We start from the raw sequence: 126,909 nt of genomic DNA on the forward strand, positions 1-126,909 counted from the left end.
TAAAATTACAAAATGCTGTTTTTGTGACACCCCGCACATGGGCCTTGAAATTAAAATCAGAATCAAAAGTCACTCCTAGATTTCTTCTTAGCTTGGGTTGAGTCCTTGTGCATTTAGTTTGGAAGCCAGTTTCTCTCTCCGAGCCTTTGAACCAATGATCAGTACTTTTGTTTTATCCTGGTTGTGCTGTCATTGTGTTGATAAATATTGATATTTTATTATATTTAAACGTTTATGTCTCACTGTGTTGCACCCTCACCTCCGTACACTAATTGTTGCACCCTCTCCAGACCGAGGGGCGTAACACGCTGTAAAACATTATTTGACATCCAGGCCTTTATATCTAAAATAGACTTAAAAAGAGTGAATCAATCGGCCCAGTTCCGTCAGGAAACATGGCCATATATAGAGCTGAGTTTCATCATCATAGCTGTGGAAAGAGATGCCGTGCCTCCTGATGACACCGCTCAGGGATAGCATGTACAGATTTAAAAGTAACGGTCCTAAAATTGATCCTTGTGGTACCCCACAGGTAACCTCATATTGTTTGGAGGAGTGGTGATCTATAGATACAAAAAAACAAAACAAAAAAAAAACAAAAAACGTCCCCCAAGATATGAGGTAAACCTGTTAAAAAAAATTCCAGACAGGCCAATGTGCTCACTAATTAACACTTACGTTTTACTAGAACAGTTTTAAAATCAGTGGGGGAGACATCAAGCGGTAGAAAGTAATTTACATTGGCAATGATGTCTTCAGATACAGAATTAAAACCAGTTTCAAAAAGGAAGGGAGGCATTTGGTCAAGGGGATACGTGGAGGATGTCAGTTCTGCCACTATTTCCCTGAGAGTTTCAGCATCAACCCGGTTAAAATGTTCCAACTTGTCATCACCCTGTACAGAGAATATTGGTAAACGTGCAGTGTTTGTTCTGCTGGCAGATACCAGATGTAATGTTGATAATTTTCTCCCTGAAGTAGCCAGAAACCTGTTCATGTACAACATATTCGCTGCTCCCATAATATGATGATTGCGACTGACTGCTTGTCAAAGTATCAAATTGCGTACTATCGCGTGCATACGTTGCATTTCAATGTATTAATGAATGCGAATGTGGTTGAGGACATCTGTTCAGATCATACTCTATAATAATGCTATTAGAATAACACTATTATATAATAATTAGATATTGTAAGCTACTAATAAGACACGTTAGCCCCAAGCTAACGGGTCTGACCCTTTAGCCGAGCGGTCAGTGATGTCTCCTTGTGGTGCAGCACACCTCGTATCGAATCCTGCACCGGGCAAGAAAATATCCGGTTACAATGTTATATAATAATTAGATAATAGTGTTAGAATAAGTGTAGAGGCCTGCCAAATATGGGAATATGGATATTATATGTGAAATATGTTTTCTAGTCTGCACGGTTATGCATGTTTCAATATGGGTAAAGCAAGTGGAGTAGTGCGTTTGCCATAATTCTTTGATTCTTTTGTGAGCTTCAATGTCCTGGTTAGCTAAGCCAGTGTAATTTCAGTTTAATGGAGTGACGCACTCTAAGCCAATTAGAAACCACTTTGGGGAAGTTAAATAAAAGAAAGGGGGGGTGGAGGAGTGTTCCGGAATATAGCAGAGGAGTTTGCTGAGTCATCGTGTTGTCGGTAGAAATTGAGTTTAGAGTCGAAGCGAGTAATATTTTGTGGACTGAAACGCTTCTAAGGATTTGCACAAGTATTGCATCGTGACAGCTTCCGGTCCTGTGCTTCTCCACGTTTCGCAGCTCGTTCTCCCCCCCCCAGTTTGCCGGACGTTGGCTAGCCTACGGCCAGTTAGCTTAACGTTAGCTAGTTTGCGTACCGTTTTGTTATTTTTCTTACTTAGCTAGCTTTGTGGAAGTGTGTAGTCTAACCGTCAAGCGTGGACGTTTTGCCAGAACTGTGGTGGGGACGGTCCTCTATGACAGTGTTTCTCAACCGGGGGTCCGCGGACCCCAAGGGGTCCGTGGTGTAATTGCAAGGGGTCCGTGAAAATAAAATATCTTTAAAAAAAGATCCTATGACATTTATAGAAATAGGATTATTTTACTCAAATGTGACTGAGACCTTTATCTACCTAAACTATAAAGGGTAACAGGACTTTTTTCTCTAATTACACCTGTTTCACAAGTGTAATTTATTGTATTTTAATAAGAGATCTCGCTCCCGTTTGCATTGTTAAAAGTTACTGCATAAACATTCTGTTTTGTTACATATATCTGAAAGTTACTGAATACATATTCTGTTTTGTTACATATATCTGAAAGTTACTGAATACATATTCTGTTTTGTTACATATATCTGAAAGTTACTGCATAAGAATTCTGTTTTGTTAACTATATCTAAGTTACAACTGAAAGCTCTTATTTTTGCCCCAAAGAGTGAATAAATGCTATAATGCTATTTAAAATGCAGTTTCTACTGTTTCTATCAAATTGCAACCCCCCTCCCCCAAGATCAGGTGGAGGGGTCCTCAGGGTAGATCAAAAATACGCAGGGGGTCCAGGACCCCAAAAAGGTTGAGAACCACTGCTCTACCCGACCCCGCGGACCCCTCGTGGATCGTTTGCGTGGGAGCGTGAGTAAGAGGAGCCTATTTGAACACTTGTCCACGTGTTCCTATTGGCAGTTCGTTCCATTGTTGTTGTTTTGTGCACCAACATATTTCATCGATTAGAAATCCAAGCACTTGGTAAGATAGTTGCTCGGAGTTGAACTGTTTATTTGGAGACTTATTCAGGACTTTGTCTGATATTACAAATTCATTATGGGGTCAAGGTTATTTAGTAAGGTGTTCACTTCATGTACTTGTTAGCGTTTCAGTTCTGTATAGTAGTATTTGGTTTGCAGCTCCAGAGGGTTATTCCTTTTTGATAGCATGTTGATGTGATAACATAAGAGGGGTTTGGTTGTTTGATACGTAAATACTGCTCTGATACATATCGAGAGAAGGAAAGATTTAAGAACAACAATAGCCTACCAGAGAATAAATGTTATTTATTTGTTATTTTTGTCCTGGATGTTCTGTTATTCTAAGGTTTATCATTTACATTCAGCCAGCTCAACACCAACCGCTGAGAACTCTGGGTCCTGTTTAAGGAAAATTGAAATAGTTGTTGTAGCTGTCAGCAAGGGGTTACATAAGGAAGGTTAGGTTTAGGTATAAGGTTACAAATGGTTATATTTAGATAGATAGATAGATAGATAGATAGATAGATAGATAGATAGATAGATAGATAGATAGATAGATAGATAGATAGATAGATAGATAGATACTTTATTATTGCCATGCAACAATGTTGGTGGTAATTGTGTTGGTACAGCGTGGTAGCTCAGTTCCAGTGCAAAAAGAGAAAAACAAGCATCACCATAAAACAACACACACAAAAAGGAAACTCATGAATGTGAGACTATGTACTGTGAATATATATGTACAGTTCAGTTCCCCAGCATATCAAGTGGCCCAACAGGCAGAGAATACAATAATTGATGCACCAGTGCAAACAAATCCAAGGTATTAGGTTAGAGGTGGTTAAGTTTAGGTATGGGTTTGGTGTAGATGAGGTCAAGGTAAAGATTTTGGCGCCAGTCGTCGAACGTAATAATATGCATTGAGCGTAAATCAGGGTTAAAAGGAGGTCTGAGCACATCTACTTTTTACTCAACTATGTCCTCATTCATTAATACACTGAAATTTATCATATACATAAAAATGTTTTGTCAGTGAAAGTGGACTCAATTAAATTGCTCATTCTTTCGCAGGGGCTAAAGAATGAGCAATTTTATCGACTATGTTGTATGGTTTGGAGACAGTGGCACTGACGAAAAGACAGGAGGTGGAGCTGGAGGTGGCAGAGTTGAAGATGCTAAGATTTTCATAGGGAGTGATGAAGAAGGACAGGATTAGGAATGAGTATATTAGAGGGACCGCTCAGGTTGGACAGGTTGGAGACAAAGCAAGAGAGGCAAGATTGAGATGGCTTGGACATGTGTGGAGGGGAGATGCTGGGTATATTGGGAGAAGGATGCTGAATATGGAGCTGCCGGAAAAGAGGAAGGCCAAAGAGGAGGTTTATGGATGTGGTGAGGGAGGACATGCAGGTGGCTGGTGTGACAGAGGAAGATGCAGAGGACAGGAAGAGATGGAAACGGATGATCCGCTGTGGCGACCCCTAACAGGAGCTGCCGAAAGTAGTAGTAGTAGATTTTTTAGTAGGGGCTATTTTGATCAGTGTATGGCGAAGGCTGAGACTGACTAATTCAGCTGCTAGAGAGAATTTTCTTACTGAACTTCCTCCGTTCAACCTAACAAGATCATTATGTGCGTTGACATTGTTATACTGTGTGTTATACCGTATTATATCGTATGTGGTTGCCGCTTCTCCTTCTCTCAGCCCCCCCCCTTCCCATCAACCCCTGTATGTTTGTGCTATGTTTAACTGTTGTCTTGTTTCACCCCGTTTATTGTAAAGTGACTTTGAGTGTTAGAAAAGCGCTATATAAGATTGACTTATTTATTACTGGAGGCCTGTGAGGTGAAAATAATGTAAGACCAACTTGTGAATGTGCATCTAGCTTCTTTCTCCCACCTGGAGAAGGGTTTACTGAGAGGTCTGAACTGGAAATAAGTCTTGGGGCTTCATTTAGGAAATTTTCCTATGTGCAAAGTTGTTCTCTCACACAGACTTTTTTAGTCTTTATATATATATATATAAGGACTAAACTAAAGACTATGTCTCATACGTCAACATTGATGTCTTTGCAAGGGTGATTGCTAATTGCAAGAGGTAGATAATCGATGTGGGGGGGTTACAAATAAACCATCAGGCTTTGCTCTCTGTGAGAAAGAGTTGAGGGCTAAACATTCCACTAGTAAGAACAAATCTGTGCATAAAACCATGAACATCCCTGAATTAGTCCCCCTGATGTGTGCTTAATATTCATTATAATTTGTCTGTTTAGCAACAAGTATTAAAATTTAACCAGGTAAAAAGTCCCTTGGAGTATTTTCAAGGGAAATGCGTTTCACATCTTTTTTTCCACATGCTTTTCCCATTTCTGCTGCACTTTGGATCCATCTTTGTCTCATTGAGCGAGAGCTCAGTTCTCCAGCTGGCAGACCAGGTGGTCAAACACTAACATACATACAGGACAATGTTCTTCCTGCTTTTGTTTCACCCTTGCGAACCACAGTGCCAGATATATGTCCTGTGGTGTTGGCATACAGAAATGTGAGGTGTGAAATGAGGTGAAACTTGTGACAAGAGGTCTGGACATGCGAGGCTTGGACCTGTCCAGACGACTGTTCATCTGTCATAAAATGTGTGTTAAAATGGTGCATTACCATAAGCTGCTCCTGCTGTGACATGACTTTACATACAGTGTCTGACTCTGATAGCACTGAGTTTCCAGACAAATAATTTTTTTTCCCCCCATTTTCTCTCCAATTGTATCCGAGCCGTCCCGGTTGCTGCCCCACCCCCTCTGCCGATCCAGGGAAGGCTGCAGACTACCATGTGCCTCCTCCGATACATGTGGAGTCGCCAGCCGCTTCTTTTCACCTGATAGTGAGGCGTTTTGCCAGGGGGACGTAGCGCATGGGAGGATCACGCTATCCCCTCCAGTTCCCCCTCCCCCCTGAACAGGCGCCCCGACCGACCAGAGGAGGCGCTAGTGCAGCGACCAGGACACATGCCCACATCCGGCTTCCTACCTGCAGACACGGCCAATTGTGTCTGCAGACACATCCGACTAAGCTGGAGGCAACATGGGGATTCGATCCGGCGATCCCCATGTTGGTAGGCAACAGAATAGACCGCCGTGCCACCCAGATGAATAATTTTACAGTGCCTAGTTTAACTAAGGAAACTTTTTGTCAAATTCCATATTGTCTACTTTGGCCACTGAACTTGGCACTAACTACCACTGACTTGTGACGTCGCCTCTGTTGAAGCTCTTTGCTTCAGATCATATATTTCTCTTCATATAAAGAAACATATGAGCTAGCCAGCGGTAGCCTGCACATGCTAACGCTATTGCACATTGTGTGTGTATTAATGTGTTATTTTGCTGTGCAACTTCAGTGTTTTGTTTTAATAATCTCGCTTATGGTGGTTCTTTATTGGCCAGGGCACATACATACAACTTGTATGTGTTTTTCTTGGCAGAATAAAGGTTAATAAACGATGTAATAGAAATAATTTATCTTTGAAAGCCGGCAAATCTTTATTCCTTTGAGGGACCTCCTCCTCCCTAATGCATTTCTTTGGTTTCCAGACTCTTTGCCTGTCTTAAAACATCACTGGTTCGTTTGGTCTCTCTGCTATGTCAAATATAGCGGTTCAATGTATGAAATGCATGCTTGTCACAACATCTTTTGACAAGAAGAAACCGACAAAGGAGACGTAACTTTGTGATTTGTGCTTGTGCTCTGAGCTACTGCATAGGGCCCAATGAGCTTTTCAATTGTCTCCTCTTGCCTTGTTCTACAAATGCCGCGTGATTGTGTTTGACTGAACACATGATAAGGTCAAGATCCCCTTGCAGAATAAATTCAGAGATGCGTTTAATTTGCTTAAGTTACTGGCCCCTTTAACCCCTATCACATTCTGTGTCCATTTTCTCAAAAGGAAAGAAAAACAAAGGGAAAAGTAAGAGAAAGCCAACGTAGACCGAATTAATTGTGCAGATATTTCACTGTTTTTGTGAAGAAAAAAAAAAAACTATGTCGTGTGTTGCAAATGTTTGTGTGAAATCACAGAAAATAATAGAGGACAGCTGCTAAAACAGAAAGAATATTTAATGACTCGCATTACTCCGGGCTAATCAAATGCTCAAATTTGCAGCTCTTTTGATTCAATACAGTCTATGCATAATGCACTTCTGCTGTGCAAGTGAAGGGATCTACAGTATATTTGCATAAGTTCTGTGAGGCAAGTTGAGAAAGTTCCCATTCAACTAAGACCGAATTTCAATGAGAGCATCAGATCTCTGCACTGAGCAAGATGGGTACCCAACTGCAAGTTAATGTCGATATCGAGGTGGCTTCGGCTTGTAAACAAGCCGGTAAATGTGTTCATGGACTCCCATTCCTTCCAGCAAGGTATTACTATATCAGGTCTTTTGGATATTTAGTAGTTACTGCTAATCACACACTTGAAAACCTCCGAGAGGGGGAAAAAAAAGAATGTATGGTGTTGATGGCACGAAGAGAGATTGTGAAGGTCTTAACAGTTTATCATCAGTTCCAGTGAGTGGTCCTTAAGAATAAAGAGATCAGAATTTGATGGATAGCTTTCACATCGCCTGTCGTCGGAAATCCCTGCTGGCACCGGCCACAGAGGTATTCAATCACACTCCGTAACGTGGCTGTAAATGCGGTTGTACATAACCGTGCAATCTGTCATGCTTGGTCATGGCACACCGGGGAGCAATTAACTTTAATCAGGCTTCAACTGGGTCAATAATTCCAAAACCAATCACAATATCCATAGGCATGTTGACATTAAATAAGGAGTGCGCGCTCGGCGCTCATTTCCCCGACAACCGATCCGAACACGATTGGTCCGGACAGGTAGACGTAACGCAGTCCTTTACTTTGAAAAGCATGTTTGGCTTTTACGTGGTAGTTCAAGCAAGAGTTAAGCACAACTCAACCCACAACTGTGGACATCTGCAGCTCCGCTCCTGCTGTTCTTCACCGTAGTCGAGTCAAGCTGTGCTTGTGTGTATGCAGTTGTGCTTGTGCATGTTTGTTTGTGCATGCATGTGTGTGTGTGTGTGTGTTTGAGTGTACAAGTCCTTGTTTACGTCCGTTCCAGTTAGCCCGGCCCATTGTGTGTGAGGGTGTAGTCGATAAAAGCTTAGAGGGATTTGAGATTATTCTTTGTTGTCGATTTCTTGGTTTCTCTCCTTTTCCCCTGTTCCGTTTGACTCCTGTGTGATGAGTCGGTGAGGACATATAACAAAGGGCCAGGATGTGCCGGAACATCTTAAGCCCGTGTTTCTCACTTCTTACGGTTCCGTCCGACCTTCTTGTGAGTCGGTCTGACCTTTCGACTGCTCAGATACAAAGGTGATGTATCTATAATCACTCCAAATGAATTCCTCCTTCAGCAACAAAACCCTATCAAGGCGTGATCCTAAAGCCTTCTAACACGCGCTCTTTGTGCTTATTTATTCCGACACGAGCCTACGCCCACGTGCGCGCACACTTTTGCGACAATGTCACCTTGGAGGAAAACTTCACGTTAAGAAAGCCCTGAATAAATTCAAATTTATTCACTTCTCTAATCTCACACATTCAAAGCTTTGCTCTTTTCAGAGGGCTAGACTTCATTTTGTGAAAAGGCAAAGCTGGAGAGCAGCCAGGTATTTGCACTCCTGCAAAAAAAAAAAAAGGTTTGTGAATGGCTATCTGAAATACGGGTTCACTCCGAGACAGTTCACTTCTCATTGACCAATACCCGAATGTCAATACTATGTCATATATATATATATATGTATATATATGTATATATATATGTATGTATATGCATATATATGTATGTATATATATATGTATATGTATGTATATGCATATATATATGTATGTATATGTATGTATATATATGTATATGTATGTATATGCATATATATATGTATGTATATGTATGTATATGTATATATACATCTACTCATATATTTTCGTAATGTGTGTGTGTGTGGTGTTAGTGTAGATAGCGGGACCGAAAACTAAAGCACTTATGATCCTAATTCATTTTGGAGGTGGTAGGTATTGTCTCAGAGAGTAAGGAAAAAATCCCAGACAATTAAAATTATGCATAATTATGCATACATATGCAAAATATGCATTTTTCTAAAAATGGCTAAAAACCACTTTTCTCGGCATTTCAGATGATTCTGAGCAACTTTGATTTTTTTTCACCTACAAAAAAACAATTTTCTGGGACTTAGAAATGTTTTGGCATTATGCAAAATATATGCATTTTTGCAAAAATGCATTTATGATCCTAATTTTTTTGGAGGTGGTAGGTATTGTTCCAGAGAGGACCAGAAAAATAGCAGAAAATTAAAATATAATTATGCATAATTGTGCATAATTGTGCAAAATATGCATTTTCTAAAAATGGCTAAAAACCACTTTTCTCGGCATTTCAGATGATTTTGAGCATTTGGGGGAGGGAGTTGGAGTGGGGGGGGTTTAGGGAGGCGGTTGGTTAGCTGGCAGGATGAAGAGGAGGGAGGTTTAGACGGGTGGATAACCAAACTGCTACATTGCAGCAGGGTTCTTCTAGTGTATATATTTATATATATATATATATATATATATATATATGAAAAAATCAATAATTTTCTGTATGATGCATTGGAATGAATGTAGCGACTTGAATGATAACCTTCTTTAGGAAAGCAAGACCCGCACATTTAGCAAACCCCGCCAACAATAACGGGATCATCTGCACTTTTATATCGTTTCGCAGCAAACTTCTTATAATTCAGGTTGATTCAGCATGTCGGCGCCACTCCCGAGAAGACGACAAAATGCCGAGGTCTGTGTACTGTACCTGTTTGCGTGTGATTGATAGCTGTGGCATGACTAACGTGATATTCCGTGGCTGTGCCCATCTCCGGGAGCTGCAAGCTGACACCCTCATATTGCTGGGAACAATTACATCCTCATCAATATTCAGCCTGCATTCAAAACTGCAGTGAACAGATGGCTTTTGCTGCACTCTTTACATGAACTCACAAGAAAGTGTTACCGCCCTTGCATGCCAAACACAACGCTGGTTCAAATAACGAGGTGTCATTGTTCATAAGGCCGCGTTTCTGAGGCGATCGTAATGACATCTTCTTATTATTATTATCAGTATTATTGTAATTCAGTGGCTTATGCCTCTTATTAGATAGGATGGCAAAGGATGGCACGACAGTGAAAGAGGAGAAAACATTCTGAGCTTTGTTCCGACTTCCAACTTGGAAAAAAAAATCACAGTACCAAGACCAGAGCCGATATGGTGTTTATCAACCAGTAGAGTTACAGCCTCTAACTACGCCACCTTGCCATTTTTTTCTTCTTCTTCCTTTTTTTAAAATGTTTTTATTTTTTATTTGTGGAGCCGGTGGATGTGAACATGATGATGATGATGATAACTGCTCTATTAAGATTCCTGTGTGTCCGTGGAAGCGCGCTCATCCATCTGCAGCTTTGTGGTATTCTCATACGTGGGCTGAAAGCATCATTTGTCTTAAGTGTCAAAGGCACTTGACATTACAGGCCCTCCGGCTCGCATCTCAAAAAGAGGCTGACAGGACTCTGCCAGGCTGTTTGGAGCCATGTGAGACGCTGCTGATCTGTCAGAAGTCTCCCCTCCGTCCACTTTAAAAGTTAACCACTCGGATGACTTTGGGAAACTTGAGCTGGGGCCTGAGAGCAACCGAAGGCGGTTAGGCGGAAAAGGGTCATCGGTTCGCTGCATGTTTGAGAGATAGAAGATGAACAGATTGTGCAGTCACAGAGGTGGGTGTGGGCAAAATGATAAATTCTCAGCTGTTTTAACCAACACAAAATCAGAGGTGGGAGGGAAGCTAGTGAAAGGGAGAGTAGTATCAATGAAATAGGTTGGAATATTTTAATAGCTTTTAGTCTAAAATCATCAATCCATCCAGACCTTCTGTAATACAGAATGTTATTGGTTTCATGTCATATCAGGACTCGGGGATCAGGAACATTTATTAGTCATTTCATTCCATGCACATGAAATGCAACAAAATATGGTTTCCCCCAGCCCACAGCAGTGCAACACAAAGACAAAAACACATCCAAACTACAAGAACACATTGTTCCAAACTACAAAAATACTACAAAAACACGTATATCCAACATAAAAAAAATCCCTGTCTAAGAGAGCGAACGCCAGGATGACTGTCGGAACTGCCGGTCTGCATGGGCTAGCAGTTAGCTTAGCCTGCCCCGCTTCCGCATCCTGGCAGACCGCCCTCGGTGTTTCCTCCTCGGGCACAGCTCCAAGCAGAGCCGTGGCGGCCCCCGGGCCCCACCGGACTCAGCAGACCAGGCTCCCCCAGCCGATAATATACCTCTGGCTCTGTAGCATCTCATTTAAAGAAACAAGGAAACTGATTGCAGCCATGTAAAGCATACTTTAAACACCCTTATCTGGGTATAACAAATCAGGAGACTCAAATTTGCGGTGTTGCTATTTCTGTCGATGTCTCAGCAGCGATTTTACCCCCCGACACCAACAACATCGCTATTACGTCGAATTTAGCAACTTTGATCGAGGCGAAAATTTAACAAATAAAGTAAAAAACTTTTTGGATTTATTTGTTGACACTCTCCTTCCAGTATGTCTGAAATGCAGCATGTTAAAATGGAGCCTTTCTAATAAGCAGCTTTTTTGGTTACGATTGATTGAAACCTTTCCCCTGATTTGGCAGTCAGTACATCTCATTTGAATCATGAAAATTGGCCTATTACGTCTTGATCAGGCCATGCCTGTTGAGATGTCATTATTCACTGCTCTCTGAGCCATCACTCTTAACCATTCAATCTGAATTTTACATATCACTTGCATTTCTCTCGAAGGAGATTGTTACTTCCTTTCAGTGGCAGCATGCATGTATGCCCGATGTGCACGCAAGCACACACACACACACACACACACACACACACACACACACACAGACACACACACATCCTTAAAACCGCCTAAACTCACACACATATGAGAGCGCCTCATCATGCAATCCAAAATAAGACTTGGATGATAGACCGTTGCTGAATGTATTCAAGGCCAAATAGGAACACTGAGTTCTTCCACCCAGCTCTTCCAATTTCCTGCCCTCTGCTCTGCCAGGTGCCTCACTATGCAGGCAGGAGGGAAGCCATATGGGCCATCAATACAAAGCTCCGCATGAGGTGGTGGTATTTTGTTCATCTGAAGGGAAAACAAAGCGCAAGTCAGCCGGACACACAATCCCTATCGGAGGAGTGATGCTCTGAGGTACCAAGGGTAAAAATGTGCCTTTGAACCCTGAGAAATAACAGTTTTGTAACTCGGAGGGTTTCGATTCGTCCCGACATGGTCACTTCACTCCCTCTGTAGGAGTGTTCTTCTGTGCGAGGTTGAAAAATGAGTAGTGCGAAAGCCGACCAGAGTAACGGTTACAGAGCAGCTGCACTGTGAAATTGATATTAATTGAAATTGATTGTTCAATCTGGGACACATGGGTCATTAATTTCTAATCTTTCCCCTTGATCAATAATATATCCCTCTCTCTCTGTCTAAAGGAGCTTCTACAGCCTTTGTTAACTCCTGTTTATGAATAAAAATTGTTCTGACAATAACATTCCCTAATTAAAGTCAAGGCTCCCCCATCTCTGTTATTTTAGCACATTTCATGCTTCACGTTTAATGCTGCAAAACCATTCGTTGAGCCGAAAGGAAAGAATAAGCTCCAGTGGGAGGGAATTGTTCAGGTTGTGCTTGCACGTTGGCACCAAACAATGCTGACGTACAAGTCTACACTTTAACTATGATGGAACATCACACGTCACTGATTCCAGTTGTTTCCCAACAACTTTTACAACATGTTGGCCTACATTGTTTTCTCACCGGTATACGCTTTTCTCATCAGTCTTGTGAATGAGTGGGCAGGGGCGCAGCCCATGAGATGATATGTAACACCTGATGGAACATTTTTCAGCTGTCTAATGCCGGGATCAGACTACATGATATTTTTGTCTTTCGCAATGGTTACCATGTCAGATTTGGTAATCATCTATGACTGTCACTACTACTTCTACTTTTGGCTGCTCCTGTTAGGGGTCGCCACAGCAGATCATCTGTTTCCATCTCTTCCTGTCCTCTGCATCTTCCTCTGTCAGGCAAACCACCTGCATGTCCTCCCTCACCACATCCATAAACCTCCTCTTTGGCCTTCCTCTTCTCCTCTTCCCTGGCAGCTCCATATTCAGCATCCTTCTCCCAATATACCCAGCATCTCTCCTCCACACATGTCCAAACCATCTAAACCATGCCTCGCTTGCTTTGTCTCCAAACCGTCCAACCTGAGCGGTCCCTCTAATATACTCGTTCCTAATCCTGTCCTCCTTCGTCACTCCCAATGAAAATCGTAGCATCCTCAACTCATAGTTCCATAAATTCTTGCCGTGTCTTGGACAGGAGACTGGCAACACTACAAGTATGACTCAGACCAATCATCTTATGCTGCCTTTCACGATCTTGCGTGACTTCATGGGTTGTCGAGGAGGAGGGTCGAGAAATTTGATGCTGGCGTTCTTGTGTTGCGAAAAAAAAAAAAAACTATTGTGGACGCTGTTGCGGCTAGTGCTACTGGGTAACGATAACCTAGTATAGCTTAACCAGCTACCCACCAGGTTGCTGAAGTGCCTCCGCTATTTCTCGCCAACATTTAGCCTATCTGTGTTGACTCTGTCGTGGTACTCCCTTGAGGAAATGTCAAAAAGGCAGGGGTGTTGTTGCCACTACTCAACAGACCTCTCCTTGGTTTTGTCCTTCCACCTGACGGTAGCAACAGCAGCATTGCTCTTTCTTTGTCATGTTAACATATGTGCACCAGAGAGCACATATGTCAACGTCAAGGAACACATCGTAGATGTCTAGGCAGGAAAATACAAAAAAATCTGACATGCTAGACTTTTTGTTGGGGTGTCATGGGGTGTCCTAGATGCACAAGGCTCGGCGTTTTTGGTTTTTATCGATTTTCACCGAAAAGTACCCAGATATTTTAAAAGGAGCAGATCGATTTAAACTGATTTACACCCGGACTTTATGTTTCCACAGATCCAAAAGTTGTTTCTGTTCGTGTGAGGTTATGTAACGGTGTCCTCTTGTGGCGAAATTCGGCTTTGAAAAATAAAAACCTAAAACGCTGAGCCTTGTAGATGCCACATCACTGTTCTTTGATTATGTCGTACTACACGGGGTCAAGACCCCCTTTCGTCGTTCCCGACGTTCATAATTGGGCTAAACGCTGGAAATTTGTCGGCGACGACAAAAGCGTGACGAAATCGTGTCGTCCGATCCCGCCATTAAAGGCTTATCCAGATGCAGGCAACCTTCAACCAGTACACAGGAAAAATAAACATTAACACGAGCCTCTTCAGTCTCAGCAGTCAGCCAAATTACAGTTTGATTAGGGGTCAATCATGTCTTCATGGTCCAACTTTAATTACCCTGACTGCTTAGAAGGCCTATTCTCTCTCTGATTGCTGGAAAGATGGCAGCATGAGCTGACAAAGCTCCAGCTTCCTGTGAGCATCAACAAGATGGTCTCAAGTGTCGTTGAGGTTGCTAATAATTACTCCCCACTACTTGAGGATGCTCTGAATTTGAGTTGAATCGTGAAGGTCATTGAAATGGCAGTTTGTGCTTTATTTTATTTATTTTTTTTGGTGTTTTTTTGACGGACAAAGAAAATCAAGACAACACAAAAACACATAGCAGTGTACAAGTTGTTAGTACATTCAATCAGTCAGTCAATCAATCAAGTTGCATTTTATATGGCACTTTTCTAGCTTCAACTACATTCTACCCATTTAAAGTATTTAGTGTACATTTTATACTAAGTAATAATACCAAGTAATAATAATAATAATAATAATAATAATAATAATAAGGCAGCTTTTGTCAAGAGCAAAAAAGAAAACAGCTGCCTACTCATCGACATGTCCATCCCGACTGAAAGGAGCACCTCAGTAAAAGTAACTGGAAAGCTGTCAAAATATAAAAGACCTTGAAATCGAGATTGATTGAACGTGGGGAATGAAAACCACAACAATACCAGTAGTGATAGCAGCCCTGGGACTTGTAAAAAAAAAAGGGATGGAGAAATACACCCAATGGATCCTGGGTACCATCAGAATACAAGAACTACAGAAGATCACACTACTTATATCCTAAGAAAGGCACTGTCCATCAAGTAGACTTCTGCCTCATTCTAACCCTAGGCCCAAGGAATGGGCCCGGTTATTATGGTGTATTATGGCATGAAGTCAAAGGAAATTTGTATTATAAAAATAATAATAATGAGTTACCCCCTTCAATGTGAAGGGGGTAACTCACTTCAACCACCACCACAACTTGTCAAAAAGTGGGTTCTGTTACTTATTCTGAATTGTAGTTTCCTTTGTTTGAGTGGGCAATGCTCCTTATTAAATTCCTGCTGTTCACAGGATATTCATGGGCTCTGTCCTGTTATGTTGTGCGCGTTTCATCCAACCAAGTCCAGTTCTGTATATATCTAAACAAATTTGGCCAATAAAACAGATTCTGGGTTAGATTGTAAATTTAGGGAACAGTTTTGGAACAACAGCGCGTCACCCTCTCGACTACTACACACTAGCGTAGTAGGTCTATGTGTGCATGTAAGTGTATGCATGTGTAATACTCTACTCCTGAGCTGTGGGAGCACCGCCTTAAACGAAACTTCAGCGATCGTTAAAGCGAGACCCGCAAGTAGAAGTGACATTGGAAACGCAATGTGAAGAACTTTGTCACTTTCAAATTAGGAGAACTTCCCTCAGACCTGAGCAATTTATTTATGCTGGAAACACATCTTATCATGAAATTGTGAAAAAAAAAAACACTTGAATTTGCCTACTCCAGCTGCTGCTTTGTCGTCCGGGATATTGCTTTGGAACATTTTCCCTGGTCTGGTAGTTTCCATGGAAACGACAAGACAAATAGGTCGGTTTTGGTAGTTTAGTGACCAAAATCTCCTGAACTTAATATTTTCATCTACGTAGTATGCATACACATACCTGTCACGTACTAAATTTGCATACTAACGTCACACATACTAATTTGCGGCCTATTGGCATGTAGGAAGACCGATGAGGACACAAACTGCTGTCTTCTCAACAACCAAAAAAATGTAAAAAAAATACAGTTTTCTTATTAACAAAAGGTATCCTGCCGGGGGTTTTTTTCCTGATAGATAAAATAAAATATCAGTTAAGTGCCAGAATTGCTTTCAGTGATATTGTAGACCCCCCTGCTAACACCCTAAAACCCTTTCATTGAAAGCTTCATTAGATGATACAGAATTTTTTATGACATTAATCACATTTTATTATTGTGTTATAGTATTGATAATAGAATAGTAAATCCAGTGAGTTATGAAGGTATTACTTATGGATGGATGGATGGATGGATGGCTAGAGAGGCATGGATGTAAGGGAGGTATCTACATTGCTGTCCACACCACCGAACATATTCAGGCACCCAACCCCAAGCCATGGTGCCCTCTGTATCCTTTACAATTTATATGATACTTTGTATCATTAAAAAGAAACAAAATCGATCATACGGTCATAATGGGAGGAACATATTCAATAAAGGTAATGGCTAATAGCAGGTTTGACAGCCTACAGGATGCTTCTGATGCCGTCGTATGATCGTCTCCTTTGGACCTGGAATATGTTATTGATTTTGATGCTTTTCCAATTAGACCCAAGTCAGACGAGTGGCAGGCAGGAAGACAGATAAAGACTCTTATCTGGTAATACCGAAGGGACAAAATCAGCATTAACCTGACTAATAGGAACAGCATTATCTCCAGTCAATCATTTTAAAGATTTATTTTTTCTTTCTAAACACGACTTACTCGAGGTTCCAGGTGCAGCGGTAACTTTATCCAACCCAGGAGTCTTTTTAGCAGAAGGGCTTTCAGCTCACGGAAAAACATAAACGGCTTTCCCCTGCATACAAATGATGCAAATCATACACTTGCATTGTGTTAACCTTGATACAGGCGTTAAAGGGGACACACCACGGCAAGGCTATTTGATATTTTGAAATGCTGGGTAAAAAAAAAAGAGGAGGCATTGGCTTGCCATTTTATTTCTGCAGCCGGTTTCTCCTCTTTGGACAGCTGCCATAAATTAACTTAATTTGCTATCTCTGTGTGTTTTTCTCTTCTTCTCCCCCCCACCCCCCCGCCTGGCAGCGGAAATGTTACCGCTACATTGCAGCAATGAAATATTAGATGATGGGGCCAGACTCAGAATACCATTTGGACAGAATCACCGGTGTTTGGTGAGTTTCCGAGTCATATTTCATTCAGGAATTGCACCACTGTGTGGCCACACATGTCTGATGATGAAGGAGAGCCGACTTTAAACTCCACTGCCACGCAGCAGAGACGGACTCGGGCACTGGCTCTGGAGAAGTGTATTTGTAAAAATGCTCCATGAATCCAAATACTTCATAAACGACCTTGTCTAGTGTGGGTACCTCAATTCTCCGATGAGTACATGTCACAGCAAAGGATTGTCTAATAAGTGATGCATTGGAAAGCCTGGCCATAGCATCCCTAAAGCAATTCTTTTGTAATTGATGTTGCAGCATAAAATGGCTCCCTGTGGGCCCGGGCTGATTAGGTTGGTTTTGTTGCTGTGGAGCCACGCCGGTCTCACAAACAGTCACTCACCAGGTGGAATGACAGTTTCACATCCAATTATCGAAATCGTCCCATTAAGTCCAGCGCCGGTCTCGTCTTGTCACATTATCATGTGTCTGAGCCGGTCCCTACAGCTCAAAATTTGACGCTTTTAAAAAAAAAAAAATCTTTTCACGGTGGGGAAAAATTGTTGTTGCGAAAAGAAAACCTTTTGTTATTGAATTATCACTCGCACTGATGAGGAGTTGTGATGAAGAGCAGAGCAAAAAGCGGACCACCTGGAGTTAATTCCTGAGGATATAATCGATAATGTATGAAGATTTTTTTGGGGGGGGGGCAATTGGTTTTTCACCATTTCTCTCTCTCTCTCTCTCTCTCTCTCTCTCTCTCTCTCTCTCTCTCTCTCTCTCTCTCTGTGTTTCTCCTTTGTTCATTGCATGTCCACTCCTGGGATGGGATGCAAATGCCCAAAGCTTTATTCACTCCTTCCTGCGAGGTGTAATTTGCTGTGTGCTCTGTTGAATCCGATGGAAATATACATATTTGTGGAGATATAAGTGCTTTGCTTGTTCCTTTTGAACACCTTTTGGTGTGCTGCAAGGCTTTGGGAAGTGTATGACCCAGCATGCATTAATGCAGCGGCCTTATACTGTGTCACATTAGCAAGCTGCTTGCATTGATCAACCCTGCAAATCTGATACGGCTGTATTTGAAAGTATTATACCATTTCCCAAAAAGGCATTACACTCAGCAATGTCTTGCACGATGTATCGTCTCCAGCGTATCTTATGATGTCCTGGATATGATGATTTATAAAGCCTTATCAAGTTGTATAATGCTTTATAATATGCTTAAGATGCCTTGGAATATCTTTATGCCGAAAAAAAAGCGGTTTGGTCACAGAACATTAACGTGTGGAGGTTTCCCTGTGAGTTTTGAAAGAACATAATTTTGTGATTTAACTACAAAAACAGCGAAAGTATTTTATCCTCTGCAAATACTACTACTACTACTACTACTACTTTTGGCTGCTCCCGTTAGGGGTCGCCACAGCGGATCATCCATTTCCATCTCTTCCTGTCTTCTGCATCTTCCTCTGTCACACCAGCCACCTGCATGTCCTCCCTTACTACATCCATAAACCTCCTCTTTGGCCTTCCTCTTCTCCTCTTACCTGGCAGCTCCATATTCAGCATCCTTCTCCCAGTATACCCAGCATCTCTCCTCCACACATGTCCAAACCATCTCAATCTTGCCTCTCTTGCTTTGTCTCCAAACCGTCCAACCTGAGCTGTCCCTCTAATATAATCGTTCCTAATCCTGTCCTTCATCATCACTCCCAGTGAAAATCTTATCATCTTCAACTCTGCCACCTTTTCTCCTCTGCAACTATGCAGTATTTTTTTTTTGAAGTGTGTGGTTAGATTTAGTAGCGTCCTCGAGACACATCTTCACAGGTACAACTTACTTTGAAGGAGGAAATGAGAAACCACCAAAAAAAGGAAAAGAAAAAAAAAGAGGACAGTCCCAGAAACAATTACAAGATATCTCTGCCAGAGTTCAGCTGGAGACCTAAAACCCCTGGAAATTTAAACCGGTTCGTCTCATGTCACACATCATTTTTGTTGGTGTACATAAAAACGATGATTGGCTAGAAAAGCCGAGCTGTGGTGGCCTGACCCGACCACGATAACAGCATAATGAAGTTTGTTTGATTAAGGGCCAGGCTGCACCGTAGGAAGGCCTACGGTGCAGCTTGGCAACACACCCAAGGTACTTATTAATAAAAAATCACTGCTTATTAAAATTAAAGGATGATTCAGTCTTCTTCTTTTTTTTTTACAACCTCGGTCTTATTTGCATAGCTGTTGCATGTTGCAGCACCGTCGTGCGTATCGGTTACGATATCATTTCACTCACCGGCTTCATTTTGGAGATCTTGGACAAGGGCACCACTGTTGGACGAAGCTTTACAACAGTGTCTTATGAGACGGCTGAACACGAGGGTCAGACATACTTCAACAAGTCCAATTCAACCCAATTATCCAACCCGTGTATTCGGAGGTGTAAACTAAGGTGGGAACGTTATTCCTTGACGTGTCCGTCGTTATCGTCAACGGTCCATCTCATCGCTGATCGAGCTCTACTCCCTGGCTCAACTTGCAGTACTGAGCAGCCTACTACTATACTTACCAAGTGACCGTTGACTTAACACCCGACCGGTGCAAGTCCAAGCATGACGCTTTGTCCAGCAGTGGCCCCGTGTCCACAATGGAGCCTGTAGATAAAATTATACCACAACTGATATGCCTGGTAGCAAAAAGTAGGAGAAGAAGAGCCAGGTTGTAAAAGAAAAAAAAATGCAGAATGATCCTTTAATTCCAACCATAACCATAGAAACGGCTCCATTCAGTGTGCGCCCCCCCCCCTAAGATTTACAGCACATCCGATGATAAACATCCACAGTCAATAAAGTGATGCCTCTTAATGAATAGCATTCACCTGGCAACCTGAGTAATAACATTTTACAATGCATGCTGGTGGCTAATAAAGTCAGGATTGATTTGTGCTTATACGAAAACACATCAGGCGGAAACCATCACATCAGTAATAAATTGATGCTGATCTGTTCGTGGGGGGACAGAGAATCCAAAATGCCAGCGAGACTTTTTTTTCCCTTTTCTCTTTTCATATCAGAGGCTCCTCAGAGGCGCAATCGATCTCACTGCAGAACCCTTTGTTCTCCAAAGTAATAAAGCAGCGTATTGATTTATTGGCGGGCAACGGTTACCTTTTCGCCTCCTCTTGTGTCCTTTGTTTCAGTCCACTGTCAGGTCCCCGGGGGAGGAAAAGTTCTGTCTGCTAAGAAGCTCAGGTCCTTCCCTTATGCCACGCGGCACAACACGGCACATCCATACCTGACACCGAGGCCTAAGCTCTCCGGCTTGGGCGGCTGGGTTTCTCTGGAATGTGCGTTCGTTTGGACTAGGTGGGGCTCATCCTGACGCAAAAAAAAAAATATCTGACACTCAAAGAGGCAAAAATGCCTGATTATTAGTTTGATTGTTTGACCGCGAATCATGAACAGCAGAGCACCTCTGGGCTTTTTGTGCCGGGACGACGCCTCAGACGGGAGCCTCGCTCCTCCAGTCTCGAGCATTCGAAGCCAATTTTTTCGTTTTCGCCGACGTCGATTGAAGCGTTAGGAAGCCGTCGGAGTAAGCGTGTGTGAATTTTCCTGCAAGGTGGATTTTCACCCAGTCGATACATAAATGGGATAAAAACAAAATACCGCCTTCGGAACATCAGAGGAAATTATCCAAGCAAATGTGCTGCACGGTGCACTGTGTGCATGTGTGCATAAACGGAGCGGTTGCACATCCTTGAATGACGGTTGACAGAAGGTCAGAGACTCTATAATCCAGACTTGCCTTTTGCCACCTCCTCACGCCGTCGTACGGGAGATTGTGGAGCTGTCAGCGGGATAAAACAAGCTATTTACGATCTGGCAGTAATGAGTTATGGCTGGCTGCTTCTGCAAGACAGTTTTTTATAGCCAAGTCTGCTAATTGCAAACGTGCCGGGTGCCGTTACACATCATAATTGTGGGTATATACGTATGTACACGGGGATCTTTTTTATTCCAGCCAAGGCTGCATCCGGCCTTGGCCTGCAGGGTTGCATCCGGCAACCTGCAGGGTTGCATCCGGCCTTACTCTTAGAAAAATACCTGCCGGGTCTCTTTTCGGGCCAACAGGGGGTGAAGTGCGTCGTCTTTGTCGCTCCTTCAAGAGAATAGAGAATAACACAAAAGACCGACCTCGCAGTTCACATCGAGAGGACTGTCAAAAGGCACCCCGGTGAAAGGTTCAGGCTGTTAGTTCCCTAAAAGGTCCAGACTGTTAGTCCCCTAAAAGTGGACTGACATGCTGCGCCATACCCGCCGGCCGGCGCTGCATGAAGCACTTGAAACGCCCACACGGTTGATGCCGCCGTGTACAAGACTCACACCGATATTTGTGAATGCGTTCCCCCGACTCACCTCCAGTCACACGCAGCTCATCTTTCTGTTCAGCCCTCGTCAGAACCTGGCTTTTGACATCGGCTGGATTTGATGAGAGGAACGGACAAATTGAGGCGATGACTGCTGACCTTCACAGGTTGTGTGAATTCCCCGCAGGTCCGCTCTGCTGGGACGCGGTGTTGCCAACACAAGGGCATGTTAATAAATTAGAGGTGGCATCTTTTACCTTACATTAATAATACAGTGCAGAAGCTCTGACTTTGGGTCCTGAGACATGACGGCATTTGATGGGGGGGGGGTGCAGAAGCCCATATGTTTGATCCCACCTGTGTTTAGAATAGCTGACCTGTGGACGATGCCGGGGTAAATGAGATCTTGCTGGAACCAGAGGTGCAAGTGCAGAGATGCAAGTATAGCATCCCCCCCCCCACTTTTTTTCCCTCCCTGATTATACTTGGCCAATTACCCTATTTTCCGAGCTGTCCCGGTCGCTGCTCCACCCCCTCTGCCGACCCGGGGAGGGTTGCAGCCTACCACATGCCTCCTCCAATGCATGTGGAGTCTCCAGCCGCTTCTTTTCAACTGCCTGGAGGACATAGCGCGTGGGATGGATCACACTATTCCCCCCAGTTCCCTCCCCCCCAAACAGGCGCCCCGACCGACCAGAGGAGGCGCTAGTGCGGCGACCAGGACGCATACCCACACCCGCCTTCCCACCTGCAGACACGGCCACTTGTGTCTGTAGGGACGCCTGACCGAGCCAGAGGTAACACGGGGATTCGAACCGGCGATCCCCGTTTTGGTAAGCAACGGAATAGACCTCTACGATGTATAGCGTTTGATGACATGTGAGAGTTTGGGTCTGTTTGTGATTGCAATTAATTACTCCCCGGTGAAGATCTTCCCCCTCATTACTCGGATGAAGGGAAACATGTGAGACACACTGCAGTATTTGCCAAAAAAGAAGATGAATCATAATATAGGTTTATGATTATTTGGACGTCTTTGATCACATTCGTCCTCTTCAAACAGCCCAGCAGCATGTGGAAGTGCAGCGCTAGATTTCAAACTGAGGCGAAATCCCAGAAGAGGCCCGGTTAATTTATAGAATGGAAAATATTTGACTGATCAAGTCTGTTATAGTATGACATTTTAATATCAATTTATCTACAAAATCTTGACTGACACCACTGTATTCTGGTCATGGAAAGTGCACTGTCACCAAAGCAAAAGAACATATAAAAAATTACAAACAAACATACTGTACCATGTTTACCTTAAAACGTCCACTCATTTTAGCCTTTTTACTTACAGTATAAATGAGGGGGGGTCATATTGAAACAGGATGGTTCAACTTGATGTAGCGTTATCTGAATTTCTATTCTGGATTTCTTCCGTGAAAGGTTTTTATTCTTGTGTAACATTCGTGCCTTTGTGTGTTTCTGATCCGCCGGATTCTTCCCAATGTACGTAGTGCTTAAAGTTATCTCCGCACACAAAAAAAGACACCGAGACGACCGGATCGAGTAAACTCTTCTGCTCTCCACAGCCGGTCCATAAGGTAATCCACATCATAGACAACAGCACAAATGTAAGCCTTCGCGTCACAACGGGCGCAGCTCATGTGTCCAGTTGCCCTTTTCCCGGCCAGCCATTGACATTCCTCGGCCACCGTCGAGCAGCTGCTAACTGCACAACTTGGTGGTTTCGTAATCCAGGGAGTTTGGCAGGCGTGAGCTGAAGGCCTGTAGGGATGTGTGAATGCGCATCACCTCGCTGGCCGTGAGTTTAAGACGGTGCCGGAGAAGACAGGCGAACAGATCCAGTCTTTGTTGACCCGGGGGAGAGAGCCGATTCACCCGATCCCGTATTTCCAAAAGCTGGAGCATGGCCGTGTCTTGGGAGCCCTGGGTGTAGGGGTAGTCCAACTGCAGAATCAGGTCACGGATCGCTTCTGGGTCAAAGTGCATACTGTAGCCAAACACCTGGATGCTGTTGATCTTCATGTAGCCCAGGTTCCGGGATGGGTCCGCCATCTCTAATGGTTCGTAGTAAATACTGTCATTCACTGCGCTTTGAGTCTTTATCCTGCTTCGGAGATAGATGTGGATGGTCTCAAAAAATGTCTTCCACTTGTTACCCAGCATCAAAGTCCAGTTGTAGCACTCCAGGGGGAGGTCCAGCTTGGTAGCCTGCCAGTCTGGGAAGTTGTTCTCATTGACAGGGATGTACCAGCTCTCTGAATGGCTCCCTCCAAACGGGTTGATATAGAGGGTAAGTACAGGTTCCAGGGTGCTGTTCTTGGTAAGGCAAATCTGTAGGGACACACCCAGCAGCATGTGGACCAGATTGGACTTGTACTTGTTGCTCTTCAGTGTCAGCAGCATCCTCTTCCTCCATGACGGGTCGAACCAGCTGTTTAGGCGCATGTCGTTGCTGATGAAGATGGCGTGGACCTAACAACCATGCACACAGACATATGGCTGCATATCAGCATACATGTATCCACTCTCAGGCAAAGCTTAACAACAGAATAAACATCCTTTTTAATTCTATTTTAACTCCTCTAACATAGATTAATATTAAACCCTCATGTTCATTCATTAATTAGCAACGGCTGCCTTGTTCGCCAGTCACATTGTCCCACTGCCAGATATAGATTTTACAGTAAAACAATAGTATTTATCTAAAATTATCCAATATATCATGTTAATTCATTCATTATTAAGAATATTAACAATAATTATGGTTAATCGTTATTTCAAAAACAGGCCATTTTGACCCAACCAGAACACAAGGCTGGGCGGCACGGTGGCGCAGTGGTTGGCGCTGTCGCCTCCCAACAAGAAGGTTCTGGGTTCGATTCCCAGCCGGCTGGCCAGAGTCCCCCTATGTGGAGTCAGGTGAATTGGAGATACTAAATTGCCCCTAGGTGTGAATGTGTCTGCCCTGCGATGGACTGGCGATCTGTCCCGGGTGTTCCCCCGCTTTCTCAGCCGAATGAGCGCCGGGATAGGCTCATGCGCCCCACGACCCTAACGAGGATAAGCGGCTCGGAAAATGAATGAACGAAAAATGATTCAACCCTTGTGTGAAGAGCGCAAGGGTTAAATCAAATGATTTCAACATTTTAAATAGGCCCTGCTTTATATTCCTCATCGCTATTCATTGTTTCATTTAGCAAATCGAGCAATGCTGAGTTGCTCCAATCGGTGAATATTTGTTCCTCTCATCCCCGGGCTATTGCTTCAAAGGATAGCTCAGTTCTGGATCAACCTAACAGGATTACACAAAGACAAAGAGCAGAACAAAAAGGAAAAATAAGATAATGATAAGAATAATTATACCTCTAGCCTGCGGTCAGCTCTCTGCAGTAGGTAGCGTAGCTCCAGATCCTGGAGGTCTGTCTCAAACCCCAGGTAGTTCTCCGTTGAGTCCGCGACCATGGGCCTACAGGCCCCCTGCATCAAGGCGAAGCCCGGGTTGCAGCTCCCACAGCGAGTTTGGTTGTCCAGGGCACACGTGGCACAGGCCGGGCCCTCCCCGATGGAGCAGGGCGGGGGCAGCTGACAGGGGCTGTTCTCATACCGGCAGGTGCAACTGTGGAGCTCCTCAGAGAAGGTGCCCAGTTGGTTGTTCTCAGAGCAATACAACAGAGACTGGAAATGGTTCAACCAGTAGGTCTGCGGCCTGCAGAAAAATGGAAAATAAAAAAGAAGAGGGAGTAGAGGAGGAGGTACAGAGAGAGAGAGAGAGAGAGAGAGAGAGAGAGAGAGAGAGAGAGAGAGAGTTATTGATCAGGGTTAGCAGTTTATTGCTAGGATCATAATGGGATGGGCAAATGGCTGGTACAGCATATACATAATAGCTTTCAAAGGACCAAAACATAGCATGTATAGTCTATAAAAAGTAATGAGTGTGTGTGTGTGTAAAAGAGAGAGCGTGAGAGAAAGAAAGAAAGAAAGAAAGAAAGAAAGAAAGAAAGAAAGAAAGAAAGAAAGAAAGAAAGAAAGAGCAGTGCCTTTGATCAGTTTGTGATAAATATTAGGGAGTGTGTTGCAGCCGTCGGGGTAACCGGCTTTCAGACGTGCGTATAAATCCCCTCATGGGGTTTGAGTTTGATTTCCAACTCTAACACTTTCTTTACTGAGATTCTTCTACGTCTTTTATCCTTTTTTTTTCCTGCTTGCTGAAGAGAGGAAATGCTCAAAAAAAAGTACACAATGCCTGCTTTCCTTTTCAGAAAAAAAAGAGTCTTTGATGAGAGCGTTTTTCAGTAAATGTTATGCTAATCTGTAAGTGTCTAAGATTACATTTGGGGCATCGTCACCCTGAATCCCAGATTCAATAGTTCTGCTGGCAGTCGCTTAAAGGTAGAGGTGAGATCAAGCAATGAAAGTCGCAGTCTGATATTCTGAATAATAGTGATTTGTTTTGTTTTGTTTTTTTGTTGCTTAGTTTGGAATATGTGTTCTTGTTGTGGATATATGTGTTCTTGTTTTGGATATATGTGTTCTTAGTGTGGATATGTGCGTTCTTAGTTTGGATATGTGTGTTCTTAGTTTGGATATATGTGTTCTTAGTGTGGATATATGCGTTCTTAGTTTGGATATATGTGTGTTTAGTTTGGATATATGTGTTCTTAGTTTGGATATATGTGTTCTTAGTTTGAATATATGTGTTCTTAGTGTGGATATATGCGTTCTTAGTTTGGATATATGTGTTTTTAGTTTGGATATATGTGTTGTTAGTTTGGATATATGTGTTCTTAGTGTGGATATATGCGTTCTTAGTTTGGATATGTGTGTTCTTAGTTTGGATATGTGTGTTCTTAGTTTGGATATATGTGTTCTTAGTGTGGATATATGCGTTCTTAGTTTGGATATATGTGTGTTTAGTTTGGATATATGTGTTGTTAGTTTGGATATATGTGTTCTTAGTTTGGATATATGTGTTCTTAGTTTGGATATGTGTTTAGTTTGGATATGTGTGTTTTTAATTTGGATATATGTGTTCTTAGTTTGGATATATGTGTTCTTAGTTTGGATATATGTGTTTTTAGTTTGGATATATATGTTCTTAGTTTGGATATATGTGTTCTTAGTGTGGATATGTGCGTTCTTAGTTTGGATATGTGTGTTCTTAGTTTGGATATATGTGTTCTTAGTGTGGATATATGCGTTCTTAGTTTGGATATATGTGTGTTTAGTTTGGATATATGTGTTCTTAGTTTGGATATATGTGTTCTTAGTTTGAATATATGTGTTCTTAGTGTGGATATATGCGTTCTTAGTTTGGATATATGTGTTTTTAGTTTGGATATATGTGTTGTTAGTTTGGATATATGTGTTCTTAGTGTGGATATATGCGTTCTTAGTTTGGATATGTGTGTTCTTAGTTTGGATATGTGTGTTCTTAGTTTGGATATATGTGTTCTTAGTGTGGATATATGCGTTCTTAGTTTGGATATATGTGTGTTTAGTTTGGATATATGTGTTGTTAGTTTGGATATATGTGTTCTTAGTTTGGATATATGTGTTCTTAGTTTGGATATGTGTTTAGTTTGGATATATGTGTTTTTAATTTGGATATATGTGTTCTTAGTTTGGATATATGTGTTCTTAGTTTGGATATATGTGTTTTTAGTTTGGATATATATGTTCTTAGTTTGGATATATGTGTTCTTAGTGTGGATATGTGCGTTCTTAGTTTGGATATGTGTGTTCTTAGTTTGGATATATGTGTTCTTAGTGTGGATATATGCGTTCTTAGTTTGGATATATGTGTGTTTAGTTTGGATATATGTGTTCTTAGTTTGGATATATGTGTTCTTAGTTTGGATATATGTGTTCTTAGTTTGAATATATGTGTTCTTAGTGTGGATATATGCGTTATTAGTTTGGATATATGTGTTTTTAGTTTGGATATATGTGTTGTTAGTTTGGATATATGTGTTCTTAGTGTGGATATATGCGTTCTTAGTTTGGATATGTGTGTTCTTAGTTTGGATATGTGTGTTCTTAGTTTGGATATATGTGTTCTTAGTGTGGATATATGCGTTCTTAGTTTGGATATATGTGTGTTTAGTTTGGATATATGTGTTGTTAGTTTGGATATATGTGTTCTTAGTTTGGATATATGTGTTCTTAGTTTGGATATGTGTTTAGTTTGGATATATGTGTTTTTAATTTGGATATATGTGTTCTTAGTTTGGATATATGTGTTCTTAGTTTGGATATATGTGTTTTTAGTTTGGATATATATGTTCTTAGTTTGGATATGTATTTAGTTTGGATATGTGTTGTCAGTTTGGATATATGTGTTCTTAGTTTGATATATGCGTTCTTAGTTTGGATATATGTGTTTTTAGTTTGGATATGTGTTTAGTTTGGATATATGTGTTCTTAGTTTGGATATATGTGTTCTTAGTTTGGATATATGTGTTCTTAGTTTGGATATATGTGTTTTTAGTTTGGATATGTGTTTAGTTTGGATATATGTGTTCTTAGTTTTGATATATGTGTTCTTAGTTTGGATATGTGTTTAGTTTGGATATATGTGTTCTTAGTTTGGATATATGTGTTCTAGTTTGGATATATGTGTTCTTAGTTTGGATATATGTGTTCTAGCCTTTGTGTTGCACTACTGTGGGCTGGGGGAAACAATATTTTGTTTCATTTCATATACGAAAGTACATTAAGTGGAATGACAAATAAAGTGTTCCTGATTCCTGTTTCATGAAATTCCCAAAGTCAGCCTGAACAGGTGAACAAACACAATAGCAGCACCCTGGAGGGGCTCCAGGAACAGGACCGTTTCAGAGACATCCTTAATACAAGACTGTGGATGTGCAGTTTGGTTTTTCCCAGTTTGTGTGTGTGTGTGTGTGTGTGTGTGTGTGTGTGTGTGTGTGTGTGTGTGTGTGTGTGTGTGTGTGTGTGTGTGTGTGTGTGTGTGTGTGTGTGTGTGTGTGTGTGTGTGTGTGTGTGTTCGTTCATTCCTCCCCTGGTACTTGGCCCTTGCCTGTATTGAATGCATTGGGAAAGTCTTGTGGCTGCTGAAGTTGTAAAGGCAATGATTGTGTTAAAAAGTTTGTTGGACAGCAGAAATGTAGGTTAGAAAGTGGACACGTACATTGGAAAGGGGACACAGGTAAAGTGCAAGGCAACAGTCTCAACTAGTGGCGAACGGAATGGAAAATAATCACAATAATCCTGATGTGACTATCTGAACTTCATCCCAATACACTACCATTGATAGAGAAATAAAGGAGAATATTGGACCATACTGAATTATTACCCAGTCCTGAACCTTGCAATCATCTTAAATAAAGTAATTTTGAAATTAAAGAACAAAAACTAGAACAACGCACTCAGTAGAGTGCAGGTCTCCGCTAGGCGTGTCCCTCCTTCTCTGGTACTCGGACTTAGCACTCAACAAGTTTGTCAAATGTTTTGAATCACCGCAACCACAAGAGGTCCTTGGTCAAACAGTCATAATAGTGCACAACAACTATGAGGCTGACAGTCCAGTAGCATGTGAGATTAGCTGTGGACAGATACACACACGCGGACAGAAAAAACCCAGTGTTTTTCCTGCCATTCGAAGACTTTTGCACAGCACCCAAGTCGATTGAACAGGAAATATATATAAAAAAAGTTTTAATATACAGCGCTCAAGCTTAAAAAAAACAAATCTATCCAATAAAAAACATTGTGCCTGTCAGTCTGTGGATGTGCAGCCTCTTAGGCAGACCCTCACACGAATGAGACCAAGTCCAACACGAATTTATACGTTCAAGATGTTAATTATTTGGCCCTGGAAAGTTATAAAAGAAGTGTTGAAAAATAAGAAGAACACAATTTCCAGGTTCTGCCTGAGCATTCATTTAAAGAAAGAGAAAAAAATTACCTATGCTACCACAACTATACAGATGGCCAATAAACTCATTTTCGTAGCTTTTTGTAGTTTCGTCATTTTGTAGCGGTGTTCCAGGTGATGCAATGCTTTATACTTGTTGTAATGGCTTTTATTCGACCATTGTGTTCGCTCCCCCTGGCCTGTGAGACTACCGACAGTAGCATGTTTTGTACATGTGTGTACTCTGTCTCACACAGACACACACATAAGAGGACCAATTTGAGTTTGAGACCTGTGTGTGTGTGTGTGTGTGTGTGAGTTCTATCTTTGTGAGGACCACATCCAGTCCTATTGAGCTATGCACCAACTTATCTGGTTATACTATCTGGTGTGAACAACTGACAGCCCCCCCCCCCAAGTTATATTAACTGACAGGCCCCCCCCCAAGTTATATTAACTGACAGCCCCCCCCAAGTTATATTAACTGACAGCCCCCCCCAAGTTATATTAACTGACAGGCCCCCCCCCCAAGTTATATTAACTGACAGCCCCCCCCCCAAGTTATATTAACTGACAGGCCCCCCCCCAAGTTATATTAACTGACAGCCCCCCCCAAGTTATATTAACTGACAGGCCCCCCCCCAAGTTATATTAACTGACAGCCCCCCCCAAGTTATATTAACTGACAGCCCCCCCCAAGTTATATTAACTGACAGGCCCCCCCCCAAGTTATATTAACTGACAGCCCCCCCCCAAGTTATATTAACTGACAGCCCCCCCCCAAGTATGTAACAAGGGTGCAAGTAGTGCAAAGGTGTGTAAAAGTGCAAAGAGTGCTGAAATACATACTGAATGGATACACAAGTAAGGGCTGTAATGATACGGGGGTAGGCACATCCCCCCCCAATATTCAAATATGCTCAAAATGCCCCCCCCAATATATTGATAAAATACACACACAAACACATAAACACACACACACACACACATGCATAGGATAGACTGTATATCGATCTTGATGTTGTGCTAATGTTCATACTACTGTTATTGTTGTGTACTGTCCAAATATTTGGACAAATTGCGCTCTGATGCTTTGTCCATATATTGGAGTATATTTCTGTAGTAATTTGTAAACGAACAACTGGTGAAAGAAGTACCCAGTCTAAAATGCCACACTGTGTACTGTCAGTGAAACTTGCACTTTTCCTAGCGAGAAAGTAATAAGGTCCACTTGGAGACGGACGAGTCGGTACTGATTGAATAATACGAAAATGTAATTGATTGATTGATTGATTGATTGAATTTACATTTTCAGTGTTGGCTAATAATGAAAATGTAACCGACCTTTCTTATGTGTCCCTTATTCTGCAGTACGCTCACCTGACTTAAACGCTGCCCTTTACACTTACTGGCATAACCTGTCACTCGGTTTGGTGTTGAGGAACACGTTCAGGAGCCGTTGGTCTTGAAGAAGCACGGCTTCTGTTTTCAACACTGACTTGTGAACAGCCCGGGGAGACACCAGGAATGCTTTAGTTTTTTATGTCATGTGTTTTCTCTTTGGGGCGGCACGGTGGCGCAGTGGTTAGCGCGGTCGCCTCACAGTAAGAAGGTCCCGGGTTCGAGCCCCGGGGTGGTCCAACCTTGGGGGTCGTCCCGGGTCGTCCTCTGTGTGGAGTTTGCATGTTCTCCCCGTGTCTGTGTGGGTTTCCTCCGGGGGCTCCGGTTTCCTCCCACGGTCCAAAGACATGTAGGTCAGGTGAATCAGCTGTACTACATTGTCCCTACGAATGGATGTGTGTGTGTGGGTATATGTCGGCCCTGTGTGTGTCTGTGTACATACACACAGGGTGTTGTGATGCGTCTAGTGCAGCAGTGTGTAGTTGGAGGGAAGGTGCATGTGTTCTTCCAACCCGCTTGTGTCCTTCCTGTCCTTAGCTTGCTGCCGCTGGCTAGCCTCTGTGGCGAATAGGGAAGCATCCTAGCGTGTAAGCCTTCCCTTGCCAGTACATAGCCTCTCCTTCACCAAGACTCCTGCCAGGCCTCCCCGTGGCCACACGTGGTAACTGGGGTCTTGCAGCCCCAGGCTAACTTGGCAGGGGATCTCGGGGCAGCAGTGGGCCCCAGAGATATGGTGTGCAGGCCCACCCTGGTGGACACGCCCTGGCACCTATCAACCACTGCCCCGCTGCCTTGTGGGTGAGTCTGGGAAGACATAAGGCTAAGGGAGCTCACCCCAACAGAAAAGCAAGCTGTGGCGGCACGCTTCAAGGCGGTTTCCGAAAAAACTGGATTTCCGGCAGCCCCCTGCAGTTGTGTGGAGGTGCCGGTCGTCTAGGGATCCCCCTTGCCATCGGAACCATCTCCTCTACAATCAAGTCATGTGGCGTTGGGAGAAGCGCCCCACCCCCCATGCCACTTTAAAAACCATCTCTGCTGCGCAGGTATCTTCTGCTATCTGAGTCCTCAAAGGACCCACAAGTAGAAGAAGATGGTCATCATCGGGCACCATGGACAACCAGCAAGCAAAATGTCGGCCCTGTGTGATGGCCTGGCGGCCTGTCCAGGGTGTCCCCCCACCTGCCACCCCATGACTGCTGGGATAGGCTGCAGCGTCCTCGAGACCCTGAGCGCAGGATAAGCGGTTTGGATAATGGATGTATGGATGTTTTCTTTGACAGCATTAAATGTGATGTAAGGTAAAGGTCTTCGCTTGTATGTTGAGCAAAAAAATGTTACCCTGGAATTCGTTCACATAAACCGTGTGTTTTTTTTCCAATAGCGCGTAATGCTACAGTAAACCAGAGTTAAATAAAATTTGTTTTTTATTTATTTATAAACAAAAATTGGGCGAACTTTGGCTGGGCCTACAAATCCCTGGCTACATTCACCATAGGGGGGAAAAAACTGACGAAGTCTATCAAGTAGAAAGGCTAGGGTAAAGCAAAGGGTTCGGAGAAGATGAAGAAGAAGAGAGAGGAAGAGCTGTGACAGAACTGACAAGTGTGATGGCTACCCTTGTATGTAAAAAAAATAAATAAATAAAATAAATAAAAAAGGGTGCACATCAAACATCACATAAAATATAAAAACCCTGGCCTCTTTTTTACTGCCAAAAGTTTGATGGGAAATCCAAATCTAGCATCACTGTACTGGATTTGGTCTTTCAGTCAAAGGGATTTTTTTTTTAATATATATATAATTTCCCAGAGGGGTGAAATGAACTCCGCTATGCAGTAAGTGTCCAGGACCGATATGCTTTATCTGAGGATGACGCACAATGCTTCCACCAGTAGACCAAACAAAAGTAGCCATCACACTGTTCATAAAGCGCCGGGCTTTGTCCATCTTCTTGGGGTAGGCAGACCTCCACCGGCATCGCCGGGTGATGGCAGGGAAGATGATTTAATCTGAGGGACTTGCCGGTGGAGATCTTGCAAGTCCTGCTTGATCCCTGCGACGAGTTTCACACTCTTGATGTTCCCGAGATCATTTCTGCTACGGCGGATCAACAGGATGTCGGGCACAGCTCTTCCTCCTAGGCACCGACTAAAGAAGGGGAGGAGGTTTCTCCCAGACTGGACCCGGGCATCCAAAACAAGGCTGGTCCTAATAGTCTCCCTAGCTGTTACCAATGATGCAGATTTGGGGTCCTGTTGGTTGAAAAATAAATCTTGAGCTGGTGTGTTATTAAATTCAACATATTTACCCTGCGTCCATGTGGGTTTCCTCCGGGGGCTCCGGTTTCCTCCCACAGTCCAAAGACATGCCGGTCAGGTGAATCGGCCATACTAAATTGTCCCTAGGTGTGAATGTGTGTGCATTGGCCCTGTGATGGCCTGGCGGCCTGTCCAGGGTGTCTCCCGCCTGTTGTCCAATGACTGCTGGGATAGGCTCCTGCGCCCCTGAGCGCAGGATACGCGGTGTGGAAAATGGATGGATGGATGGATATTTTATTTATTGTTGGTATTTTTCATATTCTACCAGGCTGCAGTGTGCTCCGTGAGTGTATAATTATACATACATATAATAGATGTTACTTAATGGTAAAAACTTCAGTTAGTTTATAGCATTCTCAAATGAAAAAAAAACCAAAAACAAACCAGTCTTATGTTAAAGTCATAGTAGGCAAGATTTGATTTCCATGTCTGATTTCCAGATATTTCAGTGATAATTATACTTAATCTTGACCTTTGTGGAGGGTGTCAAACTGGTTGGTGGCATATTTGTTTGTCTACGTCCCCCTGGCCAAACTCCTCACTTTAGATGAAAGTTAAGTGTCAGGTTGTGGGGACTCATGCATACACAAGTTCACATAAACAACTAAAACCAGTCTGGGATTTAAACTATTTAGTCTCTCTCTCCCCCCCACACACACACTGTATTCTCATCTCTGGTGTGATGTCTGAGTCATAGTTACCAACAAGTACTATAAGTTACTGCACTCCCTGGAGAAGGATGGACTGTTGCACATCTCATCAACTGAGGACCTGCTCTGTGTACACTGCATAATTTCCCCCCTGACTTCAGACAGACTTGGTGATATTTACAGAAGGCTGGAGCCAACATCCACTCATCAATGAAGGAAACAAATCCGGAGTAGATATGGCAAATTGGACTGATGCACACAAATGTTGACCAGCCTGAGAGTCCAGAGGTATTGATCATATGTTTCAGTTACTGCTATTGTTATCAAAAAGACATGCATGCTAGGGTTGATACTCCTGTCTGTGCCCCTGAGCAAGGCAATGGAAAGAAGAACTGGAGTTGGTCCCCAGGCGCTGCAGCTGCCCACTGCTCCTATGCAATAGGATGGGTTAAATACAGAGAACACATTCATTGTAAGAATACAATGAAAAAAAATAAAGTGTCTTTCTCGTTATGAAACTGCTATTGTTAGCAACCCGAGTTTGCTTTATTAGACTGTCCCTGAAGGTAGTAATTTTTCAAAGATTTTTTTTTACTTTGTTGCAATACGCATTGTCAAAAGAGTACATCCTATCCTGTGAGTCTTATGCGTTAAGCGAAACCTGCAACATCCATTTTATAGGCAATTATATCCAAGTTGTGCTATTTTTACTGTGTAGGGGCTTTGCACAGAATCTTTGGAACATGGTTACCAATGGTTGCGGGCTGCCATATTGGAAGAAAGTCAAAAGTAAACAAAGAATATAGCCACAGGTCATTCATGGGTTCAAACCTTTTCGCGCTCAACGGAAGAAAGCAGCACAGTCGGGCAAAATTAAAGCCACAGGCAGAGGCGAGCAAAGATGCTTCAGCTAGTTTGATTCTGAGCGAGACCATTCGCACACTTGTTTCATCATTACAATGTGTGCAGGAAAAAAATTCAAAATTCAACAAAGATGTCCATATCATAATAATAATAATAATAATAATAATAAATCAATCTTATGTAGAGCTTTTCTAATACTCAAAGTCGCTTTACAATAAACGGGGTGAAACAAGACAGCAGATAAACATAACACAGACATACAGGGGTGGATGGAAAGGGGGGGCTACAGGGGTGGATGGAAAGGGGGGGCTACAGGGGTGGATGGGAAGGGGGGCTACGAGAGGGAGAAGCGGCAGCCACACATGACGTCAGCAGTACTCTCCGACTTGGACACATACAAAAGGCAAAGAAAAACAAACATCATAAATCACAGGTGAAGTCTGAAGAGGTGCGTCCAGACCAATGACCTGAATGTGGGCAGCCCGCAGCAGTGTCCGATGCGCTTGGGGAGGGAGTTGAAGGAGGGGGCAGGTCAAGCACTCAGTCCCCAGCCTGCCCCAGACCAGGGGTGGATGAGCGGACGGGGGGGGGGGGGCATGAGAAGGCAATGGAGAAAAGGTGTGTCTTGAGACAGGATTGGAAGAGTGGGAGGGATTCTGAGTCTCTATTGATTTGGGGAAGTGAGTTCCAGAGCCTGGGAGCTGCTCTGGAGGAGGCGTAGGTCACCAAAGCTGCGGAGGGTGGACCTGGGGGTAGAGAGAAGGGAGGCTGAGGTGGATCAGAGGGACCGAGAGGGCTGGTAGGGGGAGAGGAGATCGGTGAGGTATGGGGGAGCCAGTTTGTGAAGGGCTTTATAAGTAAGAACCAGGAGTTTGTAATTGATCCGGTAGTAGATGGGTAGCCAGTGGAGGTCATTTAGGACTGGGGTGATGTTGCTGCCAGGATATGGTGAAAGTTAAAAGTCGGGCGGATGCGTTCTGGACCAATTGGAGTCTCTTGATAGAGCCAGCACTGATGCCATAGAGTAGTGAGTTGTAAATAGTATCTTGTAAACCATATTGTAAATGCATCGGGGAGCTCATTGATGGAAAAAAATCTACTTCAGTACTGTTGATTAATATTTTCCTCTAAAAGGAATTATCAAAATTGAATACTTTGAATGGAGTTAATGACGGGCTTATGAAAAGAGAAAAAGGGTCATGCAATGGAAGGTGCTATTATGATGCTAAGCCGGTTTTTTTATTTGCCCTGTTTCATCTACAAATGATCCAGGTTGTGCAGTGTGTGATTTGTTGCTATGCTGAAGGTGAATAGGTGGTTTATCCTCACAATTTGTTGTTGATTTTTAAAAAGCATGCACCCGAAGACTAAGTACAGCTGACTGACTCACTCAATGGTCTTCAGAGTAGCACTTTCAGTAGACATGGGCGTTGACTGAAATAAGAGCTAGAGGCAACATCGTGAAGAATGAGCGTACAATAGAACGTAAAGCTACAGTTTGGCCCAGATGTGCTAAATTGTGTATTACGTTGCACCCCTTTGGGTTAAAGATGTACGTGAGCACTTGATAAAACAGTTAGCAACTTACGTAGTGATTTTGCATTTATTATGTGCATCATGATATACAGCAAAGTGTCCGATTACGCCTACAAGTAATGTGTTAGGCAATATGTGATAGGCTACACATGCATTAATAATTGCACACTTTAAAGGCCGCTATTTCCCCCCACCCCTTCATGGGATGCAAAGGAAACTTAACATGTAGGCTCAAGACATAGTAAAGTGTGTCTCCAATGGGTTTAATCAGGATTGCTCTAAGACGACTCGATTTATGGCCAACGTCCAACTAAGCCCCCCCCCCTTGGCGAAGTTTTTGAATCGATGGTGGCCATAGATTTTGCCCGATTTTGCTCATTTGAAGAAGAATTGTCTAGCTCAGTCCCCAAAGGGGCTATACCAAATTTGATGTTGATACAGTAAAAATCCAAAAAGTAGATGTCACATTATTCTTTTTCAGTTTCTGCAAATAACAAAAAAGTCCCTTAGAGAGTACCAGACTTTTATGGTCCAATTGGCTCTGTTGTAAAGCATATAAAGCTGGATGTGTGTCACATTTCAAGTCAACTGGTCTCACCGTGTGGGTGACCTGGCCTTGCAATTACTTTTTTTTTTTTTTTGGAATGTGAATTATAGCGCAACCATTTGGCCGATTGCAGTCATGTTTCTTGTGAAGCATTTGCACGCGGTTTCTAGTTATTAGGTCAAGTTTCATGTCTGTAGCTCATTCCAGCTCATGGCAATTTGAGCCGCGGCGGCAGACAACAAATAATAAACCGACATGAACTCAATAGAATTCTAACCCAGCCACCGGGGATGCACAAGCCAGTGCACTTGGAAAAACACTTGCTTAATTTTTCAGCGATTGGGTACATCCTCAAGCATTCAGTGAAGGTGATGAAGACCTGGGCCTTGGTTATTGTGTTTTTTTCTGGATAGTAACATTCTTTTCTCATCTTGAATATAGACATGAATTTGACCCAGTCACTTAGGATGCACAAGCCAGTGCATTCTTAGTGCTGGTGCCAAGCCAGGAAAAATGTGGAGGGTTGCGTCAGGGAGGGCATCCGGCATACAACCTTTGCCAAATCAAATATGCAGATCATAAATCGGATTTCCATACCGGATTGGTCGAGGGTTACCAATGACCGCCACCAGTACTGCTGGCCAGCAGGGTGCTGGTGGAAACTATGCTACTGTTCGGCAAAGGAGAAGGAGAGGGGGAAGGCATGTCCAGAAGCAGCGGGAGAGGAGGAAGGGAAGGGTAAGAGTGTGGAGGTGAGAGTCGTAACTTTGAATGTTGGCACTATGACTGGTAAAGAGAGGGAGCTGGCTGATGTGATGGCGAGAAGGGAGGTAAATATACTGTGTGTGCAAGAGACCAGGTGGAAGGGGAGTAAGGCCAGGAGCATCGGAGGTGGGTTCAAACTCTTCTACCAAGGTATGGATGGGAGGAGAAATGGGGTAGGGGTAATTCTGAAGAAAGAGTATGTCAAGAGTGTGTTGGAGGGGAAGAGAGTGTCGGGCAGAGTGATGAGTATGAAGCTGGAAATCGAAGGTGTGATGATGAATGTTTATCAGCGCATATGCCCCGCAAGTTGGGTGTGAGATGGAGGAGAGAGAAGAATTCTGGAGTGAGTTGGATGACGTGGTGCAGAGTGTAGCCAAGGAGGAGAGAGTGGTGACTGGAGTGGACTTCAATGGGTATGTTGAAGGGAACAGAGGTGATGAGGAGGTGGTGGGCAGGTATGGTGTCAAGGAGAGGAATGTAGAAGGACATGTGGTGGATTTTGCGAAAAGGATGGGAATGGCTGTGGTGAATACATATTTCAGAAAGAGGGAGGAACACTAAGTGATGTATAAAAGTGGAAGCAAGTGCACACAGGTGGACTATATCTTATGTAGGGGGTGCGATCTGAAAGGGATTGGAGACTGCAAGATGGTGACAGGGGAGAACATAGTTAGGCAGCATGGGATGGTGGTCTGTAGGATGACTTTGGAGACCAAGAAGAGGAAGAGAGTGAAGGCAGAGCCAAGGATCGAATGGTGGAAGCTGAAGAAGGAAGACTGTTGTGCGGAGTTCAGGGAGGAGTCAAGACAGACACTGGGTGGTAGCGAAGAGTTGCCAGATGGCTGATCAACCACTGAAGAAATGGTGAGGGAGACAGGTAGGAAGGTACTTGGTGTGTCATCTGGACAAAGGAAGACAAGGAGACTTGGTGGTGGAATGAGGAAGTACAGCAAAGCATACAAAGGAAAAGGTTGGCAAAGAAGAAGTGGGATAGTCAGAGATGGAAAAAGTAGACAGAGGTACAAGAAGGGCGGCGCGGTGGCACAGTGGTTAGCATGGTTGCCTCACAGCAAGAAGGTCCTGGGTTAGAGCCCCAGGGTAGTCCAACCTTGAGGGTCATCCTGGTTCGTCCTCTGTGTGGAGTTTGCATGTTCTCCCCGTGTCTGTGTCCTCCAGGGGCTCCGGTTTCCTCACACAGTCCAAAGACATGTAGGTCAGGTGAACTGGCCATACTAAATTGTCCCTTGGTATGAATGTGTGTGTGTGTGTGTGTGTGTGTGTGTGGTGGCCCTGTTTGATGGCCTGGCGGCCTGTCCAGGGTGTCTCCCTGCCTGCCACCCAATGACTGCTAGGATAGGCTCCAGCACCCCCGCGACCCTGAGAGCAGGATAAGCGGTTCGGATAATGGATGGATGGAGTACAAGGAGATGTGGCATGTAGCAAATAGAGGCGGCGAAGGCAAAGGAAAAGGCATATGGTGAGTTGTAGCTAACCTTCGGATGCGTCCACTCAAAAACGCAAGCAGTTTCTCCACCACTTTATTAAGAAAATAGATGACATTAAGCCGCATCTTACATCGGTGACGAGCAATCTCCCCACTTGCATTGAACCCTCCGCCAGTCTGACTCGCAAATTTCTCCATTAGACTTGGAAGAGCTAATCTCCCACTTGAACTCTTCCACCTGTCAACTGGACCCTATCCCCTCTAGATTTCTGAAAGAGGTATTTCACACTGTTGGCCCACAAATGATCTCCATTATCAACTGCTCTCTGTCTACTGGTTTGTTCCCATGTAGTTTTAAACACCCAATAGTCTGACCTCTCCTGAAGAAGCCTACTCTCGACCCTCTTGTTTTAAGCAATTTCAAATCTACTTTTTTTTAATCTAAAATCTTAGAAAAGTCTGTTGCTCTATAACTAATCACACGCATGAATAGTTGTAGTATTTTTGAGCAATTTCAATCAGGATTCCGTACCCACCACAGCACAGAAACAGCGCTCATTAAAGTTACCAGCCACTTATTGCTCACTGCTGACTCTGGTGCTTGCTCAATTTTAATTCTGCTTGACCTGAGTTCTGCTTTTGATATGGTCGACCATGACATCCCTTTAAATCGCTTGGAAAACTATGTTGGCATTAAGGATACTGCTCTGGCCTGGTTCCAATCTCACCTATCTGACAAATCTTTTGTTCTGTTATAATAGGAGAATTCTCCTCATTCCCAGTCCCCCTCACATGTGTTGTCCCCCAGGGGCTAATTCTTGGCCCATTATTATTTTTCATTTACATGCTCCCCCTGGGTCAGATCATCTGTCATCACAACATTAATTTTCACCATTATACGGATGTTTTATGTCCTGCTTACTGCTATGACACATGATCTTTCTCGTGGTATGGCTTGTCTCGCCGATGTTAAGTGCTGGATGTCACAAAACTTCCTCCAGCTCAATGGGTCCAAATCTGAGGTCCTTTTATTCGGCCCCCCTAACCTAACTGGCAAGCTGGAAGAGTCTGGGGAACCTGTCCTCCAATGTCACGCACTCTGCCCACAATTTGGACGTCTTTATGGACTCCAAGCTCAGTTTTGACACACAAATCACTAGAGTAGTACAGTCTTGCTTTCTCCAAATTAGGAACATCGCAAAATTCAAAAAAATTCTATCTCAAACGGACCTTGAAAATGTCATCCATGCATTCATCTCATCATGTCTGGATTATTGTTACTCCCTGTATTCAGGGCTCAGTCAAAAGTCCATTTCCTGCCTCCAGCTTGTCCAAAGCTCAGCTGCCAGGCTGTTAACAAATTCCAAGAGACATGAACACATCACACTCTCATTCTTTGAATGCTTCACTGGCTACCTGTTCAGTATAGGATTGATTTTAAACTAAACTAATTATTTTTAAAGCCCTACATGGCCTCGCTCCTCCATATATTACTGATTTACTCACACCCCATGGGCCTGGTCGCTGCCTGCACTCCTCAGGCAGGTCCTTTTTAACCGCCGCCTCAGCCGGCCTCGTTACTAAAGGCAACTGGGCATTTTCTGTAAGAGCCCCAAAGCTCTGGAACTCCCTACCTGAGGAAATTAGACTAGCAAACTCACTGCCTTCTTTTAAATCCCTTCTTAAAACTTTTACAGGAAGGCTTTTTTTAAAGTAAATCCTTTGTTGCCCAATTTTTATTTATTTTTTATATTGCATATATTTTATACTTTTGTAATTTTACATTTTTAAACTTTTCTTTCATCACCTTAATTGTTTTCATCATAATCATAGTTTTATCGGCTCTAATTCCCTTCGTTTTAATTATGCTCTTGTGACTTTATCCTGATCGTGTTTTACCTTGTTCTGTGGAGCAGATCTGGTGTTATGTCCTATAGTTTTATTGTATTTTGTCGTTTTATCTTGACTATGTGCATTATTTTATACTGTTGTGTGAGGCACCTTGTAATGTTGTTTAGAAAGGTGCGATATAAGTGTATTATTATTATTATCATTGTATGAGAGGTTGGACGTTAATGAAGGAGAAAAGGACTAGTACCGATTGGCGAGACAGAGGGACCGAGCTGGGAATGTGCAGCAGGTTAGGGTGATGAAGGATAGAGATGAAAATGTGCTGACAAGCGAGGAGAGTGTGTTGAGAGGATGGAAGGAGTACTTTGAGGGGCTGATGAATGAAGAAAATGAGAGAGACATATGGGTGGATGATGTGGGGATAGAGAATCAGGAAGTTTGGTGGATTAGAAAGGAGGAAGTGAGGTCAGCTATGAGGAGTGGAAAGGCGGTTGGTCAAGATGACCTACCTGTGGAGGCATGGAGGTGTTTAGGAGAGATGGCAGTGGGGTTTTTAACTAGATAGTTTCACACAATCTTGGAAAGTGAGAGGATGCCTGAGGACTGGAGAAGAAGCATACTGGTACCGATTTTCAAGATCAAGGGTGATGTGTAGTGCTGTAGCAACTACAGAGGTATAAAGCCATAGCGTGAAGATATAGGAAAGAGTAGTGGACGCTAAGTTAAGAGGAGAGGTGATGATCAGCGAGCAGCAGTATGGTTTCATGCCACCAAAGAGCACTACAGATGCAGTTTGCTTTGAGAATGTTGATGGAGAAGTATAGAGAAGGCCAGAAGGAGGTACACTGTGTCATTGTGGTTTAGAGAAAGCATATGACACGGTGCCAAGAGAGGTGTAGCTTTGTACGAGGAAGTCAGGAGTGGCAGAGAAGTTTGTAAGAGTGGTGCAAGATATATATTGGTGCAGTGTGACAATGGTGAGGTGTGCAGTAGGAATGACGGATGGGTTCAAGGTGGGATTACATCAGGGATCGGCTCTGAGCCCTTTCTTGTTTGCAATGGTGATGGACAGGTTGATGGACGAGATCAGGCAGGAGTCTCCATGGACGATGATGTTCGCGGATGACATTGTGATCTGTAGTTAGAGTAGGGAGCAGGTTGAGGAGAGCCTGGAGAGGTGGAGGTATGCACCGGAGAGAAGAGGAATGAACGTGAGTAGGAGCAAGATGGAATACCTATGCTTGAATGAGAGAGAGGACAGTGGAATGATCAGGATGCAAGGAGTAGAGGTGACGAAGGTGGATGAGTTTAAATACTTGGGGTCAACTGTCCAAAGTAACGGGGAGTGCAGAAGAGAGGTGAAGAAGAGAGTGCAGGCAGGGTGGAGTGGGTGGAGAAGAGTGTCAGGAGTGATTTGCGACAGAAGGGTACCAGCAAGAGTTAAAGGGAAGGTTTACAAGATGGTTGTGAGACCAGCTATGTTGTATGGTTTGGAGACAGTGGCACTGACGAAAAGACAGGAGGCGGAGCTGGAGGTGGCAGAGTTGAAGAGGCTAAGATTTTCACTGGGAGTAACGAGGAAGGACAGGATTAGGAATGATTATATTAGAAGGACAGTTCAGGTTGGACGGTTTGGAGACAAAGCAAGAGAGGCAAGATTGAGATGGTTTGGACATGTGTGGAGGAGAGATGCTGGGTATATTGGGAGAAGGATGCTGAATATGGAGCTGCCAGGCAAGAGGAAAAAATGCCAAAGAGGAGGTTTATGGATGTGGTGAGGGAGGACATGCTGGCGTGACAGAGGAAGATGCAGAGGACAGGAAGAGGTGGAAATGGATGATCCGCTGTGGCCACCCCTAACGGGAGCAGCCGAAAGTAGTAGTAGACTGAATGAGCACAATTTTATATTTTGCCAAAGAATTTGAAAATGAACCAAACAATTTTTTTGTAATAACTCATATGCTGTGAAAATGTCATAAAATACAATCAGAATACCGAAAACAGACAAAAAGTTCCGTGAGGTAAGTTTTGCTTTTTGAAATGATATTTCTGTTCTTTCTCATTGTATTCAATATCTTTGCCTACACTGACGTTTTAACAAAAAACAAAAACAAAAATCTCTACAGGATCTTAGTTAAAGAAACAAATAACCAGTGTTCTATCCATCCATCCAGCCATTATCCAAACCGCTTATCCTGCTCTCAGGGTTGCGGGGATGCTGGAGCCTATCCCAGCGGTCATTGGGATCAGTGTTTTATCAAATTAACGTCAACTGGGGGAAAAAGACAGAGGTCAGGCAAACATATTCAATCACATTGCTCTCTAGGAAATTTTGCATACATTCAAGTCAATTTTATTTATATACCGCCACATCACAACATCGGTTATCTCAGAGCAGTTTTCATATAGAACTGGTCTGTGTGGTTTGTCCAAGTGGTGCTGCCGTACCTAGCTGTCCAAAGACACGGCCAATTATAAAACACGAGGACTGTAACCAATTATACATAGGGATAAAATGGTGACTAGGTCCACCCAAAAAGGAAAAAAAACTACTCGCGAGCGAGTAGGTTAAAGTTTTGTGAGCAGGAGAGCGATGATAGTGGTTTTGTGCTCGGGGATAAGAGTTATGCGCTCCTTCGGATTCTGCACATGCTCAATATTGCTTGCAAGAGCAGACATTGGAAAAAGTGTGTGTGCATTATTTGTACACTCCTCTACGAAGTGAGGCGCTGGATGAGTGCTTTGAGCCAGCAGTATGTTGTTGCTTTTACGGCCATAATATACACGGAATCGTGTCATCCAATCCAAATCTTTTTTTGGGATCTTCACACATTTGATCTTATTTGATCATACCTGGATAAATGACTGACCCAGTTCTTGCGATATTGGGCTGTACAAATAAATTTAACTTGACTTGACCTTCTTCTCTCTATGTTTACAAGACGTCATACAGTATCTTTTTTTCTTAATGACCTGTGCATTCTCTCATTTTTCCCTGGCTTGGAGGGTAATGTGGTGAGCTTTGGGTAACTTTTACTGTCATTCTTTCCATAAGCCTTTTCCCAGCAGCTCTGAACTCATCCATAGTCATGCCGTAAAACTTTAGGTGGTCCATTTTCCGTGTAAATATCTGCTGAGCAACTTTGTGACTGCTTTTCCCCTTTAATGCCTTCAGCCACATATAGATCTACTGAACACCCCCTGTACAGTGAGGACATATCTGTAGATCGCTCCCCCATGTGTCATTTTCGATCCCGTCATGTCAAGCAGGCTTATGTGATGGCTTCCCTGAACCTGTTTAGCTCTGACTGGCTTCAAAGGTGGCCTGTTTGGAAATGTTGCTCTCAGCAACTGGCACCGTCTCCGGTGCTTTTTGAAGAGCTTTCTCACTCATCCCCGAGTACTTCTCTCTCTGTCTGATGTTTACTTTTCGTGCATTAGAACCTTTAGTGGCTTCAGATCCTCTCTTAAGTTCCAGGACAGCAGACTTCTTTACCGCAAATTTCAAGTTACACAAAATGGACATCACTTAAGGGATGTCATCGCTTAAGCAATACTGGTGCTTATTTCTCCATACTCTGCAATAGGGACATCAAATTACCCCTTCAGTACCCTCAGTGCAACACTGCAGGTCTCATTATCCATTGGCCGTAGGCCTAGGCCTTGTCCAGCACATATCACACCAAGTGTGGACAGTAGATGTATGCGCAGAATCATATTTTTCAATCGTGAGACACACCGATATGATACGGTGCAAATATCTAACAGCACTGATAGTGTACAATAGTTTCGAGTCCAAGAGATGCTCTCTAAGTCTAAGATGTTAACGTTCTCATTGGCTGACAATTTTTCATACTGTTGTACTGAAATGTTTGTTATAGCCCACAATAATGCCTTAATTTCATGATTAGCATGTGCCGCATATCCAGAATATTAACATTATTACACAGTTCAGTGGAATTCTCAATTCTAATTGGTCAGTCAAGTCAACGGTCTTATTTCTCAGTTATGACCACTGACTTTAGGCTATAAATCACTGTTGACATTCACTGTTTGCCTGTCAAATTTGCTAATTGGTCACATTGCTAATAACATCATTTTCAATTCACCATCAATATTTCATCTAAATGTATTAATTTTGTAAGAATATTCTCCAGCATCCCCGTGACCCTGAGAGCGGGATAAGCGGTTAAGATAATGGATGGATGGATGGATGGATGGTGTAACTAATACTGTATTCACACATGCACTGCAACCCTGAACTTATCTACACATTAGCCGTAGGAGCTGTATGTGAGAGCGCAAATGTCAGAATTAGACGGACTGAACATAAGAAGAAGAAACCCTCTTTATTTTCTCACTGTACAGTTTTTCAGTTGCAGCAAATTTATCTTCTACATTTAACCCATCCTATTGTACAGGAGCTGTGGGCAGCTGCAGCGCCCAACTCCAGTTCTTCTTTCCATTGCCTTGCTCAGGGGCACAGACAGGAGTATTAGCCCTAACATGCATGTCTTTTTGATGGTGGGAGGAAACCCACGCAGACACGGGGAGAAAATGCAAAGTCCGCACAGACAGGACCTGGGGTTCGAACCCAGGACCTTCTTGCTGTGAGGCAACAGTGCTAACCACTGGGCCACCATTCCGCCCCAAAGGTGTTATATACGATATTTATATATATACACGATAATTCTGTTCTCCTCTTTCAATGTTGTATTATGTAAATTGCGTGAACACAACATCCATTGCACGCTGTCCGTCTCGGGAGAGAGGTCCCTCCTCTGTTGCTCTCCCTGAGGTTTCCTCCTATGTTTTCTCCCTGCTAAAGGGTTTTTTTTAGGGAGTTGTTCCTCATCCGACGAGAGGGTCTAAGGACAGGATGCTGTGTTGCTGTTAAGCCCACTGAGGCAAATTTGTAATTTGTGATATTGGGCTATACAAATAAAATTGATTTGATTTGATTTCCCCCCGTTACATGTGGCGTTAGATCTCCAGCATCTCAGACCAAAACAAATGGGTGCATTCTTCCAAACCTCCCCCCTCCCTTTGCATTCCTTCCCCCTCCCTCCCTTCCTGTTCTCAGCAAGCTTTTGAGAAACAGAGAAAAAATGAAAGAAATTTGCGCTTTTGTGAACAACGTGAAGTGATGAGGCAAGTACACTAGGCAAGCGAGAGAATGTACTATTACGGCTTTTATTTCGTTGGTTGGGATATTGATTTTTACAGTCTGTAGTTTTTTTTAACATTAGTCACATATTCAGTTTGGTAAGGAGCTATTTCTTCCATCTGCCGAGGGACCTAAATCCATGTAATGTAATTATTAGCTTGCTAGATATCCTGCTAACGCTAATACCTGAAACAAGTGAAATATGCTTTAGGTAGCTAACGTTTGATGGTTTGCATTGAATGACTGGGACACTGCTAGCAAACGGCTCTGACTACAGTATATTTCGTCTGAATGGTTTCTTTTCTAACGCTAGTATGAAAACATGGTCAAGATGTAATCATTCAAATAGTGTATTTTTTTCCGCTGCGGTTACAAATTTGAAACCCCCTTGAATCCCCTTTGTTTCTTTACAGTCAGGTTTTTTATCGTGCCGCCGAGGCAAGTGGCAGCCACCTCGGGGGAGAAGGTGCAGGGGACGAGGCGTGAGAAGCAGAGGAGTGTGGAGCAGAGCAGCTAGAGGTGCAAGGCGCACAGATGGGGCAGCTCGAGTGGAGGCACGAGGCAGACTGTCTGACTCATCCCTAATGATAGGGGAGGGGAGACAGAGCTTTGTGCCATCTGTACCTTTTATTACATGTAGTTAGGTGTAATGATAAATCATCTACATAAACCCTCAAAACCCACAAGCTATTGAAGTAAATGGCCACACTATTACTCTTGTTGGTGATTCCACCTGCCATTACTAGCTGTCTTACTGTCATTATTGATGGTGCACTGAATTTAATTTATTGTTATTCACTTGCATTTTTTTTAATATTGTTATTTACCGTTTTATTTTATCCCAGGAGGAGGTGGAGGGCGTTGCTGGCCACCGAGACCCGACCCCGGAGAGGCGGCTGATGATGATGAGACTTTTATTTTGTTACTCTTAATATAATGTATGTTACCATGGAGGTTTATGTGTGGTGTGTACTTGAACGGACCTCTGCAGACTCGACCCCGTGTTCAGCCACCAGTCCATGTCCTGTCCCCGTGGTAGGTTGATTTGAACTAAGCTCCGTTATAACTTTGTTTTTATGTGTGAGAGTGTTGTGTTTACTTTATATGTGAAGAAAGGCTCCCTACAACCACAGCAAAGGTTTTGCAGTGATATTAGGTGGTTGTAATCTGTGCGGAGTGGTTTGTTGAGCGCACCACGTTGTCTGTGACTTTGCTAGCTCAATTGTAGCTCATAGCTAATCCTTGTGGTGTAGCTGGCTAACCAGCAGCGAGTCTAATTAATTCTGTTTCTGTATTTGCTGGAGCTGTACTATCGTTGGCGACACAATACCGCTGTGTTTATCACCAGAATAAATGCGGGTTGGAGTCAAAAGTGACCGTGTGCACCTCATCTCTAACACAACGCACAAGTTAGAGTACGCCACTGCTACACTTGCATAATGTGAAATGCCAGTTTATCCATTCACTGCATAATGATGCATAACTCAAGTCAATTTTATTTGCATGGCCCAGTATCAAAAATTACAAATTTGCCTCAAGGGGCTTTACAGCAACACAACATCCCTCCACATTACACCACAGAGGAGCCACATCACTAGAAAGGTCACTGTAGACCTCGTCCACCCTGAGCGTGGAAAGTTCAGGCAGAGGTGAACTGACTCCCTTACAAGTTGCTCCTGATGCCGTCTACACGTCACTCTTTATGTTGTTCATCTTTTACAGAGGCTGCTCTAAGAGATGACCTTGGAGGAGTGGAGGGGCCTCAGAAGGGCTATTTTTGACTGGCAGCCAGGGCTGGTTTTTGATGCCCTGATGATGCAACAGTGCCAGCATGGTGCTCCTGCACCTGTAGGGGTGCAAGGAGTAGCATGGTGTGTGTGGAAACTGCAGGGGAGATAGCCCCAGACTTGGAGAGACGTGCTATGGCCAGGCGCCAGCCCTTTGCATCAGCCGACTACCATCATTCTAGTTGTACTGGCTTGATGAGAGCATCAGTTTCTACATATTCACAGGAACTATAGGGAGGACATCATGATGCTTGGCAGAGCAAGGAAGCCTGGTGATGACAACCAGGAGTATGCTGCATATCGAACATTTATCTACTGGTAGCATGGTGCAGTGGGCCAGGGAAACCAGTTAGCTATTCCTAGCTGCTGTCTGGCAGATCAGGGACAAGTGGCCCGATCCCCATGGGCAGTACACTGGTTTTACTCCTGGACACTAGTTGCACCTAACAATTCTGACATTTAGTCGAACCTCCCCCCCCAATTTATTATTACAGTTTATTACTGTATTATTTTCTTTGTTTCAAACGTCAGTAAAATCAATGTAAAAAAACAAACATGCTGTGATCAATTTTACCTTTACAAATACCCTAAATGTATTGTGAAATAACACATATTCAATGAGTTTTCTGTGTAGCTTTAAAAAAGACCAATTTACAATGTCACTTATGTGCAATTACAGGGATAGTGAGTGAAATGAACACTCCATCCATCCATTATCCGAACCGCTTATCCTGCTCTCAGGGTGGCGGGGATGCTGGAGCCTATCCCAGCAGTCATTGGGTGGCAGGCGGGGAGACACCCTGGACAGGCCGCCGTCGTGCAGGAGACCCAGGTCCGCGTCCCGGCCACCCCCCGAATTCACCACAATATAATAATGCTAATTCAGGAATTACCCTTGCATAAAGAAATTCAAGCGTGACACTTTTATCTTTGCTTCAATGAGGCATCATGTCACTAGAGTACTCTCCCGTCTTAAATGCACCAATCTTAAACTCAGAATACCAACGTTGTGCTTTCAGTTAAATCTAAGGGTGCCAATGTCATATAACATTATAAAGTGATATTCTTTAGTATTGAAGGAACTTTTATATTTTACAGAATAATAACTGGGTGTCACATTAACGTACCTTGGCCTCCCCTTCTTTGACGGCCACCTCCTGTTCCACAGAAACCAAAACTCTCGAGTTTATTTGAATGAACGGAATACATTTACAGCCTATGAAACCATCAAGTTCACCATTTCAATTAATAACAAACCTCTAGAACACTCCATATATGTATCTATCTATATATATATATATATAGATACTAGAAGAATCCCACTAAAATGTAGCGGTTTGGTTCTCCACCCGTCTAAATCTCCCTCCTCTTCATCCTGCCAGCTAACCGCCTTCCCCCTGCCCCTAAACCCCCCCCACTCCAACTCCCTCCCCCACAATGCTCAGAATCATCTGAAATGCCAGAAAAGTGGTTTTTAGCCATTTTTAGAAAATGCATATTTTGCATAATTATGCAAATTATCATAATTATATTTTAATGTTCTGCTATTTTTCTGGTCCTCTCTGGAACAATACCTACCACCTCCAAAAAAAATTAGAATCATAAGTGCATTTTTGCAAAAATGCATTTATTTTGCATAATGCCAAAACATTTCTAAGTCCCAGAAAAAAATGTTATATTGGTGAAAAAATCAAAGATGCTCAGAACCCCCCCCCCCCCCACTCCAACTTCCTCCCCCCCAAATGCTCAGAATCATCTGAAATGCCGAGAAAAGTGGTTTTTAGCCATTTTTAGAAAAATGCATAATTATGCATAATTTTAATTTTCTGGGATTTTCCCCTTACTCTCTGAGACAATACCTACCACCTCCAAAAATAATTAGGATCATAAGTGCTTTAGTTTTCGGTCCCGCTATCTACACTAACTAACACACACACACACACCACACCACACACACACACACATTATGAAAATATATGAGTAGATATAGTCCAGTGATTCAAGTAAATTCTTTATGAGACAGTACAAGCCTGCAAGCCTGGTTCAGGACCTGCCTGTGTCCATCATGGCCTCGCCTACATCAGAACTGTCTGCGGCTGCAACCACCTCCACTATCACAGAGGGTGGGGCCGAGGAGACCTTCTAACCCGCCCTGTGAAACTCATGACACCAGAACCACCAACACCCCCACCGTGGTCTTAGCTGGGATGGGCCATGTGCTCCAGGTGTGCACCAATCCCGCATCAGAAACTCAACCCCTGCTGCCCCATGTACACCCAACTACAAACCTGCCCATCCAGTTCCCCCCACCTGCTGTCATGGGGACCAGTCCAGTACTGGATCTTCTCCAATCTGAAAACCATACAACCAGAACCACACACACACCAACTATGGCCCACTCCAGCATGAGTTCTGACCAGATTGGTACTGTTCCGAGCTCTGAGTGTGTACCAGGACCGGTGTTTCCTCTGTGCTCCAACCCGCCCTGTGAGACCAACAACACTGGAACCACCAGCACCACCACAGTGGCTGAAGCTGGAGGCTTGCAACAGGTGAGGGGTCACATCAGGCAGTAAACAACAATGGATGCAGCAGTGACGTGGAGTTCGTTGTCTTGGAGAAGCCTAAGGGTGTAGTACTTGAGTATGGACTCGGTCTCTAATCCAGTCTGAAGTCCACATTTTGAAGGTTTCTGTTTTGCCTCGGATTTCACAACGTAATGACTGGGATTTGACTTGGTCTCGGACAGTGCACACCCGAGATAACTTTCCCAGGCCATTTGAGAACAAGAATCACAAGATCCAGTTTGGAAATGAAGAAAAAACTTCCCCCGAGATTTTTTTTTTCAGTTATTATTAATTTATCTTTCAACCATTGTGGAGTTGGAATCATACACCATTGGTGGAGGGGGGGGGGGAAAGCCTAAATATGACGGTGTAGTGAAATTATGACTTTACAGTGATGGCGTTTAACTGGACTTGTACTGCTGTGGTGTAAGTCTTTACACAACTTTTGTTCTCGAGTTCGACCACTTTAAACCGGACTATAATGATAGAGAAGCCATGTCATAGAGCAAAGGACAAATGACGGCATAGCACGCAGCAAATGCATCTAACAGATGTCAAGAGTCTCGGCATCAGGGATTGTTTGGTTAGATGGGGCTGTAGCAATGTTATAATGGTGGATTTAAACTTTATTGCTTTTCTAAGTGGTCAGCATGCCTGTAGGCGAGCATTGGCAGCTGATGAGTGCATGACGCACGAAACAAGCTTGTACTGCTATGTATTATTTTTTTCCCTCTATATATATATATAGTATATACTATATATGTATATAAAGTGGGCCAATCACTTAATGGCCTCAGACCTTCTCTCCATCCAGAACTAATTGATCGTGTCCACACAGTAGGTGTCTTCGATCTTGTAGAAGGTGACTGGACTGACGACTCTGATGTTCATGAAGCGGAACAGGGGGGCAAGTTTAGTGTGGGTGTTACTGGTCAACAGGATGTTCGTTGCAAGCACGAAGTCACTTGCAAAATCCACAACTTCCAAGATCGGCTGTGAGGACCAACTCCAGACAACATGACCATGAGGACAAACTTAAACAGAAAAAGACATTTATTAACTTCTGGGATGAACAGCTATGAAAACGTCGCTCCGAGAGGTAAATGTGGATAATTTTTGATAAAGCACTTTACACATTCAGGAAACCAATTACAATTGACAAACATAGACAGACAACTACTAATTATGGTAAGGTTGTTAGGCTATGAGAATTAACCATTCAACAGCAAAGGCAGTAAAGCTTTGTTAAACGAGACACTCAGATGGGGGGAGGCTTTGACACAACAGTCCAGTCGATATTGTGTGGCGACTGGAAGGTGAACAAATGTAGCCAGCTCACGTATGTTCTCTTCATAAATGATGGATGCAGGGGAAACAACGATGTCGTCTTCAACCATGATCTTGTGAGGCTCTGTAATAAGAGGCAAATCACCCAATGGAGGCATCTCCTCAGCGGGTGGTCCAAGGTTCTCAGGGAGTTCAGTGATGGACAGATTGTCAATCTCTGGCCTTGTGTCCATAGCGGCTCCCAAACTGTACGACCGGTCTCGTAGCCCTTTCGCCCCTGACGCGTCAAGTGTAGTCTCTCAATCACATCTTGGTCAAGCTGTTCGACACCGTCCTCGTGGAATTGTCCCTCCCTGCAAACACATTAGATGACAATATAAGGTATCAACGCTGTGAAACAAGAAATTGCAGCGTTGCACGTGATCGGCAAGAAAAAAGCAAAGTTACACAGGTTCAGAGAGACGGCGCTTATCAATACCCCTTACCGATCAGAATCTGAAACCTCGCCAACACTTGACAAATCAGGAGGCATGACTCTCAAAGCGAGCAGTCTTCGACGGTGTTGATTCAAAAGGGCCCTTTTCGTAGCTGAAAAAAAAAGGAAAACGGTTCACGTCATTACCAGTTTCATCTGGGTTTCATCTCTAGCCCAAGAACTTCTTTCCATATCAGAACCGAAGAGGTGACAAATTTGGCCACAGTGACTATAAGGCTCAGTTATGCCACCCCGATGCTATCTGTGGCATAGCGCAGCTTGGGTCAAAATACGCCATCAGCCCAGATGAGCTTGGAGTTGACTACCATCAGGGGCGGATCTACGGGGTGGCAAGGGGTGGCAGTTGCCACCTCTGGGACACAGTCTTGCCACCCCATTTAGAAATCAGATAATATGTTTTTAAAGTATATTTTATGTACATGCATGGTGAAGGTGAATGAGACCCCGCACCAAACTCATCTCAAACAGAAGTCGCCGATTTAGAATCCCCCCTCCCCCTCACAGGGGCGGATCTACAGGGTGGCAAAGGGGTGGCAGCTGCCACCTCTGGGACACAGTCTTGCCACCCCAGGAAAAAATCTCTAGATCCACCACTGACTACCATCCATTGTCTAACTGTATTTTGTCATGGCCAATAATACACAGCAAAATCAAAAGTGTCTAATACTAGTGCCATCTTCTCCACTAGCTTACTTAGAGCATGTGGGCATAAAATAGAAAAACCCACGGCTAGCTAAGCTTAGCTACATTTTCATCATGGCCTATTCAGCTGTACCGTCTCAAAAATATATTCCAACACGGCTCTGATCTGCTAGATAGCTTAGTGGCAGCAGTTGGACGTAATTATAATAGAACAAACAGGCGACAATGGTTGGTAGGCCACGCCCACCTCATTTTTGGCTGACTGCATGTTTTGACCCAAGCTATCGGTACCAGGCGTGGGTTGACCCTGCAGCTAGCCCGAGAATAGCCTTTAGAATAATGTTAGACCAACGAACTGGCTAGCATAACTACAGGCTACGACGAGGCTTGCGAAATCAGTACACGAACGTGCAAAGTAATGCATGCTCATTTACAACCCGAGTATGGCAAGCCCTGTTAACATTCATTCACTGACTTACGTCAGTGGGGGGTTGGGCTAGCTAATAAATCTTAAAAACGCTTGCCATAGTTTTGACTAGGCGAAATGACGTTTGAGATATCTGTAATTACGCCAGTGGGAGGCGGGACTAGTGTAAACCACTAATAAGACACGTTAGCCCCTAGCTAGCGGGTCTGACCCTTTAGCCGAGCGGTTAGTGACGTCGCCTTGTGGGGCAGTACACCCCGTATCGAATCCCGCACCGGGCAAGAAAATAACCGGTTACATTGGTGGCAGCGGTGGGATCCGGAAGTGTGCAGATCCTCAGAAGTCTCTTCGGAGCGCGGGAAGAACAAAGCGCGAGGGCGCGCTTCCGGGAGAGGGTGACGACTGTAAACTAGAACATAACCGGTTACATTAATACTAGAAAATAACCGGTTACATTATGTGGGGGAGGGGCGTCGGCTCTTTGAAGCTTATCCACATGATGGCCGTCTCCTAGCAACGGCGCTCAACTTTGTATCAACCGAACGCTTGTCTCCGCCCTCAATCTGGCCGGAAGGCTGAAGTGCGACATTACACTACGGGGTGGGCCCGGACAGACAGACAACCGGTTATTTTCTAACCGGTTATTTTCTTGCCCGGTGCGGGATTCGATACGGGGTGTACTGCACCACAAGGCGACATCAATAACCGCTCGGCTAAAGGGTCAGACCCGTTAGCTAGGGGCTAACGTGTCTTATTAGTAGTTTACACTAGCTAATAAACGTTAAAAGGGCTTGCCATACCAGAAAGGTTGTATACACGGGAGTCAACAACAAAACAAATCCAGCCCCCACCATTAGCCCACGCTAGCATTGTAAAATCCACTGAATGGCTTCGATATGCCACAGGAAACCAACCAGCGATTGCAACATTTGCAGAATAAATGCATAGCACGGTCACAGCTCTATCATGTCTACTCTTGCAGGTCACTAATGAATAAGGCATTAACATTATGTACACATCAAGTTACTTACGCATCGAGGAGACGAAAAACCAGCTCCGATTTCGTAGGGCTCTTCACCTCGGCAAAACCAGACCAACGCCGACTCCGGTCTTATCTCAGTTGGAGGCCATTTTAGCCGAAGAATGGGGCTTCTTCAGGGACGGAAAGCGGGTTTCCGTTGAGTATTTCGAAGAACACTCCACGATCTCGCTTTATTTAGTCTATTTATAAACTTGGGGCGGGCCTACATTTTCAGAGGGAAGGATTCCAACTCACATACTGGGAGTATGATGTCATTATGTGCTCAGGACACCATTGCGCCACTATCTCTTTACATGGAAAATAGTTGTTTGCTGCTATATTCTTCCTCTTCTTCTTCTTCTTCTTCTTTCAGATTGTTCCCTGTTTCTCAGAGGTCGCCACAGCGGATTTTACAGTTTCCATCGGTACCCTGTGAGGGCACAGCACCAATGGCGGCCATTGTTAACCCGGGCCTCGACCGATCCGGTAAGGTCTTGTCAATCCGCATAATGATTTGATGTTCAAAATATTGTAGCGAAGTCGCTACCCCGTCAGAATTGTGCCAATTGTCCTGTTTTACCCATCAGGCACTGCGTGCAGATTGACAGTTGTTATTAAATGTTTTGTAAGTGTTTTACGTGGTTTTATGTGTTTATGTGATTACTATTTGTTGTGGTGTAATTGTAGTTGTCATTCTGTTGTGTTGTGTAACCTTGGAACTGAAGCCCTGAACAACTTTGTTGTTCGAGTAGATGACCTCCATGTGTTGTGTCACATTTCTGTAAGTTCTTGTTTCTGTGTGAGTTCAATAAAGGGGCTGCTGCAAAGTTACCTTTGTCGTTGCTTCTACGTTCGCCACACTGGCGTCAGAAGTGGGATGGTGAGGTCATCGGAAGCGTGTGCGCCCAGTGGCGTGAGGGAGGTAGTGTAACGTGCATGGCTAAGTAGACACGGTGGCCCTTGATTAACGGGTTGGACCCTTTAGTCGACTGGTTAACGTTGTCACTTGCGGAGTTGGAGACAGGGGTTCGCGTCCCGGCTGTGGCAGTTCCCGGCCTGCCCCCAGAATTCGCTACAATATCGTATATAACGTCATTAAACGGACATTGCCCAGCCAGCTTCGTAGTATGAAATCTGTGTCAACACACACACTCGCGCGTGCTGAGTGAGCGTGTCGATGACATTTCTATCGTGCGACTGGCGCGAACCCTTTTTTGTTGTTGTTGAAATTACAAAACATGACAAGATACATTTATACACAAAGACACATAAACAGATACAATTAAAACACTTGCCAGGGGGAGGGAACGCATATTGTAACGACCACGGATGAATAGGCTCGGTAGCCCTTGGCTACACAGACAGTAATATTGTAAAGTAACATTACTTTCAAATAAAAGTAACTAGTAATATATAATGCATTACATTTTAAAAGTAACTTGCCCAACAATGGTCACCGATCATTTCTAAGCAAGCCTTTAATTTTTAGTCTGAAGACTTAAATCTTCAGAAAAGTTTCGTTTTCGTCCATTATTCCGAAGAATGAAAGTGTTCAGAACGCTTATTCAAGTTTTTAGCATTTAATATGCAGACATATTTCATTTGAATGGCTCACACATAGGCTACCACTGTGCTTAGAGGGATACGCCAAAACACGATTCTACCTCATTTTCATTCTCTTTTGGAACCAATAAACTCCCCCAGACAGTTTTAGAACCGTTTATTGTTTCTAAAGACTGAAGAGTAAATTGGAGCGTACATAAGAGTGATTCGTTGTTAGCAGAAAGTTCGCATGTAGAAAAACGATTCTAAAAAAATGAGTTTACTGGCTCCAAACAGGAACGAAAACGAGGTAGAACCATCTTCTGGGTGGAATATTCCCTTGAATTAGGGCAAAAAATATTCAGCTGTTACTGACGGTCGATACTTCACATTCCTTAGTTGTGCATGGTTTAACTGTACAGCAGGTGAGCTTGTACTGAAGCTTCAGCACAGCGGCACTATGTTTGGTTGTAAATCCTTCATCGCTGGGGTGACATGGTACTGTTTCTGCCTCTCTTGGGGATTTTTTACACTTGGCTTTGTAATAAAACCAGAACCAAATCTGGAATTAATACGATGGGGTTTAACTGCGGCAACACTTGATCAGTCCATACAGGCAAGAACCTCCAGGGCAAGAATATGGGGCAAGAACATGTCATTGGCTGTTTAAGACATTTAGAGTTTAGTTGATTATATTAGTGATTTATGACACTTGCGGGATCTCACTGCGGTTTTGAAAGCTGAAGGTTTTCACCTTCCCGCAAACATAGAAACAAAATCGGGAAATTATGTATTGTAACGTGCATGGATAAGTAGACCCGTTGGTCCTTGACTAACGGGTCGGACCCTTTAGTCGACTGGTTAACGTTGTCGCTTGCGGTGCAGGAGATAGGGGTTCGCGTCCCGGCTGTGGCGGTTCCCGGGCTGCCCCCCGAATTCGCTACATTGGTGTCAGAAGCGGGATGGAGCGACCGGACGTGTAGGCGCCCTGAGGCGTGAAGGAGCTGATATGCTTAAGCGCGGGGACGCGCTTCCCGAAGGGGGGGGTAGTGGAACGTGCATGGATAAGTAGACACGTTGGTCCTTGACTAACGGGTCGGACCCTTTAGTCGACTGGTTAACGTTGACGCTTGCGGTGCAGGAGATAGGGGTTCGCGTCCCGGCTGTGGCGACGGCATCTCGGACTGCCCCCCGAATTCGCTACATTGGTGTCAGAAGTGGGATGGAGCGACCGGAAGCGTAGGCGCCTTGAGGCGTGAGGGAGCTGATATGCTTAAGCGCGGGGTAGTAGTGGAACGTGCATGGATAAGTAGACACGTTGGTCCTTGACTAACGGGTCGGGCCCTTTAGTCGACTGGTTAACGTTGTCGCTTGCGGTGCAGGAAATAGGGGTTCGCGTCCCGGCTGTGGCGGTTCCCGGGCTGCCCCCCCGAATTCGCTACAGTGTTACGTTTGTGGGAAACGTACTGCGCTAGTGGGATTATTACAGTAAAAGCTGCAGATTTGTATTATGTCTGTGGTTTACTGCATTAGTGGGGATGTTGTCAAGTCTGCGGGTCCGACGCGATTCAAGGGAAAGACGTCTGTGACGCGCCTCAGATGAAACGAGACGAGGCCCTTGTATGAGATTGGCTTTTCTAATGAAAGGAGCTGAACCCAAAACAAAATTAGAACCGAAATATGCACAATTACGCCTAATGGCGGAAGTGTTAGCAGAAAGATCTGCCGTGCAGCGTAGTCATTATCCGCCGCACAAAAGCCAGGCTGCACTTGCCTCTGCTGGATTACTGGCTCATGATTGTCAGAGCAAAGTAAAGGTAGCTGCAGGAAGCAAAATCAATCACACATCCCTCATCTGTCTGAAGTGCCATGAACAGGATGTTAGGGATGCGGGGTGTGTGTGTGCGTGTGTGCGTGTGTGTGCGTGTGTGCGTGCGCGCGCTTTCAAGAGCCTCTGCATCACTCCCAGGCATACCGACAAACACTCAACTCGCCATCTTTTTCCGGTGAACATACAGATTTCTATGATGTGCAGAACAGCGCTTCACGTCAGAGCAGCAGTAGATAAACACTGCCTGGGACGGCCGAGACCCTCCGCTCCCCTTCTCCTGGCGAGTGGGTGGGCTTATCAGTGGCGCAGATCAGTGATTAATGTGGACTCGGGCTGTGAGGAGGAGACTAAGGAAGTCTGTGTGTGTGTGTGAGCGAGATAGATAGAGGAAGACAGCCAACAGCCATTGAACAGGGCGCACAATATGATGAACCCCTGGCGGCCAACGCGCACAGCTCTGGTTGATAAATGCACACTTCTGATTATTTCTGGTCAGCAGAAAGAGAAGGGAGAAGAGGGGGGGGGCGGGGTTAACGCCATACCGGTAGCGGTGATGAGATTTAACTCTTCATGCGAAATAACCCTGAAGACGGCATAATAACACATTCAACAACTCATTTTTGCAAAGGACAACATAACCTTTTCTGTAGTTTTATCCATAATCAGTCTCCACTGGTAGCAAAGGAGGGTGGGGGGGGGGTTCACATTTTGATGGTTCGATCTGATTGGCTGGAGGTAAATGGACGTGTCTGATTACCAGAGGTGGGAAAAACCCGGTCCAGAAAGTAAAAACCCTAACTGTGTCTTTACTCCACCCATGTACTAAACCATCAGATTGCACTGACTAGTTTCCCAACTTAGCTGGTTTAATACATGGATGGAGTAAAGACACGGTTAGGGTTTTTACTTTCTGGACCGGGTTTTTCCCACCTCTGCTAATTACGTCACGAGTATTACAAAAGAAAAAGGGGGCTCCGTCTTACAGGGTGGCATCAAGCACAACACACGTGTCTTTCCGGACCGACTCGTTGTTCCGCCCAGCTCCCGCGTTGTTCACACAGCGAGGGAACTCGCGCCCACCCGCGCGCCGCGCTGGTTTTGAAACGAGGCGCGCGGTCAGGAGCGTCGTTATCGCGAGGCGGCGCAACCGACCGACCAAAAAACCTGGTCTACGCTCAACGGTGCAGTATTTCCCCACTGTTTAAAGCAGGGGTCCCCAATAGGCGGCCCGCGGGCCACGTCCGGCCCGTGACGGTTTGATTTATGGTCCGCGAGAATTTTTGGAGAAATGCCAGAAGGAAGATTTCTTTTTTATTTCCCTACCAAAAATAAAATAAAATAATTAATTTCTTAGTAAAAGTAAGACTAGTAATATATCGAAAAATAGATGAAAAATCTCTGTTTAAATTATAATACCTGCAACGTATCGACACCGAAACCAACTAACGAGCAACATGCTGCTGGAGGTTGAGTGGCCCGTGGTTTTAAAAGTGGCCCTAAAAGTGGCCCGCTATGAGAAGTAATCGGGGACCCCTGGTTTAAAGGGTGCATTTTTCAGACAGCAGTGTGCACCTACGAAGGCAGGCGCACAACGCGCGAAACTGAAAAAACAAAAACACGTCACGTGATATAATTGCAATCCAACCACGGTGCACGCACACGTGGGTTTTAAAGGGGACGGCATATGACGCCGATTGGTTTATGTCATGCTCCGCCCAAAACACACCTATGATTCATTTAGTGCGACCCTGTGCCAGAGGCGTGACCACGGGTGGGCCTGGCCTGTCACAGGCCCACCCATTTCAAGCCCAGGCCCACCCAATCACGCTGGCTTACAAGCACGTAGGCCGGCCCCTTTTACGTACGTAGAACTGCAAAATGTGAGCGCGCGTACCGTCACGCTCTGTGTTTTCCACTGCTGCTAACTAGCCAATAGCCAACAGTTAGCCATAACTTATGGGATGGCGAAACAAAGTTCAATCTTCCGCTTTTTTAAAAAGCCACGGATGGAGGAGGAGGAAAGCACACCTGCTACAGCACCGACTGAGCCGCCCAGTGAGAGTGAGATACCGCCGGAGAGGAGGCAGAGGAGGCTACAGCTTCTCCGTTGCAGGCAGCTTCTCCTCCTCCCCCCCTCTGACGACGGTGAGGCGATTCCCTTGACCAGGGGTCCCCAATAGGCGGCCCGCGGGCCACGTCCGGCCCGCGACGGGTTGATTTATGGTCCGCGAGAATTTTTGGAGAAATGTCAGAAGGAAGATTTTTTTTTCTTTCCCTACCAAAAAAAAAAATTTTCTTAGTAAAAGTAATCACTAGTAATATATTGAAAAATAGATGAAAAATCTCTGTTTAAATTATAATACCTGCAACGTATCGACACCGAAACAAGCTAACGAACAACATGCTGCTGGAGGTTGAGTGGCCCGTGGGTTTAAAAGTGGCCCTAAAAGTGGCCCGCTATGAAAAGTAACTGGGGACCCCTGCCCTTGACCATGCCACCGCCAGATTTGTCTGATGTGGATGAGCCACCCTCGCAGCCTCAATTAGTGTTCCCCGCAACAGCTGTAATGTGTTCGAATTTGCGTCTTGTTTGAAGGATTATTGCTGGAAAATTTTGGTCCACCCATTTTCACTCAGGCCCACCTGAAAAAATATTCCTGGTTACGCCACTGCCCTGTGCGCTATGAGTAATAGCTAAGGACAGCGGTGTCCGCGTCCCAGTGCTGGTCTGGCCTTTGGTGCGGGTGTAAACTCGGGCGGTGCAGGCTCACCGTTCCCTCGGCAGGCGGATGTGGGGCTGTCTCTGGCACCGCTTGCTGAGGCTGAAGAGCTTGAAGACGACCCGCTGGGCCCTCCTGAAGAGCGCGCGCATGCTGCCCTCCAGCTGCTCGTAGCGCCACTGGAACAGGCTGTCCAGCGACCACAGGTGCTGAATGGTGGACACGTTCACGAAGAAGGTCTGGGGCAGCCTGGCGAAGAAGGTCTTGAACTCATCTGTTGCAACAGTGACACACACACACACACACACACACACACACACACACACACACACACACACACACACACACACACACACAAACCGATGCCGTTACCACGCCTGCTGCAGCGCCCCCAGCGTCAGCACCGACTCCCGCGGCCACAGCCACGACTACTAAACTCATCAAGGGAGGTGCTGGGTCGCTGCCCCACCCCCCTCCGCCGATCCGGGGAGGGCTGCAGACTACCGCGTGCCTCCTCCGACACGTGGGGGCAGTCGCCGGCCGCTTCTTTTCTCCCCCACGGTCCAAAGACACGTGGGTCAGGTGAGCCGGAAATGCTGAAACCGTCCCTAGGCGCCAGCATCCCCGCGAACCTAAGTAGGATAAGCGGCTTGGATAACGGATGTGGACGCTTTCTCTTTTATGAGCCAACGTGACTCTTGTTTGCGGTTTTTACGTCTTCTGTCTACCAGATTAGATAAGGCCAGAGGGGTTTTGGCGTCGCTGTCGACGCCACGCGTAAACGCAGCGCATCAGGGCTTTAACGCGAACACAGCAAAGTGCTGCGCGCGCGGCCGCGTTCCACTTGCTGGCGCGAGGCGAGCGGAGTTAGCGCAGTGACACACCGCCTGAAAGTTACTGAATATATATTCTGTGTTGTTACATATATCTGAAAGTTACTGAATACATATTCTGTTTTGTTACATATATCTGAAAGTTACTGAATACATATTCTGTTTTGTTACATATATCTGAAAGTTACTGAATACATATTCTGTGTTGTTACATATATCTGAAAGTTACTGCATAAGAATTCTGTTTTGTTAACTATATCTAAGTTACAACTGAAAGCTCTTATTTTTGCCCCAAAGAGTGAATAAATGCTATAATGCAATTTAAAATGCAGTTTCTACTGTTTCTACCAAATTGCAACCCCCCTCCCCCAAGATCAGGTGGAGGGGTCCTCAGGGTAGATCAAAAATACGCAGGGGGTCCAGGACCCCAAAAAGGTGGAGAACCACTGCTCTAAGACGCCGTGGTTAATCCCCGTCTCCGTGGCTATGCCCGTTTCTGGCATCTCGCTCTGCTGACGGAGCAGAATGCTGCTGGGAGTCTTCCACATCCCTCGCTGGGGGGGGGGGGGGACGGGATTAGGAGTCCTTTATTCCGGGCACGCGCGCGCCCTCGCTTTTCACCCAGCTATTAAAACATAAACTTTGAAAGTAATTGCACTTAGGGATATTTCAGCTAAATACCAGCAGGAGACAGAGAGAGAGAGAGAAACATCCATTTTGATTTCACCTGAGTAATAATAGCAGGCGGGGTGACCGATCATGGCTGTAATGACTAAACGTTACGCTAAGTGCTTCCATTCCGACTATTTTACCGTAATGATGGGAAAAGACGGACCGGCAGTAAACGGGTTTTATAGCGGATTAATCGGCGGCAGACATATTGTAAACTACCTGAGCCGAAAGATGTTGATTTTTTTTTTTTTTAATCTGGTCCTGCCAGGGTCTCGGTTTGCTCTTCGCAGACAGGTGGCGTGCCAGAGCCGCGGGATCCGCCATCGCCCGTTAGAGTTTGCAAGCCTCCGCTGGTAAATCACAGCGCAGGGAGGCGCACCCAGTTACTTCCTCACCCCCATTTAACTTAAGCACACAATAAAAAAAATTTTTTTTTTTAATCTATTCTCAACTCTTCTCATATGAACGGCTAGTCTTCCGAATCCGGATCTAACACCGACAAAGTAAAGCAGGGATCCTTCCTTACCCGACTCCTCGAACTCCTTGTAGAGCATGCCCCATGTCTCGGAGATCCTCTGCAAGCTCTCCTCCATGGCGTGTATGTCCATATAGGGGCAGTTGCACTCCGGGAACTTGACGTCACACTTGCACCAGCAGTCGTTTCTCCTGCAGACGAACTGCCCCTCTCCATTACAGGCTATGTAACTGAGAGCAGCCTGCACGAAACTCTCTCTCAGGTAGTCCGGAAGGATGACCTGCAAACCTGCAAAACCCGAGCTGGATTTAGCGCCATAATCACACCGTGAACTTACAGAGTGATGGGGGGGGAAGGGCATAATAGTAGTACATAACTTACTGAATAAAATCTAGAATTCATTTTTAGCTAGTCCACAGCACAGGAAATCTTTTTCTTTTCTTTTTTTAATCAGGAAGAAGAGGCTCGGATTGCCCGGAAGTTCAAACAAGTGTGATGGATGCGTTCATCGGTAGGGATCACAGCAAGTTGAATCAGCTCCTCTGGACATAACGTTTATCGGGAGACACGTTTCATCGCTCATCTAAATTACTTCTTCGGTCTTGAGACGTTGAGAATTTCCCCCATAAAATTGCCATCTGAATAAAGGCTTTTACATTATTTATTTGTTTGCCAGAAGAGTGCCTCGGACCTGCTTTCTTTTAGGAACTTTCTTTTATTTTCATGCTGATCCCAAACAGTGATGCCTACTTCTCGAAGCACTGCTTACTTGAGGCAGTGGTTCTCAACCCAGTCCTCAAGGAACCCCCCCCCCCACCTATCCTGCAGATTTGCATTGTAACCCTGCATAGGTAGCCCTGCTTGTACTTACTCGACCAATCATCTCGCAGCACTTAATTATGCAAGGTGTGCAACATTGACATAATTCATTGCTGATTGGTTGAATAACTACAAACAGGGTTGCAAAGAAAATCTGCAGGATAGGGTCGAGGACGGGGTTGAGAAACACTGCTTTAACGCAATATGGGATGGTGAAAAAGAGACAAAAAGAACATGACAAACCTTGCAGCTGGACTTTATTTTCAGGGCTCTGAACCAGCACAGAGCTAACAGAGTCAAGGTTGTCATAGTTACTGCATCCAAGAGGGCCCGTTCGGGTCTCTGTCACCTGGGCAACAGAAATATAAGACCTCATTTATATAGTCACGTCAGCATCCCGTTTTTTTTTTTAAAGCCCATATCAAGTGCAAGATCGGTTATGCAGGGTCGAGATAGAGTGTTGGTAAGATTCAACGAGGCATTTTGGGTTTCAAGAAATCCCAGCGTGGTTATCTCGGTAAAACAAACAAGTAACACATTTTTCTCTGCATTGTATGGGGGACAAAAAAAATGCTCCTTAAAGTTGTAGAACTGTAGGGAGGGGACTTCCATTTGATATATGCTATTGGTCCCTGAAGGGAAACTCCTCTCTGCATTGCGTGTAACCCACCCTAGCTGTGCAGCGCTGCAGCCGCCCTAACCCTAACCCTAACCCTAACCCTAACTCCAGCCCGTCTCGCCTTGCCTCGGTCAGCGGCGCAGACAGGAGTATTAACCCCAACATGCGTGTCCTCTGTTGCCGCACTCGTTTCTTTGGGAGGGATGCTTTAAACCAGTGTTTCTCAACCGGGGGTCCGCGGACCCCTAGTGGTCCGTGGTGTAATTGCAAGGGGTCCGTGAAAATAAAATATCTTTAAAAAAGATCCTATGACATTTATAGAAATAGGATTATTTTACTCAGATGTGACTGAGACCTTTATCTACCTAAACTATAAAGGGTAACAGGACTTTTTTCTCTAATTACATCTGTTTCACAAGTGTAATTTATTGTGTTTTAATAAGAGATCTCTCTCCCGTTTGCATTGTTAAAAGTTACTGCATAAAAATTCTGTTGTTACATATATCTGAAAGTTACTGAATACATATTCTGTTTTGTTACATATATCTGAAAGTTACTGAATACATATTCTGTTTTGTTACATATATCTGAAAGTTACTGAATACATATTCTGTTTTGTTACATATATCTGAAAGTTACTGCATAAGAATTCTGTTTTGTTACACATATCTGAAAGTTACTGGATAAGAATTCTGTTTTGTTACATATATCTGAAAGTTACTGAATACATATTCTGTTTTGTTACATATATCTGAAAGTTACTGAATACATATTCTGTTTTGTTACATATATCTGAAAGTTACTGAATACATATTCTGTTTTGTTACATATATCTGAAAGTTACTGAATACATATTCTGTGTTGTTACATATATCTGAAAGTTACTGAATACATATTCTGTTTTGTTACATATATCTGAAAGTTACTGAATACATATTCTGTGTTGTTACATATATCTGAAAGTTACTGAATACATATTCTGTTTTGTTACATATATCTGAAAGTTACTGAATACATACTGTTTTGTTACATATATCTGAAAGTTACTGAATACATATTCTGTGTTGTTACATATATCTGAAAGTTACTGCATAAGAATTCTGTTTTGTTAACTATATCTAAGTTACAACTGAAAGCTCTTATGTTTGCCCCAAAGAGTGAATAAATGCTATAATGCAATTTAAAATTCAGCTTCTACTGTTTCTATCAAATTGCAACCCCCCCTCCCCCAAGATCAGGTGGAGGGGTCCTCAGGGTAGATCAAAAATACGCAGGGGGGGGGGGTCCAGGACCCCAAAAAGGTTGAGAACCACTGCTTTAAACAATGTTCTGCAGAGATGATAATGCCCACCCTCGCTGCTAGCTTAAGTTAATTATTTGCGAGAGGTTCAGTCTTCTCTGGTGACATCTTAAGCGCCGGAGATAGATGGCTATTGGCAAGCCATTTCCTTTCCCCTTGAAAGAGCAAGAGCATTAAAGGAGGCGTCCAACACTGTACACCAGCTCTCTTTTCGTGCAGTCGCTCACCGAAGACATTTCCATTGACCTTTGGTGCAAAAGCAGCTCCAGCAAAGCATCCTTTCTCACTTCATTTGCAATAAGTGCTCCCCCTCCTTTTCATTTGCGCTGCGACATGGCGGAGAGCCCCTAACTGAGTCCCATTTTTCTTTTGCCGTTGCAGGATACCATATTCCGCTCTGCTCAGGCTTGTCAGAGGACAGATGCTGCGAGGTGACGGATGGACGAGGCAAGACAATAGGGGTCAGTCGATCAGTAACACAATCATAAAGGGCTGAGGGGCTCGGATGCTCATATGAGGCAAGCGCTGCCGGCAAGAGAAAACTCCTCAATCAACCTCCAAATTCACGCGGAAGGGATTTTATGAGGAGAGAGAAATGAACGAAGGTGGTCTATTAATGGGAAAAGGAAAACTAAGCTCATTTCAGTACAATTCTTTTACTATAATATTTACATTGCACACTTTATATATATATATATATATATATATATATATATATATATATATATATATATATATATTGTAGCGAATTCGGGGGACAATACAACCACAGGAACTGCCGCGGCCGGGACGCGAACCCGTATCGCCCGCACCGCAGGAGGCATCGCTAACCGCTAGACTAAAGGGTCAGACCCGTCAGCCAGCGGCCAGCGTGTCTTCTTCTTATCCACGCACGTGCTGTGTGGCCATTACGGGGGGCTAACGCTTCTTTATGTTTCCAATCCTGTCACTCGATCGATTGCTCATCACAGAGCGAGCGATAACCGCCCATGAGAGAACTCTCTCGTCTCTGCTAGCAGTGGTCCATCCGCCGTCAAATTACTTGTTTGCTATTGGATGTGTACCCAAGCCACACTGCGCGCGCAGAAACACCCAGCCTTTAAAATGACTCATTCTCTGTGTGTGACAAGGGTTCAAAACTTCCATTTGTCATAGCTCACTCCCCCCTCCTCCACTTTCACAATTGGTTTTTATTTTTGCCTGAAAGAGACAATATATTTTTTTCATTTATCATCTGCAGTAAATGTTCACATTATGGTTATGGGAATTGATGTGAGAGAGACATCTACCCATAAAAAGCAACAAAAAAAGGAAGAAAGGGAAGAAAAGGAAACCTCATCACACAATTTCAGCTTTTGCCTCAATCCCTCAAACAACCACGCGCCGAGATACAGGTGGCCAATAATGTCCCATTAAGTGTTCTTAATATACCAGAATGTATTTGCAATGAATAGCAGCTGCTATACAAAGCGGAAATTGAATGCTCTGCTCATCACTCAATGTTTTGCCATATGGCACGTCATATGGCGTATCACAATAATGCCTCATGGAGATTCGATAGTCAAGAGCTCAGGAACTCGGAGAATCCGTTTTCATTTCCCCACATTAATATCAGTGGGAAAATCCCACAGGAGTGAAGGAGGGGATATATATATATATATATATATATATATATATATATATATATATATATATATATATATATATATATATATATATATATAAGCAAGCATATATATATATATAAAAGCAAGCATATATATATGCTCATATATATATATATAAGCATATATACGCTCATACATATATATATATATATATACGCTCATATATATATATATATATATATATATATATATATATATATATAATGTAATGTGCATGGATAAGAAGACACGCTGGCCGCTGGCTCGCGGGTCGGACCCTTTAGTCTAGCGGTTAGCGATGTCTCCTGCGGTGCGGGCGATACGGGTTCGCGTCCCGGCCGCGGCAGTTCCAGCGGTTGCGTTGTTCCCCCCCCCCCCCCCCGAATTCGCTACAATATAAAATCGGAGAGCAACGTCGGACCCCCTGCGGTCTCCGTGTTCATCATCCTATGTGGACACGCCGGTAAGCATGGCTCGAGTCAGGCGGGTCTATCGCCGTCGATTTAGTACAGGAAATTGTCAAATCATAACAAAAAATGACGCCCGCTGCTTTCAAGCGGCTCGAGTCATTACTCATTTCACAAACAGTCTGCTCCGTTCCAGGCGGGCCCCGCGCAGCGCCGTGACTCCTCCCATACAGGGCCGATTTCCACGGCCAATCCCCCGCCACACCGCAACGGTAACAGGCTGTTTGGCCAAAATGAGTTCTTCAATTTCAACCCCTGCACGGAAACAGCAGGGGGGTGGGGGGGGGGCTTTTTTTGCCGCAACACCCCGCCGTCTCTCCCGCTCCTAAACTTGCTCGAGTTCGAATTCGTGGGTCGACACTCGGTGGAGATGTGATGCGCATGTGTGTGTGTGTGTGTGTGTGTGTGTGTGTGGGTGTGTGTGTGTGTGTGTGTGCAGGGGAATCTGACACTGATGTGACTCATTCTCCACCAAGGATGGCAGTGAGCCTCCCCCCCCCTCCTGATTCCACTTGTCAGCTATGCCAGATGACTGTCTTTGAAGCATGAAAGCCATCTCCCTCCTCCTCCTCCTCCTCCTCCTCTGTTTCTCCCCCTCTTCATTGCTACAAAAAAAGAAAAGCTGAATTCCCAAGAAATGAAACAGACAAAGCACCTGTGCGCATCGGATCCTTAAATCTAACACATTCGTGCCTCCCACCCCGAACGCTTCACGTGGGGCAGAGGAGCTCGGATTCACGCGGTTGAAACGGAGAGTCCCTCGGATCCGTGCAGGTGACCACCGTCCGGTTTTCGGAGATAGACAGGCGCATAAGGGCGGGGTCATGCTCCCGTCGATCACCCCGTCAACCCGCGCCGCGCGAGGGTGTCAGCCGCACGCGGAAATCCGGGGCTTGCCATTCCTCAAACGCGCCACCTATTTCCCCCCTGCACAGCACATGCAGTGATTAAAGTGGGCCGGAGCGACCCGGATCCCGACCGACACCGGCACTTCCCCTCCTCCTCCTCCCCCAAGTCAACCGGAGCTGAGATCCGGCAGCACTCTGTAGACAGGAGTAATTTCAACCTTTTTGTCGCAGTAAAATTTAAAACAAAAAAACATGACGCAGCCAATTCACAAGCATTACAAAATAAATCGCAAATAAAGTCGGTCTTCTATTTTTATACTAATTTACTTTTTCTAAAAGTTTGAATGATATCGCGTCCTCACGTGACCCGCACCTGCCTGCTGTGTGGCTTCACGAGACTTGACGTCAGAAGAGACTGGCTTCACGCTCACGGGTCAGGGGTCAGTTCACCGCACCAGGCAGACCAGACTCGAGAGAGCGTCAACCTGCTACCGGCACTATTATCTTGGACTGGGGGGCATAAAGAGTGAGTATCTTCCGTGTATTTCCGATAGTATTTCCAATAGTTTTGTCTAGCTCTGCTGTGGTTTTCATCCAAGCAACTAACGTTAGCGAACGTAACGTTAGCTAGCTAGCTAACTAGCTATCTTCCACCCGGTAACGTTGCTGGCTAGTTGTTTGAATGCTGCTAGGCAAGCTAACTATCGGTAGCGTCCGGTAACGTTACCGGTAGCTAGCTAGTTATGTTTGTCCAACCTTAGCTCTGGCCATATAATATTTACATTCAAATAACTAACTAGCTAGCAAACGTTAGCTACCGGTAGCTATTATTAGCTTGTTTCAGCATTCAATTTTTATTGCTGAAAAACTGGTTTGTTTTATAGTGTAACGTGCATGGATAAGAAGGCACGCTGGCCGCTGGCTGGCGGGTCTGACCCTTTAGTCTAGCGGTTAGCGATGCCTCCTGCGGTGCGGGCGATACGGGTTCGCGTCCCGGCCGCGGCAGTTCCTGTGTTTGCGTTGTCCCCCGAATTCGCTACAATATTATGATTGGAATTGGAACATTAAATGTTGTGATGACTATTAGCAAAGTCATGAAGTCTGTTCCGTGGCACTTTCAACTACTACAAAAGACTGATTAAAATGCATTTCAATTTTTAAATTGAACATGTAGCCAGTGATTTATTGAGCATGTAGTGTGTGTGTGTGTGTGTGCGCATGTGCTCGTAGGGTTAATTTCCTGATTTGACATCTTCGAGTTTGGCATATCGGCCTGTGAACCACCGTGACTTCACTCCTTCGAATCTGCCCTTACAGGGCCACCCGGGTGGCGTAGCGGTGTATTCCGTTGCCTACCGACACGGGGCTCGCCGGTTCGAATCCCCGTTTCGTCTCCGGCTCGGTCGGGCGTCCCTACGGACACAACTGGCCGTGTCTGCGGGTGGGAAGCCGGATGTGGGTGTGCGTCCTGGTTGCTGCACTAGCGCCTCCTCTGGTCGGTTGGGGCGCCTGTTCGAGGGGGAGGGGGAACCGGGGGGAATCGCGTGATCCTCTCACGCGCTACGTCCCCCTGGCGAAACTCCTCACTGTCAGGTGAAAAGGAGCGGCTGGCGACTCCACATGTATCGGAAGAGGCGTGTGGTAGTCTGCAGCCCTCCCCGGATTGGCCGAGGGAGGGGAGCAGCGACCGGGATGGCTCAGAAGAGTGGGGTAATTGGCCGAGTACAATTGAGGAGAAAAACAGAGGGGACCCCCCCCCCAAAAAAAATAATCTGACTACTTGCTTATCCTTGCACAACTGGCAGCGACGGTGACGACGTAAAGCACTATCCACCTCATCACACAACAGCCTTTATGATTTGGACGCTTGTCGATGAGCTATTACCCCAGCAATGAAGAGCATCTATGAGGATCTGTATTTGCACGTGAATCTTCAGGACCGTAGCTTTAATCGTTAACAACATCATCAGGAGAAAAAACAACAACCGACAGCAAACAGTGCATGGCGATACAACAGCATTACCTTGATGGCAGTGGAGGCAATCTGGATGTGGTGCAGCTTGCGCAGGGTGCTCTCTCTATCAATGAAGTAGGAGGCAGCCAGCTGGTGCAGAGCCTCCAGGGTCACGGTGGAGGAGTTGCCCGAGTAATCGCTCACCTCCGCTTTCTTGCTCAGCTTTCTCTTGTCCACAAATATTGTTAAGGCCTCTTCCCCTGCAGAGGCAAAGCATAAGCAAATGTTGAGGGGAAGGATACTGTGTCGTGAACAGTTCGTGGTGTGTGCAGGTTAAAGAATCGTTTCGTCGTCGTTCCGTCGCAGTTTTGGAGTGCAATCTTTCTTAAATTGTCGAAATTGGACAGTTTGATATCTAATTAAGGCGGCACGGTGGCGCAGGGGTTAGCTCGGTCGCCTCAGAGGAAGAAGGTCCCGGGTTCGAGCCCCGGGGTAGTCCAACCTTGGGGGTCGTCCCGGGTCGTCCTCTGTGTGGAGTTTGCATGTTCTCCCCGTGTCTGCGTGGGTTTCCTCCCACAGTCCAAAGACCTGTAGGTCAGGTGGATTGGCCGTACTAAATAAGTGTGTGTGTACGTTGGCCCTGTGTGCAGGCCCGGCGGCCTGTCCAGGGTGTCTCCCCGCCTGCCGCCCAATGACTGCTGGGATAGGCTCCAGCATCCCCCGCGACCCTGAGAGCAGGATAAGCAGTTCGGATGCGGGATAGCTGGATATTTAATTAAATATTGGGGCTGTGTATTAGGAAGAATTTGACAATACGGTTTTGTATCGTGGTAGAAGTATCAAGACATATTGTGACATACTGAACCCTATTGAGTGTGTAGTACTGCAATATAGCTCAGTATGTTAGGATACTACCAACACTGCCATATATGGCAATATGTATTTTTCAAAAGTTTAGAAAAAGACCCCAATATGCATAAAATCAGAGTTAGCAGAGCCATGGCTAGTGTGCCACTGGTAGCCCTGTTATGATACTGCACCTGTCACCTGGTGGTCAAAGGTGGGAACTACATGATGAAGTAGCGCCGCTGCGACGCCTGTGTCTGTACGTTGTGGAGTTAGAAAACAACGAGACAGGAGACGTGAGAGTAGACGTAGTCGAGGTAGTTTACTAGCTCCAACTTAGCACGTCATACATCTGACAACGACACTGAACTGACTGTGAACCGGTAGCGGAAGTGCATTATCTGACCCCTCGCCTCTTCCCTTAAAGGTACACCGTCCTCTTAGGTGAATGTCTCTCGTTATATATAGATGTGGGTCACCACAATGCCATCTGAAGAATCAATGCAGTGTTTTTGAAAGCTGATACAACACGGTGAAGGGTAGCGCCGCAATACTGAAACGTGTCGATATTTACTTGCACCCCTATTAAATATAACTTAATGCCATGCATATATTTCTAGGAGGATGTGAAAATAATTTTATTACTGCATATTTCCATCACAGAATCTCCTCACCAGCAACCCTGCTGCTCCACCTCAGGAGAATGTGAACACTCTAGTGTGATATTGGAAAAAACATTTTGTGGCCTCAACGCAGTAAATCGCTTGATGGAAATACGGCTACAAATAAGCTCGAAAAGAAGTGGGCTGTTGACGGGCTTTTCTTTCTTGTGCATAACTTGAACGGTTGTCATCTGAGGATTTGTTGTGTTGAGTACTGTCCAAGGTATCAAAGGTATTTTATTTCCCAGACCACACTGTATAACCAACATCTTTTATCAGGGGGGGCTGAGAAGTGGTTTAACACTTGTCGACGTTGCAGTTAGAGATGACCCCCCACCCCCACCCCCACTAACGGCATTGTGAATACTTTTGTTTCATGTAAGAAGCTACAGCTGAGTTTGGGTTCAAAAAAAGGTTGTTTATTCTTATTCAAAGATGGCTGCTGTGGTTCGGTTTCAAAAAAAAGGAAAGCATATGGTTTCTGGCCGTCCTTTCATATAGCGCTATGTAAATGCAGTCCGTTTACCATTTATAGATTGCTGCTCTGCATTAATTACAGTAATCATGCAGTGGTTAGGGGAACTAACACAGGAAGGCACAGCTACACTTCTTGACTATTCATCCGTCATACGGGGGTCAAAATCAACCTACTGACGATGTATAAATAGTGTGCTGATATTTTTTACCAGCTGATATGCACATTTTAAAACAACCATCGTAATATTTTAAGACATTTGACTCAGTACTATCGTCTATCTATCTAGCCATCCATCCATCCATCAGTGGCGGTTCTAAGGGGAGGGCAATGGGGGGGGGACCAGTGCCCCCTGTAATATTAAAGAGAGACTGACATGCCCTTTCTGAACCCATTTTTTAACATTGGGAGTTTGAATCATAACTGAAAATAGGCGTGGTTTTATTAATTTAAAGCTATTGGCTACTGTCTTCCTGGGTGGGTGGTGCTCGGTACCACTCGTCACTCGTTATTTACAAAACATGTTGGCTAGCGAGGGGGAGATCTTCTGCAAGGATTACAGTTTCGAGGAGGAGGATTGGGCGATACAAATAACTTAGACAGATTGATGATAGATAGATATTTAGATAGATAGACAGATAGATAGATAGATAAATAGATAGATAGATAGATAGATAGATAGATAGATAGATAGATAGATAGACAGATAGCAATACGTCGTAGCAAGATCGATAATAAAGTCTCAGCAAAATAGCACAAACTCGAGCCAAGTAGCTAGCAGGAGAGGGTGAGAGAACGGCTTCTCTGTGGTTTTATAGCGTCTCGCTACGGACACACCCTAGCTGCAAACTGACTGGTGTCTACGTATCCACTGGCACAATTTGTCATTGGACACCATCTACAGCCAATCAAAGATCTCTCTCAAGTGGCCGCAGACGCGCTGCTTTGTCCACTGAGTTTCTCCATGGTCACATTCCAACTCGGAACACAGCCGATCAATAGGAATTTTCAGATTTTGATGTCAGTATCACTTTAAGCCTGGACACCCCCCTCCCCCTCTGCCCCCCCCTAACTGTGGCGAATATTTTCGTAAGGCAGAGAAAAAATAACAAATGTGGAACCAGAAAATAAATCATGTCATATCGTCAAACCATTTAGGTGACAGACCAGCTGGATTTTGGCGCTGATTAAGACCGATTGGGCGTGAGCAGTGATACCAACGTCTGTCTCTGGTACCGCTACTCCTTCACAACAGGTGAGCCATGTTCATGATTTCAAAACCTACTCACATTAACACTGAATGAGTATTCATGTGTTTATTGTCATACGTCTATCGTTTGTCTTCTGGAGAACCAAACCTATGGGGGGGGGGGGTATGTAACAGTTGTGCTTAATATATGTGGTACCCCTAAAATCGCATGTGGCCCCAGCCTGCCCCCCCCATTTGAGATGGTCTAGAACCGCCACTGCCATCTATCTATCTATCTATCTATCTATCTATCTATCTATCTATCTATCTATCTATCTATCTGTCTATCTGTCTATCTGTCTATCTGTCTATCTGTCTATCTATCTATCTATCTATCTATCTATCTATCTATCTATCTATCTATCTATCTATCTATCTATCTATCGCCATCCATCCATCTATCTACAAACACTAAGTACTCTGGCATTTACTTTGTTACAGTCTGTTGGTTATTTCCTCCAAAAACAAAGTCCCAGCTGAAATAGCAATCAATACTTCCTTGTTAAGTGATACAGTAAACTCTCTTTACTTTAACAGGATTGCAGTGTCAGTGTTTCCTGGCGATTTTGTTTTTCTCCCTCAGCTGGTGAAGGATGCCCTTTTGAAGACGACTGCCCGTTTATTCATCTCGCAAAAGTCCATATGTTTCTGGACATAGAGGCAATCCATTTATAACCCCAACAACACATCTTTGGCAAAGACCCAAAGCACACTCCCTACTACCCCCCCCACCCCCCCTCATAACACTACGCACTGGCTTTTTGCCCGCGCGTGGAAGTTGCATCAGCTCAAGCAGCTGGCTGGGTTACATTATACGAGGCCACTCACAAATGCAACCTTTTAGAAACTAGGAGTCAGGTCTAAAGTAATTGACAAGTGCAGCATGAGAGGAAATCTGTTCTGCCCGACATGCAGAAGCCCCCCCCCCCACACACACACACACACTCTGCCGGCGCCATTAATGCTTGTCCATCTATCACACTGAGGATGTTTAGAGCACACAGGCTTTTACATTTATTCATACATCTTTGAAGACTTATTTCGGCGGTGCCAGTGGCATATTGTTCCATCAAGCTTCTGTTATGCATCCTTCTTTCACTTGTTATGACAGAGTCATTTCGCAATGTCCATCTGTTTTTACTATGCCGTGCTTAGGAGAGCCATGTGTAGCAAACTTTATTAAGAAGAAGAAAAAGGAGCACACTTTGCTGTAGCCTACATCCTCTGTGTTTGAGTAGGAGAGGATTTGGTCCCAAATGCATAATTACCCTTGAAGAAGCATCACCTAGCAATGCAGTTTGGTCAATTATTATTCCAAGGGGCGCAATTAGTGAAAGCGTAAGGTTTTAAGTAGACCGAACCAAAGTTACCTAAATTATATAATCAATCTCTGTAGAGCAGGTTTATTTCGTTGTTTACCTCCCAGTGTAGCTGACAACAGGAAGTGGGTGCCATATTTCCTGATGAGATTGTCAGTGATTATTTGGATGGTGGGCCTGCGGCCCAGGAGTCGTATGTTCCGGATGAACTCGGGAGTCAGAGGCAGCGGGGACTCCAGGAAGTCTCTCCTCTCCACCGCCAAGTTGTTCACCTTCCATCTCCCGAACTCCCTGGAAAGCAGCAAAGCGGAGTTATGAAAAGAGAGCAGCATTGAAGGCTGGTGTTCAGTAAACAGAGTTGGCTTTAATGGCGTAGTTTTTCATATTAATGTGTCTGGAGAGGAAGAGGGGGTGAGTCTGCAGGGGCAGACACCGCAGTCTGCAGCAGCGTCATTAGCCTTAAGCTCCGACATAGGGAGCAAATGAGAGGAAAGGAGCAGAGAGAGAGCGCGAGACTGAGACGAGAGTGACCTGGACCCACAACTATGCGCTATTTGGAAGATGATAGTGGTCTGAGGCAGGATTGTTCTTATAATAAACAACTAACAGATGCCTACTTTAACCACACGAGTATGACAGAGGTATCCGCTGAAAGAGAATAAAGAATAAGAAACAGCCCCGCGACCAATACATCCACCAGAGGGAGAAACAAAGAGAAAACAGGCGTTGAGACAAACACGTCACAGAACCTTCGAAATCAGCCTGAAACACTTAGCCTGCTCTCAGGGTCGCGGGGATGCCGGAACCTATCCCAGCAGTCATTGGGAAGTAAGCGGGGAGACACCCTGGACAGGCCACCAGGCCATCACAGGGCCAACACACACACATGTAGGGTCAACTTAGTTCGGCCGATCCACCTGACCTACATGTCTTTGGACTGTGGGAGGAAACCGGAGCCCCCGGAGGGAACCCACACAGACACGGGGAGAACATGCAAACCCCACACAGAGGACGACCCGGGGACGACCCCAAAGGTTGGACTACCCCGGGGCTCAAACCCAGGACCTTCTCGCTGTGAGGCGACCGCGCTAACCACTGCACCAACCGTGCCGCCCCAGTAACAACCAACACAACTGATTTAAATAGTGCTGTTGTATTTTGTGCAGCTCTCACTTTTTGATTATATCCATTCTCTGTGCCTCAGTGATCACAATATCCTTGAACACGCTCGTATTTAATTGCATCTAAAAGCTCGAAGATGAGACACAGCGAGTCAGGTTAACGTGCACGTTTTCTCCAACATCATCTTCCTGCAGGCAACAGACAAATTGAACTTCAACGAGAAATTAATACGCTGCTTTGTACGCTCTACAAGACAGGAGATTTCTCTTGCCCGTCAGTTTTTCTGTCCATTGTGCTGGGCTGTCATCTTGAACAAAAAATGGCATGTATTGCTGCTTTAGTGCAAAACTTAAATATTCTGTAGTTTAATCCCTAACCCTGCGCTATGTGTGGTGTACGTAAGTACTATTGCAGAGTTAAGCCCAAGTGCAAATACACCAAAATAAGAAATGTGTTGGTCAAACACACTGATAGGTAGCATGTTTTAGCTGTTGGGTGAAATATTTTCTCTTCCCCGTGTGTGTTGATCAAAGATCCTCGTATTTGGATTGTTCATAGAGCTCAAGACTCTTTCGCCTGCAGCTTTGGGCTCGCGACCCGGGAAAGCTTCAAATGGCTGAGTTAAAAAGGAGTCAAGACGCGTCGGCCTGACACCTGGGAAAACAGCATACATTTTTACTCGAGGAAACGCGCTGCACGTTATGCACCCCAACAGCTACTGTATGCAATATGTGTGTTTCCTCAGGAATACAATAAATAGCTCCTTGAAGCAGGGTGGGTATGCCTGAGTCACGTAAGGGCCGCAGGGTGCTAAGTCACTCTTTAAATATTTTTGTTAGGATGTAATTTCAACTTGTTGGATAAGGATGCTATGCATTTTAATGCGAAGGATATACTCATGTTATTTTGTGGAAAGGCTTTATAACTTTGCCAGGTTTAAGATATTTGCATTTGAATTGCTCACCCACTGGTTATGTCAGGCCAGTTGTGGTGTGTTTGTGTTCATATCAACCTGGAACTGCAGTGCAAGGTTTGTTTCACTCTTGAGTGGAGCTGAAACCAGTTTATGTGATTACTACAGAAGAGAAGTAGCTGAAGTTTACTGATTTGTTCATGCATTTTAATGAGAACCACTGACTGATGCTTGGAAAGACACTGCATGAATTGTCAACTCAAAGTCATGGTGGGAGCAGGAATTTAGGACCCAGATGCAGTAACAGGTAGGAATTTAGGACCCAGATGCAGTAACAAGTAGGAATGTAGGACCCAGATGCAGTAACAAGTAGGAATTTAGGGCCCAGATGCAGTAACGGGTAGGAATTCAGGGCCCAGATGCAGTAACAAGTAGGAATTTAGGACCCAGATGCAGTAACGGGTAGGAATTCAGGGCCCAGATGCACGAACGGGTAGGAATTTAGGGCCCAGATGCAGTAACAAGTAGGAATTTAGGACCCCACTGCAGTAACGGGTGGGAATTTAGGACCCAGATGCAGTAACAAGTAGGAATTTAGGACCCAGATGCAGTAACAAGTAGGAATTCAGGGCCCAGATGCAGTAACAAGTAGGAATTCAGGGCCCAGATGCAGTAACGGGTAGGAATTTAGGGCCCAGATGCAGTAACGGGTAGGAATTTAGGACCCAGATGCAGTAACGGGTAGGAATTTAGGACCCAGATGCAGTAACAAGTAGGAATTCAGGGCCCAGATGCAGTAATAGGTAGGAATTTAGGACCCAGATGCACTAACGGGTAGGAATTTAGGACCCCACCGCAGTAATGGGTGGGAATTTAGGACCCAGATGCAGTAACAGGTAGGAATTTAGGACCCCACTGCAGCAACGGGTGGGAAGTTAAGACCCAGATGCAGTAACAGTAACAAAAAGGTTTAGGAAACAGGAGGGTATCAAGAACACACATGACGGTTCCATGACGAGAACGTGACAGTGACGTGGTGCAGACACTGTAACATGGCGGCACTCAAACTTAAATACACAGGAACTCGACTGAATAATCAACAACAGCTTTGGGGCAAATGGGTAACAGAGAAAAACCGCACAGGACTCCGGACTGGGATGGCATTGTCAGTGCAGGACAAGACATGAGACATAAAAAAAGAGGGCTGGAGTGGCCGGAACCGGGAGCGGCCAGCACACTCAATCAACAAAGGTGCAGCTAGCAAAGATAAAACTAAATTTTTTGACTGGAAGATGCAAAGTTATGTTCAGCTGAAACAAAATCAAAGACTTGTGACGCCTCCTTTGCCTGCCAAATATGTGCAATAACAGGTGGGACTCTTGTTAGCATAACAGGCCAATTCATAGCAGATTGCTAAATTCTAAGACTGGAGGCAAACAGGAACACATGTCCATTGTACGGACACATCTGCGGCTTCATACAGTCATGCACCTTGACTTTGTCCACCTCCTTAACATAGATTCTTTATTAACACAATTGCTACCCAACCCTCATGCCACCACATACAGTGCATGTTACCATTAAACTACGCTAACAGAATGACCAAGGCCTTCATTTGGACGGTTTTGGATTTTCAAAGTTTAATAACTTTGAGGGGGGGAAAAAAAGATACGGACCTGCTGTTTCCTGAATGCTCCTAAAATTGCACATATTTGCATTAAAATGAGTTTTAGATCAATTGCACAAAAGAAACTTAGGATAAGATCCACCTAAAACGACCATGAGCGGTCAAAAAGACGGCTCATAATTTGTGTGTCACGTCACTGTTTATGACGTGTGTTGGTCGCGTCATTTCCTTCGCGAAGTTCATTGCTCTGTCCTAGAGACACACTAGCTTTCTCCAGTGCAGAGGAATGGTCTAAACTGGATTTTTGATTATTGCCAACATGTCTGGTTACAGCCGCTGTTTCAGGCGCACCACAACTACCACCAACGCGTTGCAGTATTCACAGGCGTTGGACAGCGGCCATTTTAAATTGTTTGAAAAATAGTATTAAAGTAGTCAAAATGTTCATTTTGGTGTCAGACATTTCTTAACAGACATGCTAACATGAAATGCATTAATATCTCAATTGGGTATTTATCTTGACAGAATAGAGTTGTCATTTTGACCACCCCATGGTCGTTTTAGGTAGGAGGGAAATCCCAGTCGCTTTATTCTGTCACACTAAAATCACTTGTTTTCGAGCCTGCTTTGTCACATCAAGCTCAGTGATCAGATCATCCAATTTTTGAACATACACTTGCTCTTTGCAGTCCCTTTTCAAAACAACTCATGGGCAAATTTACAAGGAATGGATCGTGGCCGCTGATAGCACCATGAATTGCACATCATGTGCAAACCGGTCTGCCCCCGTCTCAAGGTCTGATTCACAAAAGAGATTGCCAGTGATATTACGGCGCAAACACGCCCATGAGGTTTTGCAGCTGAGTGCAATTTGCTGGGGTTTTTTTGTGCATCTGATTGCAACTGTCCATGTGGCAAAGTATGAATGGTGGGTTTGTGCCAAGAACACAGTAGACAGGCTCAATGTCATCCTTGATGTCATCTGGTAAAGCAGGAATTATCTGACCTGTCAACCTCTATCTGTGAATGATTTCAGCCTCGGTTAAATCAAAGAAAGCAGTATTCTCCTTCGACATATCCACTCACGGGCACAGCTAGCATGACGATGCCGCCGCCTGGCTACAATCACTGCCGCCATTATCAGAACCAGAATCAGAAGGACTCTAATGATCACCAACCAACCACCAACTCACTGAGGACACTAATAATTTTCACTCTGACTGCATGTGGCCATTAGTACTTGTGTTTGTGAATTGGACTTCTGCAATGAGGCTCATTTGCATAGAAGGGGCCAATTTTGCATCAAATGTATGCACATTACCTCGTTTAGATACTTGCAAATAGCACCGGAGCACCGAGACGCTATTTGCTTGGCAGCACAGCTGGGGGGGCTGCATTTCACCCTTTGACAATTACACAGTTTCTTTTTGTCTCGGCTGTGCAGGTTTAGCGGTCACGAAAGCCGTGCAATCCTTTTGTGAATTCGCCCGTCAGTGTCACAGACAAATTGTTTGTATATAATGCATCTGCAGTTCACAAAATAGGTTAATCGTCAAACCGTCCTGTCACGTGAAAACGACTCGTGTCAACTAGTTTTCCGGGGCCAGACGTGGCCACGCCACGTTGTGATTTGAATACAGAAGTATGTCCGGCCTTGTGAGATGATATGTCGACATAATGAATCCCGTTTTCTCACATGCACACAATGCATTTCAACACATTAGATAAGAAATGGTTAGTTTAGGTACGGATATGGTGGACGATTAAGGTCAACGTAAAGATCTGGAAGGCAGGTCGTTAAGTGCTATAATCCACATCGATTGCAAATCTGGGTTAGAAGTAGATCCGGTAAAATTCCCTCAATCACGTCCTCATTCATCAATACGTTGTCATGCATTGCATGCATGTCACATAACGTTGACACCAATCTATTCTGAGAGCTGCAAACAGATGCTTTATTAGCAAGACCAAGCCTTTAAAAAGAGAGAAAGAAAAGTGGGAGGCCAGAACCATTCTCTGAGAACGACCAGTCGACTCACCGCAGGTATCACCTGCTGGGTCCTTTCCCCCCCTCTGCATTAGTCAATACCATGGCATAAGAAGTTTGTTTTTCTAAGTGTGCCTATTTTCAAAGGTTTTCATCTCAATATATTGAAAATTGTAAATAAAAAAAAATCAATATTTTTTTCCTTCTGTGCTATCTCAGTAAATTGACTTAGTGGAGAGCATATTAAACGTAATTTCACCCACAAGAGGTCAAGAGTCCAACACTAACCCCTGGTCAAAACAGTGATGAATGCAGTTATTTATCAAGAGATAACAGAGATGAACACCGATGAAATCTGTGCCTTGCACTCTCGCCGATCCCAGGTTCCTATCTGGCCCTCGCATCAGGCCATGCCGCACTTTAAATACCAACTAGGAAAGTAAGTAAATGGGGGTGAATATCAGCGTCTCCGCTCCAGTCATGTTTTAAGACAAATACAATGCCCTGCTTGACATCACAATTTGTCTGATGGATTTTTTTCTGCAAATTAAGCTCGATTATCTTGTTAAAATCCTGAAAATCACATCTACGCCTTCTCCCTCATTAAAAAAAAAAATCAGAATCTATGAATATGCAAATTATCCCCACCCTCGATTCAAATCTCTCCCACCCCCCCCCACCCCCCCACCCAGGCCCACCACTGCAGTCCATATACCTGCTCACCGTCGACTCTGCCCATCAAACTGTGACGTCTGCTTGTTTTCTGTTTTGCATGCTAACGTATGCTACATAGTGGCAAGTGGTTATATAGGGGTCACTCAACCATACATGTTCGAACCGGAAACCGACTCCGAAGAAGAAGAGCAAACTGATTGGACAGGGTCGCCGAGGCGTGTTAGTGCCAGATGGGAGAAGGAGGCGAGTTGACATGATTGTGGAGCATCTATCCTCCCCGCTGAGCCAGCGGTTCGCTCTCTTGGGCCAACATAGTAAGCAGAGCCTCGCCGCCGCCGCCGCCAAACTGGGCTGAGGCGAATGTGCCAGATGACTGAGACGGATGAGAGAGACGGCAGGCTGGCGCGGACGGAGAGGGATGGAGGAAGATCGAGGGAGGCGCCGAGTGAGCCACGGACAGCACAGCGTGCCGGGCGGGGGCCGCCACTGATTGACTGTCACCACAAGGAAGCGGAGCTGGGAAGGGGGGGGGAGGGGCGTGAGGTGCACTGGGGGAAAGACTGGTAAAAGCTCTCCATGCCGGCCAGATCTGTCTACTCTTCGTGTCTGTATATCCATTCGTTATCCAAGCCGCTTCTCCTGCTCTCAGGGTGACGGGGATGCTGGAGCCTATCCCAGCAGTCACCGGGCAGCGGGCGGGGAGACGCCCCATCACAGGGCCCACCTACACACACACACACACCTAGGGACAATTTAGCACAGTGGTTCTCAACCCCAGTCCTCAAGGAACCCCTATCCTGCAGATTTTCATTGTAACCCTGCTTGTACTTACTCGACCAATCATCTCGCAGCACTTCATTATGCAAGGTGTGCAACATCTGACATAATTCATTGCTGATTGGTTGAATAACTACAAACGGGTACCTATTCAGGGTTGCAAAGAAAATATGCAGGATAGGGGTTCCTTGAGGACTGGGGTTGAGAAACACTGATTTAGCATGTCCGATTCACCCTAACCTGCATGTCTTTGGACTGTGGGAGGAAACCGGAGCACCCGGAGAAAACGTGTCGTAATAAATATATCGGCGACTGACGGTATTTACCTCCGTCCCTCTGTCCAAACCCCCTCGTGGCAACAGACTTGCCGCAGTCGCGCACAAGTGGGCGTGTCAGACCGGTAACGCATTGTATGCGTCGCTCTCTGCAGCGTTCGAAACGCCAACGGTAACAGTGTAACCGATTATTTTCTCGCCCGGTGCGGGATTCGATACGGGGTGTACTGCACCGCAAGGCGACGTCACTAACCGCTCGGCTAAAGGGTCAGACACGTTAGCTAGGGGCTAACGTGTATTATTAGTAGTTTACAGTCGTCACCCTCCCCGGAAGCGCGCCCTCGCGCTTTGTTCTTCCCGCGCTCCGAGGAGACTTCTGAGGATCTGCACACTTCCGGATCCCACCGCTGCCACCGACGTAACCGGTTATTTTCTTGCCCGGTGCGGGATTCGATACGGGGTGTACTGCACCACAATGTGACGTCACTAACCGCTCGGCTAAAGGGTCAGACCCGTTAGCTAGGGACTAACGTGTCTTATTAGTAGTTTACAATAGAAAGGATGAGCATTCGGCTTGACTGCTGTTGCGTTTGTGGACACTACATTCCATCGCCACTGAGTGGCGCTGTGAGGCGATGGCTGGCGGAGAAGGGCTGCTGTAAGGGGGGCAGAAGAAGAACACACGGCGAGGACAAAGTTGGATGAAAGCTATTTTACGCTATCAATCAGCTAATAACGTGTTGCTAATGTCGGATCAATGTTGGTCCGGCTGACAAGTTATCTACCCTGTAAAGATAAACAGATGTGCCATTAAGAAGAACGCCGTCTCTCCCGCCACCGTCTGTGGCGACAATAGAAAGAAAAAGTAAATTTAGCGGTTGTCCAACATGTCGTCTCGTCCTCGCTTGTGTCCCCGTGATAAATGGATGGCACAGCGTCGGGCTTCAGTAAGTTGTGATACCTTTTCAAAACTGTGCTCTTTAAAATGACTAAGGCAACCCTGTGTAAACTACTAATAAGACAGGTTAGCCCCTAGCTAACGGGTCTGACCCTTTAGCCGAGCGGTTAGTGACGTCGCCTTGTGACGCAATACACCCGTATCGAATCCCGCACCGGGCAAGAAAATAACCGGCTACACCTGCGTAGTTTTTTTCCCTTGAGGTTTGGCTGGGACGTTAAGGTTTTTCCAGATAAACTGCACCCATCTGAGCGCAGTGGCGGCTGGGAGAGCTGCGGTGGATAGGGAACGGTGGAAGAGACTTGTTGACATAGGCGCCCCCAGACATGTTTCATAGGGGGGGGGGCAAATGGGGCCACTGAAAATCTTGGGGTGGCACACCAAAACCAAAAGCCATGACTGAGTTTCGGGAATTGTATGATGCTGTTGTAGTATACTGTATAGCCTAGTGGAAAACTGTCAATATGAGAGTTGAGAAAAAATGTACATTATTGATTTTAAATGAACAGCACCTAATGCAAAATATCAGATAGAAGCATATTATGCATAATCAGAAGCATATTCTGCATATGCGACTCGTGGCTGGGGGGGGCAGCGGGGGGGCCAGGGATAGTATCAGGGTGGCCGTGGCCACCCATGGCCACCCCTTGGGGGCGCCACTGCTTGTTGAGGCATCAGCTGTGCTCCTGCTACCCCCATATGTTACGGAACTGATGTTGACGATTTCCGGATCCTTTGGTAATAAATGAAGGCGCACTGTTTCACCTTTTGTCCAAAAAAAAAATTAGCCTAAAACAAGACACGTCTCTGCCACCGTTTTGAAAGTAGTGATAGCTGGCAAATTACAATAAGTAGCTACACCTGGCTTGTCTGGCTCACATCTCCGAAGCGGGTGCACATAGCAATATGTAAAATAACCCCCCCCCCCCGTCCATTAACGTGATTGGGTCCTTGGGTTTGTGACGTATGACATCCGGCTTGTCTGAAGCCATTTTGTTTTTGTTAAAGACTCCTTGGTTTACTGCAGTTTCGAAGCAGACGTGGTCAGCCGTGGCGTTGACCGCTTATTTTGCCCCTGATGTGTCTTGTAACATTACTCTGAAACCACATGTACATGTGAACTAGGTTAAAAACTTGATTTTCATCAGAGAGAGTCTTTAAAAGTCTTATGCTAGGCTGTAGCATATAAGAATGGCTGCAAAACTGTAACATTTCCCAGAATACCATTTTTGAATGGAAATGTTTCTTCCTGACATGTCCTCACCAGCACAGTAGCTAACCAGCGCGTATTGGCCAAGCAGTCTCAGCTCAAGTGGTCGTCAATACAAAGGTCTGTGTTTACAGCGGCGTTGACTGATGCTGCGACGTATCAGGTAACGCTAGTGTTATGTATGTAATTTCATTGCACTATACGTGGGTCTCATTGTACTACAGTCAATAGTAACTGCGCATTGATCGTAAGGGGTAATGCAATACTAAAGATGTGTGCGCTGGTATCTGTTGTGATGTGGGCTACATGATTTGAGTTGATGAAGTAAAAGACAACAGAGCTAAGCTCAAGTTCCTCATAACAACGTGTCTGTATCTCTATTAAGACGATGTTTGGCCAAGGTTGAATGTATGAGTGTAATAAGAACATACACAACAAGTGATGACGAGGATTTGTGCGCCATTTCGCGTGAGTGAAGGCCGAGGAAAACTTCACGAGGGAGTGAAACGCGACGGGGTGCCCTATCAGGAGAAGCATCAGTACCATGAGTAGGCTGTTATAGCAAGTTAAGCTGACTGCCGCTAACTTGGATAAAAGACCAAACGCATGCAAAACGGATGAATAATGGCCAGAGGTATTGGAAAAATGGACAGTTTTGATAGCTCTACAGAAGACTGGGCAACATATGTTGAAAGATTAGAGCAGCGCTATCTGGCTAATGACATCAGTGAGGGAAAAAGGGTAGCAGTCCTATTTAGTGTAATGGGAGCTAAAACATATAACTTGCTCCGTAGCCTATTGACTCCCACAAAACCACAAGTCTTTTAAAGATATCATGGATGTGCTGCAGGATCACCTGAATCCAAAGCCACTCATTATTGCTGAGTGTTTTAGGTTACGCAAATGAAACGAGCTGAAAACTGAGTCATTTGCAGATTTTGTGGCTGAGCTTAGGAGACTGGCTGAGCAGTGTGACTTTGGATTGAATCGGGCAGATGCACTGAGTGACTGAGAGATAGATTTGTATGTGGGTTGAAGAGCGAGAACATACAGAAAAGACTCTCGGTGGAGAGGGGGCTGACATTACCACGTGCAATTGAAATAAGCCACTTCAGTGGAAACAGCCGCCAAAGACTCAGTGGAATTGCAACAGCAGATGGCACAGTGCACTGTACACAAAATAAGAGAGGAGACAACAGAAAAATCCCACATGATTTCGGTGTGGAAGTAATTCTCACACTCCAGCTGACTGTTGTTTTTGAAGAGAGAGTGCAGACAATGTCAGAAACGAGGTCACATTCAGAAAATGGGCAAAGTAAAAATAAAAGAGAAAAGGTTTCACAAATACAAAAAGAAAAACCAAAATGTGCACGACCTCGATGAACCTGATGATTCTGATTCAGACTCGAGCTCTAGCTTGCTTTGCTCACTCAAAGGTCACAACAGGGGAATCGTATGCATTTCACCCAAGGCGGAGGGAGTGACTGACAATGGAGCTGGACACTGGGTTTGCCTTATCTGGGATCTCCAGTAAAGATTACAAGACATTTCCCACACTTGGAATTGCAGTCTATGGCTGTGAAGCTAAAAACAAAATCAGTGGGGAGAGGATAACACCAATGGGAGTGGTCACAATGCAAGTCCAGGCTTCCATTGAAATCTCCACTGCCAGAAAACACCAAAGAACCAGTGAACATGGCTCAAGTATATCCACTACCAGTCACAAGTGAAGAAATCACACGTGGGTCAGGTCGTGACTCTACCTTGTCCAGGGTGTATGACTTGACACTGAAGGGCTGGCCAAACACGGGTGTCAGCTTATTCCAGTCGATGTGAACCGTTAATAGTGAACCAGGGATGTGTTTTGTGGGGAGCAAGGATTGTCAAACCTCCAAAGCTGCGTTCCAAGGGCACTTAGGCATTCTGAAAATGAAGAGTTTCGCCCAAAGCTTTGTATAGTGGCCGGGAACCAGTGAACAGCTGGAAGCTTTGGCCAAGACATGCAACGGGTGTCAACACACCTAAAAACAAAATCACCGCCAACAGTGCCTGCACATGGGTGGTAGTGGCCCACCAAGCCTTAGCAGTGGGTGCATATCAATTACGTAGGACCTTTCCTCGACCACAGATACCCCGGTCATGGTCGAGGTACACTTGAAATGGCCTGAAATTTTCTGTACCAAGACAGCAAACCCCTCGATAACTGTTGACCTAAGAACCTTGTTCTCTAGCACGGGACTTCCACATCAGATTGGGTGTGAGTGATAATGGACCAACTTCCACTTCTTTTCCCTCCCCCTTTTTCTCCCCATTTGTATCCGGCCAATTACCCCACTCTTCCAAGCTATCCTGGTCGCTGCTCCACCCCCTCTGCCGATCCCAGGAGGGCTGCAGACTACCAAGTCTCCTACGATACATGTGGAATCGCCAGCTGCTTCTTTTCACCTGACAGTGAGGAGTTTCATTGGGGGATATAGCACGTGGGAGGATCATGCTATTCCCCCCAGTCCCCCCCCCCGCCCCGAATAGGTGCCCTGACCAACGAGAGGAGGCGCTAGTGCAGTGACCAGGACACATACCCACATCTGGCCTCCCACCCGCAGACATGGCCAATTGTGTCTGTAGGACGCCCAACCAAGCTGGAGGTAACACGGGGATTCGATCTGGTGAGCCCAATGTTGGTAGGCAACAGAATAGTCCGCCACGCTACCCGGACGCCCCCAACTTTCACTTCTGAAGAATTCCAACACTTTGTCAGGAAGAATGGTATACAAAACACCGCCATATTACACATTGTCATATCACACGGCTTCCAATAGGCAAGAGTAATGCTTTATCCAGATCTTCAAGCAATCCATCAAGGCCATGAACAAAGACAATGGGTCACTACAGCACAAGATCACAAACTTCCTCTTGGCATATTGGAACATCATGCACACCACAACTGGACAGACACCAGCAATGCTTTTCCTGGGACATCCATTGAGATCACGTTTGGACTTACTGAAACCCAAACTACACCAGCATGTACAGCAGAAACAGTCTGACTCTGTCCTACTTTCTTAAGTGTGACCACGTCGCAACTTCCGTATCGGACAGAATGTACTGGCCAGAGACTACTGAAACAATGCTCAGAAATGGCAGTTGGGCACCATCACATCACAGACTGGATCGCTAACCTACACTGTCAACATGGGTCATGACATGGTCTGGCATAGTCATTTTGATCAGCTTCTGGATTCGGCTGGACAGACAGCCATGAACTCAAACCCTACACGTGACTCATATGGACCTGAGTGTAGAAGCAAAGTGCCAGACATTACTGAAGATGATGATGGTGGCTCTGAGACAGTTACACCTACACAGCTCAAAGTCCCACTACTGGTGTGATTCTGACACTTGCGAGACATTACCCAGAAAGATTTCGTAGACCTCCACCAGAGAAACTCAGAGATTAATGACATGTAAATAGATGTAGCTCACTATTAGTTAAAGTATGTTGTTGTTATGACCTCCTATATGTTACTGTAAGTTGTTAATTGATGTTCACATCAATGCTGTGAGGGAGGAGTTTTATGTATGCAATTTTGTTGCACTATATTTGGTTCTCATTATACTACAGTCTATAGTAACTGCGCATTGATCGTGAGGGGTAATGCAATACTAAAGACGTGTGCATTGACATCTGTTGTGATGTGGGCTATTTCACCTGAGTTGATTAAGTAAAAGAAAATGGAGCTAAGCTCAAGTTCCTCATAACACCGTGTCTGTGTCTCTACTAAGACAATGTTTGGCTAAGGTTGAATGTGTGTGTGATTGTAACAAGAACATACAAAACAGTTGGCAAATCCACACTATGGCTATCCCCTTTTTAAGGAATTTGGTGTTCTCCTCTCAGGTTGAATTTAGGGGCTTCCAAGAGTAAAGGGCAACAGATACACACGTTTTCCCTTATCCTCAGTCAATATGTATGCTGAGTTTGCACCCAGTGTAAAACACTGAACTTTTTTTGCATTCTTAGTACTGTATTATATTATTAACGTATCTTGTATCTAGCTCTTCATTCATGCAGACTACCAATGTATGGACTGGTATTGTAGTTTTATTATATTACATGGCATTGTGTTTCTATCCGTTTCTGTTGTGCCTTGCCGCAAGATGAAATTCCCTTTGTGGGACCATAAAGATCTGAACTGAACTGAAGCATATCATCTCCTTTCCAGTGTCCATAAATTATGGTTGTTTTGATTGACAAATGTGTTGATTGGTTGGATTGACAAACAAGTCATGACTGTGTGAATTCCCTCACAAGAAAATAAAATCAGTAATACTTGAGCAAGAGAGCGCTATAAGTGTAAATTATTTAAACCATTGATTTGTTTACTATTTCAAGCCCCTCCATGCTACTGCCTTTCACAGTTTAAGATGCCTCTGTTTTGTTTAGCCATGGGCTGCTCCAATCAGGCAGGAGAGCTCCTCCTTCTCGGTTACTTAGGAATGCAGAGAGGTAATATAATTGCTAGATATTCTTCTGAAACATGGTTTTAAGATGCGGCTGCTATCAATGAATTTGGAAAACACAAAAATAGCTAGTCAGACAGCCAAAAAATAGCTAGTCAAACAGCCATGGCTAGCAGGCTACTAGTAGCCACTCTCTGTCATCTGTTGCCTGAGGTACTCACTCAGCAGTTCATCCTTGGGGGGGGGGGGGCTCTTTCTGATGCACTCATGGATGTTCCTTGTTTCATCCTGGATAGTGGCCCTGACACTCACTAACCCTTGGCTCCCATCTTTTCACTTATCTTACAGTCTTAGGATGCTGGACTTCAGGTGGAACCCTCTGTGGATTGTGAGGTGTTTCCATGTCCTGATATCTATGGCCTTTATCTCCTCCTTTGGCCAGCTTATTATTCCAGCAGGGTATCTGATGACTGGTAGAGCATACGTAATGTGTTGATGGCTTTGATCTTATTCTTCTCATTTAGCTGGCTCCTCAGGACTTGCCTCACTCTGTGGAGGTATTTGGCTAGAGCTGACCTCCTTGCTGCCTCCCCGTGGTTTCCATTTGCCTGTGGAATATCGAGGTACTTGTAACTGTCCTGTATGTCTGCCATCTGGTAATTCAGCCCCTTCAGTGCTCACCACCTTTACTATTTTTACCACCATCTGACCACACTTGTCCAGTCCGAATGACATACCAATGTCGTCGCTGTTGATCCTGGTCAGGTGGATCAGCTGATCCACCTGACCAGGATCAGCCTGCCACTGGGCATTGGTGTTGTGTGATGCCTCCTTTTCCCATATATCCTTCCAGTATCACTCAGTATCTGCTCTGGGTGGGTCTGAATTTTTCCCCTCATTACTCTGTAGCTGGGAGTACACTTTGGATGGTTCTTTGAGGAACAGGCCATTTACTCTTTTGGCTTCTACTTTTCTAATTTATCTCTTCAACCTGGTGGTCGAAACTGGGAGTTTTTGTTTTGCAGTTTATATGTATAATGTGGTTCAGTTGAACCACATTAGCAGATGATGAGTGCGCGACGCATGAAACAGGCCTGTACTGCAATGTATTAACACTTTTTTTTCCTGCATCTGTGTTGATATTGTGCTCCTCATTAGTTGAGCACTTATAACAACACCATTGACGGTTTCGGAATATTTTATATATATATATATATATATATATATATATATATATATATATATATATATATATATATATATAGTATATATTTATAAAATCCAGTTAGTCAAGTAAATTCTCTATAGGACAGTACAAGCCTGTTTCAAGAATTTACTTGACTAACTGGATTATTTTGCTCCTTATTTGTTGAGCACGATCCCTACCATTGAGTGTTTCTTTTAACAAAGATATATATATATATATATATGTAGGAAAAAACTTTGATACATAGCAGTATAAGCTTGTTTCATGCGTTGTACACTCATCAGCTGCTAATGATAATGATATTCTGCTCCTCATTTGTTGAGCACTTTTATCAACACCATTGACGGTTTCTGAAAAAAAACAAAACGCTATGGGTACAAACAGCAGCTATGGGTACAAATAACAGAATGGCAAACTAACCCACCTGTTCTACATTGATGACCTCAAGACATTTACCAAGGACAACAATCAGCAGAAGGGTCTACTCACCATCATCAAGACCTTCAGTGATGACATCAAGATGGAATACAGAATCGACAAGTGAGCCAAAGCCACTTTCAAGAAAGAAAGACCTACCAAGACTGCAGACTTAGACCTTGACACTGACACCGTAATCAAAGAGCTAGACCAAGATAGCACATACAAGTACCTAGGAGTGAATGAAGGAGATGGCATACAACACTCAACCATGAAGGAGAAGATCCAGAAAGAGTACCGCGAGAGAGTGCGTGTGGTACTGAGGAGCGAACTCAATGCGGCTAACAAACTTGAAGCTATCAACACCCTAGCGATACCTGTAGTGACATACAGCTTCAATATCTTCAATTGGAAACTGAATGACATCAAGAGTCTAGACACCAAGACAAGAAAGATGCTGACCATGGAAATGATGCACCACCCAAAAGCAGATGTCGACAGGCTGTACATACCAAGAGCTTCAGGAGGACAAGGCCTAGTCCAACTCAAACTGACCTTCAAGACTACCACTATCAGGCTGGATGCATACCTGACAAAAACAGATGACCCACTCCTCTGAATAGTAAAACATCAGAGCTACTCTATCAATAAAGAAGCTGCAAAATTCAAGAAAGAGCTTGATGTCCCAGAAACCCCACCAACAGAAAATGAGACAACTACCATCTACGCCAAAAGAGTGAAGCAGAAAGCAAAACACCATGGCCAGCAGCAACTGAAAAAAACCTGGGAGGACAAAGCAATGCACGGGAAGTACCCACAAAGAATGAAAGATGCAGATGTGGACCAACAAAAGACACACCAGTGGCTGAGGAGCACCGGACTGAAAGCAGAGACGGAGGGCCTGATAATTGCTGCACAAGACCAGAGCCTGGCAGCCAGATCCTATCATCATCACATCATCAAAGATGGAACAGACCCAAAATGCAGAATCTGTGGAATGTACGAAGAAACCATCGACCACATTGTCTCAGGCTGCCCGGACCTGGCAAAGACCGAGTACATATATGGGCACAATAAGGCAACAGCATACCTGCACTGGAAGATCTGCAGGAGTTACAAGATCAAGACAACTGAGAAGTGGTACAAACATCAGCCAAAAACGGTCACTGAGAACAATGATGTCACCATCCTCTGGGACATGCCCATCGACACTGACAGAGAGATAAAATCCAATAAGCCCGACATCGTTATCAAGGACAGGAAGGAAAAGAGGTGCATGCTCATCGACAAGGCAATACCATCCAAAAAAACAAAACAAAAAAAACACCTTGTTGAAAGTCACAGAGAAGCTGACCAAGTACAAAGACCTGGAGATTGAAATAAACAGGATGTGGGGTATGGAGACCAAAACAAAAGCAGTTGTCATCAGAGCTCTAGGACTCATGAAGCAGGGAACGGAAAAGTTCACCAACCGTATCCCAGGCAACACAAACATCCATGCAGTCCTGAAGATCACCCTACTCAGAACAGCCCACATATTATGACAAGTACTGTCAATCAAGTGACATCTGCCCTATAGTGCCTCAGGTCCATAGTTTGGACCCGGCTCTACAGGATGTAAAACAGTAAACACGAAAGAAATAATAATAATAATAATGATAATAATAATAATAATATAATCACTTTTACTGTTATTATGTTATTTTCAACACTTAATCGGCAAATGTGCAATCCACAGGACTAGCATGGCTGTCTTCGGAGCTGCTTTGCAGTCATCATCCTTGCATTGGCTGATAATATTTCACTCGTATGCATGGATTGTTCTTGGCCAAACCTAGAAGCGCAATTGGTTTATACAAACGAGCACAAGATAATGGCACAAAACCCAAAAATTAGCAATTGCAATCAGAATACTCATTGCCATATGCTCAATCATGATATCCTGACTGTGTCCTCAGGGGAAACCATTGCCATTACCGTGAGTCACAAAGTTCAAATTGACACATACCTATCAGGCAAATAAAAGGGGAAAAAGAAGAGGACTGATTGATGGATCTGGATCCAGGCTGTCTGCTGAGGCTGCGGTCTGTGGTCTCAATTATTACTTGATAATTTGCAAGACTAGTACTATTTCACGTGTTATATGAGATGCTTATCTAAGGCTTCGGAAAGACTTCATGTTATCATTTACATTAGTAGCCTCCCCCTTACAGATAGCTACATGGTACTTAGTTACCTTATTTATGGAGTGGTTGGTAATTTGAGAACTAAATTGATACGATGATACTGCAGTTTGATATTGCGTCTAGATTTTTTATTATAAGAAAATTAGGCAAATGCAATAACAGTTTTCATTTCACGATCAGATAAGAGTGATAACTGAAATGTCATTGGGGCTGCAATGGGACTTTGATGCCAATTCTTGTCATACACCAGCTGCTGTCCCAAATTTACCCCCATAAACACTTTAGAATAATAATAATAATAATACTAAGACAAAATGTTTCTTTACTGATTGGCTGGTTTTTAAACCACTGAGTGCTCTTCTTATTGAAACATGTAATTGAAGAGCTGCAGTCCTTTTAGAATCCAATGACAGCCTTTCTTTCTTTAGTGGATCATACGCATTTAAGGGCCATTTAAAGGGAATATTTACACCTCTGAATGAGCACGCATTATACTTTTTTCACGTTATATTCCCCTGTATGCTCGTGAGACAACATTCCGAAGATTTACATGGACTGCATTTATAGGACATTCTTCATGGAGCGGATCAGTCAAATGTTGCGGCGTGCTCCCTCTGAAGTAATGGCATGACTGCTGTAATCAGAACAGGTTGGACAACCTTGGCTGCTGATGATGGATGGAGAGAGTATGGCCTTTTGAAAGGGTATATATCACATTAAACCAGGAGTAATGAGGAAAGCCCCAACACCCAGATGTTTGAATGATACACTCAAGCTGAAAAAAATTCCCATTAATTCAATACTACGTCGCAACAGAAGTTACAAAAGGGGCCGTGCGAGACGTCTCCAGTCCGCGCGGGTTTCATATCCTGCAATATGAAGAAAAATAAAATAAAAACACAATTACTCACAGTTTTGGCCAAAGAATTTCTGTCAACAGATAGGTAACGCGTCGCACACACATGAAACGCAACGCCGCATGTACACGCGGTGTTCATTGACCTACATGCTGACACTGTAGTATTTAGACAAGGCCTTTGACTAATCTCTTGGTCAGATATATCTGGTATAGCTATTAATCTCTACCTCATTTCATGCCATACAAATAAATGACCTCTTCAATTGGGACACTGTGTCTCCTGAGTTTCACTTTGCAATGTGGAAAGCACTGGTTCAAAGCCACGGCACGTACAGAGCAAAAGAGAAGGAACGGGGGGGTGGGGGTGGGTGAGAGAGAGAGAGAGAGAGAGAGAGAGAGAGAGAGAGAGAGAGAGAGAGAGAGAGAGAGAGAGAGAGAGAGTCCAGAATAGGTATAGAAAGAGTACGGGGGGAAGAGAATGGGGGGTGAGAGAGAGCGAGAGAGAGAGCGAGAGAGAGAGAGAGAGAGAGAGAGAGAGAGAGAGAGAGAGAGAGAGAGAGAGAGAGAGAGAGAGAGAGAGAGAGAGAGAGAGAGAGAGTCCAGAGTCCAGAATAGGTATAGAAAGAGTACGGGGGGAAGAGAATGGGGGGGTGAGAGAGAGCGAGAGAGAGAGAGAGAGAGAGAGAGAGAGAGAGAGAGAGAGAGAGAGAGAGAGAGAGAGCGAGAGAGACTAGAACAGGTATAGAAAGAGAGCATTCGCAAATCCCCCTTCGTCATTCGTTTCTTCGGTTATCGGTGACTTAGATAAGCTAGCCCTGTCTTATCTTAAACCCCCAATAGGCCAAATGGTACATCCAAGAGGGACAAGAGAAAATGAAATGGGTTTCACCACAAGGCTGATTTTAGGGGCTGCAGTTCTCCTTGGAAGTTGGAGAGCCGTTACTATTATAAAAAACATATATATATATATCTTTGGCAAGGTATATCCGATTCATCCATATAACTCTTTGCATAAAATCACTTTTTAAAGTACATGCAAGTTTTTTTTTAATTAATTACCTCCATCCAAATTCTCAGCGCCCCGTCTTTGTTAGCATTTATAGCTAACATTCTGACATTCTGAATGCGCTTCATCCGCCTTATTCACCGTCACATGGCTTAATACTGCTTAACGCTTAAAGATTTTCAGTTATCATCACCAGAAAACTCTGTAGTTGGGACAAGGATCGGGACGACTTAATATCCGGGAACATAATGATTTGCCTTATCCGAGTGCAACATGTCCAGAGCATCGCCAGATACAAGCGAGCCCTCCTCCCTGCAACCTAGTGAATATGGCAGCTTTCCATTGGCAGTGTCTGATATGGACAGGTGGTTAAAACTGAAGGCCCTATTTTGTGTTTGCAGCTGAGGCCATGGCGCACACTACCAGGCGAACACTGTACACACACACACACACGTGCAGATACACGCAACCACATGCAGGCACGCACACAAAATCACAAGCCGTTTCCTTTCCTTTAGAGGGCTTGTTAAAAATTCTTTCAAATTCAATCAGTAAGAGGGGTGGAAAATTGGAGGGAGAGATGGGGTGGTGCGAATTCATTACTCCGTCATCGCCGTGGTTGCTCACACCCCGGTAACTAGAAGGACCACTTCTGGTAATTCATCTTCTCCTGTCATTGCACATTTATTTGGATTTAGCAGAGATCCAAACTGCACAGGATGAGGACCGGACCGCGAAAATAATATTGTCAATTTCCATCGCATCTGTCCTATTTTAACCCCAAAAGGATGTGCCTTCCACCAATGAACTAGCAATAAATATCATTTAAAGCCAACGGACACGACCATACATTGGATCTGGCGTGTGGTACTTTTTATACTCGTGCACTACATGGATCCGGTGTGTCTCTGAAGTCAAATGCTCAGCGCAAATGGAGACTACTGTGTATAGCAACGGCCACGGGCGCTGGTCAGAGAGAGAGAGACGAAGCACTAGCTGCCCCTGCAATGAATCCCTTTTATTTGTCTTCATTTCAGTGATGGTCTGTTTACTGCAGCAAGGAGAAAACACCGGCATCTCGGTCACGGCCAAGTCTCGGAGGGGGATCCGAGGAGCGAGGAAAAGACACAGAACATCAGTTAGATTGCTCCGGTGGGGTGCGGAGAGGCGGCACAAGGGGGAGTCCGCTCTGCAGCACTCACCCCCAGCCCCGCTCTCAGCACCTGCACACTCCCCTGCGGACCCGCAAAGCTGTTGCTCTTCATTGTGCCTTAAGTGGCTCTTAAATCACAAGAGCGAGCGGGTGTCTTTCGTCAAGTTTAACTCGAAGGGTGTCCTACTCGCACCGATTTGCTGACGGTGAATATTTCAAAGCACGGCCCGATTATTACCGCCCTGTCACGATTCAGTACATATCGGCACGCACTCGGTAAATGTGGTGATGTGCACCAACCCAAAAACAACATTTTAAGCGAGAACTAACAGTGGTTTTGTTTGTATGGGGAAATAGGCAGTAATAGCTGGACATCGGTGATGGGTGAAGTGATAATGATAGTGATGATGTACTTATCAGAGACCATTTGACATCAGCGCAAATACTTATTATAATAATTGGCCAACCTCAGGCTTGCAGACAAAACATTCATATACGGTGTATTTGCATGGACATTCATTGTCAATGTTCTGGCACACAAATACGACGCATGTCAACTAATCTACCAGTGCCAGATGTGGCAAGAATACACACATATTATATACTATACATCTGGCCTCGCTAGACTACATGTCAATGTCTCAAATCACATTCTGTCACATGCACTCGAAGAGTTTCAACATATTGATGTATGAGGACAGAGATGGTTATATTTAGATACTAGAAGAACCCCGCTACAATGTAGCGGTTTGGTTCTCCACCCGTCTAAATCTCCCCCCCTCTTCATCCTGCCAGCTAACCGCCTTCCCCATGCCCCTACACCCCCCCCACTCCAACTCCCTCCCCCCAAATGCTCAGAATCATCTGAAATGCCGAGAAAAGTGGTTTTTAGCCATTTTTAGAAAATGCATATTTTGCATAATTATTATAATTATTTTAATTTTCTGCTATTTTTCTGGTCCTCTCTGGAACAATATCTACCACCTCCAAAAAAATGAGGATCATAACTGCATTTTTGCAAAAATGCATTTATTTTGCATAATGCCAAAACATTTCTAAGTCCCAGAAATTTTTTTTATATAGGTGAAAAAATCAAAGATGCTCAGAATCATCTGAAATGCCGAGCAAAGTGGTTTTTAGCCATTTTTATAAAAATGCATATTTTGCATATTTATGCATAATTATGCATAATTTTAATTGTCTGGTATTTTTCCCCTTACTCTCTGAGACAATACCTACCACCTCCAAAAAGAATTAGGATCATAAGTGATTTAGTTTTCGGTCCTGCTATCTACACTAACTAACACACACACACTAACACCACACACACACACATTATGAAAATATATGAGTAGATTGGATCAGAGATGGTAATTTTTCGAGGTAAGGTTAGAGATGGTTATGTTTGGGCAGTAGGTTAGAGATGGTTACGTTTGGGCAGTAGGTTAGAGATGGTTACATTTGGGCAGTAGGTTAGAGATGGTTACATTTGGGCATTAGGTTAGAGGTGGTTACATTTGGGCAGTAGGTTAGAGGTGGTTACATTTGGGCAGTAGGTTAGAGGTGGTTACATTTGGGCAGTAGGTTAGAGGTGGTTACATTTGGGCAGTAGGTTAGAGATGGTTACATTTGGGCAGTAGGTTAGAGGTGGTTACATTTGGGCATTAGGTTAGAGGTGGTTACATTTGGGCATTAGGTTAGAGATGCTTACATTTGGGCATTAGGTTAGAGATGGTTACATTTGGGCAGTAGGTTAGAGATGGTTACATTTGGGCAGTAGGTTAGAGGTGGTTACATTTGGGCAGTAGGTTAGAGGTGGTTACATTTGGGCAGTAGGTTAGAGATGGTTACATTTGGGCAGTAGGTTAGAGATGGTTACATTTGGGCAGTAGGTTAGAGGTGGTTACATTTGGGCAGTAGGTTAGAGATGGTTACGTAGGGCAGTAGGTTAGAGATGGTTATGTTTGGGCAGTAGGTTAGAGATGGTTACATTTGGGCAGTAGGTTAGAGGTGGTTACATTTGGGCAGTAGGTTAGAGGTGGTTACATTTGGGCAGTAGGTTAGAGATGGTTACGTTTGGGCAGTAGGTTAGAGATGGTTACATTTGGGCAGTAGGTTAGAGATGGTTACGTAGGGCAGTAGGTTAGAGATGGTTACATTTGGGCAGTAGGTTAGAGGTGGTTACATTTGGGCAGTAGGTTAGAGATGGTTACATTTGGGCATTAGGTTAGAGATGGTTACATTTGGGCAGTAGGTTAGAGGTGGTTACATTTGGGCAGTAGGTTAGAGATGGTTACATTTGGGCATTAGGTTAGAGATGGTTACATTTGGGCAGTAGGTTAGAGATGGTTACATTTGGGCAGTAGGTTAGAGGTGGTTACATTTGGGCAGTAGGTTAGAGATGGTTACATTTGGGCATTAGGTTAGAGATGGTTACGTAGGGCAGTAGGTTAGAGATGGTTACATTTGGGCAGTAGGTTAGAGATGGTTACATTTGGGCAGTAGGTTAGAGATGGTTACATTTGGGCAGTAGGTTAGAGGTGGTTACATTTGGGCAGTAGGTTAGAGATGGTTACATTTGGGCATTAGGTTAGAGATGGTTACGTAGGGCAGTAGGTTAGAGATGGTTACATTTGGGCAGTAGGTTAGAGATGGTTACGTAGGGCAGTAGGTTAGAGATGGTTACATTTGGGCAATAGGTTAGAGATGGTTACATTTGGGCAGTAGGTTAGAGATGGTTACATTTGGGCAGTAGGTTAGAGGTGGTTACATTTGGGCAGTAGTTTAGAGATGGTTACGTTTGGGCAGTAGGTTGGAGATGGTTACATTTGGGCAGTAGGTTAGAGATGGTTACGTAGGGCAGTAGGTTAGAGATGGTTACATTTGGGCAGCAGGTTAGAGGTGGTTACATTTGGGCAGCAGGTTAGAGGTGGTTACATTTGGGCAGTAGGTTAGAGATGGTTACATTTGGGCAGTAGTTTAGAGATGGTTACGTTTGGGCAGTAGGTTAGAGATGGTTACATTTGGGCAGTAGGTTAGAGGTGGTTACATTTGGGCAGTAGGTTAGAGATGGTTACATTTGGGCAGTAGGTTAGAGATGGTTACGTAGGGCAGTAGGTTAGAGATGGTTACGTAGGGCAGTAGGTTAGAGATGGTTACATTTGGGCAGTAGGTTAGAGATGGTTACATTTGGGCAGTAGGTTAGAGATGGTTACGTAGGGCAGTAGGTTAGAGATGGTTACATTTGGGCAGTAGGTTAGAGGTGGTTACATTTGGGCAGTAGGTTAGAGATGGTTACATTTGGGCAGTAGGTTAGAGATGGTTACATTTGGGCAGTAGGTTAGAGGTGGTTACATTTGGGCAGTAGGTTAGAGATGGTTACGTAGGGCAGTAGGTTAGAGATGGTTACATTTGGGAAGTAGGTTAGAGATGGTTACATTTGGGCAGTAGGTTAGAGATGGTTACGTAGGGCAGTAGGTTAGAGATGGTTACATTTGGGAAGTAGGTTAGAGATGGTTACATTTGGGCAGTAGGTTAGAGATGGTTACATTTGGGCAGTAGGTTAGAGATGGTTACATTTGGGCAGTAGGTTAGAGATGGTTACATTTGGGCAGTAGGTTAGAGATGGTTACATTTGGGCAGTAGGTTAGAGATGGTTACATTTGGGCATTAGGTTAGAGATGGTTACATTTGGGCAGTAGGTTAGAGATGGTTACATTTGGGCATTAGGTTAGAGATGGTTACATTTGGGCATTAGGTTAGAGATGGTTACATTTGGGCAGTAGGTTAGAGATGGTTACATTTGGGCAGTAGGTTAGAGATGGTTACATTTGGGCAGTAGGTTAGAGATGGTTACATTTGGGCATTAGGTTAGAGATGGTTACATTTGGGCAGTAGGTTAGAGATGGTTACATTTGGGCAGTAGGTTAGAGATGGTTACATTTGGGCAGTAGGTTAGAGATGGTTACGTAGGGCAGTAGGTTAGAGATGGTTACATTTGGGCAGTAGGTTAGAGATGGTTACATTTGGGCAGTAGGTTAGAGATGGTTACATTTGGGCAGTAGGTTAGAGATGGTTACATTTGGGCAGTAGGTTAGAGATGGTTACGTAGGGCAGTAGGTTAGAGATGGTTACATTTGGGCAGTAGGTTAGAGATGGTTACATTTGGGCAGTAGGTTAGAGATGGTTACATTTGGGCAGTAGGTTAGAGATGGTTACGTAGGGCAGTAGGTTAGAGATGGTTACATTTGGGCAGTAGGTTAGAGATGGTTACGTAGGGCAGTAGGTTAGAGATGGTTACATTTGGGCAATAGGTTAGAGATGGTTACATTTGGGCAGTAGGTTAGAGATGGTTACGTAGGGCAGTAGGGTAGAGATGGTTACATTTGGGCAGTAGGTTAGAGATGGTTACGTAGGGCAGTAGGTTAGAGATGGTTACATTTGGGCAGTAGGTTAGAGATGGTTACATTTGGGCAGTAGGTTAGAGGTGGTTACATTTGGGCAGTAGGTTAGAGATGGTTACATTTGGGCAGTAGGTTAGAGATGGTTACATTTGGGCAGTAGGTTAGAGATGGTTACATTTGGGCAGTAGGTTAGAGATGGTTACATTTGGGCAGTAGGTTAGAGATGGTCGAGTTCCGGTATTGGTTCGGTGTGGTTGAGGTCTGGGTAAGGATCTGGCAGAAGTGCAAATTGGGGTTAAAAATCAGTCTGAGCGCGGGTATGTGTCCTGGGTGCTGCACTAGCATCTCATGTGGTCGGTCGGGGCGCCTTTTCGGTGGGGGGGGGGGACTGGGGGGGGATAGCGTGACCCTCCCACGCGCTACGTCCCCCTGGCGAAACTCCTCACTGTCAGGTGAAAAGAAGCGGCTGGCGACTCCACATGTATGGGAGGAGGCACGTGGTAGTGTGCAGGGGGAAAATTAAAAAATGACATGTGTCAGTTGTAGCGCCCCCCATCGACAAAATTTCCCAAAATTTTGCATGCTTTCAAAGAATGTTGTGTTGACTGCGCGTGACAAGTTTCGTTAAAGTTTGGAGAATCACATTACTAGATATAGGCAACAGAATCACTATGGGCCACACCTTCAATTTTGATTGACATGTTACTTCGCAATGGAATGGCACATCAAAATTCTTTTGACAGCTTTCTATCAGCATTGTCTGGAGATGACGCACACCAGATTACATGCGAATCGGACGAGCAGCCTCAGACCAGTTCATTTTACCTTCACTTTCGGTTCATTGAAATTGATGGGAATAAATAATTTCTCGAAAATTCCACACCTACAGAGCCCGAGATATGACCCAAAACGTCATAATACGGGTGCCTATTGTAGGTAATATCTCTTCTGTAAGATCGTTAACAGGTCTGGAACCAACCGACCAAGGTTGGGGCCTGTTTAACGTATAGTTTTTGCTGTCCAGACACTTTTGGGGACGAATTTTGCAGAAACAACAACAAAAACAATAATAATAATAATCTACTACTATCGGCTGCTCCCGTTAGGGGGCGCCACAGCGGATCATCCGTTTCCATCTCTTCCTGTCTTCTGCATCTTCCTCTGTCACACCAGCCACCTGCATGTCTTCCCTCACCACATCCATAAACCTCCTCTTTGGCCTTCCTCTTCTCCTCTTCCCTGGCAGCTCCATATTCAGCATCCTTCTCCCAATATACCCAGCATCTCTCCTCCACACATGTCCAAACCATCTCCATCTTGTCTCTCTCGCTTTGTCTCCAAACCGTCCAACCTGAGCGGTCCCTCTGATATACTTGTTCCTAATCCTGTCCTTCTTCATCACTCCCAGTGAAAATCTTATCATCTTCATCTCTGCCACCTCCAATAATAATAATAATAATAATAATAATAATAATCCACAGAAAAACAATAGAGTTCCAGCAGCTATCGCTGCCTGGACCCCTGAAAAGTCAATCTGAGCAGATGTCGTCAATCACGTCCTCTTTCATCGATACATTGACATGCATTGTGTGTACTATTTGTGCTGGCAATCGACACATTTTGGGACCTGCAGTTAAGTGGTATACAATGGTTGTGTTCACGAGGCTGGGCTCCTCTTGTCATTATTAATGCAGCGTGGTTGCTGCGGGTTCAATGTAACATCTAATCAAAACCGGAGCGCGCTATTGTGAGAAATAATTGTTGTTTACTGTTAGCATGTCTTGTCAAAAAATAATTTTTATTCACGCCCCTGAGCTCCAATCTATCAATTTATTTCGCAGGTCATTTCTGGAGGCTTGTTTATTCGGCATCTCTGTTTTGCACACAGTGAGTGCACAGTGGACATGTAATCTAAGCCAGTGGTTCTCAACCTTTTTGGGGTCCCGGACCCCCTGCGTATTTTTGATCTACCCTGAGGACCCCTCCACCTGATCTTGGGGGAGGGGGGTTGCAATTTGATAGAAACAGTAGAAACTGTATTTTAAATTGCATTATAGCATTTATTCACTCTTTGGGGCAAAAATAAGAGCTTTCAGTTGTAACTTAGATATAGTTAACAAAACAGAATTCTTATGCAGTAACTTTCAGATATATGTAACAAAACAGAATATGTATTCAGTAACTTTCAGATATATGTAACAAAACAGAATATGTATTCAGTAACTTTCAGATATATGTAACAACAGAATTTTTATGCAGTAACTTTCAGATATATGTAACAAAACAGAATATGTATTCAGTAACTTTCAGATATATGTAACAAAACAGAATATGTATTCAGTAACTTTCAGATATATGTAACAAAACAGAATATGTATTCAGTAACTTTCAGATATATGTAACAAAACAGAATATGTATTCAGTAACTTTCAGATATATGTAACAAAACAGAATATGTATTCAGTAACTTTCAGATATATGTAACAACAGAATTCTTATGCAGTAACTTTTAACAATCCAAACCGGAGCGAGATCTCTTATTAAAATACAATAAATTACACTTGTGAAACAGATGTAATTAGAGAAGAAAGTCCTGTTACCCTTTATAGTTTAGGTAGATAAAGGTCTCAGTCACATTTGAGTAAAATAATCCTATTTCTATAAATGTCATAGGGTCTTTTTTTCTAAAGATATTTTATTTTCACGGACCCCTTGCAATTACACCACGGACCACTAGGGGTCCGCGGACCCCCGGTTGAGAAACACTGGTTTTTAATTGTAATAGTAAATCCGCGCTTGCCTGTAGTCCCACAGGGAGCTCTTGTTGGTCCGGTAGGTTTTCAGGTACTCGGGGTGCGGGTGCGCTTCGGGTCTGAACGTCCGGGCCGAACACAGAGAAGCGGGATGCTTCCGATTCCTGCGCCGGATTATTTAACGGACTGTGGGCGCGAATGTGAGAGGGGGGAAGAAATTCAATTGAATTCAATTTAGGAAGATTTAAATGCTATTTGCTTTTCCGGTTAGTTCCCCCACCCCCCCCCCCCTTTAATACCATCACTATTAATCACGGCTGCATTGTAGTAATCTAGTGGGCTTCAGACACAACCTTACAGCTGACAGAGGCTTCTCAGGGGAGTCGGTGATAATGCCGAGTAATAAGTATTAAGAGCTCACTAATCACTTGGCCACATGATAAGACCATTAATCTCGCCGCTCGTGCGGCGCAGCTACACCGGGCCGCTGCCTTTGCCAGAGGGGGGGACATATTAAAAAGCTTTAACGTGGCAGCTGATCACCGAAGTCATAAAACACCCCTACGCCGATCCATAGACGTCACAAACCCCCCGTCCGTCCACTTTCACAGGCCTGGACAAGCTCCATCCCAGCGGCGATGGGTGTGATTTATGACGCCATCTCCGCTGATTTGTTCACAAGCTCGATACCTAGGAACGCGTCGGCTGCATGACAAATCTTTTCAGTTTTTTTCTTCTTCCTCTTCTTCTTCTCCTCCTCCTCCTCCTCCTCTCTCTCTCTCTGCTTGCGCCAATCAAAATATTTAACTCGATCACCTGATCAGGTGGTACGATCCGCGTCCCGCCTCGGGGCTGGTGCGGGGACGGCAGAGGGCTTTAAAAAAAATGTTATAGACAGCCGCTGGAAATATTCCCGCGCGCGCGTCGTCCATCAGGGCTCATAAATCAGAGCGCCCCGGCGTGCGCGAGGTGGCACGTGATTAGTGGGTCTGAACTGCCCCCCCCCCACCCCAGTCAAATAGTGCTCGCCCCAACAAATCAGGACGCGGGGCTCGGAGACGCCCGGCCTTGTTTTTCCCGCAGTAGCTTCACCACGGCCCAGCTGGAGATGCGTCGGTGTCACGGCGTGTGATAACAGGGGCTAATTAACAGGTGGAGGTGCACGTGCAGGCCTGGGCAGTAATTCGCAAGTATCAGTTGTCCTCTCTCAGTGGCTTTGTTGCGGGATTAAATGCGGTTATTCTCATATTGCGTGGTACGATTTTGTTGTCGAAATTAGAGGCGTCCCGGTGGCGTGGCGGGCTATTCCGTTGCCTACCAACACGGGGATCGCCGGTTCGAATCCCGCTGTCACCTCCGGCTTGGTGGAGCGTTCCTACAGATACAGCCGGCTGTGTCCGCGGGTGGGAAGCCGGATGTGGGTGTGTGTCCTGGTCGCTGACTAGCGCCTCCTCTGGTCGGTCGGCCGGGGCGCCTGTTCAGGGGGGAGGGGGAACTGGGCGGAATAGCGTGATCCTCCCACGTGCTACGTCCCGCTGGTGAAACTCCTCACTGTCAGGTGAAAAGAAGCGGCTGGCGACTCCACATGTATCGGAGGAGGTATTTGGCCCCTGCAGCCCTCCCTGGATCGGGGTGGAGCAGCGACCGGGACGGCTCGCAAGAGTGGGGTAGTTGGCCAAGTACAATTGGGGGGGAGGAATTAATGATAAAGAGAATCTGAGGTCTACAATATTTGAAGGACTGTTATTTGAAAACGGGTTTTGGTTTTATTTTACATCACCAAAGAGTTCAATATGATGAGCTGGACATGGTAACCCCCCCCCCCCCCCCATTTTTCTCCCAATTGTATCTGACCAGTTACCCTACTCTTCCGAGTTATCCCAGTTGCTGCTCCACCCCCTCAACCGATCCGGGGAACATGCCTCCTCCGGTACATGTGGGGTCGCCAGCCTCTTCTTTTCACCCGAGAGTGAGGAGTTTCACCAGGGGGATGTAGCACGTGGGAGGATCACGCTATTCCGCCCAGTTCCTGCTCTCCCCTCCCCAGGCACCCCGACCGACCACATCTGGCCTCCCACCCAGATCCGGCTTCCCACCTGCAGACCCGGCCAATTGTGTCTGCAGGGACACCCGACCAAGCCGGCGGTAACACGGGGATTCAAACCGGTGATCCCCGTGTTGGTAGGTAACAGAATAGGTCTCTACAGTACCCGGATGCTGGACATGGTAATTCTGCGTATGTAAGCAGGTACTGTGATATAGACTGATATTGTGTAAAGTTTTTTTTACAATTAACATAACGATAATATTTCCCATACCACCCAGCACCTCGACTTTGCAGTTGCATTAAATGAATTGATAGCAGTGTTTAACTACTTTCAATTTGACAGTCTGAAAAACACCAAAAGGTGGTGGTCCGACAACACCGCCGATGTATACTTGTCTTCAGTGTGCGTCCTTCCCATCCATGGTCCCTCAATGTGGGGTTCGTGTGACCCCGACAGACGAAAGTAGCTCACTCAATCGCTTCTTCGACTCTGAATATTTGGTCGTGGTATCTGAATTGACTGCAGAGCAATTTTGTTCAACCCAACACACTTTCCATTACAGCATGTTAATAGGGGTCAGGTAGGACATGCACCGATTCCACAACATGGGGGGGGGGAGGGGGGGTCAAATTGCAGGTCACATTATTTATATGTGCTGCCGAAACCCGACAGGGGACAATAAATGAAATAGAATCAAGTTATATTAAAAAAATATACATATGTGGTAAACATCATAAATGGAGTCCCAGAAAGTTGAATCAGTTCATCTGGACACAACTTCAGCATGCGTCAAGACTTCCTAAAGGGGGACAATCTCTCTATAAAGTCTGTTTGTTGTTACTACTACGGCTGTCAGTTGGTGGTTCGTGGGTCAGCTCCTTACATCTAGTCCATTGATGAAGCTATTTAGCAATTTTATTTTCCAGACAGAAACGACACGTATCACATGACGTCATCATCCTTCTGCATCCATCAAATAATATCTGCTCACACACTGATCACGGTTGATGCTAGATCCAACGGGGTGTAGGCACGGAAGTAGCCGTGATTGGCTGTTGCGTCAGCCAATAGACAGCGCGGAACCTTGAAGCGCACTGACTTGAAACAAACGATGCAGACTGAAACACATAGCTAGCTAGCTCACAACCCACCTTACCATTGTCAGATCGTACTGTAACGATAGCTAACGTTAACGCTTGCTAACAATGGAAATTCAAAAAGAGTTTAAACCCTAAGCCTAACCAACAACCAATCATGTCTACTTCTGTGCCGACACCCCGTTGGCTCTAGCATCAACCATTAAGCAGTGTTTCTCAACCCAGTCCTCAAGGACCCCCTATCCTGCAGATAATCTTTGCAATCCTGAATAGGTACCTGTTTGTAGTTATTCAACCAATCAGCAATGAATGTCTGAGTTTGCACACCTTGCATAATTAAGTGCTATGAGATGACTGGTTGAGTAAGTACAAGCAGGGCTAGCTATGCAGGGTTACAATGAAAATCTGCAGGATAGGGCTTCCTTGAGGACTGGGTTGAGAAACACTGCATTAAAGGGAGACAATCTCTCTATAAAGTCTGTTTGTTGTTACTACTACGGCTGTCAGTTGATGGTTTGTGGGTTGGCTCCTTACATCGAGTCCATTGATGAAGCCATTTAGCAATTTTATTTTCCAGACTGAAACGACATGTATCACATGACGTCATCATCCTTCTGCATCCATCAAATAATATCTGCTCACACACTGATCACGGTTGATGCTAGATCCAACGGGGCGTAGGCACGGAAGTAGCCGTGATTGGCTGTTGCGTCAGCCAATAGACAGCGCGGAACCTTGAAGCGCACTGACTTGAAACAAACGATGCGCACAGAAACACTTAGCTAGCTAGCTTACAACCCACCTTACCATTGCCAGATCGTACTGTAACGATAGCTAACGTTAACGCTTGCTAACAATGGAAATTCAAAAAGAGTTTAAACCCTAAGCCTAACCAACAACCCAATCACGTCTACTTCTGTGCCGACACGCCGTTGGATCTAGCATCAACCATTAAGCAGTGTTTCTCAACCCAGTCCTCAAGGAACACCTATCCTGCAGATTTTCTTTGCAATCCTGAATAGGTACCTGTTTGTAGTTATTCAACCAATCAGCAATGAATGTCTGAGTTTGCACACCTTGCATAATTAAGTGCTATGAAATGACTGGTTGAGTAAGTACAAGCAGGGCTACCTATGCAGGGTTACAATGAAAATCTGCAGGATAGGGGGGGTCCTTGAGGACTGGGTTGAGAAACACTGCATTAAAGGGAGACAATCTCTCTATAAATTCTGTTTGTTGTTACTACTACAGCAGTCAGTTGATGGTTTGTGGGTCAGCTCCTTACATCGAGTCCATTGATGAAGCCATTTAGCAATTTTATTTTCCAGACTGAAACGACACGTATCACATGACGTCATCATCCTTCTGCATCCATCAAATAATGTCTGCTCGCACACTGATCACGGTTGATGCTAGATCCAACGGGGTGTGGGCACGGAAGTAGCCGTGATTGGCTGTTGCGTCAGCCAATAGACAGCGCGGAACCTGGAAGCGCACTGGCTTGAAACAAATGATGCGCACAGAAACACTTAGCTAGCTAGCTTACAACCGACCTTAACATTGCCCGATTGTACTGTAACGATAGCTAACGTTAAGGCTTGCTAACAGTGGAAATTCAAAAAGAGTTTAAACCCTAAGCCCAGTGGTGGATCTAGAGATTTTTTCCTGGGGTGGCAAAGGGGTGGCAAGACTGTGTCCCAGAGGTGGCAGCTGCCACCCCTTGCCACCCTGTAGATCCGCCCCTGCCTAAGCCTAACCAACAACCAATCATGTCTACTTCTGTGCCGACACCCCGTTGGATCTAGCATCAACTATTAAAGGGAGACAATCTCTCTATAAAGTCAGTTTGTTCTTACTACTACAGCAGTCAGTTGGTGGTTTGTGGGTCAGCTCCTTACATCGAGTCCATTGATGAAGCCATTTAGCAATTTTATTTTCCAGACAGAAACGACACGTATCACATGACGTCATCATCCTTCTGCATCCATCAAATAATATCTGCTCGCACACTGATCACGGTTGATGCTAGATCCAACGGGGTGTAGGCACGGAAGTAGCCGTGATTGGCTGTTGCGTCAGCCAATAGACAGCGCGGAACCTCGAAGCGCACTGACTTGAAACAAACGATGCGCACAGAAACACTTAGCTAGCTAGCTTACAACCGGCCTTAACATTGCCAGATCGTACTGTAACGATAGCTAACGTTAACGCTTGCTAACAATGGAAATGCAAAAAGAGTTTAAACCCTAAGCCTAACCAACAACCAATCACGTCTACTTCCGTGCCCACACCCCGTTGGATCTAGCATCAACCACTGATCACATACAGGAGGAGGAAGAAGAAGAAGAAGAAGAGGGCTTTCACTTTTGGATTCATCGTTCCTGTCATACACCTTCCGTATTAAACAGGCCAGCGTTGCCCCAGAGGTTGTTGAATACATCTAAAGCCAAAATCCGACCCACCCTCGCCTCTGGCTGCGAGAACTACAAAACAAGGTGCGGCGGCCATTGCGGCCTGTGCGCTGTCAGCTCAGCAATAAATGGTTCCCACCTTTGAAAAATGGCCTTCTCAGACCAACGCTAACACAGCCAGTCTAAAGTGTCGCAAACAACATCACACTATGTGGGAACACTGCTCTACGTTAACACTGATTGTAAAATTGGTGGATTAGCTGTCAAACCCAAGTACCGCCATCACGTTCCAATGTCTTTCCCCCCCCCTGTTTGAGTAGGGTGGTGTTTGCCGCTGCACCAGCGTTTGTCTTACTCAGTCAAAAAAACTCCAAAGTGCAAGAGTGTCACCAACTGATGGCAAAGATGCCAGTTAGTGTTATGCAACCCGACTCCCTGGCACAGGCGGGTAGAATAACTCTTCATTAAGGCAGAATAATCCTGCAGCTTTTAACCTTTTTTTGCATTGTGAGTGTGCAGCAAACCCCCCCCCCTCTCTCTCCGTTACTGCACCGCATTAGAACAGGTGTGCCTTTTTATGTTTGTTCCCCCTTTGCCAGTCAAATATGTATATATATTCACTGTGGGTGATTTAACTTTGCCTGGGGCAATTGTTATGCTTTGCTCAGACGCGTTGCCTTCTACAGTCGAGAAGCTCTTCTCTCCGGTTTTCTGGCAAGAGACTTACCTATATATCTTGTATCTGGTGGAGAATCCCTGCCGGTTCTTCTCCACAAAGTCGATGTACTCTGGAGAGTGATGAAACGGCCCCTTGTCGGACAGGAGCCAGTCCAGGGGCCCCCCGGGCTTGTCATTGGGCCGGCTGGCCGTGGCTGCTGCTTCTGCTGACCATATGCATACCCAGCAGCAGTGGCTGAGGCTGAGGCTGAGGATGCCCCATAGAGCCATCAGAGATGGAGGGAGCGAGGGAGGGGTCGGGGGGGGTGGGGGTGGGGGCTCTCAGCAACCAAAGCCAAAGCCGCGCGTAGTCAGCTCGCTCCTCCACTGGGATGACCGGGGGACCTGCATAACCTCAAAGTCCCCCAAGCAGCTGAAGGAGAAGTATGGGGGACACACACACACACACACACACACGCACGCACACACACACACACACACACACACACACACACACACACACACACACACACACACACACACACACACACACACACACACACACACACACACACACACAGAATGAGGAGTAGGTGAATGTGGATATTTATATACCCGTGCAGGTACAAAGGAACGAATGTGTATGTGCATACAAAAGTAGCCCTGCCCACACACAGAGACACACAAATACATACATAGGCAATAGACAAATAAACTAAACTAAAAAAAAAACCACACACAAAACAAAAAATGAAAAAAAGGAAACATAAGAACATTTAAACTTGCAGCAGTTTTTTACCCCCACTGTCGACTCCTCTGTCAGTTAGAGTGATTGCCTGACCATGTTTCCTTGAAGATTGCGTACGCGATACTTCAACACAGACGTCGCCAAACCTGTCACAACGGTCCCATTAGCGCCTGTAATCACATCTGCAAAGTTTAAAAAAAAGGAAAAAGAAAAAAAAATGGGATATTTTTTTGCACAAATAAAAAAGCATGTGTGCTTGTGCCGCACGAGACTACCCGCTGGTCCAACACTTGTCTCAGGCCCATATTAGTCTCCATCACAATCCAAGGGCCTGTCAATCACCCCCCCCCCCCCTGCAGCTGCACACTGCTTTGCCCTGTGCATAGCGGGTGGGTGGGGGGGGTGTCTGGTGGTGGTGAGTTATAGTCATTATGGTGTTGTGATGACAGTCTGTCAAGTTAATTCAGCCATATGACTCCGCGAGTGGGCGTGTGCACGTATGTGGGTTGCAGAAATCGTTACGTGCGCGCGGCGCCCTCGGACAGCCCGGGGTGGCCGGGAGCGCACAGCGGTCTGAGGGGGTTTGGTGAGGAAATACAGGAGAAAACCGGAGGAACGTCGACGTGTGATATTCAGTAGCGTTAATCTATACAGCCAGGCAAGCAGAGTCAGTGGGAAAAAAGCCTGATAATGAGGGTTAATTATACAGTTAATGAGATTTAACCATGCAGGAGGATATGGACTTAGTAGTTTTAATAAGACGAGATGATATGATGAGGGATTAAATGAGATGGCGCTCGTCTCGAAATTGATTTCAGTCCACTCTTCTGCCTTGCCCCGTCTGACCCTAATGTGCGCACGTGGATAATTGCACGTTTTGTGTGTGTGTGTGTGTGTCTTTCAATTGCATCGTGCGCGTGCGTGCGTGCGCGTGCGCGCGTGTACTGGCAAAAGTTCCAGTGTGCAGAGTAGGTTGTCAGCAGCCACGATGAACCGCATGGTAATTCCAAAATAAACTCTCCATGTCGCTCCTTGGAGCGCCACCTCTTTAAATCAGACGACTTCTCGTACAGTAAAGCGTTATAACGCGCGGATCATACGCAAGACGCCGAGCGAGCGAGCGCACGCCCGCGCCCGCGCGCGTCATCAGTGAGCGCGTGCCGTGCCGGCGGTGAGGCTGCGGCTTAGCGCGGCACTCTCAGCAGCAGCGTAGGGGGAGCGGCGGTGAGAGCTGCTAAAGCAGGGGTCCCCAATCACTTTTCATAGCGGGCCACTTTTAGGGCCACGGGCCACTCAACCTCCAGCAGCACGTTGCTCGTTAGTTTGTTTCGGTGTCGATACGTTGCAGGTATTATAATTTAAACAGAGATTTTTCATCTATTTTTCGATATATTACTAGTCTTACTTTTACTAAGAAATTTTTTTTTTTTTGGTAGGGAAATAAAAAAATTCTGGCATTTCTCCAAAAATTCTCGCGGACCATAAATCAACCCGTCACGGGCCGGACGTGGCCCGCGTGCCGCCTATTGGGGAGCCCTGTGCTAAAGCGTGGCGGACGAGCAACTCTCCCGTCGTTCTCTTTTAGCGCCCTCTGTTGTTGGCGCTGTTAAACTGCAAGAGTCCTTTGGCGAGTTCCGCTCTTGTTCCAGCTGCGCTGAATAGTAACCGACATAATATTGCTCCTTCAGCCGTACTGCCAGCTGCATATGTTCGACTTTAAATCTGTGTCTTTGAGACGGTTAAGATTTTTGCTAAATTGACATTAAATAATCCTCATTGGCAAGAACACTGACAAATTATATTTCCTCTGCACCCTCGACTCTATTTTCTCTTAGCCTCTCCCTCATATTATATATCACTCGGTGGTATCGCCCACATGGTTTCAACTGAGGTAGGATTTCACAGAAACCCCATCGACAGACATATAAGTAAGACGTGCTCTGTCAAATGTAACATTGTAACCGGTTGTTTTCTTGCCCGGTGCGGGATTCGATACGGGGTGTACTGCGCCACAAGGCGACATCACTAACCGCTCGGCTAAAGGGTCAGACCCGTTAGCTAGGGGCTAACGTGCCTTATTAATAGTTTACAACATTTTCAAAAATGGCTCTATTGATGAAAGTTTTTCCCTGTTTCTGATGTGCCAGCTTGCTTTTCCGGGTTGTCGGTTAGCTAAAAACACGACGCACATGGGCTAACGCCAGTGCGACAGAAGCGGGCCATTTTACAATGCCAGCGTCAACTGCCCAAAATGTATATGACGTAAATAATATGTAACGTTAACTACTCCATTGAAAAGGCGCTAGGGGGCGGGTCATCCTACGTGAGCCACCCATAGGGTGGATTTTTCAAGCCACTAAAAACGAGTCACGAGAGCGTTTTTGACTGGCGCTCAAGGGCCCCCTAGTGGTCAAATAAGGAAGTGATCGTTCCTCCAGCGGCATTTTTCTCTCAGAAACCACGTGATTGGCTGACCAAATCTTACTTTATTCACATGCTAGGTCCATATTACAAAATACTACTACTACTACTACTAATAATAATAATAATAATAATAATACAACACAGGACAACAACACAAAAATATAGCTAAAACAGCAGTTCAAAGTCTACAACGATTCAAACCTATGCAAATATTTGCTCCAGGGTCTCCAGAAACAAGAGGGGTACCTCGTGTCACTTGGTGTCGGCTCAGTTAAAGCCATTATAATTACATGTTTTAAATCAATTAGTCCACACATAAATTTGTGCATAAAATTCCTCACCACAGCATGTACAGTGGGGACGTTGCTAATCACAAACGTATGACGTAGCGATATGACTCAACAAACATGATTAGCATATGACGTCACGACGTCCTCGTTCAGCACAGTGCAAACACGCAGTAAACGCAACCTAACTCTAAACGTGGCTTCCTTAACCTCAGCCCCCTAAATTTAACCACCCTAAGATTTGCTGACGCACCTCTGCCGTGGCAGTTCACGTGTGGTATTCAGTTTAAGCCTTGAGTTGGCATTACGTTCGGTATATTTGGTAGGAGGTGTAACAAAGTGGTGTACGTCTTGGTGTGCGCTGAACCGAACCTGAAACGGGGTGCCGTGTTTGGATGGCGCGACCAACCCCGGCCTAGGAGGCCCCCGTGCTTTCGTTTACACGGTGCCGGTTGTGTTTTAAGTGACCTTGCTCTGAGGGGAGCGGGCGGCGCGTTAATATAAGAACAGTGCACAGGGGTCATATTTAAAGACTCTTTAATCCCATCACCCAACAGGCAGCCATCCAAAACGCCGAAGCAGGAGAGGAGGCCCGGAGAAAGACAGGGGGAACGGTTCTCTCTGCTTTCCCCCCCTTTTCTAGGCTGTTTTTGTTGTCATTGCTGCTGTTTTACTCCCTCTTCTTCTTCTTCTTCAAAAAAAGATCCCGGCTCTTCCTGAGCACCTCTAAAAGTTACTCTTGACTCGTCCCCCCCCCCCTAATAAGCGTGACAGGCTTATGTGTAAACAGCCATTGTTTTGAGGCAGCGCTGCCATCATTATGAGCACATTATCGGCCAAACAAAGCCCTCCACCGAGTCTTTGTCAACAGCCGCCTGGCGGGCGTCAGATACGTGTCGCTACCGCCTTACAAGGGCATGACGTCACAAGCCCGACCTCATGCAAAAGCCGCGTGCCCCGGGGGCGAGGAGGCCCTCCGCGTGATCTCAACACGAATCAAACGCCGGTTGTCGCGAGCTCGCAGGAAGTTCCGTTGCGGGCGGTTGGCGAACAAGTAGACGCCAGTGGATTTACTCAGATACCGTCCTGCACAACGTGGACCGGCAATAACCCGGGGCTGTCTGGAGCCCCCCACCCCCCCCTCTCTCCCCCCCCTCTCTGTAAAATGAGAGCTCTGCTCCGCCTTCCAGGTCCTCGCAGTGGAGTCATGAGGACGTGGAATTATTTTGAACCATATTTTGTCCCAAATGGATACGGCCCGGCAATCACCGCACAGGCGAACCTCGGAAGAAACGAACAAGTAAAGCGGTTGCGTGGCAGCAATTTGGGTAATTGTGCGATTCGAAGGAGTCGTCCTCTTCCATAAACGCACGGCAGCGTTCCCCTCACTTCGCCGTCTGTTCCCGGTGCGCCAAGCTCATCGAAGTTCCGGCCTAACACCCAAAAAGCTGGACGAGCTGCACGGCCGCTGTCGTTTTATTGCGGAAAACCTCCTCGCTGGGTGCAGGAAGTTTCACCAGCCCCTAAGTCAGGACCACCACGCCTCAGGGGGGTACCCCCCCCCCTCCCCGAGCGGGGTATTCTGAACAGGAAAAGGTTTTCCGTAAAGGGGGAAAACTCTTGGAGGGGAGGCTGCTCTCAGGGTGGCAGGGATGCTGGAGCCTATCCCAGCAGGCCGGGGGGACACCCTGGACAGGCCGCCAGGCCGGCAGGCCAGGACGGTGTTGTGGTTTTGAGTCTACCGGGCGTATTACACCCTGAGAGACACGGCGGCCGCGAGCGCGGACCGACCCGGTCTCCCGGGCGACACGTGCGCAGGTCCCCAAACACGCTCAATACCAAACGCTGTGTCCCGTGAATACGAGGCGCGTCAGCTAGCCTTGCAGATCCAGATGTGAATATGCCGCTCCCCTGACCAGAGTACACATATGCACATCTGGCCTCGTGGGACTACACGTCAAGGCACCAAATCGTGCTGTGTCACGCGCATGCGGCGCAGTTCGACCAGGGCATCTATTCAAGATGTTCACTCTGGCCATCTGCAGGTGCTCTTAATTAACCATGATTAAGTTTGGGCATTAGACTGGAGAGCGTCAGGTTTAGGTAGGGGTTTGGTGGGGTTCAGGTCACGGCCGGATTAAATGGATGGATTACACTAGGCAGAGCATTTTTCTTGGACCCCCCCTCCCCCCACCCCACCCCACCCCACCCAACCCCCAAACGAGCACATTTTGATACTTTGTAAACGAACAACGTTACTTTTCACTGCCACGTGGTTATTATGGTTCATTAGTTGGGTGTATGTTTTTGTTTCTTATTATCGATTTATAGTTTACAATATTTTATGTTAAATATTTTCAATTTAGACCAAAGGTTGATGTTTTAGTCCGTCTGTCTGGGCCCCCCTGTGGCAATTAGACCCTAGGCAGCTGCCTAGTTTGCCTATGCCTAGATCCGGCCCTGGGTCAGGTCTGGGTAAAGGTCTGGGAGGCTGCACAATAAAGTGTCTTGAGTATGAACCGAGGTTGGAGACAGAACTGAGTGGATGTCCTCAGTTTGTCCTCATTCGGTCGGTTGGCAATCAGCGTGTTTTGGGACAGTTGTAATTTATATAGGAACGTTTTGTCTGTGACACTGGACTCAAACTAACTGATACTTCCTTTAAAGCTATGATCTTTACATTTTTTACACCCCCCTCAATTGTACCCGTCCAATTACCCCACTCCTCCGAGCCGTCCCGGTTTCTGCTCCACCCCCTCTGCCGATCCAGGGAGGGCTGTGGACTACCACGGGCCTCCTCCCATACATGTGGAGTCACCAGCCGCTTCTTTTCACCTGACAGTGAGGAGTTTCGCCAGGGGGACATAGCGCGTGGGAGGATCACTCTACCCCCCCCCCTCCCCAGTTCCCCCCCCCGAACAGGCGCCCCGACCGACCAGAGGAGGCGCTAGTGCAGCGACCAGGACACATACCCACCCCCGGCTTCCCTACCCGGAGACACGGCCAGTTGTGTCTGTGGGGACGCCCGACCAAGCCGGAGGTAACACGGGGATTCGAACCGGCGATCCCTGTATTGGTAGGCAACAGAATAGACCGCTACGCCACCCGGGCGCCCTCATGACCTTTACATCTGACCTCTGGCTCGGGCCATATAACACAACGCTCTGAGTACTTAAATATCACCGAGGACTAAATAAGCCCCATTCGCAAACCTGGCCCTTTTCCAGAAACCCAAAGCACATAAAACTCCCAACTTCCACCAGGACCCCGGCGCTCGAGCTCACGGAGGAACTGCTCCGGTCCTGCGAAACCCGAAGAGCTCGCACGCGCGGGAACGCTGTCCCCCGAGTCGGGAATCCTACGCTTAACGGCAACACACCGAATGGAACGGAAGAGACAGCGCAGCATTTTTAGAACAAGCAATAGGCGAGGGGGTGGGGGTGGGGGTGGAGGGGGGGGGGGCGCTCCAGCGGATCCATTCAAATACGACTTGCATAATACGGGCGAGAAACATCCTCGGGCTGTTTGGAGCCTCGGTGCGTCATGACGACCCCGCTCATCCGCATTCGACTCAGCCGGCGCGTCGGGCGTTGCGGATGACGAGAAACAGATCTGGGATCTGTCTAAACTCCCAATTAGCTGGTGCTGCACTTTCAATCATATCTAAACCGCCAATTAGTTAATGCTGCCTTTTAACTACTTTGGGATCGCTGAACATCGCTGTCTCGCCTTTAATTTTTTTTAGGGGAGCCGTGCCCGCCCCGATTTCTGCAAATGGTGCCAAGTTTGGACTTTTGGGACAACCGTGAGATTGATATGCGCAGGATGTGTACACGAAGTTCCCACGGCAGATTCCCTGATCCACCTCGGTGAACGTCTGAAGCAAACTATTATCTTGGCTTCTCGAACACGGATGAATCTGGTCGGTGAGGGCCGCTCGAACCAGGGACGCACACCGACGGAGATGTTGTGGCGTGCTATTCAGCCATTACTGCAACGCCGACTCCTGTTAACGTCCCTGAGCTGCCTAAACCGCATGCTTCCTCCAGGGGAGAGCCTGCTGGCCTGCTTGGATCTCGGGGCCCTGCCATTGCCTCGGGTCTAGAGCAGGCCTGATGAGATCTGGGAACTCCCTGGGCCAATCTTTCTTGAGAATTTCACCAGACATGTCCACGAGATACCGGGGAGAGGGGGGGGAATTGCAGCATTCTGCCTCTAAACATCTGCTCGCTGACTTCCAGGTGGGCTGTCAGGCTCTAGTGGCCAATTTACCTGTCACTCAGTGTGTGTGTGTATGTGTGTGTGTGTGCAAGCATGTACATTTGTGTACTTCTGCAATATGTATTTGAGCCAGTAAATGAGAAAATATCCTCATCACAATAATCATCAGAGTTTACTCAGGATCAATACATAGCGTGATATCTGCTCACACATGCGAAATCAATACTGAGTCGTCACACTGAGCTTCATCACATTGGACTTTTTTGGTAATATAGTGTGTAACAGTGGTTTTCAAAGTGGGGGCCGCGGCCCCGTAGGGGGCCGCCACGGGACTCCGAGGGGGCCTCAGCAAATTGGAGGGAAGATGAGGGAAAATGCTAAACGAAAGAATTTGAAAAATAAATTGAATTATTATGTATGTTACGATCAAATATATTTTGTAACAAAAAATGTTTGGAAAACAGAAATATTCAATATGATGGAAGGATTAACATTTGAAGTATAAATGTCATTATCATAGGTAGGGAAATATATTCAGGAGGTTTTTTCCCCCTCCTTTTTAACATTTGTCGTAGTATTGTCAATGGGTTTTTGAAGACATCTTGCAAAAAAAAGGGGGGGGGGCCCGGCCAGAAGCTAATGCTATGTGGGGGGCCTTGGCATGGAAAAGTTTGGGAACCGCTGCTGTATAGCATCAAACCAAAACCAGTTTCCAAATAATCATCCCTAAAATAAGTCAGCGCTCGTTATGAGGGAAATTTCCGATAACGCTGAAAGACGATAAGTAACGCTGATTTACGGCCCGGCCCTGATCTGGTCTTTGCTGACGCTACGGTACGGCTGCGCGGCTCGGGGAGGGTCTCCGCTGGTGGTCTCACGCTTACCGAGTAAATCAGAGAGCTGTGGAGGGGCGAGGAGGAGGCGCGCGCTCCGCGGAGCGGGCGGGCGGGGCGGAGCGGAGCGCTCTGATTTAAACGATCACGTTCCAGTTTCTTCCAACGGGATCCAGTTCTCGGCTCCCGAACTTCGCGAGCTGTCTCGAGGCCAAACCCTAAACCATCCTCAAAGTGGGGGGGAACAGGAACTGCTAAACTTTACATCTTCCCCCTCCATTGCTGACTAATGAGGTTGTTTTTTTTTGGCCCTAATTAACCTAGTTATCTTCCCTTTCTACAACTGTCAACAATACCACTCATACCAGCACCGGGGGTAAAACGCAGCCTTTGTGAAATTATAATATGACTGCGAGTTGCACTCATCCGGCTGTCATACAAACAAACACAAAAGGATTAGCTCCCACGGTGTCCTGGGAAGAACACTTCAAAGACCGAATGCCCCAATGTAAGCATTAATATGTACACACGCACAATCACAAACGCACAAAGACAAACAGGAATCCGTGCACACGCTAGCTAGTATATACCGAGGCCCATTCACAGCGAGCAGACACACACACACACACACACACTGAAAAGCCTTGTGAAAGCTGAACAACCCAGAAGCAGCGGCGAGGTTGAGGGCGGGTCAAGCGATAGCGTCGGCGTGTCGTGGAAAGGCAGTGTTTTGTACTTTTATGGGTATGTCAGAGTCTGGGTAGCACTGGAAGGAGGTGGGGGGAGTGGGTCAGTCTCCTGGCCTGAATTCCCTGACAAAATCCACAACGAGAACGCTCCCAGTGTAACGTTAACGGAGCACATGGGGGGGGGGGCTCCTTCTTCTGCAGAATTCAACACAGCTTTATTCGACGAGGCGGTTTTCTGCGGAGAAGAGGAAAAAGGCGGCGAGCCGCCCGCCAAAAGTGTCGCGCGGGTGCAAAAAAAGGAGGGAAAGCGTCGGTGGTCTGGAGCGCCTGTTCCGACGAGGTAGTGTTCAGCAGCCAATGAGTAGCCAGGTCAGGAAGCGTATTCGGTCGTTCAGCGTCTTCAGAAGCCACGTTTAGGCCGGGTTTACCACGCGCACGTTCTAGAACGGTGTGCCGTTGATTGCGGTGTCGTGTTAAAGCGCCTTGTTTGCATAACGACATGGGAGCGATGACCTGAGAGCAAACCCTCGGATTTTTGTCTCTGAGCCAGCTCGCCTCAAACAAAGGCCTCCAAAAACACGGGCGTCGTTATTTGTGTGTACGTGTGTGTGTGTGTGTGTACAAATACAAGGGTCCGGCCAGCTGTAAATTACAGGTTCCCTGCGAGGGGACAATATTTTGTTCCGCCGGTAACGACACAAAGTCGTTCGCGGGACATAAAAGGCGAAGCTGAGGCGTCGGTGCTCGGAACGCGGCGGGGGGTGGGGGGGGGGAGAAAAGGGCCAGTTTTAATTATGGCAACGCTGACAGGAAACTTCCCACGTACTCGTTTTTTATTTGGCTGCATATCACAGAGCGGCTGAGAACATACCGAGGGCGAGGCTTCCATAACTCACGGTAAAACACACTAAGACCCCACCCCCCCTTTACTTGTGGCCCTGCACAAGGAAGCCCAAAGGTTCCTCTTAAATAGAGCCAGTTGGCTCTGTCCATGTCCCTCCCTCCCTCCCCCCCCCTCTCCCTGACAGTATTTTGGGGATGACTATCGGTGCTCCCGTGTAAGAAAATGTCGAGAAACGATCCCTCGCTAGTCGAAGAAGGCTGAAGCCACTGGGCTGCGGCGGTCCGTTCAGCACCGATGAAGTGACATCATCAGTATAAATGACTGCAGGTGCCTCCGCCCCTCATGCACGATACAGTACAGCGCAGCGCCTAGCGACCCGAACCAGCGACCAGCTTCATATGCAGATACGGGACGCCTGCAGTCAGAGGTCAGCCAAGAGGTCACTTAGGGTGAGGGGTGAAAGGGATCCGTCAGTCGAACGTTGTATCCGGATCAACGGACTCGACCTCCTTTGGTTTTCTTACCAGGATTCTTGAGCACGCGTCAAGATCATTACTAATGCGGATATGACCACCATGCAGGTAATAATAATAATAATAATAATAATAATAAACATCCATTGTTGGCTTCACTCGGCTAAGAAAGTGGACTACATTTAGGGAATTGTATCCCTTTCCTGTAATGCAGCCTTTAATCCCGGGGAACGGCAACATTTAAGACACGTCAGCGTGTCATCCCGACCGACATTACAGATGGTCTCTAGTCGTACGTCACAGTGGTGATGTCATAACGACACATTGATCAGCTCTTACTGGGATGAACAAGACGTCGTTTCCCGGCCTTTTCTGTCACATTTCTGAGAGTATGTGTGTCTGTGTGTGTGTGTGTCTGTGTGTGTGTCTGTGTGCGCCCAAGCTTGTTAAAGAAATGTGGTACAACGCTGCAGTCAAACTTCATCCGAGGGAGACGCGAGGCTGACAGCGTAGTCGGCGATCAAATCCCTCGACGAGGCATTTGTGCCTTTTCCCTTTGTCGTGGCGCTCCCTTTTCCTCGTGCCCCCCCCCATCTCTCCTTCTTTCCTTCCTCTCTCAGATAATAATTTCTCTCTCTCTCTCTCTCTCTCTCTCTCTCTCTCTCTCTCTCTCTCTCTCTCTCTCTCTCTCTCTCTCTCTCTCTCTCTCTCTCCCTCTGCCGGTTCTTCTTTTCAGGACTTTAGATTGGAGTTCAGAAACTCAACCAGTTTCGCATTATCATAAAATAATGGGCCATAGATACTAAAACAGACCCCGCACGCACACAAAGAGGAAAATCCTCTCCCCCCCCCTCTCCCCAACCCCTCCCCCCCGGTCTCTCATCCTCCTTTCCTCCTGCTTCAGAGTTCGCTCGTCTGGCCTCCCCCCCCCCCCGCGTCTCCGTCTGTCTCCGCCTGCGTCCAGCCAGCGGTGGTGGTCGGTGTGTGATAAAACCCGCTGCAGCGATGCCCCTCCCCCCTCCACCTTCACACGTGACTCGTTCGTTAGGCCGCACACTTGTTGTGGGTCCACACCCCCACCTGAGCTGCCAGCGTGTGTGGCCCACCGCCGGAACGGGCCTACGCGCCGTCGACCCGGCGTGAGCGTGCACGTTGCGAGCGTCTGGTACGTGCACGTGTGTGTGGCTGCTGGTGGTGGTGGTGGTGGTGGTGGTGGGCTACTAGAAGGCGCTAACGAGTGGAGCCCTAATTGGACTTTCTTTCTTACTTTCGCTCTCGCCACGGCCTTCATCCTGTCCTCAGATGTCGCCACGTCAGGGCGGGCGAGACGCACAGAGCTGGCCGGAGGGGGGCGGAGACGCTCCCCGGCGGGGCGGCTGCCGTCGCCGCGGGAATCTGTAAACTGCCCCCTGATTGGCTGTAATGACACCGCTTTTTTTTCTTCTCTCTCCTCTCTCTCTCAATCTCGAGCTCACCGTTTCTCCGTCCGCAACAAAGGCTTCGGGCTTTAATCCGCGGCACTTGGCCTACATGTAAACAACCAGATCTGCGATGGCGAGGACACACACACACACACACACACACACACACACACACACACACACACACACACACACACACACACACACAGACACACACACAGACTCTCCATCCAAGCTGGGTGTCCTCCTGAGAGAGATTGGACCGAGGGAATGTGTTGAGCTTTTAACTTTCTCTCCTCGCTGGGGCCCGGGTGAGTGACGGGGGGGGGGGGGAGAGAAATCTCCCTTTTTATGGAAGGAGACAGCGCGCCTCGCAGGCCCGGACACGGCCGGGCTCACCGGTCTCCCAGGATAGATGAGAAACCCCCCCCCCCACCCCACCCTACCCCCCACCCCCCCACACGCCGAACAGCGTGTGGTGGCCCTGTAAACAATACGAGACGCCTATGGCTAAACACCCCTCTCAGGCCCTTGGTTGACACCAGTGGGGGGTGGGGGGGGGTGGGGGTGGCAGCCCGGGTTGTTGTATATTTCTTCTTCTTCTGTTGCTTTTGCCCCTCACAGTGATCACGAGCCGCCGCGGGTCATGTGTAGGATAGCAATCCAACTGGTGGCAATGATGGCGCTGGGCGCACACGGTGCGAGACAGGCCTGCAGACGGGCCGCCTTCAGAGTTGCGCTTGTTTTCTCGGGGGGCACCGGCCTCCCCGTCAGAGACCCCCACCCCACCCCCACCCCCCACCCCCGCCACCAGGCGTCTCTGACTGACGGGGCCCACCTTTGAGGCTGGCGCCGGAAGGTGAAATTCATAATTATCAAATCACTGGGACTTCCACCCCCCTTCCCCCCCCCCCCCGTCTGAGTGAGAGCTGGCTGGTCGGTCTCGGCTGTGCTTGGCGAGCCTCGCTCAGAGCCCATCGGGTGTCACAGGTCTGATCCCCGAGGGGCGAGCGTGCTGATGCAGCCGAAGGAATATGGAGGAGACAGGTTTTGTGGGGGGGGGGGTGACAGAAGCGGTGGGGTGGGTATGGGGGCAAGACAGGATGAAGGAGGTTGTGTGTGTGTGTGTGTGTGTGTGTGTGTGTGTGTGTTGGGGGGTGGGGGGTGGGCCGGGGGGGGTGGAGCATGACTGTGCTCGTGCAATGTTCTGCAAAGGTATGTGCAAGTCTGCAGTGTGCATGAAGTGCTTGCTTCAGATGGGCAGATGGTTTGCGTGCGCGTGCGTGTGCGTGTGCGTGTGTGCGTGTGCGTGCGTGTGTGTGTGTGTGTGTGTATTCCACTGGCGTAACGAACACACACAAGCAAACAGAATTTCGTGTCCCGCTACCTCACAGCAGATATGTGATGTGTGTTCTGATTCTGGGAGCAAAACGTCTGTCAACCGATCCTACAAGTCAGGTCCAAGACCGCGTCAGGGAGGACAACACAGACAGCTGCACCACTGGCGAACAACAACAACAAAAACACACAAAACAACAACAACAACGACAACGACGACAACAAGCAGAACTCACCGTGATTTGGACCGGCAGACAAAGTTTAGCTCAGTATTTCCCATGTCCTCTCCGGGTCTCGGGGGCTGTGTGCTCCAGAAAGCGCCGGCGTGGTGGGGGGCTTCATTTCACAGTTTGTCACGTTTTGGGACGCGACCCCTCCAGAAACACACACACGTTAAAAAAAACAAAACACAACAATCCAAAAAAAAAAAGAAAAAAGGATGCAAGTGCTCAGGAAGAAAGAAAAAAAAATATAAAAAGGCACCTCTGGACTAATCCGTGCTGCTGATGTGGACCAGTGAGAAACTTCAGAGCCGCTCCGGCTCTTCTGGTCCGGCTGCGCTGGACTGGCGAGTCCGCTTACGCGTCCCTGCAAGCGGACCGCGTGACCTTTTCTGCTGCAGAAACCACTTGGCGGAACCAGAGCCGCCGACAAGAGAGAGACGGAGTGAAGTGCGCCGAGCACACAGGCGAGAAAGTGAATCGAGGGTGCGGAGGGTGCGGGGGGAGGTGGTGCTGTGTGGAGGAGGAGGTGGAGGTGGGGGGGTGGCAGAACACAGAGCGATCTCGGTTATAGGAGATCGGATGCGTGCGCACTTTTCCTGCAAAAGAAGAAAAAAAGAGAAAGAGAAACGCCGGCGGCGTCTAAAGGGAGGTGCGATGGCACGCGCGCGTCGGAGCGGGTTTAAAAAGGAGGTGCACGGAGTAGCCCAGCGGCGTCCCACGCAGCCCGCTTACACATCCCGCGGCGGATTTCACGCCAGTGCTTGACCCGCCTCCTCTGCACCGATGCGCGGAGGGATGGATGGGAGAGACGGCTCTCGATGGGCGCTGCATGGGCAGTGCGCACACGGCTCCCCCCCCCTCACCTCACCTCCCCTCCCCTCACCCCCCCCCCGTCCCTCTCTCTCACTCTTTAGTCACATGTTTAAGACACAAGTAGCCCTCTGTAATAGCTGCTAAAGGAGGAGAGACTAAGGTAGGCGACGTGTCGGGAATGACAACGAGCGCCTCTCTCGCTTGAAGAAAAGCGCTGGTGTGCAACCGAGCGAGACGACACGCACGTCATTCACCGCGTGTCCGGCAAGGTCCCGAGTTGAGGACACTACTTGTACGCACGCGCACGCACGCGCACGCACGCGCACGCACACGCACTCACACACATATACATCTATATGTATAGTCAAGTATATATATACACACATATATGTATATTCAAATGTGTATGTGTGTGTGTGTGTGTGTGTGTGTGTGTATGTGTGTGTGTATATATATATATATATATATATATATATATATATATATACATATACATATATATATATATTCATATGGCCCAGCGCTGCACCCCACTTGTTTGTAAAGACATATGCAATATGAGCATCTGTTACTGACGACAATCGCACATGTCAGGAAGTACGTTCTTACGTATCCATGACGTCATAAAGTATAGCCGCAAGGGTGGGGACTCTCTAAAAACACGGCATTTGGCCCAGATGGGCGTGGTTTGTGTTGGACGTAGCTGTGCACGACTCAGAGAGCTGTGCCCGAACTCCACCAACCCCTACAGGAGTATGAACGTCGGTGTCAACCACCATATCGAGGAGTTGTTCGCGACGGAGGGTGAGTGAGATTCCTAGTCTGTGATGATGGTGTAACCCGGTTATTTTGTTGCCCGGTGCGGGATCCGATACGGGGTGTGCTGCACCACAAGGTGACGTCACTAACCGCTCGGCTAAAGGGTCAGATCCGTTAGCTAGGGGCTAACGTGTCTTATTAGTAGTTTACAGAAGTACTGCGCCTATTTAGACTTGAGTGTTATTGTGGACTCGAAACTTAATGCTACTAGCTAGCAATCCCATTGATTCTCTATGGGTAAGTGGTTAGCTTACACCGAGCTAAAAAAAATCGATCTCTTAATTTTAACTTAACCCGTCAATCTACATGCCTGTTATTTTTTTAATGATTTATTGAGGTAAATTATCCGTTTAGGATTCAAAAACATCAATTAAGCAAGCGTAAAATGCTATAAATTGTCTCTCAATTTCATCTCTCCAGCAACACGGCGGTGCCGCCATCTTGGTTTGAATTTTCTGATCCGCGAATCGTGCGCGGCCACGTCCAACACAAACCACGCCCACCCTTTGAAGGGGGCAAAGGGTGGAGAACATTCTGGTAATCAACCCTATTGTATTTGTTAGGATTATTATTATTATTCTCCGGTAAAAGTGTGTGAGGCTCAGCAACCGTAAGTCCTAGACCAACCAACTTTGGTACGTGGATTTCTATGCCCCCCCCCCCCACTACTCAGGCGCCACAAATCACCTATGTCAACCAGATGGTGGCGCTATAACAAAGGGTCATGCGTAATTCGCACACCATAAGTCAGATCAACACAAAACTGCACAGACCTATGCATCTGAATGTGCTCTACAACTTTGTTATTGGGACCACATATGTCAGCCATATAGTTTGCCCGCCATTTTGACTTGTATTAGTTTGGGCGCGGTTTCTCAGCTAAAAGTGTCTGAGGCTCAGCAACCGTAAGTCCTAGACCAACCAAATTTGGTAGATGCATTCATACGGCGCCCCACTACTCTGGCACTACAAATCACCCATGTCAGCCAGATGGTGGCGCTATAACAAAGGGTCATGCTTAAAAGGCCATAACTCCCACAGCATAAGTCAAATCAACACAAAACTTAATCGACCCATGCATCTCAATGTGCCCAACAACTTTACTATCGGGACCACCTATGTCAGTCATATAGTTTTCCCGCTATTTTGACTTATTTGGTGTGGAAGCGCTGCAGCTCTACATACCACACGCCAGGACACCTGGGTTTCACGACATACTTTCTCTTTTTACGGCAGTCGGCTAGGACGCAAGAAATCAGACACCGTCTGGTCCAGTTTTGGAAACCCTGGCACATGTTTCTGAAGCAGTGGAAGTGTTACGACATTTTATAAAGTTACGGTAATCGTCTAGGGACACAGGCGACCCAAGTAATCCGACATCTCAAAAACCGCTTGATCAAAAAAATCAGAAATCTGGTATACTTATACTTGGACCCATTTGGCTACATTGCCTAAAGTGCTGATTGGCTGGATTACCAAAATGGCTGCCGAACAGCCAATCAAAATTCAGCAGCTAATATCTGCTCGTGTGAATGGCCAATCTTCATGAAACTTGATAGGCTTATTCTTTGTGGCACATAGAGGCCGTGTACCAAATATGAAACAGATCTAAAGCCGCCGCGCAGGCGCAGCACAGACCACGCGGCCGCTCCGGGGAGCGAATGAATGAATGGAAGTTGGCGTTTTTACAAACGGCTGCGTCATCCCGCGTGACACCAACGGGGATCACGCGCTGTATGTTCCTGTCACCTGCTCTCGTGTCGGATGGCGGTGATCAAAACGGGCCCGTCTCGCAAGGCGGAAGCCGAACGGGACGGGACGGGACGGGACGGGTTTCTGCTGCTTCCGGAAGGAACTGTTACCGAGTGAGGAAAAGCCAATCTCGGCTCCTTTTACATAAACACACGCACACGCTCACACACGCATACACGCACCTACACGCACGCGCGCGCACACACGTGTGAGTACCCTCCATGACTACACTAGTTCCCCAGCCCTTAACCATTACCTTAACCATGCCTAACCTTAACCCTTACCTTAACCTTAACCCCTTTACCCAATCCCAAGGCACAGCCTCAACCCTGAACCCCAGGTTTAACTCCAGAAGAGAGAGCCTCCAAGAAGTGAGGACTAGCCAAAATGTCCTCGTTATGCGAAAAATGTCCTCACTCTGATGGTTATGACACTCAAATCCAGGTTATAAAATTCAAATATAGCTGAACGAGAACACAACACGCAGCCTATATGTAATGACACGTAAAGATATACAGAATATACAGAAAAGAAAACGCGATTTCAACTGTGGGTAATACATCCCCCTAAGTGCTAACTTCTCCCCATTCCAGACCTCGTTATGGTGCCTAATGAATATTACTGGCCTATTAGACAGCGTCATCTCTCAGAAGCGGACATTTCTACTGACTTGCAAGCTCAAATCTCTTCGGGTTTGGGTTTTTTTTTGTTTTTCTTTAACGAGAGATATTTATTGATGCCCGTCAGTGTTTTCTCATTAGAGGATCCTGCATGACCCCGGTGTTTACCCATATCAATGGCGCCTCATTACTTGCAAACCAAATCTCCCTGAAAAACATCAGCTGTGCCTGTCGATGACGGTATCCTCCAGTCGTCTATGGGCCTCGAGTGCCCAAACACACGGTGCGCCATTGTGGCTGTGCCGAGTGAGGCAATCTGACCGAAAACAACAACTCTGCAAAAGCAATCAAGCTTTTTCTAGTTATTTATTTATTTTGCATTACGGCGACAGGGTAGCCTCAATATGGTGCTAATTAACCCAAATCCCAGTGTGTCCACTTAGTATGCAGGGCCGAGCCGGAGCTGTCCGTCCCCCCCCCCGAGGTTGATTTATGCGCCGTTCTGACAGTTATCGTTGCTCGACTCCATGGGACTCGGACTGCGTCTTATGTTCCTACTTGTCAATCCCGATCAGCGCGCTGCGGAGGACGCGGTGGCCCTTTAGGAAAACTTAGCCCATGTTTAACCCTTTGCATGACTCAGGAATCACGAATCAGGGACTTCGTATTTGTCATTTCATTTCCTGTCCTTGTGTACACGAGGTGAGACAAAATGCCGTTTCCGCGGCCTGCAGCAGTGCAACACAGAGACACACAAACACATC

General features: G+C 45.7%; 1 protein-coding gene across 1 annotated transcript; it reads right to left on the reverse strand.

The window, feature by feature from the left end:
- Positions 1–23,215: 23,215 nt before the first annotated feature.
- brinp3a.2 (bone morphogenetic protein/retinoic acid inducible neural-specific 3a, tandem duplicate 2) lies at positions 23,216–108,945 on the reverse strand. The gene is made up of 8 exons (XM_056277336.1): positions 108,710–108,945; positions 74,538–74,728; positions 69,956–70,146; positions 63,296–63,401; positions 62,285–62,521; positions 60,305–60,527; positions 24,878–25,220; positions 23,216–23,986 (listed from the first exon to the last, which is right to left on the reverse strand). The coding sequence occupies exons 1-8, from the start codon at positions 108,928–108,930 to the stop codon at positions 23,216–23,218; spliced, it is 2,283 nt and encodes a 760-aa protein (XP_056133311.1). The 5' UTR covers positions 108,931–108,945.
- Positions 108,946–126,909: the final 17,964 nt, after the last annotated feature.

This window comes from Lampris incognitus, chromosome 3 (assembly GCF_029633865.1).
Source record: "Lampris incognitus isolate fLamInc1 chromosome 3, fLamInc1.hap2, whole genome shotgun sequence".
Taxonomy (NCBI): Eukaryota; Metazoa; Chordata; class Actinopteri; order Lampriformes; family Lampridae; genus Lampris; species Lampris incognitus.

Bases quoted from the DNA above. Each gene is read 5' to 3' on its own strand.
- brinp3a.2 (XM_056277336.1), bottom strand. From the start codon at position 108,930: ATGGCTCTATGGGGCATCCTCAGCCTCAGCCTCAGCCACTGCTGCTGG. The intron at 74,729-108,709 runs GTAAGTCTCTTG...GCTGCTTTCCAG, and splicing joins ACCAGATACAAGATATATAG to GGAGTTCGGGAGATGGAAGG. The intron at 25,221-60,304 runs GTGAGCCTGCAC...ATTTTTCTGCAG, and splicing joins ATCCGCCTGCCGAGGGAACG to GCCGCAGACCTACTGGTTGA.